The 144,179-nt window shown below is 47.7% G+C and overlaps 1 protein-coding gene across 1 annotated transcript; it reads left to right on the forward strand.

Moving 5' to 3' along the window:
- Positions 1 to 748: 748 nt before the first annotated feature.
- Positions 749 to 117,571, forward strand: SLC9A8 (solute carrier family 9 member A8). The gene is made up of 15 exons (XM_068264346.1): positions 749 to 1,068; positions 1,411 to 1,491; positions 7,672 to 7,730; positions 11,029 to 11,112; positions 27,904 to 28,005; positions 32,350 to 32,384; positions 33,849 to 33,992; positions 42,381 to 42,519; positions 43,468 to 43,573; positions 46,841 to 46,957; positions 69,845 to 69,927; positions 86,227 to 86,338; positions 98,273 to 98,493; positions 103,807 to 103,953; positions 114,034 to 117,571. The coding sequence occupies exons 1-15, from the start codon at positions 786 to 788 to the stop codon at positions 114,139 to 114,141; spliced, it is 1,821 nt and encodes a 606-aa protein (XP_068120447.1). The 5' UTR covers positions 749 to 785; the 3' UTR covers positions 114,142 to 117,571.
- The last annotated feature ends 26,608 nt before the right edge of the window (positions 117,572 to 144,179 follow it).

The following is a 144,179-nucleotide window of genomic DNA, read 5'->3' on the forward strand; positions in this document are numbered from 1 at the left end:
ATGACAGCCATGGAGAGTACAACCTCACAGCTCTCACCTCTTCAGCACTCTCCACTCACTTTGTGCTGTGTTGTCCTTGTTTGTATTGCAGGATGAGGAATGACAGCCATGGAGAGTACAACCTCACAGCTCTCACCTCTTCAGCACTCTCCACTCACTTTGTGCTGTGTTGTCATTGTTTGTATTGCAGGATGAGGAATGACAGCCATGGAGAGTACAACCTCACAGCTCTCACCACTCCGCCACTCTCTACTCACTTTGTGCTGCGTTGTCATTGTTTGTATTGCAGGATGAGGAATGACAGCCATGGAGAGTACAACCTCACAGCTCTCACCACTCCGGCACTCTCCACTCACTTTGTGCTGCATTGTCATTGTTTGTATTGCAGGATGAGGAATGACAGCCATGGAGAGTACAACCTCACAGCTCTCACCACTCTGGCACTCTCCACTCACTTTGTGCTGCATTGTCATTGTTTGTATTGCAGGATGAGGAATGACAGCCATGGAGAGTACAACCTCACAGCTCTCACCACTCCGGCACTCTCCACTCACTTTGTGCTGCATTGTCATTGTTTGTATTGCAGGATGAGGAATGACAGCCATGGAGTGTACAACCTCACAGCTCTCACCACTCTGGCACTCTCCACTCACTTTGTGCTGCATTGTCATTGTTTGTATTGCAGGATGAGGAATGACAGCCATGGAGAGTACAACCTCACAGCTCTCACCACTCCGGCACTCTCCACTAACTTTGTGCTGCATTGTCATTGTTTGTATTGCAGGATGAGGAATGACAGCCATGGAGAGTACAACCTCACAGCTCTCACCACTCCACCACTCTCCACTCACTTTGTGCTGCATTGCCATTATCATTGTTTGTATTGCAGGATGAGGAATGACAGCCATGGAGAGTACAACCTCACAGCTCTCACCACTCCGGCACTCTCCACTCACTTTGTGCTGCAGACCCCGGCCAAGCCCATCATCCCCGTCCAGACCGGAGTCCAGGCCCTGCAGGAAGAGCAGTCCAGCGGCATGTCCATCTTCTTCAGCCTGCTTGTCTTAGGTGAGCAGCTCTCTGATTGGGGTCTCTCTGGGGGTTTCATGGGGGGGGGGGGGGGAGGGGGGGTTGTGTCCCTTTCATTGTAATATTGGTCCACTTTTGATCGTTAGTTCGATGGCCTACAGCGCTGCACCGTTTTTGATTGATTTTCAATAGATTTCATGGTGATCTAAAATCAATCTGTCAGATTGGGTGGCAGTCTGTGCGTGTATGGTCACATTATTTATTGTTTGAATCTTTTATATTATGCAATGAATTGTATCATGCTAAGTGGTGTTAGAATGGAATCTCTCTGCCTTTTGGTGGCACACAGACTCAGTAACGATATCCCTGCTTCTCTTCCAGCAATCTGCATCGTCCTGGTCCACCTGCTCATCAAGTACCGCCTGCATTTCATGCCTGAGAGCGTGGCTGTCGTGTCACTAGGTAACGTGTCACTAGTTCCTGTGTGGCTGTGAGAGCGTGGCTGGTGTGTCACTAGGTAACGTGTCACTAGTTCCTGTGTGGCTGTGAGAGCGTGGCTGGCGTGTCACTAGGTAACGTGTCACTAGTTCCTGTGTGGCTGTGAGAGCGTGGCTGGCGTGTCACTAGGTAACGTGTCACTAGTTCCTGTGTGGCTGTGAGAGCGTGGCTGGCGTGTCACTAGGTAACGTGTCACTAGTTCCTGTGTGGCTGTGAGAGCGTGGCTGGCGTGTCACTAGGTAACGTGTCACTAGTTCCTGTGTGGCTGTGAGAGGGTGGCTGGCGTGTCACTAGGTAACGTGTCACTAGTTCCTGTGTGGCTGTGAGAGCGTGGCTGGTGTGTCACTAGGTAACGTGTCACTAGTTCCTGTGTGGCTGTGGGAGCGTGGCTGGCGTGTCACTAGGTAACGTGTCACTAGTTCCTGTGTGGCTGTGAGAGCGTGGCTGGCGTGTCACTAGGTAACGTGTCACTAGTTCCTGTGTGGCTGTGAGAGCATGGCTGGCGTGTCACTAGGTAACGTGTCACTAGTTCCTGTGTGGCTGTGAGAGCGTGGCTGGTGTGTCACTAGGTAACGTGTCACTAGTTCCTGTGTGGCTGTGAGAGCGTGGCTGGCGTGTCACTAGGTAAGGTGTCACTAGTTCCTGAGTGGCTGTGAGAGCGTGGCTGGCGTGTCACTAGGTAACGTGTCACTAGTTCCTGCTGTGACATCATCAGCGTGTCACTATTTCCTGCATGGCTGTCATCACTAGGTAACGTGTCACTAGTTCCTGCTGTGACATCAGCGTGTCACTGTTTCCTGCATGGCTGGCGTGTCACTAGGTAACGTGTCACTAGTTCCTGTGTGGCTATGAGAGCGTGGCTGGTGTGTCACTAGGTAACGTGTCACTAGTTCCTGTGTGGCTGTGAGAGCGTGGCTGGCGTGTCACTAGGTAACGTGTCACTAGTTCCTGTGTGGCTGTGAGAGCGTGGCTGGCGTGTCACTAGGTAACGTGTCACTAGTTCCTGTGTGGCTATGAGAGCGTGGCTGGTGTGTCACTAGGTAACGTGTCACTAGTTCCTGTGTGGCTGTGAGAGCGTGGCTGGCGTGTCACTAGGTAAGGTGTCACTAGTTCCTGAGTGGCTGTGAGAGCGTGGCTGGCGTGTCACTAGGTAACGTGTCACTAGTTCCTGCTGTGACATCATCAGCGTGTCACTATTTCCTGCATGGCTGTCATCACTAGGTAACGTGTCACTAGTTCCTGTGTGGCTGTGAGGGTGTGGCTGGCGTGTCACTAGGTAAGGTGTCACTAGTTCCTGTGTGGCTGTGGGAGCGTGGCTGGCGTGTCACTAGGTAACGTGTCACTAGTTCCTGTATGGCTGTGAGAGCGTGGCTGTCGTGTCACTAGGTAACGTGTTACTAGTTCCTGCTGTGACATCAGCGTGTCACTGTTTCCTGCATGGCTGTCGTCACTAGGTAACGTGTCACTAGTTCCTGTGTGGCTGTGAGAGTGTGGCTGGCATGTCACTAGGTGAGGTGTCACTAGTTCCTGTGTGGCTGTGAGAGTGTGATTGTCCTGTCACTAGTTCCTGAGTGACTGTGAGAGCATGGCTGTGAGAGCGTGGCTGTCGTGTCACTAGGTAACGTGTCACTAGTTCCTGCGTGGCTGGTGTGTCACTAGGTAACGTGTCACTAGTTCCTGTGTGGCTGTGAGAGTGTGGCTGGCATGTCACTAGGTGAGGTGTCACTAGTTCCTGTGTGGCTGTGAGAGTGTGATTGTCCTGTCACTAGTTCCTGAGTGACTGTGAGAGCATGGCTGTGAGAGCGTGGCTGTCGTGTCACTAGGTAACGTGTCACTAGTTCCTGCGTGGCTGGTGTGTCACTAGGTAACGTGTCACTAGTTCCTGTGTGGCTGTGAGAGTGTGGCTGGCGTGTCACTAGGGTAACGTGTCACTAGTTCTTGCTGTGACATCGTGTCACTATTTCCTGCGTGGCTGTCGTGTCATTAGGCAACGCATCACTACTTCCTACGTGGCTGCGAGAGCGTGGCTGTCGTGTCACTAGGTAACGTTTCACCAGTTCCTGCGTGGCTGCGAGAGCGGGGCTGTCATGTCACTAGGTAATGTGTCACTAGTTCCTTTATATAGCAAACAAATTGGCCATTGACACCAATACATCCTGGTACAAATATTAAATACTTTATTGCACAATTTTCCTCAATAAGCTCCTCAAAGGAACCACTACACAGACAGAATTAAAACCTTTTTCTGCGCAGAAATAAGTGAAAATTTAAAACCTAGGAGCCAACCCGCAAACCCCGTTGTGTCAATTTCCTAGGCTTGTGTGCATGGAGTCCATCAGTCAACTTGATCATATTGCTCCATGCACCCAAGCCCAGTCTGCCTAGCTGTCACACACATACAGCATATACACATGCACACAGCAGCTGCCTCCCCCCCCCCAGCAGGGATGAGTCCTATTATAGAGATACAGCGCTGCAGCAAGTACCGTTGGCCGGCTATGTTGTTCACAGCTGTTTTATATTCTGGTTAGGAGGCAGTACATCGTTAGGCAATTTCCTCCAATCGGCATACAATTTGAAAAACGAGTACACTTGCAGTACTCCGCGTCTCTTGCGCTCCTCACTTCGGTCAGTGTATTTCAGTTAGCCGGGTAATTGTCCAATGGCCACCACTTTGGGCTGTCAGTCTGATAGTCCATACTTGGCTTCAGCGTGCTTTACCGGACGAACTCCCGATCTCCGCTTGCAAAGTGTTAGGGGCCAAGTGCCCTTAGATGTTTGTAGAGCATCCCGGCCGGCAATACTCACGCCTCCTGTTTGTAGTTAGCGGGGACACATGTGAGCGTGCAGTGGCTGGCTCCTCCCACATATGCGTTTCGCGTCACGTGACGCTTCTTCAGGGCGTCACTAGTTCCTGCGTGGCTGTGAGTGTGGGGCTGTCGTGTCACTAGTTCCTGCATGGCTTTCGTGTCACTAGTTCCTGCGTGGCTGTGAGAGCGCAGCTGTCGTGTCACTAGTTCCTGAGTGGCTGTGAGAGTGCAGCTGTCGTGTCACTAGGTAACGTGTCTCTAGTCACGTGACGCTTCTTCAGGGCGTCACTAGTTCCTGCGTGGCTGTGAGTGTGGGGCTGTCGTGTCACTAGTTCCTGCATGGCTTTCGTGTCACTAGTTCCTGCGTGGCTGTGAGAGCGCAGCTGTCGTGTCACTAGTTCCTGAGTGGCTGTGAGAGTGCAGCTGATGTGTCACTAGTTCCTGCGTGGCTGTGAGAGCGCACCTGTCGTGTCACTAGTTCCTGCATGGCTGTGAGAGCGCAGCTGTCGTGTCACTAGTTCCTGCGTGGCTGTGAGAGCGCACCTGTCGTTTCACTAGTTCCTGCATGGCTGTGAGAGCGCACCTGTCGTGTCACTAGTTCCTGCGTGGCTGTGAGAGCGCAGCTGTCGTCACTAGTTCCTGCGTGGCTGTGAGAGCGCACCTGTCGTTTCACTAGTTCCTGCATGGCTGTGAGAGCGCAGCTGTTGTCACTAGTTCCTGCGTGGCTGTGAGTGCAGCTGACGTGTCACTAGTTCCTGCGTGGCTGTGAGAGCGCAGCTGTCGTGTCACTAGTTCCTGAGTGGCTGTGAGAGCGCACCTGTTGTGTCACTAGTTCCTGCATGGCTGTGAGAGCGCAGCTGTCGTGTCACTAGTTCCTGCGTGGCTGTGAGAGCGCAGTTGTCGTTTCACTAGTTCCTGCGTGGCTGTGAGAGTGCAGCTGTCATGACACTAGTTCCTGCGTGGCTATGATAGTGCAGCTGTCGTGTCACTAGGTAACGTGTCTCTAGTTCCTGCGTGCAGTGGCTGGCTCCTCCCACATATACGTTTCGCGTCACGTGACGCTTCTTCATAGCGTCACTAGTTCCTGCGTGGGTGTGAACGTGGGGCTGTTGTGTCACTAGGTGACGTGTCACTAGTTCCTGCATGGCTTTCGTGTCACTAGTTCCTGCACGGCTGTGAGAGCGCAGCTGTTGTGTCACTAGTTCCTGCGTGGCTGTGAGAGCGCAGCTGACGTGTCACTAGTTTCTGCGTGGCTGTGAGAGCGCAGCTGTCGTGTCACTAGTTCCTGCATGGCTGTGAGAGCGCAGCTGTTGTGTCACTAGTTCCTGCGTGGCTGTGAGAGTGCAGCGGATGTGTCACTAGTTCCTGCGTGGCTGTGAGAGCGCAGCTGTCGTGTCACTAGTTCCTGCATGGCTGTGAGAGCGCAGCTGTCGTGTCACTAGTTCCTGCGTGGCTGTGAGAGTGCAGCGGACGTGTCACTAGTTCCTGCGTGGCTGTGAGAGAGCAGCTGTCGTTTCACTAGTTCCTGCATGGTGGTGAGAGCGCAGCTGACGTATCACTAGTTCCTGCGTGGCTGTGAGAGCGCAGCTGTTGTGTCACTAGTTCCTGCGTGGCTGTGAGTGCAGCTGACGTGTCACTAGTTCCTGCGTGGCTGTGAGAGCGCAGCTGTCGTGTCACTAGTTCCTGCGTGGCTGTGATAGTGCAGCTGTCGTGTCACTAGTTCCTGTGTGGCTGTGAGAGTGCAGCTGACGTGTCACTAGTTCCTGCGTGACTGTGAGAGCGCAGCTGTCGTTTCACTAGTTCCTGCATGGCTGTGAGAGCGCAGCTGTTGTCACTAGTTCCTGCGTGGCTGTGAGAGCGCACCTGTCGTGTCACTAGTTCCTGCGTGGCTGTGAGAGCGCACCTGTCGTGTCACTAGTTCCTGCGTGGCTGTGAGAGTGCAGCTGACGTGTCACTAGTTCCTGCGTGGCTGTGAGAGCGCACCTGTCATTTCACTAGTTCCTGCATGGCTGTGAGAGCGCAGCTGTTGTGTCACTAGTTCCTGCGTGGCTGTGAGTGCAGCTGACGTGTCACTAGTTCCTGCGTGGCTGTGAGAGCGCAGCTGTCGTGTCACTAGTTCCTGAGTGGCTGTGAGAGCGCACCTGTCGTGTCACTAGTTCCTGCATGGCTGTGAGAGCGCAGCTGTCGTGTCACTAGTTCCTGCGTGGCTGTGAGAGCGCAGCTGTCGTTTCACTAGTTCCTGCATGGCTGTGAGAGCGCAGCTGTTGTCACTAGTTCCTGCGTGGCTGTGAGAGCGCAGCTGTCGTGTCACTAGTTCCTGCGTGGCTGTGAGAGTGCAGCTGACGTGTCACTGGTTCCTGCCTGGCTGTGAGAGCGCACCTGTCGTGTCACTAGTTCCTGCATGGCTGTGAGAGCGCAGCTGTCGTGACACTAGTTCCTGCGTGGCTATGATAGTGCAGCTGTCGTGTCACTAGGTAACGTGTCTCTAGTTCCTGCGTGCAGTGGCTGGCTCCTCCCACATATGCGTTTCGCGTCACGTGACGCTTCTTCATTGCGTCACTAGTTCCTGCGTGGGTGTGAACGTGGGGCTGTTGTGTCACTAGGTGACGTGTCACTAGTTCCTGCATGGCTTTCGTGTCACTAGTTCCTGCACGGCTGTGAGAGCGCAGCTGTTGTGTCACTAGTTCCTGCGTGGCTGTGAGTGCAGCTGACGTGTCACTAGTTTCTGCGTGGCTGTGAGAGTGCAGCTGTCGTGTCACTAGTTCCTGCGTGGCTGTGAGAGCGCAGCTGTCGTGTCACTAGTTCCTGCATGGCTGTGAGAGCGCAGCTGTCGTGTCACTAGTTCCTGCATGGCTGTGAGAGCGCAGCTGTCGTGTCACTAGTTCCTGCATGGCTGTGAGAGTGCAGCTGTCGTTTCACTAGTTCCTGCATGGCTGTGAGAGCGCAGCTGTTGTCACTAGTTCCTGCGTGGCTGTGAGAGCGCAGCTGTCGTTTCACTAGTTCCTGCGTGGCTGTGAGAGCGCAGCTGTCGTTTCACTAGTTCCTGCATGGCTGTGAGAACGCAGCTGTTGTCACTAGTTCCTGCGTGGCTGTGAGAGCGCACCTGTCGTGTCACTAGTTCCTGCGTGGCTGTGAGAGCGCACCTGTCGTGTCACTAGTTCCTGCGTGGCTGTGAGAGTGCAGCTGTCGTGTCACTAGTTCCTGCGTGGCTGTGAGAGCGCAGCTGTCGTGTCACTAGTTCCTGCATGGCTGTGAGAGTGCAGCTGACGTGCCTCTAGTTCCTGCGTGGCTGTAGTCACGTGGCTGCCCTCAGCACGCTGATCTCTTCTCACAGGTATCCTGATGGGTGCTGTTATCCGGATCATCGAGTCCCAGAAACTGGCCAACTGGAAGGTAAGAGGCTATGAGTCACAGGTGAGGACATATACTGCCACTGTAAGTTACTAACGCCTGCTACTGGTCACAGTGTGTGGTGTGATGAAATGAGAGTCCATACACCACGAGCAGACCAGTAGTTTGAAGATATCTCCTTTATTCCATCTCAAGCAGTAAAAAGAACTCCTCTTACTCAATACTAAAAATCCAAACCTCCATGGACAAAATACACAGCAGACTGTTCAGTCACAACTCCAGCACAATTCTGACTCTAATGCTGGGACACATGGTACGTTTATTCCTGCATAATCGAGCCACTGGCTCGATACCGGCGCATCCCAGCGGGTGCTTCCTTATCTTCCGCTCGTTTCTTCTTTTGTCCTGCCCGCCGTTATCGAGCGCGGAATCAATCCGGCGGGGTATCGGACACGTCGGGAAATTATCAATCGAGCCATCAGCGGCTCGATTATGCGGGAATAAACGTACCGTATAATCCCAGCTCATGTGGCTTTTATAGGCATCACACAGAAGCTTCCAGAGAAGCCCACATCACAATAGGTCTTTTCTAAAGGTAGCCATACATCAGGCGACTTGGTAGCCGATCAATCGACCATTCCTATTCGATGATTATAATCGAATTAGATGGAAATCGGTGCCGCCAAGTGCATGCCCGAGTGAAAATGCAACCAATTTCAGGACGAAAATTGGTCGCATTCTCGATCGCGCATGCTGCAAGATGTAGGGCCGACTTGCATAATCAGGCGTGCGATGGAAATGGTGTGTAATTTTGAACAATCAACGAAACCCCTGGTGCTGTCCCCCCCCCCCCCAATAAAAAATGTCCCCCTGGTTACCATATGTAAAGTATACATTTCCTGTCCGCGGCCTGCGCTTGTCCCTCCGCTGCTCCAGGATGTCGCACACCACTAGGGTGCGCTCTATAGGCAGTAGCAGTGTTAGGGAGTCTTGCCCAAGGTCTCCTTACTGAATAGGAGCTGGCTTACTAAATGGGTAGATACGAGAACCCAGGTCTCCTGTGTCAGTGGCAGGGCCAGAACCCGTACACTATCCAGCCGCTGTTGTCATAAATCAAGCAGCCTGACAACCTAAAAAGAAAACCAGGATATCAGTTATAGTTTATACCCGATTTATATAGTGCCAGCATATTATGCAGTGCTGGACAACAAGGTTACAGACAATGATAGGGGTGACAGACAACATGATACAGGTAATACTCAGTAATCTACACAATGCCGGATCATACACTGGAGTAAATGTCCCAATAATACAAGGTCACAGTATTCTGTGTGCAGGATCAGGTACGATACACAAGGATGCCAAGGGCTTACAATCCAAGGGGGGGGGGAGGGATTACACAATAGGGCGGGGGGGGGGGGGGGGCTGCATCTAGATGTTCTCAGCAGAGAGAGTTAGGGCATCGGCAGGGTGGGGTAAGCCTCCTTGAAGAGTTGACTTTTGAGGGCTTGTTTGAAGGAGGGGGCAAGCCTGATGGGCAGTGGGAGAGAGTTCCACAGGATGGGGGCAGCTCTAGTGCAGTCCTGTAGTTGAGCATGGGAGTGCGAGATGCGTGCAGTGGTTATGAGGAGGTTGTTGGAGGAGCGAAGTGGGCTGCCAGGTGTGTATCTGCTGATCATGTCAGAGATGTAGGTCGGGCAGGACTTGTGTATAGATTTGTAGGCCAAACATAGCATCTTGAAACGGACTTTGAAGCGTATTGGAAGCCAGTGAAGGGATTTGCATAGAGAAGTAGTGGAGACAAATTAGTGGGAGGAGTAGATTAGTCTGTCTGCTGCGTTCATGATGGATTGTGGGGGGGCGATGGGGTTCTGAGGAAGGTTTGACAGGAGGGTGTTGCAGTAGTCCAGGCGGGAGATGATGAGGGCATGGATGGATGAGGAGTTTGGCAGTGTCCAGTATCAGAGGCAGGCCTGACAGGAGGATGTTGCAGTAGTCCAGGTGAGAGATGATGAGGGAGTGGATGAGCAGTTTGGCAGTGTCTGGGGTCAGAGTGAGGCCGCCTGACAGGAGGGTGTTGCAATTGTCCAGGCGGGAGATGATGAGGGCGTGCATGAGGAGTTTGGCAGTGTCTGGGGTCAGAGGGAGGCCTGACAGGATGAGTGTTGCATTAGTCTAGCCGGGAGATGAGGGCATGGATGGACGAGGAGAGAGGCAGACAGGCCTGACAGGAGGGTGTTGCAGTAGTCCTGGTGGGAGGTGAAGGCATGGATGAGGTGTTTGGCAGTGTCCAAGGTCAGAGGGAGGCCTGACAGGAGGGTGTTGCGGTAGTCCTCGTGGGAGATGATGAAGGCATGGATGAGGTGTTTGGCAGTGTCCAGGGTCAGAGGGAGGCCTGACAGGAGGGTGTTGCAGTGGTCTTCTTGGGAGTTGATGAGTGTGTGCATGAGGAGCTTGGCAGTATCCATGGTAAGAGAGAGGCATGACAGGAGGGTGTTGCAGTAGTCCTGGTGAGAGATGAGGGCATGGATTAGGAGTTTGGCAGTGTCTGGGGTCAGAGGCAGGCCTGACAGGAGGGTGTTGCAGTAGTCCAGGTAGATGAGGGCATGGATTAGGAGTTTGGTAGTGTCTGGGTCAGAGGCAGGCGTGACAGGAGGGTATTGCAGTAGTCCAGGTGGGAGATGATGAAAGCACGGATGAGGAGTTTGGCAGTGTCTGGGATCAGAGGGAGGCCTGACAGGAGGGTATTGCAGTAGTCCTGGTGGAAGATGATGAAAGCACGGATGAGGAGTTTGGCAGTGTCTGGGATCAGAGGGAGGCCTGACAGGAGGGTATTGCAGTAGTCCTGGTGGAAGATGATGAAAGCACGGATGAGGAGTTTGGCAGTGTCTGGGATCAGAGGGAGGCCTGACAGGAGGGTATTGCAGTAGTCCTGGTGGAAGATGATGAAAGCACGGATGAGGAGTTTGGCAGTGTCTGGGGTCAGAGGCAGGCCTGACAGGAGGGTGTTGCAGTAGTCCTGGTGGGAGATGATGAGAGCATGGATTAGGAGTTTGGCAGTGTCCGGGATTAGGAAGGGGTGGATCCTGGAGATGTTACGTAGAATGGAAATTGCAGGCCCTAGCAATGGTTTGGATGTGAGGGATGAAGGAGAGGGCCGAGTCCAGGGTGACAGCCAGGCAGCGGAATTGTGCACTTGGGCGTATGATTGCACCGTTGACAATAACATAGATGTCTGGGGGAATGGGGGGGGGGAGGGGGGTTAGTCTGCAGGGGCAAGGAAAGGATGATGGGAATGTAGTCTGACTGATGATACAAATTCCTTATTTTCTCTGAACAGGAGGAGGAGATGTTCCGACCCAACATGTTTTTCCTGCTGCTTCTGCCACCTATCATATTTGAGTCTGGCTACTCCCTACACAAGGTAGGCCTCTGTCCTATTCTCATCATAGCCATGCCATTACTCTCACACATTCATGTCTGAGGCATTTACAGAAATTCATTTGGAATAGGGTTTTTTGTTGTTTTTTTTGGTTTAATCATAGTTATTGAATTATTTCATACAGAACATTTGCATTGAAAGGCGCTGTAAAGACACAGTGAGTCCAAAACTGTGCAGGATAAACAGTCTCAATATAGCCAAATTGTATACAACTTTATAGGTGTTGGCAGAAATATAGTAATCCAAAGAGCGTATGGAAAGTATTGTATGTACTTTAACAGAGGAGTGAACACTGAACAGTAACTAAGAAATAACCCTTGAGGAGGTAGAGGACGTTCCTCATATGTATGAGAGGAGGTAGAAGGAGGGAGGGGGGAGCTGTCCTCCCGAAACTGGCTGGGATTTTCCCTGCAATTTGCAGTTAGGAGGGTTGCATCCCTTTAAATCAGGGGTCCCCAACCACTCTTGCCCCTCTCCCACCCCGCGGCCGCCGCTCCTTTTACCTTATGAGCTGGCGGCCGCTTCCTCTCTTAGATTTCCCCGTAGCTCCTCTCCTCTTTGCAGCATCTTCTATTACAGCAGCACGTCCCACGGCTGCTGTAAGGAGGGAAGGAAGCAGGACAGTGTTTCCCATGGTAACAGCAATGTATATCGCCGCTACAGGAAGCCGGTGTCCCGATTCCTTCCCTCCTTACAGCAGCCGTGGGACGCGCTGCTGTAATAGGAGATGCTGCAAAGAGGAGAGGAGCCACAGGGGGAATCTAAAAGAAGAAGCGGCCGCCAGCTCATAAGGTAACAAGAGCGGCGGGAGGGGGCTATACAGGGGCAACTATACTAGCTATACTGGGGGCAACTATACTAGCTATACTGGGGGCAACTATACTAGCTATACAGGGGCAACTATACTAGCAATACAGGGGCAACTATACTAGCTATACAGGGGCAACTATACTAGCAATACAGGGGCAACTATACTAGCAATACAGGGGCAACTATACTAGCTATACTGGGGGCAACTATACTAGCTATACAGGGGCAACTATACTAGCTATACTGGGGGCAACTATACTAGCAATACAGGGGCAACTATACTAGCAATACAGGGGCAACTATACTAGCAATACAGGGGCAACTATACTAGCTATACAGGGGCAACTATACTAGCTATGCTGGGGCAACTATACTAGCAATACTGGGGGCAACTATACTAGCAATACTGGGGGCAACTATACTAGCTATACTGGGGGCAGCTATACTAGCAATACTGGGGGCAACTATACTAGCTATACAGGGGCAACTATACTAGCTATACAGGGGCAACTATACTAGCTATACTGGGGGCAACTATACTAGCTATACAGGGGCAACTATACTAGCAATACTGGGGGCAACTATACTAGCTATACAGGGGCAACTATACTAGCAATACTGGGGGCAACTATACTAGCTATACTGGGGGCAACTATACTAGCTATACTGGGGGCAACTATACTAGCAATACAGGGGCAACTATACTAGCAATACAGGGGCAACTATACTAGCTTTACAGGGGCAACTATACTAGCTATACTGGGGGCAACTATACTAGCAATACAGGGGCAACTATACTAGCAATACAGGGGCAACTATACTAGCTATACAGGGGCAACTATACTAGCTACACAGGGGGCAACTATACTAGCAATACAGGGGCAACTATACTAGCAATACAGGGGCAACTATACTAGCAATACAGGGGCAACTATACTAGCTATACTGGGGGCAACTATACTAGCAATACAGGGGCAACTATACTAGCAATACAGGGGCAACTATACTAGCTATACAGGGGCAACTATACTAGCTATACTGGGGGCAACTATACTAGCAATACAGGGGCAACTATACTAGCAATACAGGGGCAACTATACTAGCTATACAGGGGCAACTATACTAGCTACACAGGGGGCAACTATACTAGCAATACAGGGGCAACTATACTAGCAATACAGGGGCAACTATACTAGCAATACAGGGGCAACTATACTAGCAATACAGGGGCAACTATACTAGCTATACAGGGGCAACTATACTAGCAATACAGGGGCAACTATACTAGCTATATTGGGGGCAACTATACTAGCTATACAGGGGGCAACTATACTAGCAATACAGGGGCAACTATACTAGCTATACTGGGGACAGCTATACAGGGGCAACTATACTAGCTATACTGGGGGCAACTATACTAGCTATACTGGGGGCAACTATACTAGCTATACTGGGGGCAACTATACTAGCTATACTGGGGGCAACTATACTAGCTATACTGGGGACAACTATACTAGCTATGCTGGGGCAACTATACTAGCAATACTGGGGGCAACTATACTAGCAATACAGGGGCAACTATACTAGCAATACAGGGGCAACTATACTAGCCATACTGGGGGCAACTATACTAGCTATACTGGGGGCAACTATACTAGCAATACAGGGGCAACTATACTAGCAATACAGGGGCAACTATACTAGCAATACAGGGGCAACTATACTAGCAATACAGGGGCAACTATACTAGCTATACTGGGGGCAACTATACTAGCAATACTGGGGCAACTATACTAGCTATACTGGGGGCAACTATACTAGCAATACTGGGGGCAACTATACTAGCTATGCTGGGGCAACTATACTAGCAATACTGGGGGCAACTATACTAGCTATACTGGGGCAACTATACTAGCTATACTGGGGCAACTATACTAGCTATACTGGGGCAACTATACTAGCTATACAGGGGCAACTATACTAGCTATACTGGGGGCAACTATACTAGCAATACTGGGGGCAACTATACTAGCAATACTGGGGGCAACTATACTAGCAATACTGGGGCAACTATACTAGCTATACAGGGGCAACTATACTAGCTATACTGGGGGCAACTATACTAGCAATACTGGGGGCAACTATACTAGCAATACTGGGGGCAACTATACTAGCAATACTGGGGCAACTATACTAGCTATACAGGGGCAACTATACTAGCTATACAGGGGCAACTATACTAGCAATACTAGGGGCAACTATACTAGCTATACTGGGGGCAACTATACTAGCAATACAGGGGCAACTATACTAGCTATACTTGGGGCAACTATACTAGCTATACAGGGGGCAACTATACTAGCTATACTGGGGCAACTATACTAGCTATACTGGGGGCTACTATACTAGCAATACAGGGGCAACTATACTAGCAATACAGGGGCAACTATACTAGCCATACTGGGGGCAACTATACTAGCTATACAGGGGGCAACTATACTAGCTATACAGGGGCAACTATACTAGCAATACAGGGGCAACTATACTAGCTATACTGGGGGCAACTATACTAGCTATACTGGGGGCAACTATACTAGCAATACAGGGGCAACTATACTAGCTATACTGGGGGCAACTATACTAGCAATACAGGGGGCAACTATACTAGCTATGCAGGGGCAATACATACATAGTTACATAGTTATTTTGGTTGAAAAAAGACATACGTCCATCGAGTTCAACCAGTACAAAGTACAACTCCAGCCTGCTCCCTCACATATCCCTGTTGATCCAGAGGAAGGCGAAAAAACCCTTACAAGGCATTGTCCAATTAGCCCCAAAAGGGAAAAATTCCTTCCCGACTCCAGATGGCAATCAGATAAAATCCCTGGATCAACATCATTAGGCATTACCTAGTAATTGTAGCCATGGATGTCTTTCAACGCAAGGAAAGCATCTAAACCCCCTTTAAATCCAAGTATAGAGTTTGCCATAACGACTTCCTGTGGCAATGCATTCCACATCTTAAAGAGAACCCGAGGTGGGTTTGAAGAATATTATCTGCATACAGAGGCTGGATCTGCCTATACAGCCCAGCCTCAATTGCTATCCCAAACCCCCCTAAGGTCCCCCTGCACTCTGCAATCCCTCATAAATCACAGCCACGCTGCTGACAAACAGCTTGTCAGAGCTGGCTGTGTTTATCTCTATAGTGTCAGTCTGCTGCTCTCCCCGCCTCCTGCAGAACTCCAGTCCCCGCCTGCATCCCTTCCCTCCCTGCTGATTGGAGAGAAGGGACGGGGGCAGGGACCGGAGCTATGCAGGAGGCGGGGGAGCAGCTGAGACTGACACTACAGATGTAAACACAGCCTCACAGCATGGCTGTGATTTATGAGCGATTGCAGAGTGCAGGGGGACCTTAGTGGGGTTTGGGATAGCAACAGAGGCTGGGCTGTATAGGCAGATCCAGCCTCTGTATGCAGATAACATTCTTTAAACACACCTCGGGTTCTGTTTAATCACTCTTACTGTAAAGAACCCTTTCCTAAATAAATGGCTAAAACGTTTTTCCTCCATGCGCAGATCATGTCCTCTAGTCCTTTGAGAACGCCTAGGGACAAAAAGCTCATCCGCCAAGCTATTATATTGCCCTCTGATGTATTTATATATGTTAATTAGATCTCCTCTAAGGCGTCTTTTCTCTAGACTAAATAAGCACAGTTTATCTAACCTTTCTTGGTAAGCGAGACCTTCCATCCCACGTATCAATTTTGTAGCTCGTCTCTGCACCTGCTCTAAAACTGCAATATCTTTTTTGTAATGTGGTGCCCAGAACTAAATTCCATATTCCAGATGTGGCCTTACTAGAGAGTTAAACAGGGGCAATATTATACTAGCATCTCGAGTTTTTATTTCCCTTTTAATGCATCCCAAAATTTTGTTCGCTTTAGCTGCAGCGGCTTGGCATTGAGTACGATTATTTAACTTGTTGTCGATGAGTACTCCTAAGTCCTTCTCCAAGTTTGATGTCCCCAACTGTATCCCATTTATTTTGTATGGTGCTAGACCATTGGTACGACCAAAATGCATGACTTTACATTTGTCAACATTGAATTTCATCTGCCATGTATGTGCCCATATAGCCATCCTATCCAGATCCTGTTGCAATATGACACTGTCTTCCTGAGAGTTGATGATTCTGCACAATTTTGTATCATCTGCAAAAATAGCAACATTGCTCACTACTGCATCTACTAGGTCATTAATAAATAAATTGACGAGCACTGGACCCAGTACAGACCCCTGTGGTACCCCACTGCTAACAGTCTCCCATTTTGAGTATGATCCATTGACCACAACTCTTTGTTTTCTGTCCATTAGCCAGTTCCCTATCGATGCACACAAACTCTTCCCCAGTCCTTGCATCCTCAACTTTTGCACCAGACTTCTGTGGGGAACAGTGTCGAAGGCCTTTGCAAAGTCCAAGTATATCACATATACAGCATTCCCAATATCCACATTAGCGTTCACTACCTCATAAAAGCTGAGCATGTTAGTCAAACAGGACCTGTCTTTAGTAAACCCATGTTGATGCTGAGAAATAAGATTATTTTCTACTATGAAGTCATGTATAGTATCTCTTAGTAACCCCTCAAATAGTTTGCATACAACTGATGTTAAGCTTACAGGTCTATAATTTCCTGGATCTGATTTTTTGCCCTTCTTAAATAATGGGAAAACGTGGGCTGTACGCCAATCCACTGGGACTCTGCCAGTTGCAAGAGAGTCACAAAAGATAAGATAAAGGGGTTTAGCTATAACTGAACTTAATTCCCTTAGGACCTGAGGATGCATGCCATCCGGGCCAGGTGCCTTGTCTATTTTTAATTTATTTAGTCTTGCCTTCACTTCTTCCTGCGTTAAGTATTGAATATTACAGTTAGAAGATTGAGACTCTTCTGCCTCTGTAATTTGCAACAGTGCTGTTTCCTTTGTGAAGACAGAAGCAAAGAAAGCATTTAATAACTCTGCCTTACCTTAGTCATCCACCATTGAGTTCCTACCCTCATCCTTTAGGAGTCCTATACAGTCAACCTTTCTTTTTTTAGAGTTGATGTACTTGTAAAACTTTTTTGGGTTAGATTTGATATCCCTAGCGATTTGATTTTCAGCTTCGATCTTTGCCAGCCTAATTTCTTTTTTACAATTTTTATTGCACTCCTTATAATTGCTTAGTGCAGCCTCGGTCCCCTCCTGTTTTAGGACCTTATAGGCATTCCTTTTCCTCTTCATTTTATCCCTAACCTTTCTATTCATCCATAGGTTATTAGGGATTGTAGCTTTAATAAAAAAAATTTGATGTATCGTTTATGCCCTTTAGCTGAGACTGACTCAGGTACAGTATGCCTCTGATTTTAATGTTATTTCATCGAGTGTGGGCCTCAGCATAGATTAATTTTTCCTTAAAAAAGCCCGAGGCGGGCTCAAATGAGTGATTCATTCTCTCTTTTACAGCGTGCAGGGAGGCGGGGGAGCTGCAGGGGGCATGGCCAGGGAGAGAGAGCTGCCCAATGACAGCTCTGGAAAACCTGTAAGCGCTCCCCTGGCGGACGTTTTGTAAAGGGAATCCCTCTCCCTGTGTTAATCTCGGGGGGCTATAGCGCAGCGGTAGGGGGAACAGAGGCATGTCATGAGGCAGAGAACATGCCTCTGTGTCCCATCTGTCCCCCATCTGCCCACTACGGGTTCTCTTTAAAGAGACTCTGTAACTAAATTGTCAGCCTTATTTCTTCTATCCTATAAGTTCCTATACCTGTTCTAATGTGGTCTGTGTTACTGCAGCTTTTTTCTAGTTGCACTGTCTCTAATATATCTAATTTTTTTTTCTTTGTCAAGCTTTGTCGACCCAGAGAGGAATGGGCTGCCTCTGTTGTAATGAATACAAGTTATGCACGTCCCCTGCAGGCTCTGTGTGCTTTGTTTACTTCTCACTCTCTGCTCTCAGTTTCAGCTTGTGCAGGCCGAGGAGGGAGGGAGCTGCCTGTCACATGCTGAGAAACTGTGAGAATCCCAGACTGGAGTGCAGATAATTCACTATGTAAAAAAAAATAGTAGTATACTGTATGTATGTGTGTGTGCATATATATACATATATATAACAACTTGTTGCACACCGTGCAGTATGTTCACGGCCCTGCAAAGTTCACAGGATGCACCAGGGCCGTGCATACAAGTGTGCAGCCGACGCTCGCTCCCGTTCGCAAGCGCACTGCTGTTACCGCCGCTTAGTGGGGAGGTTAATGAATGGGACCGCAGTTCCCATTCATAAGTCTAAGTCCCCGATTCAATGAATACCGGCGTTTACGAGACGCCGGCAGTCATTGTATCTTCCTGTTTTTACACTGGCACGCATTACTTCCAATTCACGTGTTTACGTATGGGAATCGGAAATAATGACTGATAATAGTATATTACACCAAAATTCATTTTTATTTAATAAAAATCCCCACACTGACTTTAATAATTATCTCCCTCCCACACCCTCCCATAGTACCCAAACTTTATTTTGAGGATATAGGGGGGAAAAAATGTACATAAAAAAAATATATATAAGTAGTTACCTTAGCGACTGAACTTTTTTAAAATTTATGTCAAGGCGGTAGATTACTATTAATTTTTAAGAAACATACTTGTGAGATATAATGCGGAAGGAGTATGGCCTGATTGAATACAAACACCTTAGATATCTGTAAAAATACAAAACTTTATTATTCATTTACAAGAAACACTATGCAGAAATAACATAAACCCATGTATGGCAGAAGGGAACCCCCAGCTCCCAAAACACCCACACCCCAAAACCCGCTATACCCAGAGCCCTCTACTCTGATGAAATCCAGCCAGTGGACTTAGTGCACATGTATGATGATTCAAAGCTGCGCAGCTTGATGACAAAAAATCAAAGAATCAAAAAATCTCCAGAGCATAAGCAGAAAACTCGAAAATCAAGAATCAAAAATTAGGATGCAATAAAGGAGTTCAGACTGGTCACCTAATGGATATAAACATTCCGGTGTAGAGAGAGGTCAAAGCAAGGAGCAGGTATCCTCAACTCCCAGCACACCATGCCGACAAGTCAATTCTGACAGCTTGTTAGTTGTTGCACACACACCAAGAGCAAATATATTGCAGCATTTAGTTGAAAGCACAAGTCCATGTAGCAATGGCTCATTAGCAGAAAGCAGATAAATGAAAACAGTGTTATTGCCAGCAGTTCCTTGCAAATCTGCAGAAGCACTAGGGCTAGTATGTAGCAGCATAAATGGAAACAAAAGTCCATGCAGCAGGGGCTTGATGGCCACAAGCAGGTTGACAGATGTAGACAGTATTGATGTTAGCAGATCCTTGCAAGAAAGCACATCATTGCTGAAAGCAGGTCAAACAGCCAGTAGATGAAAAAGCAGCAGTAGCAATAGCCATGAAGCATAATAGCACTGTATGTCAGCCGAGCATATAAATATAAATGGTGTGTGATTGCCCAGTGGGCTCTTACTCATCCGGGCAGGTTTCGGCAACTAGCAGCGGTGTAGGCTGAGAGGAGGTGATGTCCTAGAGGAGCATGGGGACTCAGGTGCCCGGGGGATCCACCGCCATAGAGGACGGCGTCCTCGATCGATTTCGCCGGCTACTACCGGCTTCTTCAGGAGGCGTGTCCGAAAAGCCGTGACACGCTTCCTATGTAGTCGCCGCCGCCCTTTATTTTGAGGATATAGGGGGGAAAAAATGTACATAAAAAAAATATATATAAGTAGTTACCTTAGCGACTGAACTTTTTTAAAATTTATGTCAAGGCGGTAGATTACTATTAATTTTTAATTTATGGGCTTGTAATTCGTGATGGACGCAACACTGAAAAAATGCACCTTTATTTCCAAATAAAATATTGGAGCTATACATTGTACTAGGGACATTTTTTAGACGTTGCAATAACCGGGACAAATGGGCAAATAATATGTGTGGCTTTTATCCACAGTACATTTTATTTTAACACTATAATGGCCAAAAACTGAGAAATAATGCATTTTTCATTTTTTTCTTATTATTCATGTTAAAATGCATTTAGGATAAAATAATTCTTAGCATACTGTACCTCCCAAAGAAAGCCTAATTGGTGGCGAGAAAAACAAGATATAGATCATTACGCTGTGATTAGTAGTAATTAAGTTATTGGCAGAAGAAAGGGAGGAGCGCTGACTGGTCAAAAATTGGTCTGGTCCACAAGGGGAAAAACCCCTCAGTCATCAAGTGGATATATATATACACGCACACACACAAACATCACTTCCTGGATAACGGCCATGTTTTTTGCTTGTAAACCCTGCCTAAAACTGGCGATTAAAAGCCAGGATTGCGGTGGGGAGCGGCATAAACGGCAAAGAGAGATCCAGGAGATCACAGTGACTTGATTGGTATGTTTTTTATTGTACAAATCCGACAGTATAGATTCTCTTTAAGCCACTTAACCTCTTCTGTTAGGTCTTCATGTGCGTCAAGCAGTTCATTGTGTGCAAAGGTAACGTGACATCTTTTGTTCAATATGTGAAACTCTCTCGCTGGACTCTGTATTCAACTGGTAGAGTTTTTCAGAAGGGTTCTACGTAGTTAGAGTTAGATTGTTATTTGGGTTGAAAAAGACATTCGTCCATCATGTTCAAGCAGAAGGGAAAAAAAAACATCCTGAACCTGCACATATCCCAGTTGATCCAGGGGAAGGCGAAGACCCTTAGAAGGCTGGGACAAAAAGGGAAAAATTCCTTCCGGACGACTGTCAGATAAATCCTTGGATCAACTCCATCGGGAATTACCTAGTAATTATAGCCGTGGATGCTCTTCAATGCAAGGAAAGCATCCAAGCCCTCTTTACTTGCAGATATAGAGTTTGCCATAACTACTTCCTGAGGTAAGATGTTCCAGATTCTAACTACTCTCACTGGGAAGGACCCCTTTCTAAATAGATGGCAAAAACCTTTTTTCGTCCATACACAGATCATGTCCTCTTGTCCGTCGTATAACCGTAGGGACAAAAAGCAGGTCAGTGTCCTTTCTATAGTGTGGTGCCCAAAACTGTATTCCATTCTCCAGATGTTGCCTCACAAGTGATTATACAGAAGGAGTAGTATACTAGCATCTCAAGATATTTCCCTTTTTATGCATCCCAGAATTGTATTTACTTTAGCTGCTGTTACTTGGCATTGTATACGATTACCTAACTTGTTATCAACCAGCATTCCTAAGTCCTTCTCCAAGTCTGATGTTCCCAACTGTTTGACATTTATTTTATATGATAATATAAAATATAAAGCTACTCTGAAGGGAGAGCATCAAGTCTTTAAAGAAAACTTGTACTGAAAAAAAAGTTCCCCTGGGCTGTACTCACCTCGGGTGGGGGAAGCCTCTGGACCGTATTGAGGCTTCCCCCGTTGTCCTGTGTCCCACAGCGGTCTTGCTGCAGCCCCCGGAATGCACAGGCGACAAATCAGACAGCCTGTGCAATATTTACCTTTTCGGGCTCCAGCGCGGGCGCTGTTGCTGCTCTTCTGACGGAGATAGGCGAAAATAGCCGATCTCAGTCTACTGTGCAGGTGCAGGAGACTTGCGCCTGCGCAGTAAAGCGGTCGACGGAGATCGGCTATTTTCGCCTATCTCCGTGGGAAGAGCGGATACTGTGCCTGTGCTGGACCCAAAAGGTAAATTTTTACATTGCCACCGCTCTGGGAGGATTTTCTCCGCCGCCGTGGGACCGAGGACGACGGGGGAAGCCTCAATAGGATCCGGAGGCTTCCCCCACCCAAGGTTAGTACCCCCCCCAGGGGAGTTTTTTTCATTACAGATTTTCTTTAAGAAAAGTCAGTGAGAGTGGCAGGTCTGATGCAGGGAGTTATGTGAGAAGATCTGCAGGAGTGGCAGAGGCGGCGTCCTTGTGGTTTGGGTCACCCTGAGCTGCTTGGTTACTGTGTAAGTCAGTGAGGGTGGCAGGTCTGATGCAGGGTGTCAGGAACCGGCCCTGCGGCAAGCCTGCAGATACGGTTCCCGACTGCGGGTTTGACCAGATCGAGAGGGAAGCAGCCTTTGGCAAGCTACAATAAGGCTGTCGCCCCTCAAACACTTCTCACTGCCACCACTAGCTGCCGCTAGACACTTCCACTCTGCTGTCGAGTGATCTGCATGCAATCCGCGTTTTCGTATTCGGGTCAGCTTTGCGCTTTAGGCCAAATACGGGAACGCCACGCACACACACAGTACAATCGTACAGTAGCAAGGCACAATCAGGCACTGAACTTTGTAACGCCAGTTACACTGCAGACTCTTCTAGGCTACGAGCGTTAGCTTAGTACAGCAGAAGTCAAACTTATTAAATAACGATTTAATATTCCAGAAACAGTGGAACAGTGCAGAAAGTAATATATACAAAAGATTTACAAAAACAGAGTAAAAGTTACAAAATAAAAGTTACAGAGATACACACAAGGATATTTGCTTGCCAAAATAAACAGGAATCAAGATAGAAGAACCTTGGACATGGTTTTGTGGACGGACACAGTTCTGGTTGGACCAGGAGTCCACCTAGCTTCAGCTACCGTCAGGAGCGGACTGATTTCAGGTATCTGCCCCTGCCTTTTATGCTGGGAGATTTGCCTTGAGGCGGCAAGCCCGTTTGGAAGGGGGGGAACTAGTTTGAATTAACTTTCCAGACATAATTTAATTCCAAGTTTGTTCTACTTTTGATCTGTCAGAGATTTCCCATCTCCAGGTGACGGGTGACAACTTGCCAGGCTTCCTGGCTTTCCAACTTTCCAGCAGGCTGTCATATGTAAATTCCAGAGTTTCCTGATAGCCTTTGAAGTCCCCAGACTGTGGTAGTCTTGATTTGTATATTGGGACAATGGGCTGTCTACATGTACACAGAGTTCAAAAGCCATGCAGACCAGCCTATTCTTTGTTAAGTGGCTGCTAATTTGCAGTTCCCTGCTACCAGAGTAACTTAATGCAAACGTAGGTTCATTGACATATGGACAATCACCTTAGTAGTTTCCTGGAGCCAGGTGACACCTTCAAAAGCCAGACTGGCTTTTAGCACACATACATATCTGAGGTAGTACGCAGTAGACAGAAAAATGAAAAAATATGTTCCTGTATTAGAGAGCGAGGAGAACGCCAGCGCATACCACTAAGGCAGCATCTGAAATGACCACCAGCTCAGTGTGCAGCACCTATATAGACTCTCTGCACACTACACATTCTATTCAGATGCAAATCATATGCAAATCTGCTACTACTTATAATGCAAACAGGAAACTCAGAAGGAGGGGCTGGGAGCAGCTAACCTGATAGTTATACAGTTACAAAGTTAAGAAAAAGTGGGGGGAAGGCTGCGCATCCCTAGACACATGCTGCAATGGAATGATTGATCGCACAGGCATACACCGCCTCTATTAGACTGAAAAATGCATGCCCTGCATCCAAAACAATGCTAACATTTATTACTCTAGGAGGAACTTTAGCTTCCAGTATGGTTTGCATGCAAAGTATACAGTACTAGACACTTGCGCCACGGTGAGGCAGACCTCCGGGCAAGTGACCTAACCTAAATTTAAAACCTTGGGAGCAGCTAAGCAAAAAAAAAAAGTATAACTTACATTTTGTTGGAGAGCGAGGAGAACGCCAGCGCATACCTCTAAGGCTGCATCTGAAATGACCACCAGCTCAGTGTGCAGCACCTATATAGACTCTCTGCACACTTCGCATTCGATTCAGATGCAAATCATATGCAAATCTGCTACTACTTATAATGCAAACAGGAAACTCAGAAGGAGGGGCTGGGAGCAGCTAACCTGATAACCTGACACTTGCCCGGAGGTCTGCCTCACCGTGGCGCAAGTGTCTAGTACTGTATACTTTGCATGCAAACCACACTGGAAGCTAAAGTTCCTCCTAGTGTAATAAATGTTAGCACTTGTCTTGGATGCAGGGCATGCATTTTTCAGTCTAATAGAGGCGGTGTATGTCTGTGCGATCAACCATTCCATTGCAGCATGTGTCTAGGGATGTGCAGCCTTCCCCCCACTTTTTCTTAACTTTGTAACTGTATAACTATCAGGTTAGCTGCTCCCAGCCCCTCCTTCTGAGTTTCCTGTTTGCATTATAAGTAGTAGCAGATTTGCATATGATTTGCATCTGAATTGAATGCGAAGTGTGCAGAGAGTCTACATAGGTGCTGCACACTGAGCTGGTGGTCATTTCAGATGCAGCCTTAGTGGTATGCGCTGGCGTTCTCCTCGATCTCCAACAAAATGTAAGTTATACTTTTTTTTTGCTTAGCTGCTCCCAAGGTTTTAAATTTAGGTTAGGTCACTTGCCCGGAGGTCTGCCTCACCGTGGCGCAAGTGTCTAGTACTGTATACTTTGCATGCAAACCATACTGGAAGCTAAAGTTCCTCCTAGCGTAATAAATGTTAGCATTGTTTTGGATGCAGGGCATGCATTTTTCAGTCTAATAGAGGCGGTGTATGCCTGTGCGATCAATCATTCCATTGCAGCATGTGTCTAGGGATGCGCAGCGTTCCCCCCCCCACTTTTTCTTAATGTTCCTGTATTATCCTTAGCATCACAACTAGCTGCTATCATGACACAGGGAGTTGTGTGAGAGGATCAGCAGAAGTGGCAAAGGCGTTGTCCTTGTGGTTTGTGTCACCCCGAGCTGCTTGGTTACTGTGTAAGGAAAGTCAGTGAGTGTGGCAGGTCTGATGCAGGGAGATGTGTGAGAGGATCTGCAGGAGTGGCAGAGGCGCTGTCCTTGTGGTGTTTGGTCACCCCGAGCTGCTTGGTTACGGTGTAAGGAAAGTCAGTGAGAGTGGCAGGCCTGATGCAAGGAGTTGTGCGAGAGGATCTGCAGGAGTAGCAGAGGCGTTGTCCTCGTGGTGTTTGGTCACCCTGAGCTGCCTGGTTACTGTGTAAGGAAAATCAGTGAGAGTGGCAAGTCTGATGCAGGGAGTTGTGTGATAGGATCTGCAGGAGTGGCAGAGGCGTTGTCCTTGTGGTTTGGGCCACTCCAAGCTGCCTGGTTACTGTGTAAGGAAAGTCAGTGAGAGTGGCAGGTCTGATGCAAGGAGTTGTGTGAGGGGATCTGCAGGAGTGGCAGAGGTGTCAAAAACCTGAGTGGTTCTTGCCTTTTTCATGATTGCTAACTCAGTAAAGGACCAGCCCTTAAAGCGTTGCTATCGTATAAATCCGGCATAGCGGGGTCTGAACCCTCTATAACAGTAATTATAGATTAACGGTATACCTTGAAATGAATCAGAGCACTCAGTATTTGATTTTATATAAAAAATTGTATTTGCTTATCATACAGCATATATACAAAATATGAACAGTTCCAAGTAGAGTTTCCTTCTAACAGTATTCCATCTCATCAAGGCCTTTATAGCCAATCGATCATCAATCTTCTACGCACATTCAAAAAAGAATATAACAGTTGTGTTATGTAGAGTAAGATAAAAAGTAGTCTCATCTGTTTCAATAGCTCTGTAACTAGTAGCTGTGTACAACTTGTAGTAATCTTCTTAAAGAAATGGCATAAAAAATAACTTCTAAAAAAACTTCACAGACTTAACAGAACTTAATGCTGAAAAATTAATAAAGTAAATCACCAGAATATTAAGCATATTACCCCTTCTCTGTCATCTCTTCAGCATCTAGAACCACGTGTGGGAAGGTAGCTTCTGTCTTGTGTGTCTTCTCATGAGATTGGTAGACTAGTGCAAACTATGAGCTTTCAGCGCCTACTTTTATAGGGATAGGATGCAATATGGCTGCCTAATCTGGAATTTCCCTGAATCCCAGGTTCTGATTGGCTGAAACCTCCGTACGTCAATGCTTTATCATGTTTTAAATATCTAAGTCATAATATTATTGTTTATAAACTCCTTAATTGCCTTATCTTGTGAGAACTAACGTCATTTGGAGTGTTTGACATTTCATTTATAAGGGCGATATTGTAATTAATTGGGTACACACGCAGGTAGACATCTTGACTACATCATGACCTCCCGATAAGAGAAATGTCATGAGACACTGGGTCTCCAGAATTAAAAACATCGCCCATATCTATGTTCCATGCTGTGTTTGCTTGTTATGACATCTGTGTCTTAATTGGCCTGAGGTATGCCCATTTCTTTCTGAAATGCTGTTGGTCATCTTGACCCACCAATATACATAGGCCTGTAACCAACAGTATTCAGACTTACAGTAAATTAATACTTATTTAAACACTATACTATCCTTAAAGAGTAATCAAATATTGTGTATACTGATCAGCTATCTAAATAATTTCATTCTATAATTTTTTTATGAAGAAATCATTAATTTTATAAACTTATAAAAGATTACAAAAAAACGCCAGATGGCAGTGTAATATTATGTATTAAGCTTATGATTAAAAATGCTTTATCTGACATTTTATAAAAGTCACAATGAACTACCATAACATGATGTTTGCTATTGTCACTAATTTCAAAATCAGATATTGTTCCCAAAACAAAGAAAGACATGGCAACCTTGGTCTGTCTGGAACTGTTATCTAAGTCTCCATAAAAGTAAAAACTATTTCCCTTAGCTTAGTTTTAAATATATTCTGAATATTTTGCTATTTGCACTTGTTTAAGGAATAACTCTAGCTAGCATATAACTGACACTAATTATTGAAATGCATACATATCAGGCTTATTTGAATCATCATAGTTAACTAAAAATAATATAGAAGACTGGGTTTCAGTGTGGTTATAACAGAAATCTGACAGAGGTGTTGTCCTTGTGGTGTTTGGTCACACCGAGCTGCCTGTTTACTGTGTAAGGAAAGTCAGTGAGAGTGGCAGGTCTGATGCAGGGAGTTGTGTGAGGGGATCTGCAGGCGTGGCAGAGGCGGTGTCCTTGTGATGTTTGGTCACTCCGAGCTGCCTGTTTACTGTGTAAGGAAAGTCAGTGAGTGTGGCAGGTCTGATGCAGGGAGTTGTGTGAGGGGATCTGCAGGCGTGGCAGAGGTGTTGTCCTTGTGGTTTGGGTCACCCCGAGCTGCCTGGTTACTATGTAAGGAAATTATGTGAGAGTGGCAGGTCTGATGCAGGGAGATGTGTGAGGGGATCTGCAGGCGTGGCAGAGGTGTTGTCCTTGTGGTTTGGGTCACCCCGAGCTGCCTGGTTAATATGTAAGGAAATTATGTGAGAGTGGCAGGTCTGATGCAGGGAGATGTGGGAGAGGATCTGCAGGAGTGGCAGAGGCATTGTGGTTTGGGTCACCCTGAGCTGCCTGGTTACTGTGTAAGGAAAGTCAGTGAGAGTGGCAGGTCTGATGCAGGGAGATGTGTGAGAGGATCTGCAGGAGTGGCAGAGGCATTGTGGTTTGGGTCACCCTGAGCTGCCTGGTTACTGTGTAAGGAAAGTCAGTGAGAGTGGCAGGTCTGATGCAGGGAGTTGTGTGAGGGGATCTGCAGGAGTGGCAGAGGCGCGGTGCTTGTGGTGTTTAATCACCCCGAGCTGCTTGATTAGTGTGTAAGAAATGTCTGTGAGTGTGGCTGGTTTGAATGTGGAGGCGTGACTGAATATGGAGGCGGGAGTGATTTTGGAGGTGGTGGAGCTAAGTGTGGAGGCGGGGCTGAGTTTGAAAGGGGGGAATTACTGAAGTCACACGCTTTATCACTGCGGATACACGGGGCAGTGATATACTATTTTTGTGGACAGGATTAATGTGGAGGTGGGGCTGTAGATGGAGGTGGGGCTGTAGATGGAGGCGGGGCTGAGAGTGGGGGAGGCATTACTGGAGTCACACTCTTTATCACTTCGGATCCACGGGGCAGTGATATACTGTATTTGTGGTCAGGATTAAACACTTTCCACCTCTTGTATTTTTTAGGGGAACTTCTTCCAGAACATTGGCTCCATCACAGTGTTTGCTGTTTTTGGCACAGTCATATCGGCCTTTATTGTAGGGGGCGGAATTTTCTTCCTGGGACAGGTAAGTGTCAGCTCCACACTTCTGTATGTCTCAGAAGCGTTTATAAAATTGGGTCTTACAATATCTAATATAAGTAGGTGAAATTCAGCTGGACTCTTGTAGAGATAACCATGAATCCTGATAGTAAAGCTCCAGGGTCAGATATCCTGCAGGGTCAGAGCTCAGAGCTCATGGCAACTTAGAGGCAGAAGTCAAATGGTTAAAAGAAAAACTGATAGATGCTGAAGATCGCAACCGACGCAATAATGTGAAAATAAGAGGCATATCCGAATCTTGTTTCCACAGACGGTCTGAAAACGTCCGTCCGTAATGTTATCAAAGCTACACTGCCCAATGCTCCTGCACATGCACTAATTATAGACTGTACGCACCGCCCACCCAAACCGAACATCCTCCCAGAACGCATACCCAGAGACGTTATCATTCATCTTCACCTCTACCACATCAGAGAAGCATTCTTATCTACCACTATAACAAGGCAAAAGCCTCCTGCAACCTATGAAGACCTCACGCTATTCACTGATTTATCGCAAACCACCCTGCTGACGAGAGACGCACCTTCATCCCCATTACAGCTGCCTTGAGAGCCAACCAAATTCCGTATGCATGGGGCTTCCTGACCAAATTCCATCAACATGATACCCTTCACTTCCTGAAAACAGCTGCTGAAGGCTTAGACCCTTTAAAGAAATGGACCATCTCTCCTGCCTCCTTAAATGACAGGAAATGCACTGTAATAAAACTGATGCAGCTAAACCCCAAGCATCCCTCTCTTCCAGTCATACTTCATAGCACCTCGTACAAAAAGAGGAAAAGGGGAGTATGAATTGCCTTTAGAGATGCACTGGGGTTTTCAAATGTTGAACACGCTGAACAGTCCTAATGGGCGTTCTTTATTAATCATGGGTAAAGTAGGGACCACTATATTTACACTAACCTCAATGCCCCTAATTCCCACCAGATCTCCTTCCTGAACAAAATAACCCAGGGTCATCTTATCATAGCGGGAGGTCGTAACTGCACTGTCGACCCCCAGACTGACTGCTCTGCAATACGTAAGACCACCCCTGTCTCTACAAACAAAACTTTGCACAAAACTGAACTATATGATGCATGGAGATGCTTGCACTCAGGCGAAAATGATTTTACCTTCTTCTCTGTGCATAAATCGTTTACCAGGATCGACTTTTTACTCACAGACAAACTCTACCTCTCTTAACTGACATACACATTGGAACCAGAATCTGGTCAGATCACTCCCCAGTTTTTGCCTCTGTCTCCACTACCACCCAACCAAAATCCAGGAAACCATGGAGTATAATTAACATCTTAAAATCCCCAAACTTCCTCTGCCAAATCAAACCGCACCTCACAGAATTTTTATCATTAACTTACTCCACTGAAGGGGTGAGCAAAGAGGTCCTATAGAATGCCCAAAAGGCCTATACGAGAGCTCTCCTAGTCAAATAAAGCTCCATATATTAACGCCAATTACCTTACTGGCTCAGATCAAGACCCTAGAACAATCTGTCCATAGAAACCCAGATACTACCCTAATGTTACAACTAGAGTCTCTTACAAATTGTTGAGAAGAGAAGTTGTGATTTTGTCTAATTGTAATTTATTTCTCTACTTTAAAAATTCAATAAAAATGTATTGTTAAAAAGACAAAGAGATTTTGTAATGTAACTTGTATCTGTCAGACTGACCTCTTCTCTCCCTGCACTGCTGGTCACATGACTTCTAAATGCCGGTATCAGTTTGTTCAGCAGCATTAACATGAAGCCCCCCCCATACCAGCAACTCATAGGTGAGGAGTGTGATGCTACTCAGATGACTGCAGAATGCCAGTATCAGTTTATTCAGCAGCATAAACACTACCCCCCCCCCCCCCCCCCGTCCAATACCTCCAACCCTGAGGTGAGGAGTGTGATGCTACTCAGATGTCTGCAGAATGCTGGTATCAGTTTATTCAGCAGCATTAACATGAAGCCATTATTCATTAACATGAAACAATGCATATTTGCATGAGCATTGCCTCATGAATAGCCAATTGAGCCAGATTTGCAGAGCCAGATTTGCTAGGGTTAAAACTTGGTGTTAGAGCACGCATACATTTTCCTCAGGTAAGCATTAACATGAAGCCCCCCCCCCACCTGCAACTTGTAGGTGAGGAGTGAGATGCTACTCAGGGGACTGCAGAATGCCTATAACCGTTTATTCAGCAGAATTAACAACATGAAGCCCCCCAATACCTGCAACTTATAGGTGAGGAGTGTGATGCTACTCAGGTGACTGCAGAATGCCAGTAACCATTTATTCACCAGCATTAACATGAAGCCCCCCCCCCCCCCCCCCCATGCCTGCAACTTACAGGTGAGAAGTGTGAGAGTACTCAGGTGACTGCAGAATGCCAGTAACAGTTTATTCAGCAGCATTAACATGAAGCCCCAGCCCCTTATACCTCCAACCCATAGGTGAGAAGTGTGATGCTACTACAACAAAGGTATTATGTAATTTAACTTGTATCTGCCAAACTGACCTCTCCTTTCCCTGCACCACTTGTCACATGACTGCAGAATGCCAGTAACAGTTTATTTAGCAGCATTAACATGAAGCATCCCCCTCCCATACCTGCAACCCATAGGTGAGGAGTGTGATGCTACTGCAACAAAGGGATTGTGTAATGCTGGGTACACACCATACGTTTTTTCGATCAATAGATGGGTTCGATAGATAATTTACGACATGTCCGATATTCCTTCCGATTGTTTTTTGGGTCGATTTCTCATAGAAGTGAGTGGAAAAAGATAAGAAAAACTAGCGGAAGATAAGAGAATCGAGCTGTAAAAACGATCGGATGGAAAAGTTAGATACTCACCTATGTAGAACGAAGGCAGAATAGAGCCTCCCCAGTTCTCTCTCTATGCCTCCAACACACACCATCTAGTAATCCTCCAGTACCTCATTCTGCAGCCCCCCCCCAGCTACAAAACCAGAGTGTACTGTACCACCTGCCGTGTATACCCCAACACGCCTTCTGTGTGTACCCCAATGTGCCTGCTAAGTGTACCCCAATGTGCCTTCTGTGTACCCCAATGTGCCTTCTGTGTACCCCAATGTGCCTTCTGTGTACCCCAATGTGCCTTCTGTGTACCCCAATGTGCTTTCTGTGTGTACCGCCACGTGCCTTCTGTGTGTACCCCAACACGCCTTCTGTGTACCCCATTGTGCCTTGTGTGTACCCCAACACGCCTTCTGTGTACCCCAATGTGCATCTGTGTGTACCCCTATGTGCCTGCTGTGTGTACCCCAACACACCTTCTGTGTGCACTCCAATGTGCCTTCTGTGTGTACCGCCATGTGCCTTCTGTGTACCCCAACATGCCTTCTGTGTACCCCAATGTGCCTTCTGTGTGTAACCCAATGTGCCTTCTGTGTGTACCCCAACACGCCTATCGTGTGTACCCCAACACGCCTACCGTGTGTACCCCAACGCGCCTTCTGTGTACCCCAACGAGCCTTCTGTGTACCCCAACGAGCCTTCTGTGTACCCCAACGTGCCTTGTGTGTACCCCAACGTGCCTTGTGTGTGTACCCCAACGCGCCTTGTGTGTGTACCCCAACGCGCCTTGTGTGTGTACCCCAACGCGCCTTGTGTGTGTACCCCAACGCGCCTTGTGTGTGTACCCCAACGCGCCTTGTGTGTGTACCCCAACGCGCCTTGTGTGTGTACCCCAACGCGCCTTGTGTGTGTACCCCAACGCGCCTTGTGTGTGTACCCCAACGCGCCTTGTGTGTGTACCCCAACGCGCCTTGTGTGTGTACCCCAACGCGCCTTGTGTGTGTACCCCAACGCGCCTTGTGTGTGTACCCCAACGCGCCTTGTGTGTGTACCCCAACGCGCCTTGTGTGTGTACCCCAACGCGCCTTGTGTGTGTACCCCAACGCGCCTTGTGTGTGTACCCCAACGCGCCTTGTGTGTGTACCCCAACGCGCCTTGTGTGTGTACCCCAACGCGCCTTGTGTGTGTACCCCAACGCGCCTTGTGTGTGTACCCCAACGCGCCTTGTGTGTGTACCCCAACGCGCCTTCTGTGTGTGTACCCCAACGCGCCTTCTGTGTGTGTACCCCAACGCGCCTTGTGTGTGTACCCCAACGCGCCTTGTGTGTGTACCCCAACGCATGATACAGCATTCTGCTGCTATTAAATTATACACACATATCTGAGGAGGGGTCCCGCTACTACACCAGACGTGACACGTAATGTCCCTCTGCTTCTGAAATACCGTAGAGGATACTGATTGATTCCCCCTAGTAACAAAATGTTTTATTTGCTAACAGGCTGATGTCATCTACAAACTAACCATGACTGACAGGTAGGTACCAGCATATGTGTAACGTGTATACTGAGCATCATACCACCTCGTGTGTCCCCTGTGTGTATTGTGGGTACTATGTCACGTGTCACGCTGATTACACTATACACATATACACTGATAATTTTTACACCATAGACCACACCTACCATGTAAGTACCTGTGTACCCTGATTATATGTTTACACTATGTTACCACATGTGTACCCTGATTCTGTGTTTACACTATACCACCACATGTGTATTCTGATTATATGTTTACACTATACCTCCACCTGTGTACCCTGATTATATGTTTACACTATACCATAACATGTGTACCCTGATTATATGTTTACACTATATTTCCACCTGTGTACCCTGATTATATGTTTACACTATACCTCCACCTGTGTACCCTGATTATATGTTTACACTATACCTCCACCTGTGTACCCTGATTATATGTTTACACTATACCTCCACCTGTGTACCCTGATTATATGTTTACACTATACCTCCACCTGTGTACCCTGATTATATGTTTACACTATACAATCACATGTGTACCCTGATTATATGTTTACACTATACCTCCACCTGTGTACCCTGATTATATGTTTACACTATACCTCCACCTGTGTACCCTGATTATATGTTTACACTATACCTCCACCTGTGTACCCTGATTATATGTTTACACTATACAATCACATGTGTACCCTGATTATATGTTTACACTATACCACCACCTGTGTACCCTGATTATATGTTTGCACTATACCTCCACCTGTGTACCCTGATTATATGTTTACACTATACCTCCACCTGTGTACCCTGATTATATGTTTACACAATACCATCACATGTGTACCCTGATTATATGTTTACACTATACCTCCACCTGTGTACCCTGATTATATGTTTACACTATACCTCCACCTGTGTACCCTGATTATATGTTTACACAATACCATCACATGTGTACCCTGATTATATGTTTACACTATACCTCCACCTGTGTACCCTGATTATATGTTTACACTATACAATCACATGTGTACCCTGATTATATGTTTACACTATACCTCCACCTGTGTACCCTGATTATATGTTTACACTATACCTCCACCTGTGTACCCTGATTATATGTTTACACTGTACCACCTCATGTGTACCCTGATTATATGTTTACACTATGCTACCACATGTGTACCCTGATTATGTTTACACTGTACCACCTCATGTGTACCCTGATTATATGTTTACACTTTACCACTGCAAGTGTACTCATTTTATATTGTTGACATCAGGGTTTCTGAATTCTGTGCTTAGGTACCCCTAACAGTGGATGTTTAGTGGAAATTCACCATGCGTACACTGGAAGTACATTCATTCATAGCTTCCTCTCCATACATACCTTCATACATACATACTTGTCTTGTGTCAGTGATGATGTTCATACTTGATATCTTCTATATTTTAGCTTTGCCTTCGGATCATTGATCTCTGCTGTGGATCCAGTTGCCACAATCGCTATTTTTAATGCCTTGAATGTAGATCCAGTGCTGAACATGTTGGTTTTTGGAGAAAGTATTCTGAATGATGCTGTTTCCATCGTCCTGACCAAGTGAGTAATGAGCTGGATAAATGTTGGAGTTGTGGGAAAATGTTGTTTTTCTAATAGCAGGAGTTATAATTATTCAGACAGGTCAACAATAGGACGCTCTCATCACTCACAGTGTGCAATGGCTGAGGTGTGTGGCAGTCACAGTGTGCAATGGCCGAGGTGTGTGACAGTCACAGTGTGCAATGCCCGAGGTGTGTGGCAGTCACAGTGTGCAATGGCCGAGGTGTGTGACAGTCACAGTGTGCAATGCCCGAGGTGTGTGGCAGTCACAGTGTGCAATGGCCGAGGTGTGAGGCAGTCACAGTGTGCAATGGCCGAGGTGTGTGACAGTCACGGTGTGCAATGCCCGAGGTGTGTGGCAGTCACAGTGTGCAATGGCTGAGGTGTGAGGCAGTCACAGTGTGCAATGGCCGAGGTGTGTGACAGTCACAGTGTGCAATGGCTGAGGTGTGTGGCAGTCACAGTGTGCAATGGCTGAGGTGTGAGGCAGTCACAGTGTGCAATGGCCGAGGTGTGTGACAGTCACGGTGTGCAATGCCCGAGGTGTGTGTCAGTCACAGTGTGCAATGGCCGAGGTGTGTGTCAGTCACAGTGTGCAATGGCCGAGGTGTGTGACGGTCACAGTGTGCAATGGCCGAGGTGTGTGGCAGTCACAGTGTGCAATGGCCGAGGTGTGTGACGGTTACAGTGTGCAATGCCCGAGGTGTGTGACGGTCACAGTGTGCAATGGCCGAGGTGTGTAGCAGTCACAGTGTGTAATGGCCGAGATGTGTGACAGTCACAGTGTGCAATGGCTGAGGTGTGTGGCAGTCACAGTGTGCAATGGCCGAGGTGTGTGACGGTTACAGTGTGCAATGCCCGAGGTGTGTGACGGTCACAGTGTGCAATGGCCGAGGTGTGTGGCAGTCACAGTGTGCAATGGCCGAGGTGTGTGGCAGTCACAGTGTGCAATGGCCGAGGTGTGTGGCAGTCACAGTGTGCAATGGCCGAGGTGTGTGACAGTCAGTGTGCAATGGCCGAGGTATGTGGCAGTCACAGTGTGCAATGGCTGAGGTGTGTGGCAGTCACAGTGTGCAATGGCCGAGGTGTGTGACGGTTACAGTGTGCAATGCCCGAGGTGTGTGACGGTCACAGTGTGCAATGGCCGAGGTGTGTGGCAGTCACAGTGTGCAATGGCCGAGGTGTGTGGCAGTCACAGTGTGCAATGGCCGAGGTGTGTGGCAGTCACAGTGTGCAATGCCCGAGGTGTGTGTCAGTCACAGTGTGCAATGGCCGAGGTGTGTGGCAGTCACAGTGTGCAATGCCTGAGGTGTGTGGCAGTCACAGTGTGTAATGCCGAGGTGTGTGTCAGTCAGTGTGCAATGGCCGAGGTGTGTAGCAGTCACAGTGTGCAATGGCCGAGGTGTGTGGCAGTCACAGTGTGCAATGGCCGAGGTGTGTGACAGTCACAGTGTGTAATGGCCGAGGTGTGTGACAGTCACAGTGTGCAATGGCCGAGGTGTGTGGCAGTCACAGTGTGCAATGGCCGAGGTGTGTGACAGTCACAGTGTGCAATGGCCGAGGTGTGTGGCAGTCACAGTGTGCAATGGCAGAGGTGTGTGACAGTCACAGTGTGCAATGGCCGAGGTGTGTGACAGTCACAGTGTGCAATGGCCGAGGTGTGTGGCAGTCACAGTGTGCAATGGCCGAGGTGTGTGACGGTCACAGTGTGCAATGGCCGAGGTGTGTGACAGTCACAGTGTGCAATGGCCGAGGTGTGCGACAGTCACAGTGTTCAATGCCCGAGGTGTGTGACGGTCACAGCGTGCAATGGCCGAGGTGTGTGGCAGTCACAGCGTGCAATGACCGAGGTGTGTGGCAGTCACAGTGTGCAATGGCCGAGGTGTGTGACAGTCAGTGTGCAATGGCCGAGGTGTGTGACGGTCACAGTGTGCAATGGCCGAGGTGTGTGACAGTCACAGTGTGCAATGCCCGAGGTGTGTGACAGTCAGTGTGCAATGCCCGAGGTGTGTGACAGTCACAGTGTGCAATGGCCGAGGTGTGTGGCAGTCACAGTGTGCAATGGCCGAGGTGTGTGGCAGTCACAGTGTGCAATGGCCGAGGTGTGTGGCAGTCACAGTGTGCAATGGCCGAGGTGTGTGGCAGTCACAGTGTGCAATGGCCGAGGTGTGTGGCAGTCACGGTGTGCAATGGCCGAGGTGTGTGACAGTCACAGTGTGCAATGCCCGAGGTGTGTGACGGTCACAGTGTGCAATGGCTGAGGTGTGTGACGGTTACAGTGTGCAATGCCGAGGTGTGAGGCAGTTACCGTGTGCAATGGCCGAGGTGTGTGACAGTCACAGTGTGCAATGGCCGAGGTGTGTGGCAGTCTCAGTGTGCAGTGCCCGAGGTGTGTGACAGTCACAGTGTGCAATGGCCGAGGTGTGTGACAGTCACAGTGTGCAATGCCCGAGGTGTGTGACAGTCACAGTGTGCAATGGCCGAGGTGTGTGACGGTCAGAGTGTGCAATAGCCGAGGTGTGTGACAGTCACAGTGTGCAATGCCTGAGGTGTGTGACAGTCACAGTGTGCATTGGCCAAGGTATGTTACGGTCACAGTGTGCAATGCCCGAGGTGTGTGGCAGTCAGTGTGCAATGCCCGCGGTGTGTGACAGTCACAGTGTGCAATGGCCGAGGTGTGTGACAGTCAGTGTGCAATGGCTGAGGTGTGTGACAGTCAGTGTGCAATGCCCGAGGTGTGTGACAGTCACAGTGTGCAATGGCCAAGGTATGTTACGGTCAGTGTGCAATGCCCGAGGTGTGTGGCAGTCAGTGTGCAATGCCCGAGGTGTGTGACAGTCACAGTGTGCAATGGCCGAGGTGTGTGACCGTCACAGTGTGCAATGGCCGAGGTGTGTGGCGGTCACAGTGTGCAATGGCCGAGGTGTGTGGCGGTCACAGTGTCCAATGGCCGAGGTGTGTGGCGGTCACAGTGTGCAATGGCCGAGGTGTGTGGCGGTCACGGTGTGCAATGGCCGAGGTGTGAGGCGGTCACGGTGTGCAATGGCCGAGGTGTGAGGCGGTCACGGTGTGCAATGGCCGAGGTGTGTGGCAGTCACGGTGTCCAATGGCCGAGGTGTGTGGCAGTCACGGTGTGCAATGGCTGAGGTGTGTGGCAGTCACAGTGTGCAATGCCCGAGGTGTGTGGCAGTCACAGTGTGCAATGGCCGAGGTGTGTGGCAGTCACAGCGTGCAATGACCGAGGTGTGTGACAGTCACAGCGTGCAATGCCCGAGGTGTGTGACAGTCACAGCGTGCAATGGCCGAGGTGTGTGGCAGTCACAGTGTGCAATGGCCGAGGTGTGTGGCAGTCACAGTGTGCAATGGCCGAGGTGTGTGACAGTCACAGTGTGCAATGGCCGAGGTGTGTGACAGTCACAGTGTGCAATGGCCGAGGTGTGTGGCAGTCACAGTGTGCAATGGCCGAGGTGTGTGGCAGTCACAGTGTGCAATGCCCGAGGTGTGTGGCAGTCACAGTGTGCAATGGCCGAGGTGTGTGGCAGTCACAGTGTGCAATGGCCGAGGTGTGTGACAGTCAGTGTGCAATGGCCGAGGTGAGTGGCAGTCACAGTGTGCAATGGCCGAGGTGTGTGACAGTCACAGTGTGCAATGGCCGAGGTGTGTGACAGTCACAGTGTGCAATGGCCGAGGTGTGTGACAGTCACAGTGTGCAATGGCCGAGGTGTGTGACAGTCACAGTGTGCAATGCCCGAGGTGTGTGGCAGTCACAGTGTGCAATGCCCGAGGTGTGTGGCAGTAACAGTGTGCAATGGCCGAGTTGTGTGGCAGTCACAGTGTGCAATGGCCGAGGTGTGTGGCAGTCACAGTGTGCAATGGCCGAGGTGTGTGACAGTCACAGTGTGCAATGCCTGAGGTGTGTGGCAGTCACAGTGTGCAATGGCCGAGGTGTGTGGCAGTCACAGTGTGCAATGGCCGAGGTGTGTGACAGTCACAGTGTGCAATGGCCGAGGTGTGTGGCAGTCACAGTGTGCAATGGCCGAGGTGTGTGGCAGTCACAGTGTGCAATGGCCGAGGTGTGTGGCGGTCACGGTGTGCAATGGCCGAGGTGTGAGGCGGTCACGGTGTGCAATGGCCGAGGTGTGAGGCGGTCACGGTGTGCAATGGCCGAGGTGTGTGGCAGTCACGGTGTCCAATGGCCGAGGTGTGTGGCAGTCACGGTGTGCAATGGCTGAGGTGTGTGGCAGTCACAGTGTGCAATGCCCGAGGTGTGTGGCAGTCACAGTGTGCAATGGCCGAGGTGTGTGGCAGTCACAGCGTGCAATGACCGAGGTGTGTGACAGTCACAGCGTGCAATGCCCGAGGTGTGTGACAGTCACAGCGTGCAATGGCCGAGGTGTGTGGCAGTCACAGTGTGCAATGGCCGAGGTGTGTGGCAGTCACAGTGTGCAATGGCCGAGGTGTGTGACAGTCACAGTGTGCAATGGCCGAGGTGTGTGACAGTCACAGTGTGCAATGCCTGAGGTGTGTGGCAGTCACAGTGTGCAATGGCCGAGGTGTGTGGCAGTCACAGTGTGCAATGGCCGAGGTGTGTGACAGTCACAGTGTGCAATGGCCGAGGTGTGTGGCAGTCACAGTGTGCAATGACCGAGGTGTGTGACAGTCACAGTGTGCAATGGCCGAGGTGTGTGACAGTCACAGTGTGCAATGGCCGAGGTGTGTGGCAGTCACAGTGTGCAATGACCGAGGTGTGTGACAGTCACAGTGTGCAATGGCCGAGTTGTGTGGCAGTCACAGTGTGCAATGGCTGTGGTGTGTGGCAGTCACAGTGTGCAAAGACCGAGGTGTGTGACAGTCACAGTGTGCAATGACCGAGGTGTGTGGCAGCCACAGTGTGCAATGCCCGAGGTGTGTGGCGGTCACAGTGTGCAATGGCCGAGGTGTGTGGCAGTCACAGTGTGCAATGGCCGAGGTGTGTGGCAGTCACAGTGTGCAATGGCCAAGGTGTGAGGCAGTCACAGTGTGCAATGGCCGAGGTGTGTGACAGTCACAGTGTGCAATGACCGAGGTGTGTGATAGTCACAGTGTGCAATGACCGAGGTGTGTGGCAGCCACAGTGTGCAATGGCCGAGGTGTGTGACAGTCACAGTGTGCAATGGCCGAGGTGTGTGGCAGTCACAGTGTGCAATGGCCGAGGTGTGTGGCAGTCACAGTGTGCAATGGCCAAGGTGTGAGGCAGTCACAGTGTGCAATGGCCGAGGTGTGTGGCAGTCACAGTGTGCAATGGCCGAGGTGTGTGGCAGTCACAGTGTGCAATGCCCGAGGTGTGTGGCAGTCACAGTGTGCAATGGCCGAGGTGTGTGACAGTCACAGTGTGCAATGGCCGAGGTGTGTGGCAGTCACAGTGTGCAATGGCCGAGGTGTGTGGCAGTCACAGTGTGCAATGGCCGAGGTGTGTGGCAGTCACAGTGTGCAATGGCCGAGGTGTGTGGCAGTCACAGTGTGCAATGGCCGAGGTGTGTGGCAGTCACAGAGAGCAATGCCCGAGGTGTGTGGCAGTCACAGTGTGCAATGGCCGAGGTGTGTGGCAGTCACAGTGTGTGCAATAACCGAGGTGTGTGACAGTCACAGTGTGCAATGGCCGAGGTGTGTGACAGTCACAGTGTGCAATGGCCGAGGTGTGTGACAGTCACAGTGTGCAATGCCCGAGGTGTGTGACAGTCACAGTGTGCAATGCCCGAGGTGTGTGACAGTCACAGTGTGCAATGGCCGAGTTGTGTGACAGTCAGTGTGCAATGCCCGAGGTGTGTGGCAGTCACAGTGTGTGCAATGGCCGAGGTGTGTGGCAGTCACAGTATGCAATGCCCGAGGTGTGTGGCAGTCACAGTGTGCAATGCCCAAGGTGTGTGGCAGTCACAGTGTGCAATGCCCGAGGTGTGTGGCAGTCACAGTGTGCAATGCCCGAGGTGTGTGGCAGTCACAGTGTGCAATGCCCGAGGTGTGTGGCAGTCACAGTGTGCAATGGCCGAGGTGTGTGACAGTCACAGTGTGCAATGGCCGAGGTGTGTGGCAGTCACAGTGTGCAATGGCCGAGTTGTGTGGCAGTCACAGTGTGCAATGCCCGAGGTGTGTGACAGTCACAGTGTGCAATGCCCGAGGTGTGTGACAGTCACAGTGTGCAATGGCCGAGTTGTGTGACAGTCACAGTGTGCAATGCCCGAGGTGTGTGGCAGTCACAATGTGTGCAATGGCCGAGTTGTGTGGCAGTCACAGTGTGCAATGCCCGAGGTGTGTGGCAGTCACAGTGTGCAATGCCCGAGGTGTGTGGCAGTCACAGTGTGCAATGCCCGAGGTGTGTGGCAGTCACAGTGTGCAATGCCCGAGGTGTGTGGCAGTCACAGTGTGCAATGCCCGAGGTGTGTGGCAGTCACAGTGTGCAATGCCCGAGGTGTGTGGCAGTCACAGTGTGCAATGGCCGAGGTGTGTGGCAGTCACAGTGTGCAATGCCCGAGGTGTGTGGCAGTCACAGTGTGCAATGCCCGAGGTGTGTGGCAGTCACAGTGTGCAATGCCCGAGGTGTGTGGCAGTCACAGTGTGCAATGCCCGAGGTGTGTGGCAGTCACAGTGTGCAATGGCCGAGGTGTGAGGCAGTCACAGTGTGCAATGGCCGAGGTGTGTGGCAGTCACATGGGTGTGTCGCACTCTGGCTTCTTATTTGTTCTCTGGCTTCTTATTTGATCTTCTAAGTTCAGTGCTCTGCAAGCTTTTATAGTGTTCAGTTATCCAAAATCTTTTCTATTACTCCCCCTTGCTGGCTAGAACCACAAGTCTGCTCCAAGCCCTGCACCCCAGGACTACATTCAGAAGCACATTTACCTTCCTGTGTTCCTGGTGCAGATCATGCTCGGCTTACATCCTGCTCTGCAACTGGGTGACTTGTCCGCCGTCTTGTTTTCCTACTTCAGACCATACCCAGCTTCCAACCCATGGTGGCCACCTTGTGTATTTGGGGCAGGTCACGCAGTGGTTAAAGCCCAGGGTGGGTGTTGGGTGAGACGTCTTGGGGCAGAGGTTACACACGGTGGGGGGATTGGGTGATATTGGTGTATTTGGGGCATGTGACACTGTGGTTGGGTGAGCCATCTTGCAGTCTTGGGGCAGAGGTTACACATGGTGGGGGGTTGGGTGATTTTGGTGTATTTGGGGCAGGTTACACAGTGGTTACAGCCCAGGGTGGATGTTGGGTGAGACGTCTTGGAGCAGAGGTTACACACGGTGGGGGGATTGGGTGATATTGGTGTATTTGGGGCATGTGACACTGTGGTTACACTGTGGTTGGGCGAGACGTCTTGCAGTTTTGGGGCAGAGGTTACACACGGTGGGGGGTTGGGTGATTTTGGCGTATTTGGGGCAGGTCACACAGTTACAGCCCAGAGTGGGTGTTGGGTGAGACGTCTTGGAGCAGTGGTTACATACGGTGGGGGGATTGGGTGATATCGGTGTATTTGGGGCAGGTGACACAGTGGTTGCAGCCCAGGGTGGGTGTTGGGTGAGACGTCTTTCTGTCTTGGGGCAGAGGTTACACACGGTGGGGGGTTGGGTGATTTTGGCGTATTTGGGGCAGGTCACACAGTTACAGCCCAGTGGGTGATGGGTGAGACGTCTTGGAGCAGAGGTTACACACGGTGGGGGGATTAGGTTATATCGGTGTATTTGGGGCAGATGACACAGTGGTTGCAGCCCAGGGTGGGTGTTGGGTGAGATGTCTTGCTGTCTTGGGGCAGAGGTTACACACGGTGGAGGGATTGGGTGATATTGGTGTATTTGGGGCAGGTGACACTGTGGTTACACTGTGGTTGGGTGAGACATCTTGCAGTTTTGGGGCAAAGGTTACACACGGTGGAGGGATTGGGTGATTTCTGTGTATTTGGGGCAGGTCACACAGTGGTTACAGACCAGGATGGGTGTTGGGTGAGACGTCTTGCAGTTTTAGGGCAGAGGTTACACACAGTGGAGGGTTGGGTGATTTTGGTGTATTTGGGGCAGGTCACACAGTGGTTAAAACCCAGGGTGGGTGTTGGGTGAGACGTCTTGCAGTCTTGGGCAGAGGTTACACACAGTGGAGGGTTGGGTGATTTTGGTGTATTTGGGGCAGGTCACACAGTGGTTACAGCCCAGGGTGGATGTTGGGTGAGACGTCTTGCAGTCTCGAGGCAGAGGTTACACACAGTGGAGGGATTGAGTGACTTTGGTGTATTTGGGGCAGGTCACACAGGGCTGATGCACAGAGTAGAGTTGGCTTATCTTTGAGTTCTGCATGTACTGAGGAATGAGTGGAGCTTATTTGGTCATGTATGCAGTGCTCACGTGTTTCCTATGTTTCCTCTTCAGCACGGCTGAGGGTCTGACCCGTGGCAACATGTCTGAAGTCAGCGGCTGGCAAACCTTTCTGCAGGCCTTGGCTTATTTCCTGAAGATGTTTTTTGGTTCAGCAGCTCTCGGAACTCTGACTGGTCTCATTTCTGCATTAATATCCTTTCTATGGCTACAACTCTCTGTGCACTCTGTGCGTCCCTCAGGACCATAGGGGGAGGCACAATATGTGTGCTTCAGGACCATAGGAGGAGGCACAATGTGTGTCCCTCAGGACCATAGGAGGAGGCACAATGTGTGAGCTTCAGGGCCATAGGAGGAGGCACAATGTGTGTCCCTCAGGACCATAGGAGGAGGCACAATGTGTGGGCTTCAGGACCATAGGAGGAGGCACAATGTGTGGGCTTCAGGACCATAGGAGGAGGCACAATGTGTGGGCTTCAGGGCCATAGGAGGAGGCACAATGTGTGTGCTTCAGGGCCATAGGAGGAGGCACAATGTGTGGGCTTCAGGACCATAGGAGGAGGCACAATGTGTGGGCTTCAGGACCATAGGAGAGGGCACAATGTGTGGGCTTCAGGACCATAGGAGGAGGCACAATGTGTTAGCTTCAGGACCATAGGAGGAGACACAATGTGTGGGCTTCAGGACCATAGGGGGAGGCACAATGTGTGTGCTTCAGGACCATAGGAGAGGGCACAATGTGTGTGCTTCAGGATCGTAGGAGGAGGCACTTTTTTAAGGTCGTATAATCTCTTAAGATCCGCCCAAGGTTGTATAAACATTCTGAGTAAATAGTCAGTCAGGTAAACTAAACTATAGACAGAGGAAAAAACTTCCTGAATCGGCTGTCTGGTATGCTAGCTAACCTTTTGGACAAAGTAGATCTGAATAGTCGGACTACTCAGCATTACATTTTACAAATGTAAGAACACACTAACATCTATAATAAATCATAGAATCCTAGAGGGTTATATTCTATAAAGAAAATTATGTATGGTTTTAGTAAAACTTTAAATTCTCATAACCAATTGTCCATTATTTGAAAATCTGACAATAGTTCTCACATGCTCAGTGTATGTTCTTTCCTTAGCTGGTTGCTCAGGCATTGAAGCATCTGGACCTGCGTAAAACGCCATCTCTAGAGTTCGGGATGATGATTATTTTTGCGTATCTCCCATATGGTCTGGCAGAAGGTATTTCCCTCTCAGGTGAGTGATGATGACATGGAGAGAGGCCATTGGATTTTCTGTACAAATGTGCTGCCATATCACTATTCCCTAAACTATGGTCACAGCTCAATAAGTAGGCTGGATGCATCTCCTTAAGTGTCACATGGAAAAAACAATGTTTATACTAGAAGAGACGATATTTTGACAATACGTTTCCACCGATCGCTATCAGGAGAGAAGGAAGGCTGAGCGGTCTGGATTGCGTTAAGCGGCAACGCCTGTCTGTGAGTGTGGGCAGCTAAGCAGTACCTGTCGGTTGCCCAGTGCTGACTCGTTTCCTAATAATCTGCCTCTGAGTAGTAAGCTGCCTCATATACAGGACTGTGCAAATGTTTTATGCAGGTGTGAAAAAATGCTGTAGACAATGCTTTCAGAAATATTAATGATTGTTTATTGTTCTCAATTTACAAAATGCAAAATGAGCGAACAAAAGTAACATCTAAATCAAATCAATATTTAGTGTTACTACCTTTTGCCTTCAAACCAGCATCAGCTCTTATACGTAGCTCTTTTGAAGAAGCACAAAAGAAACGGTCAACGTTGAGGATCATAGACACAGCGGTTGGCCAAGGAAACTTAGTGCAGCAGACGAAAGACAAATCAAGCTTATTACCCTTAGAAATTGGAAGATGTTCAGCAGTACCATCAACTCTGAGATGTCAGAAACCAGTGGGACTTAGGTACACCCATCTACTGTCCGGAGAAGTCTGGCCAAAAGGGGTCTTCATGGAAGAATTGCAGCTAAAAAGCCATACCTCCGACATGGAAACAAAGCCAAGCGACTCAAGTATGCGCGCAAACCTAAGAATTGGTGTGCAGAAAAATGGCAGCAGGTGATCTGGACTGATGAGTCAAAATTGTAAAATATTTGGCTGTAGCAAAAGGCAGTTTGTGCATCGAAGGGCTGTAGAGCGGTACAATAATGTGAAGCGTGGTGGAGGTTCCTCGAACGTGTGGGGCTGCATTTCTGCAAATGGAGATGGGGATTTGGTCAGGATAAACGGTGTTTTCAATACTGAGAAATACAGGCAGATATTTATCCATCATGCAGTACAATCAGGGAGGCATATGATTGGCCCCAAATTTATTCTGCAGCAGAACAACCACCCCAAACATACAACCAAATTCATTAAGAACTATCTTCATCTTAACCTCCTTGCCGGTTATCCCGAGCTGAGCTCGGGGTAACCTGCCGCGGAGGATTTCTCAGGCCCTGGTGGGCGAATTTACATAATTTTTTTGTTGTTGCACTGCTAGCTGCATGTATCATGCGATCGCCGCCGCTACCCGCCGTGTTAGAGGTCCCGCTGAGACCCCGTGCGTAGCCTGGCCAATCAGTGCCAGGCAGCGCTGAAGGGTGGATCGGGACTCCCGTTGACGTCACGACGTCGGTGACGCCATGGCGACGGGGGAAGCCCTAAAGGAAATCCCATTCAGAACGGGATTTCCTTATGGGCATATGCGCCGGCGGCGATCGCAGGGGTGGGAGGGATGGCGCAGGGAGCGGGGCATCATGTAGCTAGTGCTAGGCTAGCTACATGATTGAAAAAAAAATTATGCAAAAAAAAAACTTCTGTGGCCGCGGGAATCAGAACGGCAGGGAGGTTAAAGAAGAAGTCCTGGAAGTGATGGTATGGCCCCCACGGAGCCCTGATTTCCACACCATTGAGTGTGTCTGGGATTACATGGAGACAGAAGGATGTGAGGAAGCCTACATCCACAGAAGATCTGTGCTTAATTCTCCAAGATGTTTGGAATAACCTACCAGCCAAGTTCCTTCAAAAACTGTGTGCAAGTGTACCTAGAAGTATTGATGCTGTTATGAAGACAAAGAGTGGTCAAACCAAATATTGATTTGATTTAGATTTCTCTCTTGTTCATTCACTGCATTTTGTTGATTGATGAAAATAAATGATTAACGCTTCCATTTTTGAAAGCATCTTTTACAGCATTTTTTAACACCTGCCTAAAACTTTTGCAAAGTACTAGACACCGGTGGAATGTATATAAAGAAGCAGGTCTGAATTATGATCTTTAGTTTGATCCTGAGGATACCTGGACTCTTGCTGATATATTTGGAGGTTGTCTGAGTTGTGACATGGAGTAGGGGCTCTTGAATGGTTGGGTTGGCGGTTATTTTACCTGGAGGAGACAGACGTGACAGTGAGTAGGGGCTCTTGAATGGTTGGATTGGTGGGAGGAGAGTTGAGATGTGACATGGTGTTGGGGGTTGTTGTTCTTGAATGGTTGGATTGGTGGGTGTTTTACCTGAAGGAGAGTTGAGATGTGACATGGAATAGGGGTTGTAGGTCTTCAATGGGTAGGTTGGTGGGTGTTTTACCTGTAGGTGAGTTAAGACTTGACATCGAGTAGGGACTCTTGCTCTTGAGTGGTTGGATTGGTGGGTATTTCCCTTGGAGGTGAGATGAGATGTGACATGGTGTAGGGGGTTGTTGTTCTTGAATGGTCGGGTTGGTGGGTCTTTTACCTAAAGGAGAGTTGAGATGTGACATGGAATAGGGGTTGTAGGTATTCAATGGGTAGGTTGGTGGGTGTTTTACCTGGAAGAGAGTTAAGACGTGACGTGGAGTAGGGGGTTGTGGGTCTTGAATGGTTGGATTGGTGGGTGTTTTACCTGTAGGACCTTGAGACATGAAATGGAGTAGGGGGTTGTGGATCTTGAATAGTTTGGTTGGTGGGTATTTTCCGTGGAGGAGAGTTGAGATGTGACATGGAGTAGGGGGTTGAGGGTCTTTAATGGTTGGGTTGGTGGGTGTTCTACCTGGAGGAGAGTTGAGATGTGACATGGAATAGGGGGTTGTGGATCTTGAATGGTTGGATTGGTGGGTGTTTTACCTGTAGGACCTTGAGACATGAAATGGAGTAGGGGGTTGTGGATCTTGAATAGTTTGGTTGGTGGGTTTGTACCTGGAGGAGAGTTGAGACATGACATGAAGTAGAGAGTTGTAGGTCTTGAATGGTTGGGTTGGTGGGTCTGTACCTGAAGGAGAGTTGAGACGTGACATGGAGTAGAGAGTTGTAGGTCTTGAATGGTTGGGTTGGTGGGATTGTACCTGGAGGAGAGTTGAGACGTGACATGGTGTAGGGGGTTCTTGCTCTTTGATGGTTGGATTGTTGGGTTCTATATAATTTGCAGGGTTTGAGGATGGCCTGATTGGTCACTGAGTAGTATTGCATATATATGTGACATATCTGGATGTTGATTGGAGTGTTTTGTTCTCCCAGGTATAATGGCAATCCTGTTTGCGGGTATTGTGATGTCTCATTACACCCACCACAACTTGTCTCCGGTTACACAGATCCTCATGCAGCAGACTCTGAGAACAGTGGCTTTCCTCTGCGGTAAGTCTGAGCTGTCTCATTAATTTTTTCTCGGACCTCAGCTCAATGTATTGCCCAGCCTATTAGATGCAGTTCACTGCAATGCTCCTGTGGCTTCGGGCCCAAGTTTGCATCATAGTCCGTATAACTTTAATTAAATCTCATATAAAACCAGACACCCAAAGCCTACTATTCCACACACATGTACACGTGAAGCACGATATACACAAAGGTTCATACATCCAATCATCATTTCTCCCCCCCCCCACCCCCCAGGAGCAGGAACTTAGAAGAAAACAGCCCTATACTATCCATCAATCATTAATTTGGCTGATCCATTTAGAGAAGAAAGATATAGATAACAATCGAAAGATTACAGCTAACCGGGCAGACCAATGTACAGTGATGGGAAAAACTATTTGCCACCTTCCTGATTTCTTATTATTTTGCATGTTTGTCACACTTAAATTTTTCTGCTCATGAAAAACCGTTAACTATTAGTCAAAGATAACATAATTGAACACAAAATGCAGTTTTAAATGATGGTTTTTCTTATTTAGTGAGAAAAAAAACCTCCAAATCTACATGGCCCTGTGTGAAAAAGTGATTGCCCCCCTTGTTAAAAAATAATTTAACTGTGGTTTATCACACCTGAGTTCATTTTCTGTAGTCACCCCCAGGCCTGATTACTGCCACACCTGTTTCAATCAAAAAATCACTTAAATAGGAGCTATCTGACACAGAGAAGTAGACCAAAAGCACCTCAAAAGCTAGACATCATGCCAAGATCCAAAGAAATTCAGGAACAAATGAGAACAAAAGTAATTGAGATCTATCAGTCTGGTAAAGGTTATAAAGCCATTTCTAAAGCTTTGGGACCCGCGAACCACAGTCAGAGCCATTATCCACAAATGGCAAAAACATGGAACAGTGATGAACCCAGGAGTGGCCGGCCGACCAAAATTACCCCAAGAGCGCAGAGAAAACTCATCCAAGAGGCCACAAAAGACCCCAGGACAACATCCAAAGAACTGCAGGCCTCACTTGCCTCAATTAAGGTCAGTGTTCACGACTCCACCATAAGAAAGAAACTGGGCAAGAATGGCCTGCATGGAAGATATCCAAGGCGCAAACCACTTTTAAGCAAAAAGAACATTAAGGCTCGTCTCAATTTTGCTAAAAAACATCTCAATGATTGCCAAGACTTTTGGGAAAATACCTTGTGGACCGACGAGACAAAAGTTGAACTTTTTGGAAGGCGCGTGTCCCGTTACATCTGGTGTAGAAGTAACACAGCATTTCAGCAAAAGAACATCATATCAACAGTAAAATATGGTGGTGGTAGTGTGATGGTCTGGGGTTGTTTTGCTGCTTCAGGACCTGGAAGGCTTGCTGTGATAGATGGAACCAAGAATTCTACTGTCTACCAAAAAATGTTGAAGGAGAAAGTCCGGCCATCTGTTCAACTCAAGCTGAAGTGATCTTGGGTGCTGCAGCAGGACAATGACCCAAAACACACCAGCAAATCCACCTCTGAATGGCTGAAGAAAAACAAAATGAAGACTTTGGAGTGGCCTAGTCAAAGTCCTGACCTGAATCGTATTGAGATGTTGTGGCATGACCTTAAAAAGGTGGTTCATGCTAGACAACCCTCAAATAAAGCTGAATTACAACAATTCTGCAAAGATGAGTGGGCCAAAATTCCTCCAGAGCGCTGTAAAAGACTCGTTACAAGTTATCGCAAACGCTTGATTGCAGTTATTGCTGTTAAGGGTGGTCCAACCAGTTATTAGGTTCAGGGGGCAATTTCTTTTTCACACAGGGCCATGTAGGTTTTGAGGGTTTTTTTTCTCACTAAATAATAATAACCATTATTTAAAACTGCATTTTGTGTTCAATTATGTTATCTTTGACTAATAGTTAACGGTTTTTGATGAGCAGAAACATTTAAGTGTGACAAACATGCAAAAGAATAAGAAATCAGGAAGGGGGCAAATAGTTTTTCACATCACTGTATCTCCAATTTTCCCACCTACTATCTCTCCTGGTTTTCATTTTCTACTACCCGAATTTCCTGGAGTCTATTCACAAGGTATTGGTCTCCCATTCTTATAGCAGTTCCTCCCATATATCTCTATAGTCCTTTACTTTCTCCGATGTTGCTGTCACTTATAGTAGGTAGTAGAAATCTGACAGAAGTTACAGGTTTTGAACTAGTCCATATCTTCACAGGGGATTATCAGCAAGGCTTTTATTCTTTATAAAGATATTCCCTGAAAAGGATTTATACAAAGATGCTGGCCAGCTTCCCTGCTCCCTACACAGTTTTTTTGGCAGTTGGACAGAGCAACTGCCATTCACGAAGTGCTTTTGAAAATAAATATATCCCTGAGAATCCCCTATAGAGAGATGGACTAGTCCAAAACCTGTCACTTCTGTCAGATTTCTACTACCTACTATAAGTGACAACAACATAGGAGAAAAGTAATTTATGGCTCATTTTACTCTGGAAAAAATGTACTTCTTATTTGTGTATGTTTGCACACATTTTAAATTTTACAGTTTTTCGCTGTAGTGCCCCTTTAAATGCCTGATAACTCCTTTAGGTTGCTTATTTTTTCGAAATCCGCACTGTGAATTACTCAATAATTTATTTGAAATTTTCTCCAGTCTGTCTGCTAGAATCATCGCATACATTTTTATGTCTTTATTAATTAATGATATCGGTCAATATTCACCACATCTATTCCCTTCCCCCCCCCCCCATCTTTTGGAAATACAGTTTTAAGCGCATTATTACTTAAGTTAGAGAATGTAAGTTCTCCTTCAGAATTTACCATCCAGCAAAAAAACTTTGATAGTTCAGTTTTAAATGTTTTATAGAATTCTACACAGAAACCGTCAGGGCCTGGGATTTTACCTACTTTGCATTTATGTAGCGCTATTCAGAATTCTTCCTCACTTATCGTTTTTTCAAGTTCTGATTTTTCTTCTGTTGTTAACTTCCCAGTTTTGATATTTTTTATAAATGCTGTAGGTGTCTCTTTAGGTTTCTAAAGATTGTAGAGGTTAGTATAGAATTTGGTAAAAACGCCACCTATTTCCTCACTTGTGCTCCAAACCCTACCTTCCTCATCTAAAATCTTTCCTATAACAATCTTTTTCTTGTTCCCTTTCAGGATATCTGGTAATTTTTTTCCTGCTTTATTTCTTCCTTTTCTGACTTTCTTTTTTGTCTCCATGAATTCTGAACGACACATCATCTAATAATTTATTCAAATCTGCTCTAACACGAGTCAGGTTGGCTAAAGAAAAACTACATAATTTGATTTTGTGCTCTTGTTCTGCAATAGTCAATTCTTTTAACCACTTTGTCCTTTGATACAGTATATCTACGTCAGCTGTGGCTCTCTCCAAGCCACAGCAACGTAGATATACTGACCTGCTTGCAGCCCTGTTGTGCAGGAACAGGTGCGCTTCAGAGCGCACTTCCTGGCACTAACAGCTGCAAGCAGGTCAGTATATCTACGTCGCTGTGGCTTGGAGAGAGCCACAGCTGACGTAGATATACTGTATCAAAGGACAAATTGGTTAAAAGAATTGACTAATTGGTGAAAGGGAAAATGTTCCCTTGTAGCCAATTAGTAACCCCCCCGCGGATGAACGATCACCGCTGTAGCAAACAGCGGTGATCCTTCATCTCTCCCCTCGGTGGCCAGATCTGTAAAAAAAAAAAAAAGGATTAGAAAGCAGCCTGACTCACATTTTCCTGTTCCAGCGATCAGCCTGCAGCCCGAGCCTCCGATCGCCGCTCTGCACGCAGCCCTGTGATGCTGAATAGCCGAGTACCGGCTTGATGACGTCATCAAGCCGGGACCCGGTAACCGGCATCACAGGGCTGCGTGCAGAGCGGCGATCGGAGGCTCGGGCTGCAGGCTGATCGCTGGAACAGGAAAAGGTGAGTCAGGCTGCTTTCTAATCCTTTTTTTACAGATCTGGCCACCGAGGGGGCTGCCTGGGTGGGGGGTGGGACATCTGGCTGGCCCTTATGGGGGTTGTTGAACCCCTGGTGGGGGGTAAAATGTGCAGCTGGGGAGGTGAGGGGGATAAAGTAAGAGGGGATACATTTTAATTTTATGTGTATAATTTTATACTGGGGGCAGATCTGGCTATAATGGTGGGGGGGGGGCCCTAATCCAGGGTGCACCCGCTAATCCTGAGGGCGCATCTGGCTATAATGGGGGACCACTATTCCTGGAGACACATTTAGTTATAATGAGGGGCAGTAATCCTGGGGATACATCTGTCTATCTATACTGGGAGGTGCCAAACAGAGGACACATGGGGGTGACTGATATTGGGGACACATCTGGCTATAGGGGGGAGGTCTGATACTCGGGACACATTTTGCTATCTATACTGGGGGACAGAATACTGGTGACATGTTTTTATCTTCTGTGGCACTTTTTATTTTTAAACTGGAATTGATAAAAACTGAGCAAAAATGCATTTTTTTCATTTTCCCCCTCTTTTTCCCATTAAAATGCATAGAAAACTTTTTTGGTCTAGGGACAAAATACCCGCCAATGAAAGTCTAGTTTGTCCTGAAAAAAACGATACCTAGATCATTTAGGTGTCGTGAGTAGGGATAAAGTTATGGCTGATTAAAAAGGGACATAGCTAAAACGTCAAAATTGCTCTGGTCAATAAGGGGAAAACAAGGTCTGGATGCGAAGTGGTTAACAACTCATTGATTTTTTTTCTTTGATTCTCTTAGTCTTTGCTGCTAATTCTATCAAAGTTCCTCTTATAACGCACTTAAAAGAGTCCCATACCACTTGTGGTTTAATTTCTTCTGTTATATTGAGCTGAATTCCTTTATTCCTTCTGCTTTTTCCTTTTGCACAATTTCCTCCTTTAAGAGGTCAGGCTATAATCTCCATCCTCTTCTATTCATACCCATTATTGATCCGAGGTGAACTTTTACACATTGCATAATTGTGTTCCTTTCCTATTGTTTATAGGGCATTCCTCAAGCCAAATACTTTTTTGTTTTAATACTCTAATTCCCTATAAACTAAAAAAGCCACGCCCACAGGTTTTCAGAGAGCCTTGGCAGTAGCAAGGGCTCATGGGAGCTCAGTCTGGGCAGGAGGAGTGAGAGGTGTTACTAGCCAGAGATTTCAGAGGCAGAGGGGAGGAGGGAGGAGGAGAGGGGATTAGGCTGATGGCTCAGGATGCAGATAAGCCTGCCTCTGTGTAATGTTTACAAACAACATGGCTGCAGTCATTGTATCACAGGAAGAAATAATCATATTCTATTAAAGCTGTGTGCAGCTAGATTTGCTGTGTAAACTATCTAAACTTTAGATAAGATATATAGACAAGTTACTTGTTATAGTTCGTTTTTCATCTCGGATCCACTTTAATGTTATAATAACCGGTGCATGGTCAGAATATGGGAAATGTCCAATTTCCACCTCTTTAACTGCATCTATTTGTTGTTTGGTGATGAATATATAATCAATCCAGGAGTATGATTTATGGACCTTTTGAAAAGTAGGTAAAATCTTTCTCCAGCATGTTTTATTCTCCATATATCTACAAGGGATATGTTGTTCATCAGGGCATTCAGCCGTGCTCCTGACTGCCTTACTCTCTGACTTCGAGAAGAATCCCAAAAGGAATCCATAGTCCAATTAATATCCACTCCAATCACAACCCTTCCCTGAGCCACTTCTGTTACTTGTTCAAGAAATTGTAGAAGATTTCCCAACCACAAAGCAGCCTCTGTCATAGAAGATTTCCCAGCCACAGAGCGTTCTCTGTCATAAGCCCCAGTCATAGTAGTTTTCCCAGCTACAGAGCCTCCTCCGTCACAAGCCCCAGTCATAGAAGATTTCCCAGTCATAGAAGCAGCCTCCGTCACAAGCTCCAGTTATAGAAGATTTCCCAGCCACAAAGCATCCTCCGTCACAAGCTCCAGTTATAGAAGATTTCCCAGCCACAAAGCATCCTCCGTCACAAGCTCCAGTCATAGAAGATTTCCTAGCTACAGAGCGTCCTCCGTCACAAGCCCCAGTCATAGAAGATTTCCCAGCCACAAAGCATCCTCTGTCACAAGCTTCAGTCATAGATTTCCTAGCTACAGAGCCTCCTCCGTCACAAGCCCCAGTCATAGAAGATTTCCCAGCCACAGAGCAGCCTCTGTCACAAGCTCTAGTCATAGAAGATTTCCCAGATACAGAGCATCCTCCGTCACAAGCTCCAGTCATAGAAGATTTCCCAGCCACATAGTGTCCTCCGTCACAAGCTCCAGTCATAGAAGATTTCCCAGCCACATAGTGTCCTCCGTCACAAGCTCCAGTCATAGAAGATTTCCCAGCCACAGAGCAGCCTCTGTCACAAGCTCCAGTCATAGAAGATTTCCCAGCCACAAAGCATCCTCTGTCACAAGCTTCAGTCATAGATTTCCTAGCTACAGAGCATCCTCCGTCACAAGCTACAGTCATAGAAGATTTCCCAGCCACATAGTGTCCTCCGTCACAAGCTCCACTCATAGAAGATTTCCCAGCCACAGAGCAGCCTCTGTCACAAGCTCCAGTCATAGAAGATTTCCCAGCTACAGAGCCTCCTCCGTCACAAGCTCCAGTCATAGAAGATTTCCCAGATACAGAGCGTCCTCTGTCACAAGCTCCAGTCATAGAAGATTTCCCAGCTACAGAGCCTCCTCCGTCACAAGCTCCAGTCATAGAAGATTTCCCAGATACAGAGCCTCCTCCGTCACAAGCTCCAGTCATAGAAGATTTCCCAGCCACAAAGCATCCTCCGTCACAAGCTCCAGTCATAGAAGATTTCCCAGCCACAGAGCAGCCTCTGTCACAAGCTCCAGTCATAGAAGATTTCCCAGATACAGAGCCTCCTCCGTCACAAGCCCCAGTCATAGAAGATTTCCCAGCCACATAGTGTCCTCCGTCACAAGCTCCAGTCATAGAAGATTTCCCAGCCACAGAGCAGCCTCTGTCACAAGCTCCAGTCATAGAAGATTTCTCAGCCACAGAGCAGCCTCTGTCACAAGCTCCAGTCATAGAAGATTTCCCAGATACAGAGCCTCCTCCGTCACAAGCTCCAGTCATAGAAGATTTCCCAGCCACAAAGCATCCTCTGTCACAAGCTTCAGTTATAGATTTCCTAGCTACAGAGCATCCTCCGTCACAAGCTACAGTCATAGAAGATTTCCCAGCCACATAGTGTCCTCCGTCACAAGCTCCAGTCATAGAAGATTTCCCAGCCACAGAGCAGCCTCTGTCACAAGCTCCAGTCATAGAAGATTTCCCAGCCACAGAGCAGCTTCTGTCACAAGCCCCAGTCATAGAAGATTTCCCAGCCACATAGTGTCCTCCGTCACAAGCTCCAGTCATAGAAGATTTCCCAGATACAGAGCATCCTCCGTCACAAGCTCCAGTCATAGAAGATTTCCCAGCCACATAGTGTCCTCCGTCACAAGCTCCAGTCATAGATTTCCCAGCCACAGAGCAGCCTCTGTCACAAGCTCCAGTCATAGAAGATTTCCCAGCCACAGAGCAGCTTCTGTCACAAGCTCCAGTCATAGAAGATTTCCCAGCTACAGAGCCTCCTCCGTCACAAGCTCCAGTCATAGAAGATTTCCCAGCTACAGAGCCTCCTCCGTCACAAGCTCCAGTCATAGAAGATTTCCCAGCTACAGAGCCTCCTCCGTCACAAGCTCCAGTCATAGAAGATATCCCAGCCACAGAGCAGCTTCTGTCACAAGCCCCAGTCATAGAAGATTTCCCAGCCACAGAGCAGCCTCTGTCACAAGCCCCAGTCATAGAAGATTTCCCAGCCACAGAGCAGTCTCTGTCACAAGCCCCAGTCATAAAAGATTTCCCAGCCACAAAGCAGCCTCTGTCATAAGCCCCAGTCATAGATTTCCCAGCTACAGAGCGTCCTCTGTCACAAGCCCCAGTCATAGATGATTTCCCAGCTACAGAGCAGCCTCTGTCACAAGCCCCAGTCATAGAAGATTTCCCAGCCACAGAGCGTCCTCTGTCACAAGCCCCAGTCAAAGATGATTTCCCACAGATCAGCCTCTGTCACAAGCCCCAGTCATAGAAGATTTCCCAGCTACAGATCAGCCTCTGTCACAAGCCCCAGTCATAGACAAACAAATGTCATATGACCAGATGCAATGACCAGCTACAGACCTGTCTCTAACCTTCCCTTTCTGGGGAAGGTAATTGGAAACAGCCGTATACCTTGAGCTAGTAGCCAAAATGTTACAAAACAACATTTATCACCCATTCCAGTCTGGCTTCAGGAAACATCACAGCACTGAAACTGCCCTCATCCAAATATGCAACCACCTGCTCATGGCAAGAGACAGAGGAGAGTGCTCCATCCTCATACTGCTAGACCTTTCTGCAGCCTTTGATACAGTTGACCATGACATCTTGATAAGCAGGCTACAGGACTACTGCGGCATTGATGGCATAGTTCTCCAGTGGTTCCAATCCTACTTGAGTGGCAGAACCTAAAAAGTGTCTGTGAGACCCTTCCTGTCCAGTATGAGGTGCCCCAGGACTCAATACTTTCTCCCCTGCTATTCACAATTTACATGTTACCACTTGGAAAACTATGACGACCAATTATATCTTTCCTTCAAGCATGGTGTAACAGACCCAACTCCAACTATAAACGGGCAGGTGAACCACAGCAATGGATGAGTGACAACCGGGTGAGACTAAATGCAGATAAAAAACTGAAGTCCTTCTGATCGGAGGGCAGCGCATGACAACAAAACAACTTAACTTGCAGTCTTCACCACTGGGAATAGGAGGGAAGGATCTACACAGCTCTGATCATGTGCGTAGCCTGAGAGTTCTAATTGATGGGGATTTGAACTTCAGATCTCACATCTGTGCTGTGGTGAAATCATCCTATTTTTACCTGAAGAACATCGCAAAAATCAAGCACCTCAACCACCCAGAAGATCTGCCAACCTTTGTTCATGCCTTTATTACATCCCGACTGGACTACTGTAATGTTTTTTACACTGGCCTTCCAAAAAAGGACTTGTACCGCCTTCAGGTGATACAGAATACTGCTGCCAGACTGCTAACCAACCAACTCCCTCACTGCCACATAACGCCAGTCCTACACTCCCTTCACTGTCTACCTATAAAATGGAGGGTCCTATTCAAGATCGGCCTACTGACCTTTAAATCACTACATAATCTGGGCCCTAGATACATGAAAGAAATGTTGCAGCTGCATAGCAATCCCTGCAATCTCAGATCCACAGGTTCTAATAATCTAGTCATACCCAGAGTCCACGTGAAAACTTTTGGTCCCAGAGCCTTCTGTCATGCTGCTCCTACGTTATGGAACTCCTTACCACAGCAGATCAGGACAGCTTCATCTCTGGACTTGTTTAAATCCAGACTGAAAACCCACCTGTTCAGTTTGGGATTTGCAGAAATATAACTTTTGTTGTGTGGAGACTTCATCCTACTACCAATTACTGAATCTGAGAGAGTCTAAGCGCTTTGAGTCCTATGGGAGAAAAGCGCTATTGAAATTTTATTGTTATATGACTCTAAAGAAAAAGCAAATAACTTGGAGTACCACAGCCCCCCTTTTATAATTTACATTTAGGCCAAAGGACACCACGGCCGTCACCCTCTAAGATCGGAACATTCCTAAAAAACCTACATCTACCTGAATTATCTGCACAACAAACCTCTACATTCACTTCCCCGATCACCATTGATGAGGTCCTTGTAGTGATCACACACTGTAAAAGCAAAGCCCCGCCTCCTGATGGATTTCACGTTAACACTATAAAGCTTTCCCTAACAAGTCCGCAAAACTAACCCCCTTATATAATCATTTCATGTGTACTGGAAAATGCCAGCAGAATTTACCCCTACCACAATATCACTCATCCCCAAACCCAACAAAGACCCGCAGTGACCCCACCAACTACTGCCCGATCTCATTGTAGAACAACGATACTAAATATCTGCTATGCGTCCGTGGTGATAGTAACGCGGAAGTTCATGCGTTCCTTTGGTGAGATGTAGCTGAAGCGCGGATATTACGTGCACGGACGGGCCGGAAGTTGTAAGGACGGAGCGAACAGGTGTATGGGACATAGGTGAGCTGGACAAAGATACAAGTGAGTGATAGGCCAGTTGCCCTCATGGGGGAGGGGCAGTGCAGTGGAGAGCAGGCCATTTACACTATTAAGCAATATAAAGCATTTACAGTGTTAAGTGGATGGGTGAAACGAAGGGGGAATTTGGATACATTTTTGATCTGGAGTGAGTGTGAAAATGTATCCAAATACCTCCTCCGTTTCACCCATCCACTTAATATTGTAAATGCTTAATATGCAGAACGAAGGGAGGCATTTGTAATGGAAGGAGAGGGTCAAAAAACAGGGAGGGAACCCCTCTGCGGTCACATGCTGGTAATAACCTCCTCCTCCTACCCACAATCCTTAAAGAGGAACTGTCGCGAAAATCTTAAAATTTAAAACACATACAAATAAGAAGTACATTTCTTGCAGAGTAAAATGAGCCATAAAATACTTTTCTCCTATGTTGCTGTCACTTACAGTAGGTAGTAGAAATCTGACATTACCGACAGGTTTTGGGCTAGTCCATCTCTTCATGGGGGATTCCCAGCATGGCCTTTTTTCTTTATAAAGACATTCCCTGAAAAAGATTTATACAAAGATGCTGGCCAGCCTCCCTGCTCACCGTTCTCTTTTTTTGGCAGTTGAACGGAGCAACTGCCTTTCACGAAGTCCTTTTAAAAATAAAGAAAACCCTAAGAACCCCCTATGAGAAGATGGGCTAGTACAAAACCTGTCGGTAATGTCAGATTTCTACTACCTACTGTAAGTGACAGCAACATAGGAGAAAAGTAATTTATGGCTCATTTAACTCCGGAAGAAACATGCTTCTTATTTGTGTATGTTAACACGTATTTTAAATTTTAAGATTTTAGCGACAGAGGTCCTTTAACTTCCAGCATCCAGAGCGGCAAAGTATCGCATGCAAATCATTAACGCTGCATAACTACCGACAGTTTTTCTCTTGGTTTTCGCATCCATATCGCTCCATTATCAACTTTTTCCGAACACTCCTCTAACTATCCTCGCACAGTGGTGAATTGCAAAACAAAAATGTTAAAATACCGAATACCTTTTATCACTTACTAACTCTCCTCTGGTGAATTAAGGCCATTGTTAACCCCCCTGGCGGTATGAAAAATTCCGCCAGGGGGCAGCGCAGCAGTTTTTTTTTTTTTCTTTTTTTAAATCATGTAGCGAGCCCAGGGCTCGCTACATGATAGCCGCTGCTCAGCGGCATCCCCTCAGCCCCGCCGATCGCCTCCGGCGATAGGCGATTTCCTGGAGGGCTTCCCCCGTCGCCATGGCGACGGGGCGGGATGACGTCAGCGACGTCGGGACGTCATTGGGAGTCCCGAACAACTGGGGGGGGGGGGGGGAGGGGGCGCCGCATCACATAGCGGCGATCGGGCGGGGCCGGCGGCGATCAGAGTGCTGGCGCAGCTAGCAAAGTGCTAGCTGCGTCCAGCAAAAAAAAAATTAGGAAAATCGGCCCAGCAGGGCCTGAGCGGCACCCTCCGGCGGCTTACCCCGTGTCCAGCACAGGGTTACCGCTAAGGAGGTTAATATCTTATACTTGCAAATGAGCTTATCCGCTTATCCGTAGCAGTCATGTGACACGGGGGAGAGGTCAAATTACAATCACAATCAACTTGTGATTAGACACAATGAGGGTGAAATAAACAGGCTCAACTCTCAAAATACATATTTAGTGCATTTCTCTCTGTTTTCCTTGTGTCCTGTGCAAGAGTTCAGGTCCACTTTAACTGACATGTCTCTGAAACAGGCCCTAACTAAAGGAAATGACCAGATAGTAGTTCCTGTTCTAATTTGAGCTTAAAGTGTACCTGAGATGAGGGATTAGCAATAAAATATACATACCTGGGGCTTCCTCCATTCTGATCGCTCCCACGGCATTTTCTTCTCACTCTCCGTTCACCAGGGTAAGCCCTCCGCTCCGGGGCCAGCGGCACATGCCCGGCCAAGCGCGCTCCCGTCATGTTCACGCCGCCTGGAGCACTCTGCGCCAGCACAACACTACTGCCCAGATGATGGGAGCGAGACAGGGGAGCATGCCTGGCCGGACTGCGCAGGCGCCGACTGGCCCCGACTGACGGATTTTCCAGGGCCAGTTGTGGGCGAATGGAGAGGGAGAAGAGGATGCTGTGGGAACGATCGGGCTGGAGGAAGCCCCAGGTATGTATATTTTATTGCGGAGGCTCCATTTCAGGTACACTTAAAGGATACCCGAACTGAAATGTGACATAATGAGATAGACATGTGTATGTACAGTGCCTAGCATACAAATAACTATGCTGTGTTCCTTTTTTTCTTTCTCTGCCTGAAAGAGTTAAATATCAGGTATGTAAGTGGCTGACTCAGTCCTGACTCAGACAGGAAGTGACTACAGTGTGACCCTCACTAATGAGAAATTCCCCTTTTTTACCTCTTTCTTGCTCTCGGAAGCCATTTTCTGCCAGGAAAGTGTTTTATAGTTGGAATTTCTTATCAGTGAGGGTCACGCTGTAGTCACTTCCTGTCTGAGTCAGGACTGAGTCAGCCACTTGCATACCTTATATTTAACTCTTTCATGAAGAGAGAGAGAAAAAGGAACACAGCCTAGTTATTTGTGTGCTAGGCACTGTACATACCCATGTCTATCTTATTATGGCAAATTTCAGTTTGGGTATCCTTTAAAGGGTTTTTTTTTTTAATGCCTTTTACGACAGGTTTTTTTTTTTTTAATGCCTTTTACGACCTTATGTTACAAAAGGAATACAGCATATTGATCATTGAAGAAAAGACATTCATATTGGAAAACATTCAAGGAAACTAATGCCAGCAATTTGCAAACATAATATAAACTTTACTAGGACACAGAATATAAAAACACTTAAAACCAAAAGTGGTTGTGGGGTCCAGAGAGCCTATACAGCACATAACAGAACAGCACATGCGGACAACACAACAGGCAACTAGTATCAATGATCCAAAAAGGATCGTGTGCCAACTAAAGCACAAAGCAACTGCACTCTTCAAGCCGCTGACAGACCAATGGAGCAATACAACACCTCCATACAATGAAACGTATATCCTGAACTGGTCAGACAAATCTATATGTAAATCACTTAGGCCTCAATTCATCAAGACTTATCGAATCAATTACCGACAGCTCGGTAAAATACCGAACTCGATAAGTTGATTTCAGGATTCATCATAGTTATCTACTAACAGCTGTTAGCAAACATTCGGTAATTATTCGGTAATCATTCGGTAATGATGCGATAAAATGGAAGAAAGTGCAATTCATGAAAATGATAGTGGGCGTGGTTTAGCGTTACATTTAGGATTAGTTATCTCCTTCACTGCTCTGTCGTTATTCCTGTCAGATCATTGCTGACAGAGAAGATGGAGCCATTTGAAGCGGTTATGTATCAGCTGAGAGTGATTCAAAGGCGCAGAAGGGCAAGAATGTCTAGAACTACACATCAATCTGCAAGAGAATGGATTTATTTGCTATACCAGGACATCGGCATTTCAGAATCAGAATCTTTATTATCGCCAAGCACGACTGGGTCGTGCCTGGAATTGGGCTTGGCACGTACAGGGTACTGATACAGGATATAGATACAGATACCGGACAAGTCAAGCAGTCAGAAAGGAACAGAACATAGTTACAACACAAAAAAAACCACCCAAAAAACACCCCCCCCAAAAATAGTCCGCTTGAGCTAAGGCGCCATCTATCCACGTGCAGAGTGCCTCAGTGCAGACATGGTGTTGTGGTGTGGGGATGGGCAGTTACGTGGAGAGAGTTCAGAAGGTTGACAGCCGAGGGAAAGAAACTGTTTTAATGCCTTGAGGTCTTGGTGAAGATGGCCTGGAACCGGAGCCTCCGGCTCGAGGGGAGCTGACTAAAGAAGCGATGGCCTGGGTGTGAGGGATCTCTTACAAGATTTCTCTTGAATCATCTTGTAAGAGAACACAGGCAGTGCCAGGGTTAACTAAATTGCTAACTCCACTACATTTTTTTCAAAAAAATCAAGCCGCAGCTGGCGAAATTGTGGGATTGTCCCAAACCACTTCCAGAATCCCGGTCCAGGTGTTAAGCCCTATTCAGAATGTTGCTACATGGTGTTCAAAGGACTGCCCTTTTTACCCACAATTCCACAGGAATCTTATGGCCTTGTGTTAAATTACCGCTGTAAAATGGAAATATCGACACGTTACCAAATGGTTACCGCATTGTTATCAATATTTTATCGAAGTCACACCGAATGCGGAAAACCTTGATGAATGCAACTAGAAATCGATAAATTTCGAGTTCGGTAATTTAACGAACTGGAAAAAGTTATCGCAAAGACAATGATGAATCGAGGCCTTATTACCTGAATGTGATTGTTGCTGTAATAAAGCCCCTCACGCACTCAAAGGACTACAGAACCCAAAATCCACCAATACTGAGTGGACAATATATTGTGGTTACTGGGTCATTTGGGTAATGACTATTGTTAACCGTTCTAGTTGTATTGTAAGTCTTTTGTATTTGGGGAAACCCATATGACAACAATGATGTAGTTAGTTTGCACAACAAGGACTCCCGTTAAATGTGAATTAGGCGCTAAGTGAAGATCTCTTGGTATAAAAGCTTAAACGCCAGCTCCTAGACACTCAAGCCTCGTTCACCAAGCTTTTGTTGTTATCCTTAGAGACCACAACTTTGCTTTACACCGGTTTTGGAAACGATTATCTTACTATATGTCCTGTATATTGCAAATCAGAATCAGAATTTATTATCGCCAAGTACAACGGTGAATTGTACCCGGAATTGGTTTTGGCGCATACAGGGTCGTTGGTGAAGAAACAAGAAATAGCATACAGTTAAGCATGGCACATACATAGACATGGGACAAGCATACATAGGACAACATTACAGCTTGTGCGTACAATTAGCAGAGTGCAGCATCGCATACAGTTAAGCATGGCACATACATATAACCAATAAAAGCAAAAATAAAAAACAAACAGAGAGCATTACAGCATACACGTACAGTTAACGTAATACAAGCATAGCAAAGCATACACTAATAGCAGGAACAGAAAAGAGTGGGACTGGAGGAGCAGCCTGAGAGCTGATATGAGCGCTGCCATCTTCGGCACTGGACGCTACACAGCGACACGCTCCCAACAAGACAGGTCCTACCGATTTGTCCACGAAAGTAGAGAGAAAGAAACTGAGAAAGTTGAGAGGCATCATGATCGAGGCGGACAGCAGAGTTCACTCGGACACCAGTTGCCTGAGGAGTAGCGCTCCTGATTACAAGTCCGCATGGCTGGGTAATGAGGGTGCAGACACAGCGGGGGGCCAGGGGGCACCTTTGCAGGACAGCAGTGGTGGATATGGGGCCGGGGGCCAGTGGTGGACAGGCCAGGGCGTTTACCTTTGGTGGTGGCAGGATGGTTGCAGTACACCCATGCCCAGACGCAGCAGCCAGCTCCACTGGGAGGGGGGCAGCATCCTCTCCTCTGTGGCTGAGTGGTAGCCTACCTACAGCAGGTAGAACGGCCATTCTGGGGCAGCGGCAGTGGACAGTCCCTGGCTGAGGCTTTTCTCTGTGCGTCATCTGGGTCTCCATGGCTGAGGCTCCCTGTAGTCTTGGTCGGCTGTGGAGCGGCGTCAGAGGAACAGCTGTGTTTCCTCAATAGGCGTGACCTAGTTCCCTAGCGAGGCCCTGAACAGCCCAGAGCGGCGGCCTGATCAGCTGATCGGCAATACAACAGCGGCGGCCTGGTCCCTGACGGGCAGCCTCCGATCAGCCGAAAGCAGTGTCGGAGGAGCAGCTGACTCTTTCCGCCGTGTGGCCTCCCTGGCAGCAGCCGAGATGAGGTATAGTTGGCGTGGAGGCAGCATGGGCAGCGAGCGATGTCTCGGCTGCACGGCGCCCCCGCCCTCCCCCGGCTGCAGCGATCCATCCCCACCGCGGAGCAGAGCACGTGGGCTGGAAGCGTCCGACCTCCCGATCCGCCAGCCGATGCGCACCCGAGGTCCCCGCATCCTCCCCAGGTGGGTCTAGGAGGGCGGGTGGGCGCAAGGCGAGGGTTTAGGAGAGAAAGGACGAAAAAGGCCGGAGCCCTGTGGCCGAGGTGTCCGAACACGGCGCCATCTTGATGAATCTTGATGCTCAAACATGGCGATGTGTTCAAACCGGTGTTAAATATGTGACAATGCATGCAATGTTTTGTATGCTACTTATCAAGATTTAATAAAAAACATAGATGGAAAAAAATTCAACATGCACTCATAGCAAAAAAAAAAAGATACCGCTTCCCCAGTTACCTAGATCCCTCCATCATTTTATAAATGGATCCTTATAACTAGAAGAAGGAATATCTGTATGGTACAACATCCCACTTTCTAAGCAAACTAACTCCCTGGATAAACATTTAAAAGCCTGGCCAACAGAATTACACTCCCCATTAGCAGAAAGTCAACTCATTTTCGCATCATGTGCACTTCTGCCCCTATCTACAGTGGTTTACAAAATTATTCGTCCCTCTTGAAGTTTTCCACATTTTGTCACATTACTGCCACAAACATGAATCAATTTTATTGGAATTCCACATGAAAGACCAATACAAAGTGGTGTACACGTGAGAAGTGGATCGAAAATCATACACGATTCCAAACATTTAAAAAACACTACAAAGTGGGGTGTGTGTAATTATTCAGCCCCCTGAGTCAATACTTTCTAGAACCACCTTTTGCTGCAATTACGGCTGCCAGTCTTTTAGAGTATGTCTCTATCGGCTTTGCACATCTAGAGACTGAAATCCTTGCCCTTTCTTCTTTGCAAAACAGCTCCAGCTCAGTCAGATTAGATGGACAGCATTTGTGAACAGCAGTTTTCAGATCTTGCCACAGATTCTCGATTGGATTTAGATCTGGACTTTGGGCCATTCTAACACATGAATATGTTTTGTTTTAAACCATTCCATTGTTGCCCTGGCTTTATGTTTAGGGTCGTTGTCCTGCTGGAAGGTGAACCTCCGCCCCAGTCTTAACCTCCTTGGCGGTAATCCCGAGCTGAGCTCGGGGTATGCCGCCGGAGGTGGCCGCTCAGGCCCTGCTGGGCCGATTTCGATTCTGTAAAAAGCAGCACACGCAGCCGGCACTTTGCCAGCCGCGTGTGCTGCCCGATCGCCGCCGCTCCGCGGCGATCCGCCGCGTGCAGCGGCGAAAGAGGGTCCCCCCAGCCGCCCGAGCCCAGCGCAGCCGGAACAAACAGTTCCGGCCGGCGCTAGGGGCTGGATCGGGCGGCTCTGACGTCAGGACGTCGACTGACGTCCATGATGTCACTCCGCTCGTCGCCATGGCGACGAGGAAAGCGAAACAAGATAGGCCGCTCCTTGCGGCCTATCTTGTTACTTTCGATTGCCGGAGGCGATCGAAAGTACGCTTCCAGAGCGCCCTCTAGTGGGCTTTCATGCAGCCAACTTTCAGTTGGCTGCATGAAATACTTTTTTTTTAATTTAAAAAAAACCCTCCCGCAGCCTCCCTGGCGATTTTAATAGAACGCCAGGGAGGTTAAGTCTTTGCAGACTCCAAGAGGTTTTCTTCCAAGATTGCCCTGTGTTTGGCTCCATCCATCTTCCCATCAACTCTGACCAGCTTCTCTGTCCCTGCTGAAGAGAAGCACCCCCTGAGCATGATGCTGCCACCACCATATTTGACAGTGGGGATGATGTGTTCAGAGTGATGTGCAGTGTTAGTTTTCCGCCACACATAGCAATTTGCATTTGGGCCAAAAAGTTCAATTTTGGTCTCATCTGACCAGAGCACCTTCTTCCACATGGTTGCTGTGTCCCCCACATGGCTTGTGGCAAACGGGACTTCTTATGCTTTCTGTTAACAATGCCTTTCTCCTTGCCACTCTTCCATTAAGGCCAACTTTGTACAGTGCATGACTAATAGTTGTCCCATGGACAGAGTCTCCCACCTAAGCTGTAGATCTCTGCAGCTCATCCAGAGTCACCATGGGTCTCTTGACTGCATTTCTGATGAGTGCTCTCCTTGTTCGGCCTGTGAGTTTAGGTGGATGGCCTTGTCTTGGTAGGTTTACAGTTGTGCCATACTCCTTCCATTTCTTAATGATCGCTTGAACAGTGCTCCGTGGGATGTTCAAGGCTTTGGAAATCTTTTTGTAGCCCAAGCCTGCTTGAAATTTCTCAATAACTTGATCCCTGACCTGTCTGGTGTGTTCTTTGGACTTCACGGTGTTGTTGCTCCCAATATTCTCTCAGACAACCTCTGAGGCCCTCACAGAGCAGCTGTATTTGTACTGACATTAGATTACACACAGGTGCACTCTATTTAGTCATTAGCACTCATCAGGCAATGTCTATGGGCAACTGGCTGCACTCAGACCGAAGGGGGCTGAATAATTATGCACACCCCACTTTGCAGTTATTTATTTGTAAAAAAAAAATGTTTGGAATCATGTATGATTTTTGTTCCACTTCTCACATGTACACCACTTTGTATTGGTCTTTTCACAGGGAATTCCAATAAAATGTATTCATGTTTGTGGCAGTAATATGACAAAATGTGGAAAACTTCAAGGGGGCCGAATACTTTTGCAAACCACTGTATATAAACCAGTATTCTGCCCCTAACAAGCTGTATAAACCACTATTCTTCCCCTATTAAGCTATATAAACCACTATCTGTCCCTAACTAGCTGTATAAACCACTATGAGACCATCTCCGAAAATACTACTCCACCGGTGCTGTACCCCTGGAAGACTAGCTTATTCCTCCGGCTCCACCGGTGCTATACCCCTGGAAGACTAGCTCATTTCTCTAGCTCCACAGGTGCTATACCCCTGGAAGACTAGCTCATTCCTCTAGCTCCACCGGTGCTGTACCCCTGGAAGACCAGCTCATTTCTCTAGCTCCACAGGTGCTATACCCCTGGAAGACTAGCTCATTCCTCTAGCTCCACCGGTGCTGTACCCCTGGAAGACTAGCTCATTCCTCTAGCTCCACCGGTGCTGTACCCCTGGAAGACCAGCTCATTTCTCTAGCTCCACAGGTGCTATACCCCTGGAAGACTAGCTTATTCCTCTAGCTCCAACAGTGCTATACCCCTGGAAGACTAGCTCATTCCTCTAGCTCCACCGGTGCTGTACCCCTGGAAGACTAGCTCATTCCTATGGCTCCACCGGTGCTGTACCCCTGGAAGACTAGCTCATTCCTCTAGCTCCACCGGTGCTGTACCCCTGGAAGACTAGCTCATTCCTCTAGCTCCACCGGTGCTGTACCCCTGGAAGATCAGGTCATTCCTCTAGCTCCACAGGTGCTATACCCCTGGAAGACTAGCTCATTTCTCTAGCTCCACAGGTGCTGTACCCCTAGAAGACCAGCTCATTCCTCTAGCTCCACAGGTGCTATACCCCTGGAAGACTAGCTCATTCCTATGGCTCCACCGGTGCTGTACCCCTGGAAGACTAGCTCATTCCTCTAGCTCCACCGGTGCTGTACCCCTGGAAGACTAGCTCATTCCTCTAGCTCCACCGGTGCTGTACCCCTGGAAGATCAGGTCATTCCTCTAGCTCCACAGGTGCTATACCCCTGGAAGACTAGCTCATTTCTCTAGCTCCACCGGTGCTGTACCCCTGGAAGACTAGCTCATTCCTCTAGCTCCACCGGTGCTATACCCCTGGAAGACTAGCTCATTTCTCTAGCTCCACAGGTGCTTTACCCCTAGAAGACCAGCTCATTCCTCTAGCTCCACAGGTGCTATACCCCTGGAAGACTAGCTCATTCCTCTAGCTCCACCGGTGCTGTACCCCTGGAAGACTAGCTCATTCCTCTAGCTCCACCGGTGCTGTACCCCTGGAAGACTAGCTCATTCCTCTAGCTCCACCGGTGCTGTACCCCTGGAAGACTAGCTCATTCCTATGGCTTCACCGGTGCTGTACCCCTGGAAGACTAGCTCATTCCTCCGGCTCCACCGGTGCTGTACCCCTGGAAGACCAGCTCATTCCTCTAGCTCATACCACTAGCTCGACCGGTGCTATACCCCTGGAAGACTAGCTCATTCCTATGGCTCCACCGGTGCTATACCCCTGGAAGACTAGCTCATTCCTCTAGCTCCATCGGTGCTGTACCCCTAGAAGACTCTCATTCCTCTAGCTCCACCGGTGCTATACCCCTGGAAGACAAGCGAATTCCTCCGGCTCCACCGGTGCTATACCCCTTGAAGACTAGCTCATTCCTCTAGCTCCACAGGTGCTGTACCCCTGGAAGACTAGCTCATTCCTATGGCTCCACCGGTGCTGTACCCCTGGAAGACTAGCTCATTCCTCTAGCTCCATCGGTGCTGTACCCCTAGAAGACTAGCTCATTCCTCTAGCTCCACCGGTGCTATACCCCTGGAAGACAAGGTAATTCCTCTAGCTCCACCGGTGCTATATACCCCTTGAAGACTAGCTCATTCCTCTAGCTCCACCGGTGCTGTACCCCTAGAAGACTAGCTCATTCCTCTAGCTCCACCGGTGCTGTACCCCTGGAAGATCAGGTCATTCCTCTAGCTCCACAGGTGCTATACCCCTGGAAGACTAGCTCATTTCTCTAGCTCCACCGGTGCTGTACCCCTGGAAGACTAGCTCATTCCTCTAGCTCCACCGGTGCTATACCCCTGGAAGACTAGCTCATTCCTCTAGCTCCACCGGTGCTGTACCCCTGGAAGACTAGCTCATTCCTATGGCTTCACCGGTGCTGTACCCCTGGAAGACTAGCTCATTCCTCTAGCTCCACCGGTGCTGTACCCCTGGAAGACTAGCTCATTCCTATGGCTTCACCGGTGCTGTACCCCTGGAAGACTAGCTCATTCCTCTGGCTCCACCGGTGCTATACCCCCGGAAGACTAGCTCATTCCTCTAGCTCCACCGGTGCTTTACCCCTGGAAGACCAGCTCATTCCTCCGGCTCATTCCTCTAGCTCCACAGGTGCTATACCTCTGAAAAACTAGCTCATTCTTCTAGCTCCACCAGTGCTATACCCTTGAAAGACTAGCTCATTCCTCTAGCTCCACCAGTGGTATACCCCTAGAAGACTACCTCATTCCTATGGCTTCACCGGTGCTATACCCCTGGAAGACTAGCTCATTCCTCCGGCTCCACCGGTGCTGTACCCCTGGAAGACTAGCTCATTCCTCTATCTCCACCGGTGCTATACCCCTGGAAGACCAGCTCATTCCTCTAGCTCATACCTCTAGCTCCACCGGTGCTGTACCCCTGGAAGACAAGCTAATTCCTCCGGCTCCACTGGTGCTATACCCCTTGAAGACTAGCTCATTCCTCTAGCTCCACAGGTGCTATACCCCTGGAAGACTAGCTCATTCCTTTAGCTCCATCGGTGCTGTACCCCTAGAAGACTAGCTCATTCCTCTAGCTCCACCGGTGCTATACCCCTGGAAGACAAGGTAATTCCTCTAGCTCCACCGGTGCTATACCCCTTGAAGACTAGCTCATTCCTCTAGCTCCACCGGTGCTGTACCCCTAGAAGACTAGCTCATTTCTCTAGCTCCACCGGTGCTATACCCCTGGAAGACCAGCTCATTCCTCTAGCTCATACCTCTAGCTCCACCGCTGCTATACCCCTGGAAGACCAGCTCATTCCTCTAGCTCATACCTCTAGCTCCACAGGTGCTATACCCCTGGAAGATCAGGTCATTCCTCTAGCTCCACAGGTGCTATACCCCTGGAAGACTAGCTCATTTCTCTAGCTCCACCGGTGCTGTACCCCTGGAAGACTATCTCATTCCTCTAGCTCCACCGGTGCTATACTCCTGGAAGACTAGCTCATTCCTCTAGCTCCACCGGTGCTGTACCCCTGGAAGACTAGCTCATTCCTCTAGCTCCACCTGTGCTGTACCCCTGGAAGACTAGCTCATTCCTATGGCTTCACCAGTGCTATACCCCTGGAAGACTAGCTCATTCCTCTAGCTCCACCGGTGCTGTACCCCTGGAAGACTAGCTCATTCCTATGGCTTCATCGGTGCTGTACCCCTGGAAGACTAGCTCATTCCTCTGGCTCCACCGGTGCTGTACCCCTGAAAGACCAGCTCATTCCTCTAGCTCATACCTCTAGCTCCACCGGTGCTATACCCCTGGAAGACTAGCTCATTCCTCTAGCTCCACCGGTGCTTTACCCCTGGAAGACAAGCTCATTCCTCCGGCTCATTCCTCTAGCTCCACCGGTGCTATACCCCTGGAAGACTAGCTCATTCCTCTAGCTCCACCAGTGCTATACCCCTAGAAGACTACCTCATTCCTATGGCTTCACTGGTGCTATACCCCTGGAAGACTAGCTCATTCCTCTAGCTCCACCGGCGCTGTACCCCTGGAATACTAGCTCATTCCTCTAGCTCCACCGGTGCTATACCCCTGGAAGACTAGCTCATTCCTCTAGCTCCACCGGTGCTATACCTCTGAAAAACTAGCTCATTCCTCTAGCTCCATCGGTGCTGTACCCCTAGAAGACTAGCTCTTTCCTCTAGCTCCACCGGTGCTGTACCCCTAGAAGACTACCTCATTCCTATGGCTTCACCGGTGCATTACTGTGTGTTTAGTGCAGTGTTTTGTGTTTACTGGGTTGTGCTTTACTGTGTGTGTAGCGCTGGGTTTTGCGCTTTTGCTTGTTGAGTAGTGTAATAACTGTATAATCCGTTTTTTGTCTCTTGCAGAAACTTGCGTCTTCGCCTTTCTTGGTTTGTCCATCTTCAGCTTCCCACACAAGTTTGAAATCTCATTTGTAATTTGGTGTATTGTGAGTACCTGTCGCATGTTTTTTACTGTGAATACCTGTCATGTGTTCTGTGAGTACCTGTCACGGCGTACGAGAGGAATCGCCACCGGGAGACTTGGGCGCAGGATACAGCTGGTATGGCTTATCCTGCTGCTGCACAAGGTCGACGTGGATAGTGGGGAATGAAATAATTCGGCTTCCAGCAATTGCTTGAGGCCAAATTACAGTGTTTTATAGGTAACTTCAGCTCCGTCTTCTGATGGCGCCGAAGTTACTCCCTGTGCGCTGCTATAGCTGTAATTCCTATTACGGCCCATGGTGGCGCCGGCTGCGCCCAAGTCTCCTGCGCTGGTTTGGAAGTGTTCACTTGTCACGTGTTTTGTACTGTTGAAGTTACGCAGATGTCTGAGAAGCACACTGTATATAGAAAAAAACAGTTCAGATAGCTGCGCTCAGTTCATACATCAATAGGTCCACTTCATCCCGTGTTGTCCCTTTGAGCATAAAAACACCTCGAAAAAGAACATGGGAAATAACAGTGCAGACGGTTTTAAAAAGGACTGTCACCCCGTCAGATCGAACATGTACACAAGCTTACCAATACTGTGATAGGTTAGGGGGGCGGGGACCACCTCCACCAACTATAATCATGCACTATCCTCAAACAAGTAAATGCTCCCTGTCATAAATAAAGCAAGAAGTTTTGAATCACGATGATACTATTTATAAATAAAGGTGAGAGTATGGCTAGTTCCACTTCACTGTAGATATTTATTCCGTAATTGGACAGACTATAATCAGCCTCCAAAACAGGGATAAGTTCATATACAGTATTCCACCTCAAAACAAGCACAATTGCGTCCAACGTGTAAAACCAACATTTAATAAACTCTTATAAAAGTATTGTGCGTACATGTTAAAAAGCCTTGTAAAGCATGTCACAAGTATACTACCGATCCCCCAGTCTAGGGCCACGGCACAGCTTGCTTCTCGTCGTCTCCCGTGTTCAGCGTCCTGCTCGCCGCTCTTAAGCCACGCCCTACTGGTTTCGTCACAGTATGTGACTCAGAAGCTAACTGGGCCAATAAATACCTGATGTCGCTAGTCGGAGGGCGTGCCTACGCGCGTCATGCCACTGCCCGTCCTCCAAGAGGAAATTCCGCCCACACTAACTACCATATTGTCTGTGTTGACGCCGCTCATGTGACCATACAGGTCATTACGTCAACTAAGGCACAAAGCCCAACCCATATGTTAAACACTGCCCTCCCCCCAGCAAACGTCAGATCTCATTTACTCCCCTTGGCAATGTTGTGAATGCTTTCCTCATAGCAACCCGCAATATGACCACTCCAACTACATTTTAACTGTTCTAGCCGCAGCCTATAACTAGACGGGCGATCGGTTTACATCAATCTCACTCCCGGGGGGCATTGCCACTTCAATTACAAACATACTAGCCTGTCACTAACATTTTGTCTACTGCTGCTTGACTCTGCATCTATACATCATCTAGAGCATTTCACATATCGTTTCACTTGAGAATAGGTCTACCAGTTACATTTCTCTCTTATACTATTATATTAGTTTGTCTCTCTACTCTATTAGGAATTATACAGTTCAATGAGTTATGAAGATCAGAGGTGTGGTCCTCATCTACATTCTCGTATTCCCACCACATATTCCAACAGTTCCAACTTCATCTCCTGACAGTCATTAGTTGTACAGAACTCCCATTCTAGTTTATATAACTCATCTGACTTTTCACATAGTTTTATGGTTATCTCCCCCTTCCCATGTATTCCCCTCTTATGATCATATACAGTATTCTGCTTTATTCATAGTATTTTCTTATGGCATCCAGTTCATACATGACCTTAGTCATACATCTATCATTCAGGGCACCATAAATTAAAGGGGTATTCCGCCCTAAGCTTATCATTTGTAAGGAAGCAGTTTATATCCAAATCGATATTTAGCCCATCTGGGTACATGCTTTGAAGTGTGTAGATCCACCTGGTTTCTGCTTGGCATAATTTGCGTAATTTATGACAGCCTCTCCAATTTGGCTGTATTTTTTCAATGACGTTGATCAGGGAGCATTTACTTGTTTGAGGATAGTGTATGATTGTTGTTGGTGGAGGTGGTCCCCACCCCCCTAACCTATCACAGTATTGGTAAGCTTGTGTACGTGTTTGAACTGACGGGGTGACAGCTCTTTTTAAAACAGTCTGCACTATTATTTCCTATGTTATTTTTCGAGGTGTTTTTATGCTCAAAGGGACAACACGGGATGAAGTGGACCTATTGATGTATGAACTGAGCGCAGCTATCTGAACTGTTTTTTACATATCGGGACTGGTAACTATACATAGCGCCTCTGGTAGACTACTGATTTTAGTGCTGCAATACTGTGTGTGCCCGTATATAGAAAAGTAGACACAGAAAGAGAGACTGGCACACACCAATGTCTTTCTTTCTGTCTGTCTCAGAATGATGGCAAAGTTTTAATAGGTGTGCCATGACCCACAAATCCTACAAGTGTACCATATGGGTTACAGTAACCGAAAAGCTATTTTTTGACAGCCCTTCTTTTTTGGGTGAAACCCTGGGAGTTTGAGCTCCCATCTTAAAGCGGAATATAACCCAGAATTTCTTCTTTGCTCTAAAGCCCAATCTACACGATACGATTCTTTGTGCGATTCGATTACAATTCTATTTACGATCTGATTAAATCCGACATGTCCGATTGGGATTCGATTCGATACAATTCGATTTGCCATTGCAAAACAATGGCAAATCGAATGGAATCGAATCCCGATCGGACATGTCGGATTTAATCGGATCGTAAATAGAATCGTAATCGCATCACATAAAGAATTGTATCGTGTGGATGGGGCTTAAAAGATTATTTACAGCATATAATATACTAACACAATGTTTTTTGGGTTTTTTTTTTTAGTAAAACAGCATTCAAAGGGTTACATCACAGGGCTGACTCTTTCTTCTGCAGGGAGAACCTGCATCCAAACTGCTTATCTTATCTTGTGTACACATTCTTTACTTAATACATTTATGTAAACATTCTCTGGCTGTGCAGGACTTCAGCTGATGAGTCCTGAAGTGAAAAACAGATCAGAAATCACTGCTGGCAGCATTTACAACAGAATGACAACATTTATAAATAAAATGCACCAGCAGCTTTCAAAGTAAATTAACTGAACCTTGGGAAGTTATAATATCTAAATGAATTATAATACTTGTGCACAAAAGCAAATATGATAATTGTATGGGTTATAAAAAGTAGGAAAACACATTTTTGTTGAAAATTTTGTCAGAGTTTTAAACCGTTTTAAAGAGAATCTGTATTGTTAAAATCGCACAAAAGTAAACATACCAGTGCGTTAGGGGACATCTCCTATTCCCCTCTGTCACAATTTCGCCGCTCCCCGCTGCATTAAAAGTGGGTAAAAACATTTTTAAAAAGTTTGTTTATAAACAAACAAAATGGCCACCGAAACAGGAAGTAGTTTGATGTACAGTATGTCCACGCATAGAAAATACATCCATACACAATCAGGCTGTATACAGCCTTCCTTTTGAATCTCAAGAGCTCATTTATGTGTTTCTTTCCCCCTGCAGCTCTCATCCACTGAAGTGTCAGGCTGTTTCTTCCTGCAGAGTGCAGACAGATCTGCCCGTATGTAATTCATCAGTATGTGAAAGCCCAGCCAGCTCAGAGGACGATTTATCCAGCTTGTAAAAGATAATAGAGCAGAGAGAAGCTGCACTAATCTAAATAACACACAGGCAGTGTGCAGAGAGGGGCCTGGAGGGGGGAGATGCATCACAGAACCACAACACTGAAGAACTTGGCAGCCTTCCAGACACAGGCTGACAAGTCCGACAGGGGAAAGATAAGCTGATTTATTACAGAGATGGTAATAGAAGAAAGTGCTGCAGTAAACCAGAGCACATTAGAATAGATATAGGAACTTGTAGGATGGTAGAAAATAGGATTACATTTTTGTTACGGAGTCTCTTTAAATAGTCCTAGTGTGGAGGGGGATTTGGCTACCACCAGAGAAGATGAATGCTTGACTTCCCCCTCTGTCTCCAGTAGCGACCCAAAGAACCGTATCCATCCGCTGGGATTGTTTTTTTTTTTAGTTTTCTCTTAGATCATTTTTTCATATTCTATTTAAAAAAAACTTTTCAGCTTTTTGCAGCTAAAAAAGTACCAAAAAGTTGGTGAAAAAGTACTATCAACATTATTTTGAGTATTATCTTGCTAGAATTTTATTGACAATTTTAAAAATATTTAAAAATATCACGTAGGAGAAAACTCAGGAGAAAAAGTAAATTGGCCTATGGGCCCTATTCAATTCATGATTTCTCCTGAGTTTTCTCCTGGGTGATAATTTCACAATAAAATGTCAATAAAAAGCCTTTTAAACCACCAGCAAGAAAGAAAATACTCAAAATAATGTTGGCAGTACATTTTCACCCACTGTTTGGTATTTTTTTGTACATTGCAAAGTGCTTAAAGTGCTTAAAATTTAATTTAAATTTAAGGATATAACTCAGGAGAAAAAGTTAATAGCATATGGGCCTATATCTCCTGAGAAACGTACCAATACATATTCCAATTGACTTATTTGTACAACAGCAAAAAAGTTATATAATGGCCCTCAGATAGGAAATTAGGAGGCCTTGTCCTCCCATGTCTCATCTCCTATAGAAAAGCCACATTATTCAACCAAATCACAGACAAGCAATAGGTACAGATTGCGAGAAAATCTCAGCTTTATTATGGTTTTATGCAATAGCCATTGGGCTTCACCCACCAAAATTACAACTTGATTCACTTCAAACGAGTATCAAGGTTTGGCAAGATCGGTGGCAAAGGATCTCAGAAGTTGGAGGGTTGGACTCTAAAGGCTAGTTCCCTCGGGCGTCTTTGTGGCGTTTAACGTGGCGTTTCAGATGCAGCAGTTTTTGGTATCTACCGCCGTCCCATTCAATTGAATGGGAGCATTTAGGGCTGGCTTTTGTTGGCGGAAGTTAATTGAAAAAGCAAAAATCTTATGCTGGGGATACACGGTACGTTTCTGTACCGTGTATCGACCAGCTGATCCGGCCAGCTGATAATATTCAGCTGGCCCGATCAAGCCGCTCGACCCGCGCCCGCTCGATCCCTGCCGGCGGACAATGGCAGGCAATCGAGCGGCTGATAAGGAAGCGCCGGCGGGGTGAGCAGGAATCGATCCGTGCGGACAAGCGGGGAATTTGCTCATGCAGTGATAGCAACGACAGACGGTTGTTTCGGCCATAGCTGGCCTTTGTCAAGTTCCACAAAATCATTATGATAACAATTTATTAGGTAATTAGGTAATGATTTTGTGCAACTTGACAAAGGCCAGCTATGGCCGAAACAACCGTCTGTCGTTGCTATCACTGCATGATCTTTTAAAGTATTAGAGCTATAATACTTCGCTGTGGTGCCGGTCCTTTGTGGAGATTAGCTTGTACAACAGTGTAAATATTGTATATCTTCTCATGGCACAACACTGAAGATGTGATACTGTGATACAATGTAAAGCAGTTAGTGTACAGCTTGTATAACAGTGTAAATATTGCATAATATCTTCTCATGGGACAGCACTGCAGATGTGACACTGTGATACAATGTAAAGCAGTCAGTGTACAGCTTGTATAACAGTGTAAATATTGCATAATATCTTCTCATTGGACAGCACTGCAGATGTGACACTGTGATACAATGTAAAGCAGTCAGTGTACAGCTTGTATAACAGTGTAAATATTGTATATCTGCTCATGGGACAACACTGCAGATGTGACACAAGGTAAAGCAGTCAGTGTACAGCTTGTAAAACCGTGTAATACAGTGGTTTGCAAAAGTATTCGTGGTGAACACGTGAGAAGTGGAATGAAAATCCTACATGATTCCAAACATTTTTTTTTTTACAAATCAATTACTGCAAAGTGGCGTGTTCGTAATTATTCAGCCCCCTGAGTCAATACTTTGTAGAACTACCTTTTGCTGCAATTACAGCTGCCAGTCTTTTAGGGCCCGTTTCCACTATCGCGAATCCGCATGCGGGCAACGCATGCGGATCCGCACAGTCAGTACAAGTGGATGGGACTGTTTCCACTTGTGCGTTTCCCCGCACGTTTTTCTGTGCAGAAAAAATCCGCAGGGTAGGGGCCTCAGAATTCGCCTGCGTGTGGAATGCAGGCGAATCGCACACAATGTATTTAATAGGGAAATCGCATGCGTTTTCCCCATGCGTTTTTTGCCGCGATTTCGCATGCGATTTCGCATAGGTACCCATGTTAATTCACACAGGCAGTGACATGGTTAAAATCGCATACAGCCTTACCTATGCGAAATCGCATGTGAAATCGCGGCAAAAAACGCATGCGGAATCGCACCCGCATGCGATTTGCCTGCGGTGATTCGCCGGCGATTTCGTAACGCTATAGTGGAAACGGGCCCTTAGGGTATGTCTCTCCCAGCTTTGCACATCTAGAGACTGAAATCTTAGCCCATTCTTCTTTGCAAAACAGCTCCAGCTCAGTCAAATTAGATGGACAAGCGTTTGTGAACAGCAGTTTTCAGATCTTGCCACATATTCTCGATTGGATTTAGATCTGGACTTTGACTGGGCCATTTTAGCACATGGATATGTTTTGTTTTAAAAAATTCCATTGTTACCCTGGCTTTATGTTTAGGGTCGTTGTCCTGCTGGAAGTTGAACCTCCGCCCCAGTCTCAAGTCTTTTGCAGACTCCAAGAGGTTTTCTTCCAAGATTGCACTGTGTTTGGCTCCATCCATCTTCCCATCAACTCTGACCAGCTTCCCTGTCCCTGCTGAAGAGAAGCAACCCCAGAGCATGATGCTGCTGCCACCACCATTTTTGACAGTGGGGATGATGTGTTCAGAGTGATGTGCAGTGTTAGTTTTCCGCCACACATAGCAATTTGCATTTTGGCCAAAAAGTTCCATTTTGGTCTCATCTGACCAGAGCACCTTCTTCCACATGGTTGCTGTGTCTTCCACATGGCTTGCGGCAAACTGCAAACGGGACCTCTTATGCTTTTCTGTTAACAATGGCTTTTTTCTTGACACTCTTCCATAAAAGACAACTTTGTGCAGTGCATGACTAATAGTTGTCCTATGGACAGATTCCCCCACCTGAGCTGTAGATCTCTGCAGCTCGTCCAGAGTCACCATGGGCCTCTTGACTGCATTTCTGATGAGCGCTCTCCTTGTTCGGCCTGTGAGTTTAGGTGGACGGACTTGTCTTGGTAGGTTTACAGTTGTGCCATACTCCTTCCATTTCTTAATGATCGCTTGAACAGTGCTTCGTGGGATGTTCAAGGCTTTGGAAATCTTTTTGTAGCCTAAGCCTGCTTTACATTTCTCAATAACTTTATCCCTGACCTGTCTGGTGTGTTCTTTGGACTTCATGGTGTTGTTGCTCCCAAAATTCTCTTAGACAACCTTTGAGGCCGTCACAGAGCAGCTGGATTTGTACTGACATTAGATTACACACAGGTGCACTCTATTTAGTCATTAGCACTCATCAGACAATGTCTATGGGCAACTAACTGCACTCAGACCAAAGGGAGCTGAATAATTACGCACACCCCACTTTGCAGTTATTTATTTGTCAAAAATGTTTGGAATCATGTATGATTTTCGTTCCACTTCTCACGTGTACACCACTTTGTGTTGGTCTTTCACGTTGGAATTCCAATTAAATTGATTAATGTTTGTGGCAGTAATGTGACAAAATGTGGAAAACCACTGTATGCTGCCCCATCAACTCAACACACAGCCATTAATGTTTAACCCGCTGGCAACAAAAGTGAGTACACCCCTAAGTGAGGAATGACACAATTCTGCCCACAGAGTGAATAGTCTGTGTGCCACCATTATTCTCCAGCACTCAGGCATGGAGGTCACTAGAGCGTCACAGAAGCTACTGGAATCTTCTTCCACTCCTCCATGATGAAGCTGGTAAATGTTAGAGGCCTTGCGCTCTTCCACCTTCCATATGAGGACCCCCCACAGATGGTCAGTAGGGTTTAGTTCTGCAGACATGCTTGGCCAGTCCAGCACCCTTACCCTCAGTTTCTTTAGCAAGGCAGTGGTCATCTTGGAGGCATGTTTGGGGTCATAAACATGTTGGAATACTGCCCTGTGACCCAGTATTTGAAGGGAGGGGATCATACTCTGCTTTAGTATGTCACAGTACATGTCGGCATTCATGGGCCCCAAACCATGACACTCCCACCACTATGCCTGACTGTAAGGTAAACACACTTGTCTCCTCACGTGTATTCCTCACCTGGTTTTTGCCACACATGCGTGACACCATCTGAACCAAATAAGTGGATCTTGGTCTAATCAGATCACAGGGCTTGGTTCCAGTATTCCTTGTCCTGTGTCTGTTTGCCTTTAGCAAACTGCAAGCTTTCTTGTGCATCATCTTTAAGCTGGCCACTAACGGTCCAATTTCTAGCGAAAAATCGTTAGAGCGATCAGAAATTCTCATCGGATTGGTTGTAAATAATCTCCATTGGTGGACACAATCGATTATGAACGAGTGAAAAAAATGTCACCCGAATGAATTTTTGTCGAACGAAAATTTGAATTTTCTTGGTGGTCGTGATAGATAGGAAGCAATGATTGGTTAGTTGATGGTGTAGTGAACGATTTTTCGTCCGATCAGAATTTCTGATCGCTCGAACGATTTTTCGCTAGAAATTGGGCCGTTAGTGGCCAGCTTAAGATGAGGCTTCCTTCTGGGACGACAGCCTTGAAAACCAATTTGATGCAGTGTGCAGCGTACGGTCTGAGCACTGACAGGCTGGCTCTGTACCACCCCCCTTCAACCTCTGCAGCAATACTGCCAGCACTCCTAAGTCTATTCGCAAAAGGCAACCTTTAGATAGGATCCGGAGCACGTACACTCAACGTCTTTGGTCAACCATGGTGAAGCCTGTTCTGAGTGGAGCCTGTCCTGTTACAACACTGTATGGTCTTGGTGGCCTTACTGCAGATCAGTTTCTGAGTGTTGACAGTCTACTCATAACCTAGGCCATCTGTATCAGTGTTCTCCCCAGGCTCTTTTAGCCAGGTTCGCCACCCAACTAATTTTGGCGACCACCCGGCTTTCATCGGCTTGCTTTTTGCTCCTCTTCTTATGCTGTAAGCAGAATTGCACCAACTCTGCATTCCCCTCTCGCACCCCACCTTGTTACTTTTTCATGAAACCCAGATGGGAAAAATTCCTCGGGAGAACACTGTTTGTGTAGAGCAGCAATTCTTTATTAGGATCCTCAGAGAGTTCTCTGCCATGAGGAGCCATGCTGAGCTTCCAGTGACCAGTATGAGGAAGTGTGAGAGCGATAACACCAAAATGTACCACACCTGCTCCCCATTCACACCTGAGACCTTGTAACACTAACCAATCACATGACCCCGGGAAGAGGAAAATGATTGGGCAGAATTCTATAAGCTCCTCAGAGAGTTCAGAGCCACAAGGAGCCATCCTGAGCTTCCAGTGACCAGTATGAGAGAGCGCAAAAGCGATAACACCAAATGTAACACATTCACACCTGAGACCTTGTAACATTAACCAGTCACATGACCCCAGGGAGGGAAAGTGTCTGATTTGGGCAGAATTGTGACATTCTTCACTTAGGGGTGTACTTACTGTTGCCAGCGGATTAGACATTAATGGCTGTCTGTGTGTTGGGTTATTTTGATGGAACAGTAAATTTACACTGTTATACAAGCTGTACACTGACTGCTTTAAATTGTGTCACATCTGCAGTGTTGTCCCATGAGAAGATATCGCACAATATTTACACTGTTATACAAGCCGTACACTGACTGCTTTACATTGTGTCACAAAGTCACATCTGCATTGTTGTCCTATGAGAAGATATACAATATCTACACTGTTATACAAGCGTTACACTGACTGCTTTACATTGTATCACAGTGTCACATCTGCAGTGCGGTTCTATGAGAAGATATCATACAATATGTACACTGTTATACAAGCTGTACACTGACACTTTACATTGCATTACAGTGCCACATCTGCAGTGCTGTCCCATGAGAGGATATCATACAATATTTACACTGTTATACAAGCTGTACACTGACTGCTTTACATTGTATCACAGTGTCACATCTGCAGTGTTGTCCCATGGGAAGATATCATGCAATATTTACACTGTTATACAAGCTGTACACTGACTGCTTTACATTGCGTCACAGTGTCACATCTGCAGTGTTGTCCCATGAGAAGATATCATACAATATTACACTGTTATACAAGCTGTACACTGACTGCTTTACATTGTATCCCAGTGTCACATCTGCAGTGCTGTCCCATGAGAAGATATCATACAATATTACACTGTTATACAAGCTGTACACTGACTGCTTTACATTGTATCACAGTGTCACATCTGCAGTGCTGTCCCATGAGAAGATATCATACAATATTACATTGTTATACAAGCTGTACACTGACTGCTTTACATTGTGTCACAGCGTCACATCTGCAGTTGTCCTTTGAGAAGATATTATACAATAATTACACTGTTATAAAAGATGTACGCTGACTGCTTTACATTGTATCACAGTGTCACATCTGCAGTGCTGTCCCATGAGAAGATATCATACAATATTTACCCTGCTATACAAGCTGTACACTGACTGCTTTACATTGTATCACAGTGTCACATCTGCAGCGCTGTCCCATGAGAAGATATCATACAATATTTACAGTTATACAAGCTGTACACTGACTGCTTTACATTGTATCACAGTGTCACATCTGCGGTGCTGTCCCATTAGAAGGTATACAATATTTACACTGTTATACAAGCCGTACACTGACTGCTTTACATTGTGTCACAAAGTCACATCTGCATTGTTGTCCTATGAGAAGATATACAATATCTACACTGTTATACAAGCGTTACACTGACTGCTTTACATTGTATCACAGTGTCACATCTGCAGTGCGGTTCTATGAGAAGATATCATACAATATGTACACTGTTATACAAGCTGTACACTGACTGCTTTACATTGTATCACAGTGTCACATCTGCAGTGTTGTCCCATGGGAAGATATCATGCAATATTTACACTGTTATACAAGCTGCACACTGACTGCTTTACATTGTATCACAGTGTCACATCTGCAGTGCTGTCCCATGAGAAGATATCATACAATATTACACTGTTATACAAGCTGTACACTGACTGCTTTACATTGTATCCCAGTGTCACATCTGCAGTGCTGTCCCATGAGAAGATATCATACAATATTACACTGTTATACAAGCTGTACACTGACTGCTTTACATTGTATCACAGTGTCACATCTGCAGTGCTGTCCCATGAGAAGATATCATACAATATTACATTGTTATACAAGCTGTACACTGACTGCTTTACATTGTGTCACAGCGTCACATCTGCAGTTGTCCTTTGAGAAGATATACAATAATTACACTGTTATAAAAGATGTACGCTGACTGCTTTACATTGTATCACAGTGTCACATCTGCAGTGCTGTCCCAGGAGAAGATATCATACAATATTTACCCTGCTATACAAGCTGTACACTGACTGCTTTACATTGTATTACAGTGCCACATCTGCAGTGCTGTCCCATGAGAGGATATCATACAATATTTACACTGTTATACAAGCTGTACACTGACTGCTTTACATTGCATCACAGTGTCACATCTGCAGTGTTGTTGTAACGATTGGTGTCAGCAAGAGGCACAAATATCTGATTAAGTGGTGATATACAGAATCACCACTAATGCAGATATGTTAGAGTGAAATAGTCAGTATCTTCCTGATGGTAAATCAGCGGAAGGCTCACTAACACGGTAAGTGCCTGAAATGATCTACTCAGACCAGTGTCACACCCCGAACCTTGATTATTGGGGATCCGCAGTATCGCCAATAATACAAGGATAGACCCGATTATATAGCAATCTGCGGAATTGCTAATAATGCGGGTAGATGTAAAGCAGTGGACACACGATCAACATGGAAATAAACAAAGCAGTAAATATTCACAAAGTTGTGGAAATATCCACCACACGGCAATTCCTCAGAGGTGTGGTTACCTCTGAATGGGAACCCCGTGTGTGAGATCCCCCAAAGTGGCAGTGGAGGAATCTCGGCCTCTGGCAGTAACGGTCTGCTAGGGCCGGCGTCTCAGGGAGGCAAGCCTCAGATAATAACCCAACAGTGGGAGACGTTCCACTGAAGGGAGCAAGGTCAGACAGAAAGAGGTTCGGCAACAGTACAGGCGGCAACAGTACAGAGACGTGAGACGAGAGAATAGTCAGGAACCAAGCCAATAGTCGTTAACGGTACGGGCTGGCAGAGTACAGAATCAGGAAGCAGAAGAGAAGTCAAGACAGGCACAGAATCATACACAGAGAATCAATAACAATAATAATCTCCTAGTCTAGGTGTGAAGTCCTTGGTTTCAACACCTGGGATCTAGTCTAAGGTCTGAGTGCTGACACAGGGTATCGCAAACACAGACGAAGTGTGACTGAAAAGCACTTCCTTATATACTGCCTGGGAGAGAAGTCTCCACCCCAGGTAGCAACCAATCAGAGCAGGCTAAAATGTCAGCTGACCTCCAGGTCAGCTGACACGCTTTCTAAGAGTATAAAGGCGTGTCTGGCGTGCGGCCGCACCCCCTAGAGGCAAGATGGCAGAACCCTGGTGAACAGCATGTTGGTGAGTTTGGAGCAGAGTGCTCGGACGGGTGTGCGCAGTGGATGCGGACGAATTTCCGCATCCCGCGTTGGAAGGTCCGCTTGCCGGACTGGATGCGACCATATTTCCGCAATCCATCCGGCGTTGCAGATTTTTCGTTACAGTTGTCCCATGAGAAGATATCATACAATATTACACTGTTATACAAGCTGTACACTGACTGCTTTACATTGTATCCCAGTGTCACATCTGCAGTGCTGTCCCATGAGAAGATATCATACAATATTACACTGTTATACAAGCTGTACACTGACTGCTTTACATTGTATCACAGTGTCACATCTGCAGTGCTGTCCCATGAGAAGATATCATACAATATTACATTGTTATACAAGCTGTACACTGACTGCTTTACATTGTGTCACAGCGTCACATCTGCAGTTGTCCTTTGAGAAGATATACAATAATTACACTGTTATAAAAGATGTACGCTGACTGCTTTACATTGTATCACAGTGTCACATCTGCAGTGCTGTCCCATGAGAAGATATCATACAATATTTACCCTGCTATACAAGCTGTACACTGACTGCTTTACATTGTATTACAGTGCCACATCTGCAGTGCTGTCCCATGAGAGGATATCATACAATATTTACACTGTTATACAAGCTGTACACTGACTGCTTTACATTGTATCACAGTGTCACATCTGCAGTGCTGTCCTATGAGAAGATATCATACAATAATACACTGTTATACAAGCTGTACACTGACTGCTTTACATTGTATCACAGTGTCACATCTGCAGTGCTGTCCCATGAGAAGATATCCTACAATATTACATTGTTATACAAGCTGTACACTGACTGCTTTACATTGTGTCACAGCGTCACATCTGCAGTTGTACTTTGAGAAGATATACAATAATTACACTGTTATAAAAGATGTACGCTGACTGCTTTACATTGTATCACAGTGTCATATCTGCAGTGCTGTCCCATGAGAAGATATCATACAATATTTACCCTGCTATACAAGCTGTACACTGACTGCTTTACATTGTATCACAGTGTCACATCTGCAGCGCTGTCCCATGAGAAGATATCATACAATATTTACAGTTATACAAGCTGTACACTGACTGCTTTACATTGTATCACAGTGTCACATCTGCGGTCCTGTCCCATTAGAAGGTATACAATATTTACACTGTTATACAAGCTGTACACTGACTGCTTTACATTGTATCACATCTGCAGTGTTGTCCCATGAGAAGATATCATACAATATTTACAGTTATACAAGCTGTACACTGACTGCTTTACATTGTATCACAGTGTCACATCTGCAGCGCTGTCCCATGAGAAGATATCATACAATATTTACAGTTATACAAGCTGTACACTGACTGCTTTACATTGTATCACAGCGTCACATCTGCAGTGCTGTCCCATGAGAAGATATCATACAAGATTTACACTGTAATACAAGCTGTACACTGACGCTTTACATTGTATTACAGTGCCACATCTGCAGTGCTGTCCCATGAGAGGATATCATACAATATTTACACTGTTATACAAGCTGTACACTGACTGCTTTACATTGTATCACAGTGTCACATCTGCAGTGTTGTCCCATGGGAAGATATCATGCAATATTTACACTGTTATACAAGCTGCACACTGACTGCTTTACATTGTATCACAGTGTCACATCTGCAGTGCTGTCCCATGAGAAGATATCATACAATATTTACACTGTTATACAAGCTGTACACTGACTGCTTTACATTGCGTCACAGTGTCACATCTGCAGTGTTGTCCCATGAGAAGATATCATACAATATTACACTGTTATACAAGCTGTACACTGACTGCTTTACATTGTATCACAGTGTCACATCTGCAGTGCTGTCCCATGAGAAGATATCATACAATATTACATTGTTATACAAGCTGTACACTGACTGCTTTACATTGTGTCACAGCGTCACATCTGCAGTTGTCCTTTGAGAAGATATTATACAATAATTACACTGTTATAAAAGATGTACGCTGACTGCTTTACATTGTATCACAGTGTCACATCTGCAGTGCTGTCCCATGAGAAGATATCATACAATATTTACCCTGCTATACAAGCTGTACACTGACTGCTTTACATTGTATCACAGCGTCACATCTGCAGTGCTGTCCTATGAGAAGATATCATACAATATTTACCCTGCTATACAAGCTGTACACTGACTGCTTTACATTGTATCACAGTGTCACATCTGCAGTGCTGTCCCATGAGAAGATATCATACAATATTTACCCTGCTATACAAGCTGTACACTGACTGCTTTACATTGTATCACAGTGTCACATCTGCAGTGCTGTCCCATGAGAAGATATCATACAATATTTACCCTGCTATACAAGCTGTACACTGACTGCTTTACATTGTATCACAGTGTCACATCTGCAGTGCTGTCCCATGAGAAGATATCATACAATATTTACACTGTTATACAAGCTGTACACTGACTGCTTTACATTGTATCACAGTGTCACATCTGCGGTGCTGTCCCATTAGAAGGTATACAATATTTACACTGTTATACAAGCTGTACACTGACTGCTTTACATTGTATCACATCTGCAGTGTTGTCCCATGAGAAGATATCATACAATATTTACAGTTATACAAGCTGTACACTGACTGCTTTACATTGTATCACATCTGCAGTGCTGTCCCATGAGAAGATATCATACAATATTTACACTGTTCTACAAGCTGTACACTGACTGCTTTACATTGTATCACAGTGTCACATCTGCGGTGCTGTCCCATTAGAAGGTATACAATATTTACACTGTTATACAAGCTGTACACTGACTGCTTTACATTGTATCACATCTGCAGTGTTGTCCCATGAGAAGATATCATACAATATTTACAGTTATACAAGCTGTACACTGACTGCTTTACATTGTATCACATCTGCAGTGCTGTCCCATGAGAAGATATCATACAATATTTACACTGTTCTACAAGCTGTACACTGACTGCTTTACATTGTATCACAGTGTCACATCTGCAGCGCTGTCCCATGAGAAGATATCATACAATATTTACAGTTATACAAGCTGTACACTGACTGCTTTACATTGTATCACAGTGTCACATCTGCAGTGCTGTCCCATTAGAAGGTATACAATATTTACACTGTTATACAAGCTGTCTGCTTTACATTGTATCACATCTGCAGTGTTGTCCCATGAGAAGATGATATACAATATTTACAGTTATACAAGCTGTACACTGACTGCTTGACATTGTATCACAGCTTCACATCTTCATTGTTGTCCCATGAAAGAAATAATAAAATATTTACAAAATTGTGAGAAGTGTAATTGCTTTTGTGAGATAATATAAGGCCTTTTTCACGCTGCAAGAGCGTTTTCTAAGTGCCTGTGATATTACAATTCTCCTTTTCACGCATTTTCTTCACCTTGCAGGTTCTGGTCCTGTTGGGTCGAGCAGTCAATATATTTCCACTGACTTATCTGCTTAACTTCTTCCGAGACCACAAGATCACACCAAAGATGATGTTCATCATGTGGTTCAGTGGTAAGTAAAAATTACTGCCCTCCTCCCTTCCTGTCCTTCCCTAACTACACATTTTTATTTCCAAATAATTTATTGAACATTAGCAACTATACATTACAAGCAGTGTTAGGCCCCCAATGCAAAGTAACAACACACAAGTAAATAACTGCAATATAAGGCCTCTTGCACACTGCAAGCGATTCAGATTCCGATTCCGCTTTTTAATCAGTTTTTACATCCGATTCAGATTCAGATTTGCAGTGTGCAGGGAGCAAACTGCAAATCGGAATCGGATGTAAAAACTGATTAAAAAGCGGAATCTGAATCGGATTCACTTGCAGTGTGCAAGAGGCCTTATAGCGTACTATGAAATCATAGACTCAAGGGGGATGTATGTACATCAGTACATTGAAGGAAATACAGTTTGAATAAATATGAGTATATAATCCAATTATCAAATTAGAATGTAACGAAAGCCAAGGGAAGTAGAGCCAGACAGCCAAGGCTGCCAAATTTTAGCAGATATTTCTAGAGTTTCATTAACGACCGCCAGCAGACGCTGAGATATGAGTATACCCATTATGATAAGGTCAGTAAGTTCAGCTAATAGAGTAGGCTGAAGCCATTGGCTAGCAATGTGTAGCCTGGCAGCCTTGGCTATGTGCGGAGACAATCTATGCTGGGGCACTCCATTTTTATCTCCCAATAGGAGCAAGACGGGGTCGGGGCAAGTGTTGTAGAAGTAAGAGACGTGATCTGGGCTCAGAACCTTTTGACCACTGGGCAGAACCACCAAATATGTATGAAAGTGCCAACATGGCCACAGCTCCTGAACCAAAGATTGGACTTAGAGGGAGTGATTGTGGAGCTAACAGGGGTGATATATGTGCGGTGGAAGATGTTGTAGTTTGTTTAAATATTTGAGAAACAGCTACTCCCCTTGGCCAGCGTGAGACATCTAGACCACCATTCAATGGAGAGTGTGAGACCCACATCGGCCTCTAAGGCCATCATGGCTTGTGTTTTCAAAAATTCAGTAGGTTTGGAAATAACTGAGTAAAGATCGGCTATGAGACCACCTTCAAGAGGTCTCAGTTCACACCATGACTCATAGGGAGTTCTTGTGGGGAGATGTAGCAGATTAAGGAGAAGAACTTCAGAAAATAGTAGATCTGGAGGGCCCAGAAAAACTCAGATGAGGGGAAAGTGTGGGACTGAAATTGTTCCTAATTGTGTCATTAACTGTAAAATGGTTAGGTAGGAGATAACCACTGGATTTCCCCCATTTGAAGGAACCTAGCTTTTGACCCGGTGGAGTTGGGGTTGCTGAATATGGGAGATTGCGGTGGTACTATGGTGGTACTACTTCCGTCCCAAAACTTTTGTGGTAGTGTTCTGTGGACTGATGAAACACAATTAGAACTGTTTGAGCCCATGGATCAATGCTATGTTTGGAGGAGGAAGAACAAGGCCTATGAAGAAAAGAACACCTACTGTGAAGCATGGCGGGGGGTCAATCATGCTTTGGGGCTGTTTTGCTTCTGCAGGTACAGGGAAGCTTCAGCATGTGCAAGGTACTATGAATTCTCTTCAGTACCAGGAGATATTGGATGAAAATGTGATGCAGTCCGTCACAAACCTGAGGCTTGGGAGACATTGGACCTTTCAACAAGACAATGATCCCAAGCATACCTCCAAGTCCACTAGAGCAGTGTTTCTCAACATTTTATTGGTATGTACCCCTTTTAAAACCCTTTACTCGCCAAGTACCCCCTGGTATAGTAAACATTGTCACAAGTACCTCTTGACAAATATATACTGTATTTAAATGTGGTGCGTGATAATTAGTTCTAAACAATTTTCAAGCATTTACTAATGCTTTTAATTATCTTAAATACTAATGTGGTGCTGTTTAAGTAAGCTTGATTATTTTCTAAAACTCTAAATTTGTTATTCTTGGTTAAGTACATCAAGCCCGAGTACCCCCTGGAACCATCAGAAGTACCCCCTGGGGTATGCGTACCACATGTTGAGAACCTAGGCACTAGAGCATGGATGCAGATTAAAGGCTGAAACATTTTGGAGTGGCCATCGCAGTCACCAGACTTAAATCTGATTGAGAACCTCTGGTGGGACTTAACCTGCTGAGCGGTCTGGACGAGCTCAGCTTGTCCAGTACCGCCGGAGCCTGCCGCTCAGGCCCTGCTGGGCCGATTTGGCTCAAATAAAAAACCGCACACGCAGCCGGCACTTTGCCAGCCGCGTGTGCTACCTGATCGCCACTGCAGTGCGGCGATCCGCCGCATACAGCGGCGAAAGAGGGTCCCCCCCAGCCGCCTGAGCCCAGCGTAGCCGGAACAAAAAGTTCCGGCCAGCGCTAAGGGCTGGATCGGAGGCGGCTGACGTCAGGACGTCGGCTGACGTCCATGACGTCACTCCGCTCGTCGCCATGGCGACGAGGTAAGCGAAACACGGAAGGCCGCTCATTGCGGCCTTCCGTGTTACTTCTGGCCGCCGGAGGCGATCAGAAGAACGCATCCGGAGCGCCCTCTAGTGGGCTTTCATGCAGCCAACTTTCAGTTGGCTGCATGAAATAGTTTTTTTTTTAATTAAAAAAAAACCCTCCCGCAGCCGCCCTGGCGATCTTAATAGAACGCCAGGGAGGTTAAAGAAAGCAGTTGCAGCGCACAAGCCTAAGAATGTGACTGAACTGGAGGCTTTTGCCCATGAAGAATGGGCTAAGATACCCGTAAATCGCTGCAAGCCCTTGTGTCAAGCTATGCTTCACGTTTAAAAGCTGTTATAACTGGAAAAGGGTGTTGTACTAAGTACTAAGAATGAATGTCACTTGGTTGTTGAATAAAACTGATCATGATGTGAGCACAGAAAAGGCATTTGTGGTTATTTCATTATAAATGTTATGTTATATTTGTCTGACTTAAAAGTGCCTCCTTGATTTAATTGTAAACAAGATGACTGAAATGATCAAAATCAATGTCAAACTGGCCAAAACACTCAATTTCAGTGGGGGTTGAATAATTTTGAACAGAACTGTATATTTATCAGCTGACACAGGCAGTGGATGTTGTAGGAGCGTGAGGACACCTCTGTGGTTTTTAGTGGCAGAGGAGGCATCTCTGTTGGTGCATTACGAACGCATAGATATGCGGCAATGCGTATTTTTGTACGCGTTGCGGCCCGCAATAGTGCTAATTACAGTCAGGAATGCGGAAAAAGCTACGCGTGGCCAGTCCTGACGGGCCTGTCGGCAAAAACGAAACTAGCTGGCAGGGGGGGACCAGAGGATTAGTGAGTGGCTGCGAGGGCACAGGACTGCTGCAGGGGGCTGGTAGAAGCTGAGTAAAACTTTTTTTTTTTTCCTCTGGCTTAAAGAGAAACTCTGACCAAGAATTGAACTTTATCCCAATCAGTAGCTGATACCCACTTTTACATGAGAAATATAATGATTTTCACAAACAGACCATCAGGGGGCGCTGTATGACTGATTTTGTGCTGAAACCCCTCCCACAAGAGGCTCTGGTACTGTACGGTACTCTGGGCAAACTGCCACAATGTAACAATGTTCACAGACAGGAAATGGCTGTTTAGAGCTGTCTGTTAAAGCCAGAACAGCTAGAAACCGCTACATAATCTGCCCACAGTAACAATGTCACCATGTAATACATGTCAGAATGTGAATCTGGGAGAGGAAAGATTTTACAATGAGCAAACACTGACTAAATCATGTATACATAATTATTGTAAAAATGAAGCACTTTTTTTTATTACATTATTTTCACTGGAGTTCCTCTTTAAGGTTCACTTTAAGGGGCCCATACACTTACCGATTTTCCTGCCGATATACAGTCGATTCGATCACTGTGATCGAATGGGCTGTGAAATCGTTGCTCTAACGCTGACCGAACAATCAATTTCCATCCGAAATCGATCGTTCCCGTCGATTCCCGTCGTTCCTGTCCGTACGGAAGATTTCGCTCGATCGCCGGCGGGTCGGGAGTGCGTTGATAGCGGTGTTCGTATGCCCGACGATCGACACTAGCGGCAATACATTACCTGACTCAGCCAGCGCGAGTACTAGCTTTCACCGCTGCTCCGTCTCCGCGCTGGGCTCCGAGTCCGACAGGCAGAGCGCCCTCTACTGTTTAAACACCCCCAAACTTGATGTGAAGCTGGAGGAGCCGAGCACGGAGAAGAAGACAGCGGAGACCGGGGGACTCGTGCCGGCCGGATCAGGTAAAGTATGCAGAGGGGACGGCGGCAGCTTCACAGATGGTGTTCGGTTTCATGCTGAAATCGATTCACAATCTGTTTGCAGTAAAGGCAGCTCATACGATCCCTCTCTGATCAGATTCGATCAGAGAGGGATCTATCTGTTGGTCGATTTGATGGCAAATTGACCAGTGTATGGCCACCTTTAGAGCCTCAGGTAGATGAGGTGTATTGCCAGGAGAGTTCATAGCCCAGCAGTCCAGCTCATCTCACTGGAGGCAGCACTTAGAGCCTCAGGTAGACGAGGTGTATTGCCAGGAGAGTTCATAGCCCAGCAGTCCAGCTTATCTCACTGGAGGCAGCACTTAGAGCCTCAGGTAGATGAGGTGTATTGCCAGGAGAGTTCATAGCCCAGCAGTCCAGCTCATCTCACTGGAGGCAGCACTTAGAGCCTCAGGTAGACGAGGTGTATTGCCAGGAGAGTTCATAGCCCAGCAGTCCAGCTCATCTCAGTGGAGGCAGCACTTAGAGCCTCAGGTAGATGAGGTGTATTGCCAGGAGAGATAATAGTCCAGCAGTCCAGCTCATCTCACTGGAGGCAGCACTTAGAGCCTCAGGTAGATGAGGTGTATTGCCAGGAGAGTTCATAGCCCAGGAGTCTAGCTCATCTCACTGGAGGCAGCACTTAGAGCCTCAGGTAGACGAGGTGTATTGCCAGGAGAGTTCATAGCCCAGCAGTCCAGCTCATCTCAGTGGAGGCAGCACTTAGAGCCTCAGGTAGACGAGGTGTATTGCCAGGAGAGTTCATAGCCCAGCAGTCCAGCTCATCTCACTGGAGGCAGCACTTAGAGCCTCAGGTAGATGAGGTGTATTGCCAGGAGAGATAATAGCCCAGCAGTCCAGCTCATCCCACTGGAGGCAGCACTTAGAGCCTCAGGTAGACGAGGTGTATTGCCAGGAGAGTTCATAGCCCAGCAGTCCAGCTCATCTCACTGGAGGCAGCACTTAGAGCCTCAGGTAGACGAGGTGTATTGCCAGGAGAGTTCATAGCCCAGCAGTCCAGCTCATCTCACTGGAGGCAGCACTTAGAGCCTCAGGTAGACGAGGTTTATTGCCAGGAGAGTTCATAGCCCAGCAGTGCAGCTTATCTCAGTGGAGGCAGCACTTACAGCCTCAGGTAGATGAGGTGTATTGCCAGGAGAGATAATAGCCCAGCATTCCAGCTCATCCCACTGGAGGCAGCACTTAGAGCCTCAGGTAGACGAGGTGTATTGCCAGGAGAGATAATAGCCCAGCAGTCCAGCTCATCTCACTGGAGGCAGCACTTAGAGCCTCAGGTAGACGAGGTGTATTGCCAGGAGAGTTCATAGCCCAGCAGTCCAGCTCATCTCACTGGAGGCAGCACTTAGAGCCTCAGGTAGACGAGGTGTATTGCCAGGAGAGATAATAGCCCAGCATTCCAGCTCATCTCACTGGAGGCAGCACTTAGAGCCTCAGGTAGACGAGGTGTATTGCCAGGAGAGATAATAGCCCAGCAGTCCAGCTCATCTCACTGGAGGCAGCACCTAGAGCCTCAGGTAGACGAGGTGTATTGCCAGGAGAGATAATAGCCCAGCAGTCCAGCTCATCCCACTGGAGGCAGCACTTAGAGCCTCAGGTAGACGAGGTGTATTGCCAGGAGAGATAATAGCCCAGCAGTCCAGCTCATCTCACTGGAGGCAGCACTTAGAGCCTCAGGTAGACGAGGTGTATTGCCAGGAGAGTTCATAGCCCAGCAGTCCAGCTCATCTCACTGGAGGCAGCACCTAGAGCCTCAGGTAGACGAGGTGTATTGCCAGGAGAGTTCATAGCCCAGCATTCCAGCTCATCTCACTGGAGGCAGCACTTAGAGCCTCAGGTAGATGAGGTGTATTGCCAGGAGAGATAATAGCCCAGCAGTCCAGCTCATCTCACTGGAGGCAGCACCTAGAGCCTCAGGTAGACGAGGTGTATTGCCAGGAGAGATAATAGCCCAGCAGTCCAGCTCATCTCAGTAGAGGCAGCACTTAGAGCCTCAGGTAGACGAGGTGTATTGCCAGGAGAGATAATAGCCCAGCATTCCAGCTCATCTCACTGGAGGCAGCACTTAGAGCCTCAGGTAGACGAGGTGTATTGCCAGGAGAGTTCATAGCCCAGCAGTCCAGCTCATCTCACTGGAGGCAGCACTTAGAGCCTCAGGTAGACGAGGTGTATTGCCAGGAGAGATAATAGCCCAGCAGTCCAGCTCATCTCACTGGAGGCAGCACTTAGAGCCTCAGGTAGACGAGGTGTATTGCCAGGAGAGATAATAGCCCAGCAGTCCAGCTCATCCCACTGGAGGCAGCACTTAGAGCCTCAGGTAGACGAGGTGTATTGCCAGGAGAGATCATAGCCCAGCAGTCCAGCTCATCTCACTGGAGGCAGCACTTAGAGCCTCAGGTAGACGAGGTGTATTGCCAGGAGAGTTCATAGCCCAGCAGTCCAGCTCATCTCACTGGAGGCAGCACTTAGAGCCTCAGGTAGACGAGGTGTATTGCCAGGAGAGTTCATAGCCCAGCAGTCCAGCTTATCTCACTGGAGGCAGCACTTAGAGCCTCAGGTAGATGAGGTGTATTGCCAGGAGAGTTCATAGCCCAGCAGTCCAGCTCATCTCACTGGAGGCAGCACTTAGAGCCTCAGGTAGACGAGGTGTATTGCCAGGAGAGTTCATAGCCCAGCAGTCCAGCTCATCTCACTGGAGGCAGCACTTAGAGCCTCAGGTAGATGAGGTGTATTGCCAGGAGAGTTCATAGCCCAGCAGTCCAGCTCATCTCACTGGAGGCAGCACTTAGAGCCTCAGGTAGACGAGGTGTATTGCCAGGAGAGTTCATAGCCCAGCATTCCAGCTCATCTCAGTGGAGGCAGCACTTAGAGCCTCAGGTAGACGAGGTGTATTGCCAGGAGAGATAATAGCCCAGCAGTCCAGCTCATCTCAGTGGAGGCAGCACTTAGAGCCTCAGGTAGACGAGGTGTTTTGCCAGGAGAGATAATAGCCCAGCATTCCAGCTCATCTCACTGGAGGCAGCACTTAGAGCCTCAGGTAGACGAGGTGTATTGCCAGGAGAGATAATAGACCAGCAGTCCAGCTCATCTCACTGGAGGCAGCACTTAGAGCCTCAGGTAGACGAGGTGTATTGCCAGGAGAGTTCATAGCCCAGCAGTCCAGCTTATCTCACTGGAGGCAGCACTTAGAGCCTCAGGTAGACGAGGTGTATTGCCAGGAGAGTTCATAGCCCAGCAGTCCAGCTCATCTCACTGGAGGCAGCACTTAGAGCCTCAGGTAGATGAGGTGTATTGCCAGGAGAGTTCATAGCCCAGCAGTCCAGCTTATCTCAGTGGAGGCAGCACTTAGAGCCTCAGGTAGATGAGGTGTATTGCCAGGAGAGATAATAGCCCAGCAGTCCAGCTCATCTCACTGGAGGCAGCACTTAGAGCCTCAGGTAGATGAGGTGTATTGCCAGGAGAGATCATAGCCCAGCAGTCCAGCTCATCTCACTGGAGGCAGCACTTAGAGCCTCAGGTAGACGAGGTGTATTGCCAGGAGAGTTCATAGCCCAGCAGTCCAGCTCATCTCACTGGAGGCAGCACTTAGAGCCTCAGGTAGACGAGGTGTATTGCCAGGAGAGATAATAGCCCAGCATTCCAGCTCATCTCACTGGAGGCAGCACTTACAGCCTCAGGTAGACGAGGTGTATTGCCAGGAGAGTTCATAGCCCAGCAGTCCAACTCATCTCAGTGGAGGCAGCACTTAGAGCCTCAGGTAGACGAGGTGTATTGCCAGGAGAGTTCATAGCCCAGCAGTCCAGCTCATCTCACTGGAGGCAGCACTTAGAGCCTCAGGTAGACGAGGTGTATTGCCAGGAGAGATAATAGCCCAGCAGTCCAGCTCATCTCAGTGGAGGCAGCACTTAGAGCCTCAGGTAGACGAGGTGTATTGCCAGGAGAGTTCATAGCCCAGCAGTCCAGCTCATCTCACTGGAGGCAGCACTTAGAGCCTCAGGTAGACGAGGTGTATTGCCAGGAGAGATAATAGCCCAGCAGTCCAGCTCATCTCAGTGGAGGCAGCACTTAGAGCCTCAGGTAGACGAGGTGTATTGCCAGGAGAGTTCATAGCCCAGCAGTCCAGCTCATCTCACTGGAGGCAGCACTTAGAGCCTCAGGTAGACGAGGTGTATTGCCAGGAGAGATAATAGCCCAGCAGTCCAGCTCATCTCACTGGAGGCAGCACTTAGAGCCTCAGGTAGATGAGGTGTATTGCCAGGAGAGTTCATAGCCCAGCAGTCCAGCTCATCTCACTGGAGGCAGCACTTAGAGCCTCAGGTAGACGAGGTGTATTGCCAGGAGAGATAATAGCCCAGCAGTCCAGCTCATCTCACTGGAGGCAGCACTTAGAGCCTCAGGTAGATGAGGTGTATTGCCAGGAGAGTTCATAGCCCAGCAGTGCAGCTCATCTCACTGGAGGCAGCACTTAGAGCCTCAGGTAGACGAGGTTTATTGCCAGGAGAGTTCATAGCCCAGCATTCCAGCTCATCTCACTGGAGGCAGCACTTAGAGCCTCAGGTAGATGAGGTGTATTGCCAGGAGAGTTCATAGCCCAGCAGTCCAGCTTATCTCACTGGAGGCAGCACTTAGAGCCTCAGGTAGATGAGGTGTATTGCCAGGAGAGTTCATAGCCCAGCAGTCCAGCTTATCTCACTGGAGGCAGCACTTAGAGCCTCAGGTAGATGAGGTGTATTGCCAGGAGAGATCATAGCCCAGCAGTCCAGCTCATCTCACTGGAGGCAGCACTTAGAGCCTCAGGTAGACGAGGTGTATTGCCAGGAGAGTTCATAGCCCAGCAGTCCAGCTCATCTCACTGGAGGCAGCACTTAGAGCCTCAGGTAGACGAGGTGTATTGCCAGGAGAGTTCATAGCCCAGCAGTCCAGCTCATCTCACTGGAGGCAGCACTTAGAGCCTCAGGTAGACGAGGTGTATTGCCAGGAGAGTTCATAGCCCAGCAGTCCAGCTTATCTCACTGGAGGCAGCACTTAGAGCCTCAGGTAGACGAGGTGTATTGCCAGGAGAGTTCATAGCCCAGCAGTCCAGCTCATCTCACTGGAGGCAGCACCTAGAGCCTCAGGTAGACGAGGTGTATTGCCAGGAGAGTTCATAGCCCAGCAGTCCAGCTCATCTCACTGGAGGCAGCATTTAGAACCTCAGACTGCTCTCTCCAGCATCGGAAACCAAAATTGTGAAAGGTAGAAACAACTTTATAGATAACACAATAGCCCCATCTAGTGGCGAAAGTTATTGCAACAACAGTAACATAATTATGTAGTACAGTAGAAAAAGACATGCTCTGGGGGGGGGGGACACCTGGAGCAGTCCATCATGTAGTAGGCAGTCAGTAAGGGGGGGGGGGGGGTACACATGAAGCAGACCGTAATGTTGTAGGCAGTCAGTAAGGGGGGGGGGGGGGGGGTACACATGAAGCAGACCATAATGTTGTAGGCAGTCAGTAAGGGGAGGGGGGGGTACACATGGAGCAGACCATAATGTTGTAGGCAGTCAGTAAGGGGGGGGGGAGGGTACACATGGAGCAGACCATAATGTAATAGGCAGTCAAGGGGGGGTACACATGGAGCAGACCATAATGTTGTAGGCAGTCAGTAAGGGGGGGGGGGGTCTGTACAGCTGGAGCAGACCATCATGTAGTAGGCGGTCAGTAAGGGGGGGGGTACACCTGGAGCAGACCATAATGTAATACGCAGTCAAGGGGGGGGGGGGGTACACATGGAGCAGACCATAATGTTGTAGGCAGTCAGTAAGGGGGGGTACACATGGAGCAGACCATAATGTTGTAGGCAGTCAGTAAGGGGGGGTACACATGGAGCAGACCATAATGTTGTAGGCAGTCAGTAAGGGGGGGGGGGGTACACATGGAGCAGACCATAATGTAATAGGCAGTCAAGGGAGGGTACAGCTGGAGCAGACCATCATGTAGTAGGCAGTCAGTGTTGGGGGGGGGTACAGCTGGAGCAGACCATCATGTAGTAGGCAGGCAGTGTGGGGGGGGGTACAGCTGGAGCAGACCATCATGTAGTAGGCAGTCAGTGTGGGGGGGGGGGGTACACCTGGAGCAGACCATCATGTAGTAGGCAGTCAGTAAGGGGAGGGAGGTACACCTGGAGCAGAACATAATGTAGTAGGCAGTCAGTGGTTGGGATAGTATTCCTGGAGCAGACTATCATGTAGTAGGCAGTCAGTAAGGGGGGGTACACCTTAAGACCATAATGTATTAGGCCGTCAGTAAGGTAAAGGCAGTGTGAGACTTATGCCCGTAGGGCTCTAATGTCCAAGGACTGAGTGGAGGTTCCTGATTGATACCAGCAGAGCTGAGCTGTGATGTGCAGTTACTGCGTGACATATGCCACTTTCTGAAGTAGGAACTGTAGGGTGGAATTTGGGAAGCCTCAGATGGGGCTAGTTAGCGCGACAACACAGTACACTATATGACCGTGTGCAATCTTTGGGTGATATTGTATGGGGGGTACAGTCTTCAAGCGATATTGTATGGGGGGTACAGTCTTTGGGTGATATTGTATTGGGTTGTACAGTGTTCGGGTGACATTGTATGGGGGTGTACAGTCTTCGGCTCATATTGTATTGTGGGGGTACAGTCTTCGGGTGATATTGTACGGGGTGTACAGTCTTTGGGTGGTATTGTATGGAGTGTACAGTCTTCAGGTGATATTGTATTGAAGGGTGCAGTCTTCGGGTGATATTGTATGGGGGGGTGGGGGGTACTGTCTTCGGGTGATATTGTATTGGGGGGTACAGTCTTCAGGTGATATTGTACAGGGATAGTCTTCGGGTGATATTGTATGGGGGGGTACAGTCTTCCGGTGATATTGTAGGGGGGGTACAGTCTTCCGGTGATATTGTAGGGGGGGGGGGGGTACAGTCTTCGGATGGTATTGTATGGGATGAACAGTCTTCGGGTGATCTTGTATTCGGGGGGTGCAGTCTTCGGGTGCTATTGTATTGGGGTATACAGTCTTCGGTTTTATTGTTGTGTTGATGTACAGTCTTTGGGTGATACTGTATTGGGGCTTTAAAGTCTTCGGGTGAAATTGTATGGGGGGCTCTATAATCTTTGGTTGATATTGTATTTGGGGGAGGGGAATACAGTCTTTGGTGGATATTGAATTGGGGGCATACAGACTTTTGGTGATATTGTATCGGTGGGTGGGTATACTGTCTTCAGGTGATTTTGTATGTACAGTTACAGCGTAACATATGCCACTTTCTGAGGTATAATAACAGTATGCAATATGACAGTGTGCAATCTTTGGGTGATATTGTATTGGGGGGGGTTACAGTCTCTGGGTAATATTGTATTGTAGTGTTCAGTCTTTGGGTAATATTGTATTGTGTGTTTAGTCTTCGGGTGATGTTGTATTGGGCAGTCTTCGCATGATATTGTATTTAGGGGGTTAAGTTCCCGGCCCCAGGGGTGTACAGGCGTTCTTCCATTTGTAGGTGTCATCCACAACCTTTCCTGAGCTTATAAGGGCTGATGGCCCCGGAGTCCAGAAGAAGATTGCCCGTCACCTCAGCACAGCAGTCCTCTCTTGGGGCTGTCTATAGTGATATGACTGATGTATATGGTGTTCTCTATTCCTCAGGCCTGCGAGGTGCCATCCCCTACGCCTTGAGTCTCCACTTGGAGTTGGAACCAATGGAGAAGCGACAGCTGATTGGTACTACTACCATCATCATTGTGCTCTTCACCATCCTTCTTCTGGGAGGCGGCACAATGCCCCTCATCCGACTCATCGACATTGAAGATTCCAAGGCCCGAAGGAAGTCCAAAAAAGACATCAACCTCAGTAAAACTGAGAAGATGGTGGGTGGCCAACAGAGTCGCTGTCGATCTTTCCTAATGTCTTTTCAATGCTGCATCCTTCCCTGCTCCCAATCTGTTACATGGACATATCACCTTATACATCACTCCATCAGGCCCAATATCTTGTACTGCAAAACACATAATGGTGTCGCCTTCGCACTGAGCACAGCTGTGCACACACCTATACACAGCTGTACATCGATATACACAGCTACACACACTTACACCTATTCACAGCTATACTTAGATATACACAGCTACACATACTTACACACACTTATACACAGCCCTTTATATCGCAGCTATGTGCAAATAGATCAAAGAAAGAAGATGAGAGATGGATGAGATGGGCAGCAGAGGTCAGTAGGGATTGGCAGAGAGGGGCTGCGTCAGAGGAGCAGGAGGAGAAGTGGATGAGGCAGGCAGCAGAGGTCAGTAGTGATTGGCAGAGAGGAGCAGCATCAGAGGAGCAGGAGGAGAGATGGATGAGGCAGGCAGCAGAGGTCAGTAGGGATTGGCAGAGAGGAGCAGCATCAGAGGAGCGGGAGGAGAGGTGGGTGAGGCAGGCAGCAGAGGTCAGTAGGGATTGGCAGGGAGGGGCAGACTCCATGGAGAGGTGGATGAGGCGGGCAGCAGAGGACAGTAGGGATTGGCAGAGAGGGGCAGCATCAGAGGAGTGGGAGGAGAGGTGGATGAGAAGAGCAGCAGAGGTCAGTAGCGACTAGCAGAGAGCAGCATCAGAGGAGCGGGAAAAGAGTTGGATGAGATGAGCAGCTGAGCTTAGTGGGGATTGGCAGAGAGGGGCAGCATCAGAGGAGCGGGAGGAGAGGTGGATGAGATGGGCAGCAGAAGTCAGTAGGGATTAGCAGAGAGGGGCAGCATCAGAGGAGGGGAAGAAGAGGTGGATGAGGCGGGCAGCAGAGGTCAGTAGGTAGTTGCAGAGAGGGGCAGCATCAGAGGAGCGGGAGGAGAGGTGGATGAGGCGGGTAGCAGAGGTCCGTAGAGAGTGGCAGCATGAGAGGAGCGGGAGGAGAGGTGGATGAGGTGGGCAGCAGAGGTCAGTAGGGATTGGCAGAGAGTGGCAGCATCAGAGGAGCAGGAGGAGAGGTGGATGAGATGGGCAGCAGAGGTCAGTAGGGATTGGCAGAAAGGGGCAGCATCAGAGGAGGGGAAGAATAGGTGGATGAGGCAGGCAGCAGAGGTCAGTAGGTAGTTGCAGAGAGTGGCAGCATCAGAGGAGCAGGAAGAGAGGTGGATGAGATGGGCAACAGAAGTCAGTAGGGATTGGCAGAAAGGGGCAGCATTAAAGGAGTGGGAGGAGAGGTACAGTGGGATGCGAAAGTTTGGGCAACCTTGTTAATCGTCATTCGTCATGATTTTCCTGTATAAATTGGTTGTAACAATAAAAAATGTCAGTGAAATTATATAATATAGGACACACACACAGTGACATTTGAGAAGTGAAATGAAGTTTATTTTATTTACAGAAAGTGTGCAATAATAGTTTAAACAAAATTAGGCAGGTGCATACATTTGGACACTGTTGTCATTTTACTGATTCCGAAACCTTTAGAACTAATTAATTATTGGAACTCAAATTGGCTTGGTAAGCTCAGTGACCCCTGACCTACATACATCGGTGAATCCAATTATGAGAAAGAGTATTTAAGGGGGTCAATTGTAATTTTCCCTCCTCTTTTAATGTTCTCTGAAGAGTAGCAACATAGGGGTCTCAAAACAACTCACAAATGACCTGAAGAGAAAGATTGTTCACCATCATTGTTTAGGGGAAGGATACAGAAAGCTGTCTCAGAGATGTCATCTGTCTGTTTCCACAGTTAGGAACATATTGAGGAAATGGAAGACCACAGGCTCAGTTCAAGTTAAGGCTTAAAGTGGCAGACCAAGAAAAATCTCAGATAGACAGAAGCGACAAATGGTTAGAACAGTCAGTCAACCCACAGACCAACTCCAAAGACCTACAACATCATCTTGCTGCAGATGGAGCCACTGTGCATCCTTCAACCATTTGGCCCACTTTACACAAGGAGATGCTGTATGCAAGAGTGATGCAAAGGAAGCCATTTCTCTGCCCACAGCACAAACCAAGCCGCTTGAGGTATGCTAAAGCACATTTGGACAAGCCAGCTTCGTTTTGGAATAAGGTGATGTGGACTGATGAAGCTAAAATTGAGTTATTTGGGCAGAACAAGGGGCGTTATGCATGGAGGAAAAAGAACACAGCATTCCAAGAAAAACACCTGCCTACAATAAAATATGGTGGTGGTTCCATGTGGGGCTGTGTGGCCAGTGCAAGGACTGTGAATCTTGTTAAAGTTGAGGGACGCATGGATTGCACACAGTATCAGCAGATTCTGGAGACCAATGTCCAGGAATCAGTGACAAAGCTGAAGCTGCGCCAGGGCTGGATCTTTCAACAAGACAACAACCCTAAACACTGCTCAAAATCCACTAAGGCATTCATGCAGAGGAACAAGTACAATGTTCTGGAATGGCCATCTCATTCTACAGACATGCATATAATTGAAAATCTGTGGTGTGAGTTAGAGAGATGTCCATGCTCGGAAGCCATCAAACCTGAATGAACTAGAGATGTTTTGTAAAGAGGAATGGTCCAAAATACCTTTAACTAGAATCCAGATTGGAAGCTACAGGAAGGCTGAAATTTCTGCAAATGGAGGATCTACTAAATATTGATTTCATTTCTTTTTTGTGGTGCCCAAAGTTATGCACCTGCCTAATTTTGTTTAAACGATTATTGCACACTTTCTGTAAATCCAATAAACTTCATTTCACTTCTCAAATATCACTGTGTGTGTCTCCTATAAGATATATTTAACTGACAGTTTATATCCTAACAACCAACGATTTATTCAGGAAAATCATGAAGATTAACAAGGTTGCCCAAACTTTCGCATCCCACAGTAGATGAGATGGGCAGCAGGGAGGAAAGGTGGATGAGATTGGCAGCAGAGGTCAGTAGGGATTGGCAGAGAGGGGCTGCATCAGAGGAGCGGGAGGAGAGGTGGATGAGGCGGGCAGCAAAAGTCAGTAGGGATTAGCAGAGAGGAGCAGCATCAGAGGAGCGGGAGGAGAGGTGGATGAGACAGGCAGCAGAGGTCAATAGGGATTGCCAGAGAGGGGTAGCATCAGAGGAGCAGGAGGAGAGGTGAATGAGGCAGGCAGCAGAGGTCAGTAGGGATAGGCAGAGAGGGGCAGCATCAGAGGAGCAGGAGGAGAGGTGAATGAGGCGGGCAGAAGAGGTCAGTAGGGATTGGCAGAGAGGAGCAGCATCAGAGGAGAGGTGGATGAGGCGGGCAGCAGAGGTCAGTAGGGATTGGCAGAGAGGAGCAGCATCAGAGGAGCAGGAGGAGCGGTGGATGAGGCAGGCAGCAGAGGTCAGTAGGGATTGGCAGATAGGAGCAGCATCAGAGGTGCAGGAGGAGAGGTGGATTAGACAGGAAGCAGCTCCATTATTCTGAATCCTTCCCTATAAACCAATGCTGAGCTGCTGTGTCGTGCAGGTGCCACACGTGGATCACACAGCTGCTCCATAGCTCTGAATCCTTCCCTATAAACCAATGCTGAGCTGCTGTGTCGTGCAGGTGCCACACGTGGATCACACAGCTGCTCCATAGCTCTGAATCCTTCCCTATCAACCAATGCTGAGCTGCTGTGTCGTGCAGGTGCCACACGTGGATCACACAGCAGCTCCATAGCTGAATCCTTCCCTATAAACCAATGCTGAGCTGCTGTGTCGTGCAGGTGCCACACGTGGATGACACAGCAGCTCCATAGCTCTGAATCCTTCTCTATAAACCAATGCTGAGCTGCTGTGTCGTGCAGGTGCCACACGTGGATGACACAGCAGCTCCATAGCTCTGAATCCTTCCCTATAAACCAATGCTGAGCTGCTGTGTCGTGCCGGTGCCACAGGTGGATCACACAGAAGTTCCATAGCTCTGAATCGTTCCCTATAAACCAATGCTGAGCTGCTGTGTCGTGCAGGTGCCACACGTGGATCACACAGCAGCTCCATAGCTCTGAATCCTTCCCTATAAACCAATGCTGAGCTACTGTGTCGTGCAGGTGCCACACGTGGACCACACAGCAGCTCCATAGCTCTGAATCCTTCCCTATAAACCAATGCTGAGCTACTGTGTCGTGCAGGTGCCACACGTGGACCACACAGCAGCTCCATAGCTCTGACTCCTTCCCTATAAACCAATGCTGAGCTGCTGTGTCGTGCAGGTGCCACACGTGGATCACACAGCAGCTCCATAGCTAAATCCATACCTATAAACCAATGCTGAGCTGCTGTGTCGTGCAGGTGCCACACGTGGATCACACAGCAGCTCCATAGCTCTGAATCCTTCCCTATCAACTAATGCTGTGCTGCTGTGTCGTGCAGGTGCCACACGTGGATCACACAGCAGCTCCATAGCTAAATCCATACCTATAAACCAATGCTGAGCTGCTGTGTCGTGCAGGTGCCACACGTGGATCACACAGCAGCTCCATAGCTCTGAATCCTTCCCTATAAACCAATGCTGAGCTGCTGTGTCGTGCAGGTGCCACACGTGGACCACAGCCGCTCCATAGCTCTGGATCCTTCCCTATAAACCAATGCTGAGCTGCTGTGTCGTGCAGGTGCCACACGTGGATCACACAGCAGCTCCATAGCTCTGAATCCATCCCTATAAACCAATGCTGAGCTGCTGTGTCGTGCAGGTGCCACACGTGGATCACACAGCAGCTCCATAGCTGAATCCTTCCCTATAAACCAATGCTGAGCTGCTGTGTCGTGCAGGTGCCACACGTGGATCACACAGCAGCTCCATAGCTCTGACTCCTTCCCTATAAACCCATGCTGAGCTGCTGTGTCGTGCAGGTGCCACAGGTGGATCACACAGCAGCTCCATAGCTCTGAATCCTTCCCTATAAACCAATGCTGAGCTGCTGTGTCGTGCAGGTGCCACACGTGGATCACACAGCAGCTCCATAGCTCTGAATCCTTCCCTATAAACCAATGCTGAGCTGCTGTGTCGTGCAGGTGCCACACGTGGACCACAGCCGCTCCATAGCTCTGGATCCTTCCCTATAAACCAATGCTGAGCTGCTGTGTCGTGCAGGTGCCACACGTGGATCACACAGCAGCTCCATAGCTCTGAATCCTTCCCTATAAACCAATGCTGAGCTGCTGTGTCGTGCAGGTGCCACACGTGGATCACACAGCAGCTCCATAGCTCTGAATCCTTCCCTGGAATAGTATTCTCTTCTCTCTTCTTTCAGGGCAATACGGTGGAGTCTGAGCACCTGTCAGAGCTCACGGAGGAGGAGTATGAGGCTCATTACATCAAGCCACACAACCTGAAGGGCTTCATGTGGCTGGACGCCAAATACCTCAACCCTTTCTTCACACGGAGGCTGACACAAGAGGTGACACAGCTGTTCTATGTTCCATTATTATTACCACAACCATGGGGTGGTCTTTCCCTCCGCTAGAATGATGGTTCCCTCCACAGTCAGTAGTGCTTGAAAGGTTGGGAACCTTTTAAAATTCCTCCCTCTTTTTATTTGAATGTGACCTAAAAACGTCCTGAAAGCAGATATGGAAAACTTAAAAAAATTCAACAAAAATCATATTAGGTCATGTATCGAAAAAGAAAAGATCCAATAACCTATCTTCATGTGACCAAAGTAAAGCCCGGTACACACGCCGAAACGTGTCGCCTGGTGGGGTTCAGGACCTGATACCTCGGGTGATATTGTAGAGCTTATACCTCTGGTGACAATTCAGGACCTGTTACCTGGGGTGACAATGCAGGACCTGTTACCTGGGGTAACAATGCAGGACCTGTTACCTCTGGTAACAATGCAGGACCTGTTACCTCTGGTAAGAATGCAGAACCTGTTACCTCTGGTGACAATGCAGGACCTGTTACCTCTGGTGACAATGCAGGACCTGTTACCTCTGGTGACAATGCAGGACCTGTTACCTCTGGTGACAATGCAGGACCTGTTACCTCTGGTGACAATGCAGAACCTGTTACCTCTGGTGACAATGCCTGACCTGTTACCTCTGGTAACAATGCAGGACCTGTTACCTCTGGTGACAATGCAGGACCTGTTACCTCTGGTGACAATGCAGGACCTGTTACCTCTGGTGACAATGCAGGACCTGTTACCTCTGGTGACAATGCAGGACCTGTTACCTCTGGTGACAATGCAGGACCTGTTACCTGGGGTGACAATGCAGGACCTGTTACCTGGGGTGACAATGCAGGACCTGTTACCTGGGGTGACAATGCAGGACCTGTTACCTGGGGTGACAATGCAGGACCTGTTACCTGGGGTGACAATGCAGGACCTGTTACCTCTGGTGACAATGCAGGACCTGATACCTCGGGTGATATTGCAGAGCTTACACCTCTGGTGACAATGCAGTACCTGTTACCTCTGGTGACAATGCAGGACCTGTTACCTGGGGTGACAATGCAGGACCTGTTACCTGGGGTGACAATGCAGGACCTGTTACCTGGGGTGACAATGCAGGACCTGTTACCTGGGGTGACAATGCAGGACCTGTTACCTGGGGTGACAATGCAGGACCTGTTACCTGCGGTGACAATGCAGGACCTGTTACCTGGGGTGACAATGCAGGACCTGTTACCTGGGGTGACAATGCAGGACCTGTTACCTCGGGTGACAATGCAGGACCTTTTACCTTGGGTGACAATGCAGGACCTGTTACCTCGGGTGACAATGCAGGACCTGTTACCTCGGGTGACAATGCAGGACCTGTTACCTCAGGTGACATTACAGACCCCTGCAGGCAAGCCATTTGTGCTGTTCTGTGTGGCAGCGGAGGGCCAGCAGAGTGGCGCAGTAGTGATATCATGTGATGGGCGCGGTGAGTGGGGAGAACAATTCTTCCGGATGAAGCATTCCGCCGGGCTGATTTCTGGTCGAGGAGGCTGCTTGCACACACTAGATTTTTTGCGGAGGTGGTTGTTATTGGCCAGGTTTTCGGGAATTCGTGATTGGTGCTCTCAGTGTTTAGTGTGTTTGTCTCTCTCATCTATACATGTAGCACCAAGCCTATATGACACCTTGTAGACCACACATAGGGCAGCCTCCTTACCTTGCTGCAAGTAAGGCTTCCGCTCCCTCTCTGGTACACTTGGTTTGGGGGGCCCAGATGCTTCCACAAGAACTTCCTCAACCCTCTCTTCAGTAACTTTACTAAGAAGAACAGGGGGGTAATGATTGCACTTCATGCTCGATTACCCTCAGAGACTGTATAGACCTCATTGTCCTGGATCCCCAAGGACGTTTTCTAATTTTATTCTGCACGATAAGGAGCACACAGTTTACGTTGGTATGTAATTAAGCCCCTAACACAGCACAGATCGCCTTTCTCAAAAAAAGCCCTAAAGAAAATCCAGGAGGTCCAAAAAGGTCATCTGATCATAGGAGGAAACCTAAATGCATCAATAACCTCACTCTTAGATTCCACTTATAGAAGATCACACATAATCATGTCTCTCCAGTCCTTGACCCATACGGAAAGTTTATACGATCCGTGGTGGGCAATTCACAGCAACGAACAAGACTTTACTTTGCTCTTCCAAGTCCATAAATCCCACAGTAGCATTGACTTCTTTCTAGTCACCAGCCACACTTTTCAATATGTCTCCAAAGCCATAATTAGACCCAGGTACTGGTCAGACCACTCTCCCATAATTATGGCCAACCCCTCCACACCAATGACGTCCAAATCTTGCAAGCTTAACAACCACATTCTATCACCGGTCCGGAGTCAAACCTTCTCCACCTTAGACAAGACCTCTGTTCTGTATTACTTCATAGGTATGACTGGATGGTATAACAATCCAAAGCTTACTTTTTTCCCCATAACAAAGCAGCTAAACTTTATGCACAAAAAAAAAACAAAAAACAAGAGATCAAAAACAATAATCCAAAAAGTTATCCACCCACTTCTCAAAAACACACTACAAACCCCAAAGATATAGTAGGCGCCTTTAGCGACTGCTATTAGTCTCTATAAAATCTATCTAAAGACCCAAATACATACCAACCCTCTACGCAAACTATAGAGAGCTTTGTAGCGCCCCTATCCCTCTTAAGTATATCAGGAACTCACCTGACCCAACTTAAAGGGACTCCGAGCACTTCTCATGGGTATGCCTTTAAGGCTCTGACCAGTACTGCAAAGTACTTAAAGTGAACCTTAAGTCACCTGAAATGAAATGAGTTTTACTCACCTAGGGCTTCCCTCAGCCCCCTGCAGCCAATTGGTGCCCTCGCCGTGTCTCGGAGATCCTCCCGTCCTCGCCGGCGACCATTTTCGTCACCGGCCGGCAGGCATGGGAACGCGAGTGATTCTTCTCGTTCCCAGCCAAAATATCGCCCCCTATGCTGCTATTGCGGCCAGGAGGTGAGGGCACCGATCGGCTGCAGGGGGCTGAGGGAAGCCCCAGTTGAGTAAAACTCATTTTTTTTCAGGTGACTTAAGTGCCTCTTTAAAGATGCATACCTTTCTGTAGCCTGTGCTCTCCTCTTTCATTTGATGCCTGAATCGCCGTTCTACACCAAATAGTTTTCTTTCGATTTCAGTTTAAAAATCGCAGCTGCCATCTTGGTTATTTTATAACTTCTGTTAGAGAAGTGCATCACTGAATGAAGCAGGAAGAGGAAGTGACACGCATGGCCATTGCAAGAGGCCCCCTCCAGAGGGGTAATAGCACGACTTTGTTGGAAGTCATCTGTCTTAAAGGCATACTCGGAGTCCCTTTAAAGAGTAGCTGTTAGCCATACTGTCTCAGAAAAAAAGCATATATATAAGTTGATAAATACTTGCTCTACTTACATAGCGTGTATTGTACTGTCCACGTTTTGATTTTAGTGATTTTTCTAATCCTTCTTAGAATTCTCCATTTTAACTATCTATCTTGAAGCCAATCTTGATGTAATTTCCTCCTTTATTCTCCTCTGCCTGATTGTGTATGCATTGCCCGCCCTCCTCCCAGTCTTTAGGCACTCCCACCAAGCTCAGCAATAGAAAGTGCATTATCTCAGCATGAGAAATATTGGCCAATTAGAGAGGAACAGAGGTGTGGGAGGGGGAAAAACAGGGGGGAAAGAGTCTTTAGCCAATCGGGCTGCATTAGTTAGGTCTGAGGGGAAAGTAAAAACGCAAAAAAGACAACCCGCATGCTCTGCAGCTTCCTTTGTGCGGCAATGTACCAAATAAGAGTCAGGTAAACTGGGGAATAATCATTTATCAACAAGAAAAGTAAGTTATGTTTAACTTTTGGATCGTCTGGTTAACATCCTTATTACTTGTTTACCAGATTAAAATAAGGAATTGATTTTTGATTTTATGGTCGACAGTTACACTTTAACTCTCTTATCACAACTGAAGAGATATTAACAGTACTTAAGCATCTCAAAAACAACAAGGCTCTCCAGGACCTGATGGTTACGAGTTTTATAAAACCTTCAGCACACTACTGGCTCCAAGGCTGACGACATTGTGCAATGATATTATGTTAACTGGTAAGACCCCAGAAAGTTTTTTTTAGCTGCTAATATATCAGTGATCCACAAGGTGTGTAAGAGTCCTTCCTGTACGTCTAATTATAGACCTACCGTATATCCCTCCTTAATGGAGATACGAAAATTTACGCCAAAATTCTTGCAAATAGGCTAATCAATATATATTACCAGGTATCATTGAGCTGGACCAGGTGGTGTTCTCTAAAGGCTGTGAGGCCACAGATATACAAGACTTTTAATCTTATGTCTTACGCTGAGATCACAAAGATGCCTTCTCTGTATCTAACCTTAGGTGCAGAGAAGGCGTTTGACAGAGTACACAGGGGGGGTTGAAACAAGTGGTAACCTAGTTTGGCATCACAAGTCCGTACTCGCAAACCATAATGGCACTTTATAGCACGCCATACGCAGCTGTCTCCCACGCTGGCATCACATCCAAACTGTTCCAAATATCTAACGGTACCCACCAGGCTTGCCCACTCTTTCCATTTTTTTTTTTAAAAAAATTTGTACTTATCATGGAAACCCTGGCAGAGACCATTCGATCCAACCCTAACATCTTAGGACTTCAAATTGGTAACCATCACCACAAAGTAGATTTATTTGCGGACAATGTAATTTTGACACTCACTGATCCTCTACAATCCCTAAAGCATGCACAATATTCCCTCACCAATTTCTCCAAAGCCTCCTTCTACAGAGTCAATGGGAGTAAATCTCTAATGATGAGCAAACACTTAGAGCAAACAATTATTCAAGAAATATCCCAACTCTTCCCATTTCCCCAGACTAAAACCTCCCTTACCTATCTTGATATACAATTACCCAAAATCATGGTTTATCTCTATAATACTAACTACATGCCCCTTCTAAAACTAGTAGCTTCCGATGCAGCCAATATTCAGAAGGTTGAGCTCTCTACCACAGGCAGAGCTGCAGCTTTTAAAATCCTGATGCTACCTAAAGTATATGTGTTCCGAACAATATAAACCCCGGTTCCTAAGAAAGGTTTCTTAGATCTCTACAAAATCTAAATGTTTCTGGAAAGGAAAAACCCACAGTCTCTTGTCAAACAAGAACAATACTTAAAGAGACACTGAAGCGAAAAAAAAAATTATGATATTATGATTTGTATGTGTAGTACAGCTAAGAAAAAAAACATTAAGATCAGATACATCAGTCTAATTGTTTCCAGTGCAGGAAGAGTTGAGAAACTCCAGTTGTTATCTCTATGCAAAAAAGCTATTAAGCTCTCCGACCAACTTGGTCATGGAGAGGGCTGTTATCTGACTTTTATTATCTCAACTGTAATTGAACTGTTTACTTTTCCTCTAGCAGAGGAGAGTTTATTACTTCACAGACTGCTCTGAAAGACTCATTTTGAATGCTGAGTGTTGTGTAATCTGGACATATTATAGAGTGATGCAATGTTAGAAAAAACACTATATACCTGAAAATAAAAATATGAGAATATTTTCTTTGCTGCTAATCTTCTAGTAATTATTCATAGTACACAACCAATTCATTATATCATATATTTTTTTTCGCTTCAGTGTCTCTTTAAGGCTAGAGGTGGCTTCAGCTTCCCATGGTTACATACCTACTATCATGCATGCATCTTTACACATTGCTCAACAATGGTGGACACCACCAGAGCAGAAATTATGAGCGGATGTTGAAAGAGACATACGGTAATGGGAACCGACCTCAAGCTCTTACTCTCGTCCTACCTCATAAATAAATCAGCCCCAATGCCACAGTTGCCCTTCCCTACGAGCCACCCTAAATTCCTGGAAATATGCACTCTATCGATCTTTCTCACTCATAAGGTAAAGGCGTTAAAATCCGCATCCTCACCCTTCGAGGTCCATCTCCCAACCTATCTCTGAACTCCTGGATCAAGAAAGGAATCCTTTATATCACTTGTTTACAACAACTCCATAAAGTCTTTCCCAAGTTTAGCGCTTCAATTTTAGCTTTCCCCTTCTGACATCTATATATACATGAGACTTTCCCAAAATCATTAAAAGCACCAAATTCAAAATCTTATACCTTCTAAGCTCCCTCTATGCTCACTTAACCACTACAATTGCCTTGAAAAAGAAACAATATCACTGTGGTATGAATATGTAGCTACTTCTAAAACTCTTAATCTTAATACTTACCTGAACAAATGACCCAGAGACCTACAAATAACTATCACCCACTACGACCCACAAAGGCTTCACAGCTAATCACTAAACACTCTTCATGCTTGGCTAATTGGGAAACCTAACAAAAATGATTTCTGCTTTGGTACTTCACTCCATATAGACTCTCCCTCTTCTTCACAACTAGTAACCCAAACTGTTGGAGGTGCCACAGATCACCTGATGACCTAAAACATATTTTCTGGGACTGCTTGGAAATCCTTAAACTCTGGTCATCCCTTGGAGAACTGATTGTAAAAATCACAAATACTTCTGAGCACCTCACTCCTGAACTTGCTCTTATTCATATTGGGGTTGAAAAATTGCCTTACCAACATCCAAAAATTATCTCACACCTATTCTGCTTGTTAAGACAATCTATAGTGCAGAATCGGGTGACAGCTGTCAGCACCCCCATTCCATAGAATTGGGGAGCACCCCCTGTCACAGACTGCAAGGCCGGTCTGCGGACGGGGTCAATCGATCAGAGTCAGGAATCCTCTCACTGTCATTTTGCTCATCATGAAGTGTAACCTGACTTATGCAATTAGATGAACTGACTAGCGGATGGGCGTTGAGACGCCAAAGGATTCACCACACACATACAGTTCAAAGATCTGCCACCAAGCGGGTTACACAGCCAGCTACTGTAATTATGCTAATACTTCGAGAACGCTCTGTTAACCCTTTGCAGTATGCAGGAATCTGGGTCAGATCTAAATATCTGAGCCGGATCCACGCATACGGGTTATAAATGTACATTTCTATTAAACACAGGGTAGCGGTTTCAGGAGAATAGGTACGATTGTAGATGTTCAGCAACAGGTCATAACCGCTAAATGATTTTTTTTTAAACGTTTAATAACAAAAATGCATTACATACATTTATATACACTAATTAACATATACACACAAAGCTTAAAAATAAAAGGGATAAAATCAGAAAGTTCTTACTTTAGTTACGGCTGAGCAGTCCATTTGGAGAATGAAGAAAAAGAGTCCAGTTTAAATGAGCCTTAAGAGTCATTGGAAAAATGCATGCGTTCGGTCCTTCTGTGGAACGCATGCTCGAAGCTCTTCTTTAGCAGATGAAATGATGGACAAGGCAGGCCATTTGGGCCCCGGATTTATACAATCTTAGAATTGGGGCTGGATTACCTCCAAACTAGGTGGAGGGAAGGCGGGGTTATCTCCTGGCAGCAAGGTTGCCGCCCCCAGAACTCAGAGTAAAAGATGTAACATTAATCATCTGTGTGACTCCGCCCCAGATTGGTGCATCGCAAATCCGAGACTATATTCATAAGCGGCCTGCGACCCTGTATCAATTGAGGCTACACATGCCTATTCTATCGTGTTCGGTCTGCACAGGCTGAATAAAGCAGTTTCCCGACTGACCCCTGACAGTTGGAGAACTGTAATTCGAGTGAATGATAGAACTGATTTAGGGGGTATCAGAAAATGTATTTTTTTGTCTTTCTGTGACAAGCCTATTTTGAATTACAAATACATTAAAGTTCTCTTTGTTTGATTGTACGATTTTGGAGGGGATCTCTTATCTCTGCCAGTTTGATCTGGCTTTTGGGAGAGGGGCTGTGGCAGCAAATTGTTCTCCGCAGGAGGTCGAGCCACGTGTGAAATTCCTCTCCGTACTATCAGGACACTGGGGGAAGTGGGTGAGGGGTTTTTGCTTTCATTGGGAAGAGAGCAAAAGGAAAGACATTTGTTTTAATCTACACAGGACTGACAGTAATGGGGCTGGACCATTACGCAAGTCGTTGGCGATTATGCACGACTTTCTGTAATGTTCATCACACCCCCATTCCATATCTCACACCTATTCTGCTTGTTAACCACCCTGGCGTTCTATTAAGATCGCCAGGGCAGCTGCATGAGGGTTTTTTTTAAATAAAAAAAAAAATATTTCATGCAGCCAACTGAAAGTTGGCTGCATGAAAGCCCACTAGATGGCGCTCCGGAGGCGTTCTTCTGATCGTCTCCGGCGCCCGGAATAAACAAGGAAGGCCGCAATGAGCGGCCTTCCTTGTTTTGCTTAGATCGTCGCCATAGCGACGAGCGGAGTGACGTCATGGACGTCAGCCGACGTCCTGACGTCTGCCGCCTCCGATCCAGCCCTTAGCGCTGGCCGGAACTATTTGTTCCGGCTGCGCAGGGCTCAGGCGGCTGGGGGGACCCTCTTTCGCCGCTGCTCGCGGCGGATCGCCGCAGAGCGGCGGCGATCGGGCAGCACACGCGGCTGGCAAAGTGCCGGCTGCGTGTGCTGCTCTTTATTTCATGTAAATCGGCCCAGCAGGGCCTGAGCGGCACCCTCTGGCGGTAATGGACGAGCTGAGCTCGTCCATACCGCTAAGGTGGTTAAGACAGTCTATAGTGTAGAATTGGGGAGTACCCCATTCCATAGTATAATGACCATTACCTTTAGTAATTTAAAACTTGAAAGGCGATTCTGAAAATCGACCCACCTCTCTTCCTTGCTACTCCACTTACCTACACTAGCTCCAGACCCATATGGGATTACTCTAACACCATAAATGACTGAACTTCATCTATACTTGTATTCTATATGTGGACCGTTTGGAGAACAAATGCTATGATCTCAGTTGGTATGCCTGAATGTCTTATTACTTTATCTGTTCACTTTTTGTTTGTTACACTGTTCACCCTATTTTGTCAAATTGTTGGGGTCCTTCATTTCAACAGTGTCCACGTGTTGTTTCAGTTCTTGTGCATAAACTGTTTAACTTTCTATACGGAGGCAAGAAGAACTTTATTTAAGATCCTAAACCACCTACTACCACCAAGTCTTGTGGGCCTTTTAATCAATGCTTTGATAGCTAAATTCTCACAGTGACCACCCAGGACCCCATTATCCCTCTAACAGGTGCCTGCCTTGGGTAGTCTGCTTTGCCCCCACATCAGATACAGTCGTTCGAAGTGACACAATTTGGTTCCTGGACAGGTTCATAATCTGCCTTCCCATCATACTAGCCACAGTGGGAGCGCATTACGTTCAAGCAGCTCCTCATCTCAGTTTTTAAGAATATGCTGATAGGAAGTAATACTCTCTTATTATAAGAAGTCACTGTCCCTAACCTTTCCCCGTTGCCAGATCTCAACTGAGTTTACTTCTTCCTCCTCATTAAAGCAACTGATTGATTATTCCGTTATATCCTACTGCTAATGTTCATTATTATGTTTTATGCAACTTCATTTTTCAATAAAAACAAATTACAATAAAAAATAAAATAAAAATGAAGGTATGTGTTGGCCTACCTTCATGGAGACCGCTCAAGTATTAACTCAAAAAGGATGTTATTCTCATTTTTTGTTTTTCTTAACATCTTAGTAAGGGGGCTTTTAGGACCATTGTAGTCCCTTACACACTCCAATGAGTTCTGGGTCACCATGAGCTTGCTGGTTAGTCTGTACCTCTCAGCACAGAGGACAATGCGTTTCATGGATAGGAGCTTCACTACTCTATCCGGCACTTTACTGACCTCATGAAACCCTCTGAGCCTCGAAACGCGTATTTGTCTGCAATTCAGCATTGCACTGTTACTGTTGGTAGAGAATAAGGATTCCACTGTGTCCCAAATATCTCCCAGTCATTTCTGTTGGACCATAAGCAGCCAGGAGAGGTTGGGCAGCCATGGGTGTTGCTGTACCACTACAACTCTTTGTCCAAGTGTGCAAGCTGTGTTTAATTCACCATTATTTGTCTTTTGTTTAGGATCTTCATCATGGCCGCATCCAGATGAAAACTCTGACCAACAAATGGTATGAGGAGGTTCGCCAGGGCCCCTCTGGCTCAGAAGATGATGAGCAGGAACTGTTATAGCCAGTCACAATTCCTGCTCTGTGCTCCACAAGCGCACATATACAGTGCAGAGCTGTGCCAACGGAGAAGTGCCCATTGTGAAAAGGTTCCCCCAAAGATGGCTCCTCCTGCTTAAGGGTCACTCTGCAGATGCTGTCTTCACTTAGCAAGATCCTTTTCAGAACATCCCTTTTGTGAATGTTTTCCCTGCAGGAAGTTCAGTGATTGGCTCTCCTGTGGAGTTGTACCTCCTAGATTGTGCTTCCAGAGGTGGATTTGAGTGTCACTCTGGAGGTGAATTCCCTTGGTGATAGCACATACCTCCGGTGATGTCCCCTTACCCTTCTCATTCTATCACTGGTTTCTCCTGTGGAACTTCTCCCTTTATTTGTATGTACCACCAGGGCCGGATTTGTGGGCAGGCATTAGAGGCCCAGGACTAGGGCGGAGCCAAGGTAGGGGCGGGTTAAGAAACTGGCTGCAGTGTCCCAATGGCCGCCCAGTCACTTTGCAGCCGCCTGCTCCTTTCCTCTGCACACAAAAGCATCTCTGTGTGTGCAGGCTGCAGCTGCGGCGGACTGGGGGGCAGTCCCCTCTGCTCACCTCCTGAGCCCAGATGCATTCCGTCCGCGGCCGCCCGCCCTGCATTAAATTTGCAGATAGGCATTGTATGGCTAGCAGGCAGCGGGCGGCAGGCTGGAAGGGCAAGGGTCGCGCTCGCGCACAGATAGATGATGGGTGATCAGCTGCTCCTCGCCCACCTCTGCGCTGTAAACATGAGAGCTCGCAAGGATGGATTGTGTACATCAAAGTCAGCAGCCTATCTCGCAGCTCGGGGGGGGAGTGGCCACGCCCCCAAGCCACGCGATTGGCTGCTGACCGTGCTGTGCACAATCCAGCCTTGCCACCTCATTGGCTGCTGTTCGGCATGTGACACGTGGCGGCAGTGGGGGACAAATTTAACATCTCTCCCGGTGGCTGGGGAGTCGGGACTTATGGGCGGACAACAAGGCAGCGAAGATGGTAGGGGAGGCAGCCAGCATTGAGAAGCAGACACAGCCAGGCAGGAAACTGGCATCATGTTGCCTGGCTGCAGTTTCCCCTAACAGTTCCCGGGGGCTATATATCGCTGCTTATGCTGTGCAGATGAGCCACCAACCAGGCAGTGCCAGTGGTAAAAGAACAAAAGCTCCACACAGGTATTAACATATAAAAGTCCTTTCACCCTGACCTGTAACACAGTCAAGTTCGATAGCTTCAATATACTGGACCTAAGATAAGATGATTTGCTGTTTTTTGCTGTTGAATGTTTCTCATCTTACACTACCTGATTTATTGCCCATTCTTAGTCATTCCACTTGTGTAATGGCTCCTTCCCTCTTCCACATATTTCGCTTTTCTTCCCGTCACATTCTCCCTCCCTTGTTCTCTATTTCTGTTCTTTTTAGCTGCCCTCTTCCCCATCTTGTTCCCTTTCTCTTTTAATCTCCCATCCTGTGCTCTCCCCCTCTTTTTCTTCCTTCCCCTCTTGTCCCTTTCCTCTTTCTCTTTTATGCACTTTAACTGTCCTCACAAGAGCTCACAATCTAATCCCTATCGTAGTCTGTTACTATATTATTTTTAAACATTTATTCGGTGCTGATACCTGCAGCACTTTACAGAGTACATAGTCATGTCACTGACTGCCCTCAGTGGAGCTCGCAAATGGTGATGGAATATTGTGGGTGGTGAGGGGCGGTTTCTTGACTGCTGGCCTAGGGCGGTAAAAAGTACAAATCCGGCCCTGTGTACCACCTTCCCTTATTATCTCCCCACCCCTGTGACTGCTTTCCCATGAGGACTGTTCTGCTATACAGAGAAGATCCTTCTGCAGAGTTCTCCCATTGTGGATTATTTTTGGATCTTATGGCATAGCATTGTGATGTGACCAATATTGGACGTGCATCTCGCCCCATGCTGGACGTGCACCTCGCCCCATGCTGGACGTGCATCTCGCCCCATACTGAACGTGCGTCTCGCCCAATATTAATTGGAAGGATGTTATATTATGTTGGTAGTGAGGTACTCTCTCTCCTGTACTGGTCATCTCCCATGCTTAGCTACACATTGCTGATGAAGAGACCTAGGAGGACAGGTGGTAATACTGGTAGTGGAAGGATTTGGTGGTTTGTCTATCGGGATTATAAATGGCCACATACCTGTCATGTACAGCTCTGGTAAAAATTAAACTGCTGCTAAAAGAAGATGATTTTCTCAGGTTTTATAGGTGTGAGAATTGAACTGAACAGACTTTCCTGGCGTTTTCAAGCTTTTAAGAATGGTCAATGTTTCTCCTAATTTAATCTTGTTCTTTATAGCATCATTTTAAAGGAATTGAGAATACGTGAAAATAAGAGCAATGATACAGTGTTTGCAGAAGTAGTTAATCCGATAGAACAAGTACTCTGGTTACCCTCACACAAAATGGCAATAATGTTTTAGCAACGTTCAGAAATTGACCTGGATTTGCAGTCACAGATTTTGTGTGTCTGCCTGCTCTGCCCCGCCGGTTTCTCCCATTGCTGTCGGGTAACTTCCCATCACTCACCTTTGCTTGGTGATTTGTAATCATCTTTTTCTTCATGTCATTCCAGAGGTTTTCTATGGGGTTCAGATCTGGAGATTGTATACAGAAATAATCGGTACCAACATTACACTCCATTTAAAAAGGAGAAATTAATTGTCAATTTTTCAGGAAGCAGCTAAAAAAAGACAAATTCCAGATGTCCAATAAAATATATATTACAAGTTTCAGCGCTGGCCTCCCACAAACAGCCCAATTATAATGTACTGCTTGCAGATAAGATAAATATATACCTCAAAATAAAAGGCTCACCAGCTCACAACAACCCACATTATAAGGATGGTGTGTAGAGATCACCCCGATCTCCTAGCAACCGATTTGTCTCTACCACAGTCCTCCTTGTTGTCAAACTCGTGGTGGGTTTACTGGATTCGTTCCCCAACTGTAACACATATGTACATGGTTCCTCGCACGAGTGGTTCCTCTCATGAATGGTTTCTCGCACGAGTGGTTTCTCACACAAATGGTTCCTCGCATGAATGAATGAAAATTGTAGGGTAGAAGGATCTACATGGAACACAACTGAGTTTATAAAACACATATTATTATATAAAAGCTAAACGAGTAAATTAAGACTCAGTCAGGGACACGCATCACAGGGTGCCCCAAACTCTGTTTATATAATCCTGGGTAGGTAATCGAGGTATGTCCTCAGGGCTCATCCACTGCAGTAGCCTTGTGCCAGTAAAGCCAACGGGGGGGGGGGGGGAATCGAGGTACAGCCTCAGGGATTATCCCCTACTGTAGCCTTGTGCCAGTAAAGCCATCGGGGAGGGAATCGAGGTACAGCCTCAGGGCTCATCCACTGCAGTAGCCTTGTGCTAGTAAAGCCACCGGGGGGGGGGGGGGGGGGGATCGAGGTACAGCCTCAGGGATTATCCCCTACTGTAGCCTTGTGCCGGTAAAGCCACCGCGGAGGGAATCGAGGTACGGCCTCAGGAGTCACCCTTGTGCCAGTAAAGCCAGGATTGGACAGCTCTTTTCCTCAGAACCTTCCTGTTTGCCTGTTTTGGCACAGTCAGTGGATATTTTTACATTCTCAGCTTAGATGTGTGTTTTTTGCCATCTAACTGGTCACATTACAAGAGGAGAGTGTTGATTACAGCAGTTTTTTTTTTTGTTTTTTTTTTTTATTATTATTTCACTCATTAGGTAACATTAAAGAGGCTCTAATATATACTGTAGGGTTAGAATATATATATATATATATATATATATATATATATATATATATATATAATATATACATACATACACAGTGGGATGCGAAATTGTAGCCAAAGTTTGTTAATCGTCATGATTTTCTTGTATAAATCGTTGGTTGTTACGACAAAAAATGTCAGTTAAATATATCATATAGGGGACACACAGTGATATTTGAGAAGTGAAAGGAAGTTCATTGGATTTACAGAAAGTGTGCAATAATTGTTTAAGCAAAATTAGGCAGGTGCATACATTTGGGCACCACAAAAAAGAAATGAAATCAATATTTAGTAGATCCTCCTTTTGAAGAAATTACAGCCTCTAAACGCTTCCTGTAGGTTCCAATGAGAGTCTGGATTCCTGTTGAAGGTATTTTGGACCATTCCTCTTTACAAAACATCTCTAGTTCATTCAGGTTTGATGGCTTCCGAGCATGGACAGCTCTCTTTAACTCACACCACAAATTTTCAATTATATTCAGGTCTGGGGACTGAGATGGCCATTCCAGAACACTGTACTTGTTTCTCTGCATGAATGCCTTAGAGGATTTTGAGCAGTGTTTAGGGTCTTTGTCTTGTTGAAAGATCGAGCCCTGGCACAGCTTCAGCTTTGTCACCGATTCCTCTTGAAGCTCATCAAGAGAATGCCAAGAGTGTGCAAAGCAGTAATCAAAGCAAAAGGTGGCTACTTTGAAGAACCTAGAATATGATATATTCAGTTGTTTCACACTTGTTGGTTATGTACTATACTTCCACATGTGTTAATTCATAGTTTGGATGCCTTCAGTGTGAATCTACAATGTTCATAGTCATGAAAATAAAGAAAACTCTTTGAATGAGGTGTGTCCAAACTTTTGGTCTGTACTGTATATATCAGCACAGAATGGTTGCCATACTCCTAGAGAAGCTGATAATAGCTTGCAGCGCCCTCCTTTGCCCAGAGCTGTACATTACAGGGCTGCCATACACTGGATTGTCATGTTTACACATTATTCTGCTTATTTATGTGAAGATTACATTCTGATTGGCAATATGTATTTATTGGGGTTCTGGGAATTCATGATCAATGTTATTTAATGTTAAGAATGCCTCTAAACTGTAAATAATTTCAGATTTTTCTAAATTAAAATATTTTGCTGCTAAATACTGTCTGTCTGATCATTTTACAGTTGTTGCTAGACTACTGCCCACGGATATTGTACTGGCAGTTGTCCCCCACGCCCAAATGACCGCGCCGCCTTGTTTACATGTACACATGGAAAAGAGTATAGAAAAGAAGGGTTTAACCTCCTCAGCGGTATGGATGAATATATCCGTCCATCACCGCCGGAGGTCGCCGCTCAGGCCCTGCTGTGCCGATTTTTACAAAATAAAAAGCAGCACACGCAGCCGGCACTTTGCCAGCCGCGTGTGCTGCCTGATCGCCGCGAGCAGCGGCGAAAGAGGGTCCCCCCAGCCGCCCGAGCCCTGCGCAGCCGGAACAAAAGTTCCGGCCAGCGCTAAGGGCTGGATCGGAGGCGGCTGACGTCAGGCGTCGGCTGACGTCCATGACGTCACTCCGCTCGTCGCTCATTGCAGCCTTCCTTGTTTATTCTGGGCGCCGGAGGCGATCGGAAGAACGCCTCCGGAGCGCCCTCTAGTGGGCTTTCATGCAGCCAACTTTCAGTTGGCTGCATGAAACAGTTTTTTTTTTATTTAAAAAAAACCCTCCCGCAGCCTCCCTGGCGATCTTAATAGAACGCCAGGGAGGTTAAAGGCTGGAAACTGATAGTTGTTTCTGGATGGTGCAGGTAAATGGTACAGGGTATATAATATGTATGAATGATGAAGGTAAATACAATCTATTGTGTGTCCACGAAAGCGAGGCTTTTACTCTATATTTCCAGATGATCAAAATATAACCTCTACCCTGAAAATAAGCCCTACCCCAAAAATAAGCGCTACCCTGAAAATAAGCCCCTTATCCTGAAAGAAGCCCGACCTGAAAATAACGCCCCTGATGAGTCACGCGGAGTGACGAAACGTGTCAGGTGGAGCCTATCGGAGTGTCAGGAAGTGCTGGAACCGAGGGGAAACTAGCGGCGGTGGCGTGGTCCTTTCAACGAGCCTGACCGGGAGGCACGGGGGAGAGCCCTTTCACAAACTCTAAGCGCTGTTTACCCCAACTCAGCTGTGAGTGCATTTTATAATAAAAGGTTACTTTTTATATATGGAGCTGTACTATGCGAGTTTTATCATTTCATGAGATACATTGAATACTGTGAGCCAACGAGAGCCCGACCAGAAGGAAGCAAGCAAGCAGCAGGAGCACAGGCGGTGGAGGATATATCGCACAAGCGACATATGACCAGTCTAGCAGTGGTCAACTGGACGGGGTGAGTGTGATACCATCTGAGATGTATTGTTGATGTACTCTGAATAGAGTGTGACCCTGTGATGTGGAGCGCTGCCCATTATACTCTGACTGTGATCTAGGTGAAGCTGACACCTTTATTGGAGCGCATACACCTTTTTGAGAGACTGTCCACACAACAGCAACTGCGTGATTGTACCCGCAGATTGCACAGGGATTTTTAAAACAAATAATATAAGTTTATATTTACTATTGTTGTAGTGATCATCCAACTGTAGCGCTTATCCCTAGAATTTATACTACCTGAAAATAAGCACTACCCTACAATAAGCTCTACCCTGAAAATAAACCCTATCTTGAAAATAAGCCCTACCCCGAAAATGAGTCCTGTGCCAAAATTAAGCCCTACCCTAAAAATTAGCCCTACGGGGGGCGTAGCCAGCCATGGAGGTGTGAAGACATACCGATCTCCAGCTCTCCCTTACGATTAATCTGCCAGAATCCTGCTGTCCAAACTAGCTAAACAGCCCTCAGTTTGGTCTCCGGCTGAGGAGACCATCGGGGAGCGAGGGAATGGCTGCAAGGAGCAACCAGAAAGCGGCCGGGCCGGTTGAAAAACTTGTGCGGTTTGCCCGCACTACAGGCCAAGATGGCGCTGGTGCCTCTGCAGCCGCGCATGTCGGAGTGGCGCAGAGGGAGGAATCCTCTCCGGGGACAAGCTCCTCTCCACCGTCATCAGGGGCAACGGGGAGCCCCTCCGGTAAGGCTCTGATTGCCTCTACCCCCCTGCCTAAAAGAGATAAGCCCAAAGGGAAGAAAGCGCAGCAGGAGGGGGGAGAGAGGGAAGAAGGAGGCTATAGAGTTGTGTCACAGGCCGCAGTGGGATCTCCCAGCACTGGCTTTAGCATGCCACATGTTGCTTATAACAGCTATCCATGCTCTCAGATGGACCCCCAATCCCCAAAGTCACCTTCCACTAATATAGGGAAACACAGAGGGAACTCGGTAGCTTCTGAGAGCAAAGTTTTAACTGACACTGCAATGGAGGAAGGAATGATAGCTGTAGATGAGCCCTCCAGAGCTGAAATTATGGAGGCCATAAAGTCTTTGCATACTTCTTTGACCACAAAGCTGGACTCAATACAGGCTGATATCTCCTTTAAGCATGATTTATCAAAGGTTAAAGATCGCACTAAGAAGGTGGAATGCAGAATCAGTGATTTGGAAGACTGTCGCTCCCATGCAACAAAAACTTCAGAGTGTGACTAGCTCTTCCTCTGCCCATTCTGTCAAACTTAATGATCTAGAGAATAGGGCCCGCAGATGTAACCTTATGCTTGTAAATGTCCCTGAAAAAGCAGAAGCCTCTCAACCTGAAATTTTTTTTGAAAACTGGTTTAAAAAGGCTCTTTCTGATTTAACTGTTTCTCATGCTTATGCTATAGAAAGGGCGCATAGAGTACCCGGAGGCCCTCCAAAACCCGGGGCCACTCTTCGCCCCATCGTGATGAAGTTTCTCAACTACAGAGACAAAGTCCCCATCTTGCGGGAAGCTAGGAATCACCATGATCTTTCAATCGATGGGGTAAAAATGTCAATCTATCAGGACTTCTCGCTAGAGATCCAGAAGAAAAGGGCCACCTTATATCATGTCAAAAAACGTCTACGTGATAACCAACTTCAATATAGCATGTTGTTTCCTGTAGAACTAAAAGTCATGAAGGAAAATAAGGCCCACTTCTTTTTTACAGCAGAAGTATCTCAGTGGTTGGATGAGCAGGGCTTACCCGGTTGAGGTGTACGGATATATTTTTGCTTGTTTTGTTACACCACCTACAGTCAGGCGCGGAGCTAGGGGGGGTCGGGGTAGGACAAGTGCCCCGGGGCGCCTGGTCCCCAAGGGCGCCCAGCTGAGCTTCGGGGTTTTTTTTTTTTTTGCGGGGGGTGAGGGGAGCAGCGCAGAGAAGAGGGAGAGCTGTGCGGACGGTGGGGAAGGGGGGCCATCTCCCCCCTCCTTCCCTCACCTTAGGTGCTCTCCCTTCCTCGCTGTCCCCTCCAATGTCCGGGTGGCTGGCAGCGGCGGGCGGAACTCACCTCCATCTCGCTCCAGCGCCGGCCGGAAGCTCGGGTGTGCAGCCGCTGCTCTGGTCTGGACCAGAACAGAGTAGTGGCAGATCCAACCGGTGCTGCGACGAGACGGAGGTAAGTTCCGCCCACCGCTGCCAGCCACCCGGACATTGGAGGGGAGAGCGAGGGAGGGAGAGCAGCTCTTCCTCTTCTCTGCGCTGCTCCCCTCCTGCTGGGGAGGGGGACACCTGGCTACCTACTCTGGGCACATATACCCCTAACTACATATACTGGGCATATACCCCTGGCTACCTACTCTGGGCACATATACCCCTGCCTACATATATTGGGCACATATACCCCTGGCTACCTACTCTGGGCACATATACCCCTGGCTACCTACTCTGGGCACATATACCCTTGGCTACCTACTCTGGGCACATATACCCCTGGCTACCTACTCTGGGCACATATACCCTTGGCTACCTACTCTGGGCACATATACCCCTGGCTACCTACTCTGGGCACATATACCCCTGGCTACCTACTCTGGGCACATATACCCCTGGCTACCTACTCTGGGCACATATACCCCTGGCTACCTACTCTGGGCACATATACCCCTAACTACATATACTGGACATATACCCCTGGCTACCTACTCTGGGCACATATACTCCTAACTACATATACTGGGCATATACCCCAGGCTACCTACTCTGGGCACATATACCCCTAACTACATATACTGGGCATATACTTCTGGCTACCTACTCTGGGCACATATACCCCTGGCTACCTACTCTGGGCACATATACCCCTGGCTACCTACTCTGGGCACATATACCCCTGGCTACCTACTCTGGGCACATATACTCCGAACTACATATACTGGGCATATACCCCTGGCTACCTACTCTGGGCACATGTACCCCTAACTACATATACTGGGCATAGACCCCTGGCTACCTACTCTGGGCACATATACCCCTGGCTACCTACTCTGGGCACATATACCCCTGGCTACCTACTCTGGGCACATATACCCCTGGCTACCTACTCTGGGCACATATACCCCTGCCTACATATACTGGGCACATATACCCCTAACTACATATACTGGGTACATATACCCCTGGCTACATATACTGGGCATATATACCCCTGGCTACATATACTGGGCACATATACCCCTGGCTACCTACTCTGGGCACATATACCCCTGGCTACCTACTCTGGGCACATATACCCCTGGCTACCTACTCTTGGCACATATACCCCTGCCTACATATACTGGGCACATATACTCCTAACTACATATACTGAGCATATACCCCTGGCTACCTACTCTGGGCACATATACCCCTGGCTACCTACTCTGGGCACATATACCCCTGCCTACATATACTGGGCACATATACCCCTAACTACATATACTGGGTACATATACCCCTGGCTACATATACTGGGCATATATACCCCTGCCTACATATACTGGGCACATATACCCCTGGCTACCTGTTCTGTGGACATCTCTACCCCTGGCTACCTGTTCTGGGGACATCTATACTGCTGGCCACCTATTCTGGGGACACCTATAGACCTGGGGCTACCTATTTTTGGGGAAGCACTGCTGTCAGATTGAGTGTATTTTGGGGAACTGCTGCCAGGTGAGAGGTGTCTATCATATTAAGGGGGCATTCTGCCTATTTATGTGAAATGCTGTCTATTTATGTGCCTCATGACTGCTGAATTTGTCTTGTTGGGGGCTTCATGGTTACTGAATTTGTCTTGTTGGGGGCCTCATGATTTGTTGGGGGCCTCAAGATCGCTAAATTTGTCTTGTTAGGGGCCTCATGATTGCTGAATTTGTCTTGTTAGGGGCCTGATGATTGCTGAATTTTTGTCTTGTTGGGGGCCTCAGGATTGCTAAGTTGATCATGTTGGGGGCCTCATGTTTGCTCATGATTGCAGAATTTGTCTTGATTGGGGGGGGGGGGGGCTCATGATTGCTGAATTTGTCTTGGAACATGCTGGAAGGTACATACTGAGGGAGGGTGGGTGAGCGTGAGCCTGCTAACCTCCATGTACATTTGAAGGGGCGTGACCAAATGTGGAGCACCCATAACCACGCCCACATTTGGTCACGACCCTTTACCTTAGGGGGCGCATTAATAGTCTTTGTCCCCGGGCGCTGAAAACCCTAGCTACGCCTCTGCCTACAGTTATGGTTTTATACGCTTGCCATTAACTATTTCAACCTACTGGGAATGGTTTCTATCGTTCTTGTTTTTCAGTGCCTTGGGTCTCTTATTACCTGTTAAATTCTGTTGTAAATATGTTTCAGTCAATATTAATACACTTTGGTGTCTACATGCTAAGCGCTTATACTTAATTTTCCAAGACACTATGTGATATCATGTGGTGCACATTTTTATATGCTTATATGTACAAGATTCTTATGCAGTTGCTATCTATGCCTGCTGATTACTATCTATAAGGTATAATGCTTTATCATATACTGTTTGCTCAGTTGCATGGTATAAGTGGCCCGGGCCACTTCGGTTGTACCTTTTCTAAATCTCTATCGCTCTCTCTGATTATTGTAAACTCATTTTAAGGCTGGTTAATGTTTATCCTACTTAATGCGGGTGGGGAGGGCTGGCCACCTTAGTTACCCAAGTTAATTACGTTCGGGGAATGAAGCATCGGGGAAATCAGGCTATTGGAGAATGGGCCCTTGGTGGCTAGAGGACCAAACAATTCTAAATCCATGTAAGGAATCAATGGAACGCTTCTGGGTTGATAACTTGGGGTCCGCTGATTTTAATACCTGTTGGGATGCTGGCAAGGCGGTCTTGAGAGGGACATTCAGAGCTTCTATGTCAATAATTGGGCAAAATGATCAAGCTCTGCAAGACTTCCATGAACGTAAAGTCAATGAAGCTAAAAGGCAGTTGATTCTTGCTCCAGGCCATGACACTTATGAGTAGTGGGCTGTGGCAAGGAGATCATATGAGCTGGATGTGATGAGGCGGGCTAAATGCAGGGATGTAATATTCCTACTATTCAAGTGGAAATCTTCTAACGCCCCCTCTCTGACTTTAAGGACTTCGTCAATAAGAACTTGCCATTGTATTGCCTTACTTATCAGACACGAGGACATCCTTCTAAATTTGATAAGGTATGGGGTCAATGGGCTGACAAATCCAGCTTTGTGAAAATAAGCCTTACCCAAAAATAAGCCCTACCTGAAAATAAGCCCTACCCGAAAATAAGCCCTACCCTGAAAATAAGCCCTACCTGACAATAAGCCTTACTCTGAAAATAAGCCCTAATCTGAAAGAAGCTCTACCTAAAAATACAGTGGTTTTCAAAAGTATTCGGCCCCCTTGAAGTTTTCCACATTTTGTCATATTACTGCCACAAGCATGAATCAATTGTATTGGAATTCCACGTTAAAGACCAATACCAAGTGGTGTACACGTGAGTAGTGGAACGAAAATCATACATGATTCCAAACATTTTTTTACCTGACAATAAGCCTTACTCTGAAAATAAGCCCTAATCTGAAAGAAGCTCTACCTAAAAATACAGTGGTTTGCAAAAGTATTCGGCCCCCTTGAAGTTTTCCACATTTTGTCATATTACTGCCACAAGCATGAATCAATTGTATTGGAATTCCACGTTAAAGACCAATACCAAGTGGTGTACACGTGGGAAGTGGAACGAAAATCATACGTAATTCCCAACATTTTTTACAAATCAATAACTGCAAAGTGGGGTGTGCGTAATTATTCAGCCCCCTTTGGTCTGAGTGCAGTCAGTTTCCCATAGACATTGCCTTATGAGTGCTATTGACTAAATAGAGTGCACCTGTGTGTAATCTAATGTCAGTACAAATACAGCTGTTCTGTGACGGCCTCAGAGGTTGTCTAAGAGAATATTGGGAGCAACAACACCATGAAGTCCAAAGAACACACCAGACAGGTCAGGGATAAAGTTATTGAGAAATTTAAAGCAGGCTTAAGCTACAAAAAGATTTCCAAAGCCTTGAACATTCCACGGAGCACTGTTCAAGTGATCATTCAGAAATGGAAGGAGTATGGCACTGTAAAGTGTAAACCTACCAAGACAAGGCCATCCACCTAAACTCACAGGTCGAACAAGGAGAGCGTTGATCAGAAATGCAGTCAAGAGGCCCATGGTGACTCTGGACGTGCTGCAGAGATCTACAGATCAGGTGGGGGAATCTGTCCATAGGACAACTATTAGTCGTGCACTGCACAAAGTTGGCCTTTATGGAAGAGTGGCTAGAAGAAAGCCATTGTTAACAGAAAAGCATAAGAAGTCCCTTGGAGTCTGCAAAAGTCTTGAGACTGGTGCGGAGGTTCACCTTCCAGCAGGACAACGACCCTAAACATAAAGCCAGGGCAACAATGGAATGGTTTAAAACAAAACCTATCCATGTGTTAGAATGGCCCAGTCAAAGTCCAGATCTAAATCCAATCAAGAATCTGTGGCAAGATCTGAAAAGTGCTGTTCACAAACGCTGTCCATCTAACCTGACTGAGCTGGAGCTGTTTTGCAAAAAAGAATGGGCAAGGATTTCAGTCTCTAGATGTGCAAAGCTGGTACAGACATACCCTAAATGACTGGCAGCTGTAAGGTGGTTCTACCTAGTATTGAATAATTACGCACATCCCATTTTGCAGTTATTGATTTGTAAAAAATGTTTGCAATGATGTATGATTTTCGATCCACTTCTCACATGTACAGCACTTTGTATTGGTCTTTCAAGTGGAATTCCAATAAAATTGATTCATGTTTGTGGCAGTAATGTGACAAAATGTGGAAAACTTCAAGGGGGCCGAATACTTTTGCAAACCACTGTAAGCCCTACCATGAAAATAAGCCCTACACTGAAAGAAGCCCTATCCCAACAATAAGCCCTACCCTGAAAATAAGCCCTACCCAAAAATAAGCCCTACCCAAAAATAAGCCCTACCCGAAAATAAGCCCTAAACTGAAAATAAGCCCTATCCTGAAAGAAGCCCTAGCCTGAAAATAAGCCCTACCCAACAATAAGCCCTACCCTGAAAATAAGCCCTACGCGGAAAGAATCCCTACCTGAAAATAAGCCCTATCCTGAAAATAAACCTTACCAGAAATTAAGCCCTATCCCAACAATAAACCCTACCTGAAAATAAGCCCTACACTGAAAATAAACCCTACCCGAAAATAAGCCCTACACTGAAAGAAGCCCTATCCCAACAATAAGCCCTACCCTGAAAATAAGCCCTACCCGAAAATAAGCCCTACCCTGAAAATAAGCCCTACCCGAAAATAAGCCCTACCCTGAAAATAAGCCCCAAACCGAAAATAAGCCCTACCCTGAAAGAATCCCTACCTGAAAATATGCCCTACCCTAAAAATAAACCTTACCATAAATTAAGCCCTATCCCAACAATAAGCCCTACACTGAAAATAAGCCCTACACTGAAAGAAGCCCTATCCCAACAATAAGCCCTACCCTGAAAATAAGCCCTACCTGAAAATAATCCCTACCCTGAAAATAAGCCCTAAACCGAAAATAAGCCCTACTCTGAAAGAAGCCCTATCCCAACAATAAGCCCTACACTGAAAATAAACCCTACCCGAAAATGAGCCCTACCCTAAAAGAATCCAATCCAATGATAGGTGATTGAACTGGACTCTGGAAGCTCAATCCACTGCGGGAGAGCCAGTGCCGGTGCAACTCCTCCAAGCAGGCACACCACCCCTGCTCCACACAGTGATACAGAGTATAGTATAGTAGAAGGAGGCACTCCACAGGCAAGAACTTGCGTTCAGTTTTATTGCATGTCGATACACACTACATGTTTTGGGCTCGCCCTTCATCACCTGATGAAGGGCGGAGCCCGAAACGTAGTGTGTATCGACATGCAATAAAACTGAACGCAAGTTCTTGCCTGTGGAGTGCCTCCTTCTACTACCCTAAAAGAAGCCTTAACCTGAAAATAAGCCCTACTCTGAAAGAAGCCCTACCTGAAAATAATCCCTACCCAAAAATAAGCAATTCCCTGAAAATAAGCAACACCCTGAAAGAAGTCCTACCCTGAAAATAAGCCCTACACTGAAAGAAGCCCTACCTGAAAATAAGCCCTACCTCAACAATAAGCCCTACGCAAAAATAAGCAATACCCTGAAAATAAGCCCTACCCTGAAAATACAATACAATAATATTTCTATAGCACTTTTCTCCCATGGGACTCAAAGCGCTTAGGCTCTCTCAGATCTAGGAGTTTGTAGTAGGATGAAGTATTCACACAACAAAAGTTATATTTCTGCGCATGTCAGACTGAACAGGTGGGTTTTCAGTCTGGATTTAAACACGTCTAGGGATGGAGCTGTCCTGATCTGCTGAGGTAAGGAGTTTCAAAACGTAGGAGCAGCATGACAAAAGGCTCTAGGTCCTAAATTTTCCTAGTGGACTCTGGGTATGGCTAGATTATTAGAATCTGTAAATCTGAGATTGCGGGGATTGCTACGCAGCTGTAACATTTCTTTCATGTATCCAGGGCCCAGATTATTTCGTGATTTAAATGTCAGTAGGTTGATCTTGAATAGGACCCTCCATTTTATAGGTAGCCAGTTAAGGAAGTGCAGGACTGGTGTTATGTGGCAGTGATGGGGTTGGTTGGTTAACAGTCTGGCAGCAGTATTCTGTATCAGCTCTAGGCGGTACAAGTCCTTTTTTAGAAGGCCCGTGTAGAGAGTATTGCAGTATCGTAGTCCAGTGTGGATGTAATGAAGGCATGAACTAAGGTTAGTAGATCTTCTGGGGGGATGAGGTGCTTGATTTTTGCAATGTTCTTCAGGTGAAAATAGGATGATTTCACCACAGCAGAGATGTGAGTTCTGAAGTTTAAATCCCCATCAATTATAACTCCCATGCTACGCACATGATCGGAGCTGTGTAGATCTGTACATCCTATTCCCAGTGGTGAAGACTGTAGGTGAAGTTGTTTTGTTGTCATGCACTGCCCCTCTGATCAGAAGGACTTCAGTTTTGTCTGCATTTAGTTTCAGCCAGTTGTCACTCATCCATTGCTGTAGTTCGCCTAAGCAGGCGTTTATAGTTCACACCAGGCTTGAAGGAAAGATATAGTTGGGTGTCATCACACCCAAAAATAAGCCCTACCCTGAAAGTAAGCCCTACCTGAAAGTAAGCCCTACCCTGAAAGAAGCCCTACCTGAAAATAAGCCCTACCTTGAAAATAAGCCCGACCCAAAATTAATCCCTATCCCAACAATAAACCCTACCCAAAAAATAAGCCCTACCCTAAAAATAAGCCCTACCCCGAAAATTAGCCCTACCCTGAAAATAAGCCCTACTGTGAGAGAACGTGGAAAAGCCGCCGCGTGTACTGACAGCAAGGCGGCTGATTCCGCGTCCAACGCGGCGGTCTGCACGCTGAAGCGTGCATCTAGTGACATGGCAGAACGCGGAAAAGCCGCCGCATGTACTGACAGCAAGGCAGCTGGTTCCGTGTCCAGCGCGGCGGTTTTCACGCAGCAGCGTGCAGCTGGTGTGGCTGAGCCTGTTAGTTCACACAGGTTTAGGAATACGCGCGCACGCTGAAAGGCAGAACTTTTATGATGGTCAAGGGGAGATCAGCTGACCAGGCCGGTCAGCTGACCTCAGAGCTGGTAACCATTGGTTGATCACTTTAGGGTGGCGCAAGAGAGCATTGCTCTATATATGGTTACTGCTGGCCACTCTCAAATTGTCTGCCGTTGCGATCACTACGTGGAAGCACTCAGACCTTAGTCAGATCCAACAGTGTGTTTGAACCAGGAGGACCTGGGAATTCACACTGAGCCAGATTACTTGTGTTATTATTCTGTTATACTACAGACTAGTTCCAGGGTGTAGAGACCACGGACCTCACACCCAAGACTAGGCATTGTTTGATATTTGTTATGACCTGCTGCTTTCCTGACTATCCCTCGGCTTTCTGATTCGGTACCACGCATATCTGATATTCCGTTGCCAAACCCTGCCTGCCCTGGATACCGAATCAGTCTTCTGTCTTTGTACTTTGTCTGTCTGTGTGTTGCCGACCTGGCTTGCCCGACCTCGAGAGCTATCTCTCTCCACTAAAGAGATAGTCTCCAGATCAGTCAGTGACATCCACCTTCAGGTGTCACTCACTCTCTGGTCCTTCCTACCTTCAGCCTGACTCCACCCCTTGGAGAGTCTCAGGTTGCTGGAAGGTTTCTGTACTCTCCTTAGCAGTGTCTTCTGTACTGCTTAGGGTCACCTGTTCATCAGGTGGGTTGCTCAAAGTCATACTGTTACACCAAACACTCACCATATATATCTAGAGGTGTCCAGAGGTTAGCACTACTGTATATCTGTATTATTGGTGATTCTGTAGATCATCCATAATCAGGTATAGATCTGTATTCTTGGTGATACTGCAATCACCACTAATCAGATTCTCTCTGCGTGCTGACACCGATCATTACACCTACCCTGAAAATAAGCCCTACCTGACGATAAGCCTTACTCTGAAAATAAGACCTACCCTGAAAATAAGCCCTAATCTGAGAGAAGCTCTACCTAAAAATACAGTGGTTTGCAAAAGTATTCGGCCCCCTTGAAGTTTTCCACATTTTGTCACATTACTGCCACAACCATGAATCAGTTTTATTGGAATATATATTCAAGATGGGTGGTGAGCATGGCGGCCATTTTGAAGTCGGCCATTTTGAATTCAACTTTTGTTTTTCCAATAGCCAGAATTAGACTGCGCTCCACAGATTATAGTACCAAAATATAGGGGATCACAACTGAACGAGAGTACCTCACTTCCAAACAATTCAAATCCAAAGACCAGTTGCGCATCAAATCTTGCTTAACCTTTTCGGGACCGGCCGCCTACCCCCCCCTTAAGGACCAAGGCATTTTGCGCGGGAGGGGGTGCGCGCGTTTGGGGGGGTCAGGCGGCCGGATCCCGTCTGTGGCTGGCTATATTTGTGTCCCCCCATGGTGGCCTGGCCCCCCCCCCTTCTGCCAGCAGCCTTCACTTACCTTCCAGGCTCCAGCGATGAGCCGCACGGGACCCTCTTCTCTGGCCGGCATCTCCGTTCTGTCTGACGATCAGTTCCGGGTCGCGGCTTGATGACGTCATCAAGCCGGGACCCGGCGCTGACGTCAGATGGAGCGGAGATGGCGGCCAGAGCGGAGGGCGGTGCCGATCGTCGCAGGAACGGCAGGGAGGTAAGTGGATCCTCTTCTTTTTCCCCCTGCCGCCGCAGCTGTCAAACTGATCACTACGATCCGACGGCGATCGTAGTGATCACGTGATCAGCAGCCATACGCGATGGCTGCTGATCACTCGGGGGAGATGTCGGCTGTCATATGACAGCTTAATCTCCCCCTCCGGGTGCGCACGATCGCGTCGGGAGCGGAAACGGCGGGCCGGCGTAGATTCTACGCCGCATCAGGCTAGAACAGCCACAAGTGCGGCGTAGAATCTAATGCACGCGGTCCCGAAAAGGTTAATGCATGCAGCATGAAGATCTCCCTAAAAAGAGAACAAAGATGCGCACATAGTGCCCAGTACTGCTATTTTAACAGATTCTGACACCTCGTGCTGCACTCCTGGGGGACGTGCCACCACCTGGGGAATACAATGGGTCGGCCCCCCTCGTGAATTCACTCACCAACTCACAACTTGCACCTTGCATATAATGTGACTCTGCTGTCCAGGCGGTATATCCAAGTAAAAATCCAGGCTTTATTAAAAAGAATAAAAGGCAGTGGGTGACAGACCTCTCCTCTTACTGGCCGCTGTGTACCACGGCCAGGGAAAGGCGGCACATGCCCCAGGAGTGCAGCACGAGGTGTCAGAATCTGTTAAAATAGCAGTACTGGGCACTATGTGCGCATCTTTGTTTTTTTAATAGGAAGAGGGTCATGTGACACACCAAAGTTATTGGAAATTTCACAAGAAAAACAATGGTGTGCTTGGTTTTAACGTAACTTTATTCTTCCATGCGTTATTTACAAGTTCCTCTTTGTTTACAGCCATTGACATGCGAGATTAACACGTGAGGAGCGGATAGAAATTGTGTTGATGTCTGGTGAACGCAGTAACCGGGTCATTGCAGCAGATTTCAATGCAAGACACCCTACGAGACCACCCATCTCCCATGCTACAGTTAGCAAGCTAGCTGCTAACTTTCGTGAAACTGGTTCAGTGTTGGATTTGCCAAAATGTGGACGCATGAAATCTGTCACTAATGAAAACATCAGTGGCTGTCCTAGCTTCATTCAACAAGAGCCCACAGCATAGCACTCGCTGCATGTCACTGGAGGGTGGCATTAGTCGAACATCCCTTCGGCGGATATTAGCTACTCACAAATGGCACCCTTACAAACTCCAGCTACTGCAGCATCTCAACGAGGATGACTCAGATCGGCGCATTGAATTTGCAGAATGGGGGGAAAAAATGGAACAGGACCCTCAGAAGGACGCAGAAGATTTTGTTCAGTGATGAGGCACTGTGAATATGTGAATGGTGAAGTTAACAAACAAAACCACTGCTATTGGTCTGACACTAACCCACATTGGATAGATTTCTCCAAGACTGTTGGAATAAAAAATTGATGGTATGGTGTGGTATATGGGGTACAAGGATAGTGGGGCCATTCTTCATCAATGGAAACCTCAAGGCCACTGGATATGTGAAATTGCTACATGATGATGTGTTTCCCTCTTTATGCACTGAAGCCGGAACGTTCCCTGAGTTTTTCCAGCAAGATGGTGCACCACCACATTATGGGTGTCAGGTCCGAGCATTCCTAGATGTACAGTTTCCTGGAAAGTGGATTGTTCGTCGTGGGCCAGTTGAATGGCCCCCAAGGTCTCCCGATCTGACCCCCTTAGACTTTTATCTAGGCAATTGTCTATGCTGTGACGATACGAGATGTGCAGCACCTGAAACTACGGATACTGGAAACCTGTGCTAGCATTTTTCCTGCGGTGTTGCTATCAGTGTGTGCAGAGTGGGAGGAGAGGATACGGATACTGGAAGCCTGTGCTATCATCTCTCCTGCGGTGTTGCTATCAGTGTGTGAAGAGTGGGAGAAGAGGGTACGGATACTGGAAGCCTGTGCTAGCATTTCTCCTGCGGTGTTGCTATCAGTGTGTGAAGAGTGGGAGAAGAGGGTACAGATACTGGAAGCCTGTGCTGGCATTTCTCCTGCGGTGTTGCTATCAGTGTGTGAAGAGTGGGAGAAGAGGGTTGTATTGACAATCCAACACAATGGGCAGCACATTGAACACATTTTATAAGTGGTCAGAAACTTGTAAATAACTCATGGAAGAATAAAGTTACGTTAAAACCAAGCATACCATTGTTTTTCTTGTGAAATTCCCAAGAAGTTTGATGTATCAGATGACCCTCTTCCTATTGAAAAAAAAAAAGTTGGATTCAAAATGGCCAACTTCAAAAGGACCGCCATGGTCACCACCCATCTTGAAAAGTTTTCCCACTCACATATACTAATGTGCCACAAACCGGAAGTTTATATCACCAACCATTCCCATTTTATTAAGATTTACCCATATAAATGGCCCATCCTGTACTATATATTAGAGTGTTGCTGTTTCTGACCACTAGGGGGAGCCAATGGAATGCAGAAGAAAACAGCTAGTCGGTGACTGTGACAAGACTGTGCCTTCATAGCACAATATATTAGAGATAGTAGAAGACATAATCCTCGTCACAGGGAATGTGGTAAAGAGGCCCTGTAGTGACATATAGCAGAATGCAGTAAAGAGGCCCTGTAGTGACATATAGTAGAATGCAGTAAAGAGGCCCTGTAGTGACATATAGTAGAATGCAGTAAAGAGGCCCTGTAGTGACATATAGTAGAATGCAGTAAAGAGGCCCTGTAGTGACATATAGTAGAATGCAGTAAAGAGGCCCTGTACTAGTGACGTATAGCAGAATACAGTAAAGAGGCCCTGTAGTGACATATAGTAGAATGCAGTAAAGAGGCCCTGTACTAGTGGCGTATAGCCGAATACAGTAAAGAGGCCCTGTAGTGTCATATAGCAGAATGCAGTAAAGAGGCCCTGTAGTGACATATAACAGAATGCAGTAAAGAGGATCTGTAGTGAAATATAGTAGAATGCAGTAAAAAAGGCCCTGTAGTGACATATAGCAGAATACAGTAAAGAGGTCCTGTAGTGACATACAGCAGAATGCATTAAAGAGGCCCTGTAGTTACATATAGCAGAATGCAGTAAAGAGGCCCTGTAGTGACATATGGCAGGATGCAGTAAAGAGGCCCTGTAGTAACATATAGCAGAATGCAGTAAAAAGGCCCTGTAGTGACATATAGCGGAATGCAGTAAAGAAGCCCTGTAGTGACATATAGCAGGAATGCAGTAAAGAGGCCCTGTAGTGACATATAGCGGAATGCAGTAAAGAGGCCCTGGAGTGACATATAGCAGAATGCAGTAAAGAGGCCCTGTAGTGACATATAGCAGAATGTAGTAAAGAGGCCCCATAGTGACCTATAGCAGAATGCAGTAAAGAGGCCCTGTAGTGACATAGAGTAGAATACAGTAAATATTTCTGGATACCCACCTAGTAATTTTACTGGTTTCAGCATCAGAAACACTACCTATATCTACATATTGCAGTATATTGGTATGTAGCCTTGCCTTCCCAGTGATATTTATCCTAGGTTGTTTAGATATGGGATATTCTCCTTCTCCCTCCCACTTCTTCCCCAGAGCATTCTGGGAGACCAGGTATATTTTGTACTGGAGCTTTCAGTAAACAATTTCTGCAGAGATTACTTGACAGCACTAAAGACATTCTGTGGATGTTTTCTGCCCAGGTTTGTTCATTTATCAATAAAGATACTGATTTTAGTACGCACATGAGCCTGCAGATCACCGTTCTCCCCACAACACTAAAAACAACTATGACTAAGAGCGGACTGTGAGCCCGATACGCATCAGTTGTTCTGTGGATGTTTTATGCTTGAATTTGTCTATTTATCAATAAAGATACTGGTTTTAGTACATATACGAGCCCTCCAAATCATCCTTCTCCCCACAGCAATAAGGATGTCACCAATTGTAAATTTCAGAATGTAAAAACAAACATGACTAAATACAGTAATTTATACAGGATTATTGTAAAAATAAGTTATTACCGGTATATTCACTGCAGTTTCCCTTTGCTATGAATCAGCGCTGCGTAATATGTTGGCGCTTTATAAATACAATAAATAATACATAAATAATTGTAGAGAAGTCTTATTTTGGTATATTGAAATATTGTTAATGAAAATCTTATTTGTGCCGGAATAATTGTGAAGATGAGAGGTCCTGTGACTGTTGGACCTGGTTGATGGTAGTAAAAGCTGGAATTGATTGGAGTGTTTTTAGTAAAAGGAGAAGATTGTTAGGTTGTACAAGGTGACGACTGAAAGGAAGATTGCTACAAATTGTTTTGGTGATCAGAAGACTTTTTAGATTTCTTCTGTCATTTTGCATTCGTTTATGAATTTTGTAGATCGAACTAAAGTTGAATTTGCACTTTTTTTTTTTGCAAACCTGGAATTTGTTTTTTTATTTTTGTGGAATATGGACTGTTCAGAAGTCCCCATATTTCTATATGAGTAATAATCTGAGTAAGAACCCTTGCTGCTCTTTGTCCACACCTAGACTAATCCAGCAATTGGCAGCACGCTTGAAAATTCCCATGTTGCATCTGTGTTGAGAACCCTGAGGAATAACTGTTTTACAAGTATGTGAGCTAGAAATAAGGGCCTATTTCCACTAGTCCTGCATCAGTTCTATGTAAGTTATTTTGCATCCAGATTTCTGGATGTAGCTATTTCCACTGGCGTCTGGGATGTGATCGCTACGTTGCATACCGCCGCGGGTACTTCCTGTTGGTATCTGAACAACCAGGTGTGACGTCATGTGGTTTCCTGTTAGCGGCAATAAGGACTCAGATGTGTGCTGTGCGAAATCTGCAGCATGCTATTAATCATTTCCCCCGCTTCGCATCGCTCCACTCCGCGTTGGGAAATTCGCATCAATGGAAACTGTTCCATTGACTAACGAGAGCTGCAGTTTAAATACGGTGCGGGGATCGCAGTGGACTGCGTGTAGTAGAAACAGGCACTCAGGCTTTCTATTGATCTATGCTGCAATTTATAGAGCTGAGGCGGTTACTGTTACGTTTTTCTCTGCAATAGTGGAGTTTTGTTCAATGACAAATGATTCAGCCAGAATTTGGGGGTAGCTATGGGGACACCGGTAACCCCGACATTTCCAACCTTTATCTTTGAGGGTGGTGAAGTGAAATGATCCTGGATCATTCTAACACCTTCTTTCCTCTGCTAGGGAGTTGTCACTGGTATGTGGATGAAGTCCTCCTAACCTGGAACAGTACAGGTGCTGAATTTGCCCGCTATCTGGAGTATTTAAATGTAAACAGATTTAACATGCAATGTACAGGTGTTCTTGGGAGACATCGTCTAAAATTCCTGGACCTCAAAATCTTTATTGAGCAAGGCCCGTTGGGGACAAGAGGTCACAGGAAAGATACAGCCACCAATTAGATGTTGTTGAGTAGCAGCTACCTCCCTAGACACACCATCAGGGCTATCCCTTATGGCCAATATGTAAGACTGAAAAGGAATAACTCCTAGAGAGCATTTTTAAAAACCGTCGTGAACTCACTGCAAGATTGGCCAATAGGGGGTACGACCTTGTGAGTCAGAATAGGGCTTTCAGGAGGGCTGATTCTCTGGATCGATCTAGTTTACTCCAGGGTCAAAAGACCAAAAAAATGAGAGCTACCCCACAAAAACCTGGCTTTGCATTTATGTTTGATTATTCCTGAATCGCTAAACAAAATAGGTCTATTATTTACAAACCCTGGCATACAATGCGGGGTGAATCTTCCCTGGCAGGCGTGGTGAGTGAGAAACCACTTACTTCCTTTAGGTGGGCTCGTACTTTTAGCGCACAACATTATTGCCAGTGAATTTAGGATGAATTCACTCCATACTGCACACACATGAGCGAGGTCTCCCGCACACTCATGCCTGACGGGCCCCTCCATACTGCACACACATGAGCGAGGTCTCCCGCACACTCATACCTGACGGGCCCCTCCATACTGCGCACACATGACTGAGGTCTCCCGCGCACTCATACCTGATGGGCCCCTCCATACTGCGCACACATGAGCGAAGTCTCCCGCGCACTCATGCATGACAGGCCCCTCCATAGTGCGCACACATGAGCGAAGTTTCCCGCGCACTCATGCCTGGCGGGCCCCTCCATACTGCGCACAGATGAGCGAGGTCTCCCGCACACTCATGCCTGACGGGCCCCTCCATACTGCGCACACATGAGCGAAGTTTCCCGCGCACTCATGCCTGGCGGGCCCCTCCATACTGCGCACAGATGAGCATGGTCTCCCGCACACTCATACCTGACGGGCCCCTCCATACTGCGCACACATGAGCGAGGTCTCCTGCGCACTCATGCCTAACGGGCCCCTCCATACTGCACACACATGAGCATGGTCTCCTGCACACTCATACCTGACAGGCCCCTCCATACTGCACACACATGAGCGAGGTCTCCCGCACACTCATACCTGACAGGCCCCTCCATACTGCACACACATGAGCGAGGTCTCCCGCACACTCATACCTGACAGGCCCCTCCATACTGCGCACACATGAGCGAGGTCTCCCGCACACTCATACCTGACAGGCCCCTCCATACTGCGCACACATGAGCGAGGTCTCCTGCGCACTCATGCCTGACGGGCCCCTCCACACTGCGCACACATGAGCGAGGTCTCCTGCGCACTCATACCTGACGGGCCCCTCCATACTGCGCACACATGAGCGAGGTCTCCCGCACACTCATGCCTGACAGGCCCCTCCATACTGCGCACACATGAGCGAGGTCTCCTGCGCACTCATGCCTGGCGGGCCCCTCCATACTGCACACAGATGAGCGAGGTCTCCCGCACACTCATGCCTGACGGGCCCCTCCATACTGCGCACACATGAGCAAGGTCTCCTGCACAGTCATACCTGACGGGCCCCTCCATACTGCACACACATGAGCGAGGTCTCCCGCACACTCATACCTGACGGGCCCCTCCATACTGCGCACAGATGAGCGAGGTCTCCTGCGCACTCATGCCTGACGGGCCCCTCCATACTGCACACAGATGAGCGAGGTCTCCTGCACACTCATGCCTGACGGGCCCCTCCATACTGCGCACACATGAGCGAGGTCTCCTGCACAGTCATGCCTGACGGGCCCCTCCATACTGCGCACACATGAGCGAGGTCTCCTGCGCACTCATGCCTGACGGGCCCCTCCATACTGCGCACACATGAGCAAGGTCTCCTGCACAGTCATGCCTGACGGGCCCCTCCATACTGCGCACACATGAGCGAGGTCTCCTGCGCACTCATGCCTGACGGGCCCCTCCATACTGCGCACACATGAGCATAGTCTCCTGCACAGTCATGCCTGACGGGCCCCTCCATACTGCGCACACATGAGCGAAGTCTCCTGCGCACTCATGCCTGACAGGCCCTTTCATACTGCGCACACATGAGCGAAGTTTCCCGCGCACTCATGCCTGGCGGGCCCCTCCATACTGCGCACAGATGAGCGAGGTCTCCCGCACACTCATGCCTGACGGGCCCCTCCATACTGCGCACACATGAGCGAGGTCTCCTGCACACTCATACCTGGCGGGCCCCTCCATACTGCACACACATGAGCGAGGTCTCCTGCGCACTCATGCCTGACGGGCCCCTCCACACTGCGCACACATGAGTGAGGTCTCCCGCGCACTCATGCCTGACGGGCCCCTCCATACTGCGCACACATGAGCGAGGTCTCCTGCACACTCATGCCTGACGGGCCCCTCCATACTGCGCACACATGAGCGAGGTCTCCAGCGCACTCATGCCTGACGGGCCCCTCCATACTGCGCACACATGAGCGAGGTCTCGTGCGCACTCATGCCTGACGGGCCCCTCCATACTGCGCACACATGAGCGAGGTCTCGTGCGCACTCATGCCTGACGGGCCCCTCCATACTGCACACACATGAGCGAGGTCTCCCGCACACTCATGCCTGACGGGCCCCTCCATACTGCGCACACATGAGCGAGGTCTCCCGCACACTCATGCCTGACGGGCCCCTCCATACTGCGCACACATGAGCGAGGTCTCCTGCACACTCATACCTGACGGGCCCCTCCATACTGCGCACACATGAGCGAGGTCTCCTGCGCACTCATGCCTAACGGGCCCCTCCATACTGCACACACATGAGCGAGGTCTCCCGCACACTCATGCCTGACGGGCCCCTCCATACTGCGCACACATGAGCGAGGTCTCCTGCGCACTCATGCCTGACGGGCCCCTCCATACTGCACACATGAGCGAGGTCTCCCGCACACTCATGCCTGACGGGCCCCTCCATACTGCACACACATGAGCGAGGTCTCCCGCGCACTCGTGCCTGACAGGCCCCTCCATACTGCGCACACATGAGCGAGGTCTCCCGCGCACTCATGCCTGACGGGCCCCTCCATACTGCGCACACATGAGCGAGGTCTCCTGCGCACTCGTGCCTGACGGGCCCCTCCATACTGCGCACACATGAGCGAGGTCTCCCGTGCACTCATGCCTGACGGGCCCCTCCATACTGCACACACATGAGCATGGTCTCCCGCGCACTCATGCCTGACGGGCCCCTCCATACTGCGCACACATGAGCGAGGTCTCCCGCGCAATCATGCCTGACGGGCCCCTCCATACTGCGCACACATGAGCAAGGTCTCCCACACACTCATGCCTGTCAGGCCCCTCCATACTGCGCACATCAGCGAGGTCTCCCGCACACTCATACCTGACGGGCCCCTCCATACTGCACACAGATGAGCAAGGTCTCCCGCACACTCATGCCTGACGGGCCCCTCCATAGTGCGCACACATGAGCGAGGTCTCCTGCGCACTCATGCCTGACGGGCCCCTCCATACTGCGCACACATGAGCGAGGTCTCCTGCACACTCATACCTGGCGGGCCCCTCCATACTGCGCACAGATGAGCGAGGTCTCCCGCACACTCATGCCTGACGGGCCCCTCCATACTGCACACACATGAGCGAGGTCTCCTGCACACTCATACCTGGCGGGCCCCTCCATACTGCGCACAGATGAGCGAGGTCTCCTGCACACTCATGCCTGACGGGCCCCTCCATACTGCGCACACATGAGCGAGGTCTCCCGCACACTCATACCTGACGGGCCCCTCCATACTGCGCACACATGAGCGAGGTCTCCCGCACACTCATACCTGACGGGCCCCTCCATAGTGCGCACAGATGAGCGAGGTCTCCTGCACACTCATACCTGACAGGCCCCTCCATACTGCGCACACATGAGCGAGGTCTCCTGCGCACTCATGCCTGACGGGCCCCTCCATACTGCGCACACATGAGCGAGGTCTCCTGCGCACTCATGCCTGACGGGCCCCTCCATACTGCGCACACATGAGCATGGTCTCCCGCACACTCATGCCTGACGGGCCCCTCCATACTGCGCACACATGAGCGAGGTCTCCCGCGCACTCATGCCTGACGGGCCCCTCCATACTGCGCACACATGAGCGATGTCTCCCGCGCACTCATGCCTGACGGGCCCCTCCATACAGCACACACATGAGCGAGGTCTCCTGCGCACTCGTGCCTGACGGGCCCCTCTATACTGCGGACGCATGAGCAAGGTCTCCCGCGCACTCATGCCTGACGGGCCCCTCCATACTGCGCACACATGAGCGAGGTCTCCCGCGCACTCATGCCTGACGGGCCCCTCCATACTGCACACACATAAGCATGGTCTCCCGCGCACTCATGCCTGACGGGCCCCTCCATACTGCGCACACATGAGCGAGGTCTCCTGCACACTCATGCCTGACGGGACCCTCCATACTGCGCACACATGAGCGAGGTCTCCCGCGCACTCATGCCTGACGGGCCCCTCCATACTGCACACACATAAGCATGGTCTCCCGCGCACTCATGCCTGACGGGCCCCTCCATACTGCGCACACATGAGCGAGGTCTCCTGCACACTCATGCCTGACGGGACCCTCCATACTGCGCACACATGAGCGAGGTCTCCCGCACACTCGTGCCTGACAGGCCCCTCCATACTGCGCACATCAGCGAGGTCTCCCGCACACTCATACCTGACGGGCCCCTCCATACTGCGCACACATGAGCGAGGTCTCCCGCACACTCATGCCTGACGGGCCCCTCCATACTGCGCACACATGAGCGAGGTCTCCCGCGCACTCATGCCTGACGGGCCCCTCCATACTGCGCACACATGAGCGAGGTCTCCTGCGCACTCATGCCTGACGGGCCCCTCCATACTGCACACACATGAGCGAGGTCTCCTGCGCACTCATGCCTGACGGGCCCCTCCATACTGCACACATGAGCGAGGTCTCCTGCACACTCATGCCTGACGGGCCCCTCCATACTGCACACACATGAACGAGGTCTCCTGCACACTCATACCTGACGGGCCCCTCCACACTGCGCACACATGAGCGAGGTCTCCCGCGCACTCGCGCCTGACGGGCCCCTCCATACTGCGCACACATGAGCGAGGTTTCCTGCGCACTCGTGCCTGACGGGCCCCTCCAAACTGCGCACACATGAGAGAGGTCTCCCGCACACTCATGCCTGACGGGCCCCTCCATAGTGCGCACACATGAGCGAGGTCTCCTGCGCACTCATGCCTGATGGGCCCCTCCATACTGCGCACACATGAGCGAGGTCTCCCGCACACTCATGCCTGACGGGCCCCTCCATACTGCGCACACATGAACGAGGTCTCCCGCACACTCATGCCTGACGGGCCCCTCCATACTGCGCACACATGAGCGAGGTCTCCCGCACACTCATGCCTGACGGGCCCCTCCATACTGCGCACACATGAGCATGGTCTCCCGCACACTCATGCCTGACGGGCCCCTCCATACTGCACACACATGAGCGAGGTCTCCTGCGCACTCATGCCTGACGGGCCCCTCCATACTGCGCACACATGAGCATGGTCTCCCGCACACTCATGCCTGACGGGCCCCTCCATACTGCACACACATGAGCGAGGTCTCCCGCACACTCATGCCTGACGGGCCCCTCCATACTGTGCACACATGAGCGAAGTCTCCTGCGCACTCGTGCCTGACGGGCCCCTCCACACTGCGCACACATGAGCGAGGTCTCCCGCACACTCATGCCTGACGGGCCCCTCCATACTGCGCACACATGAGCGAGGTCTCCTGCGCACTCGTGCCTGACGGGCCCCTCCACACTGCACACACATGAGCGAGGTCTCCCGCACACTCATACCTGACGGGCCCCTCCATAGTGCGCACACATGAGCGAGGTCTCCCGCACACTCATACCTGACGGGCCCCTCCATACTGCACACACATGAGCGAGGTCTCCTGCGCACTCATGCCTGACGGGACCCTCCATACTGCGCACACATGAGCGAGGTCTCCCGCGCACTGATGCCTGACGGGCCCCTCCATACTGCACACACATGAGCGAGGTCTCCTGCGCACTCATGCCTGACGGGCCCCTCCATACTGCGCACACATGAGCGAGGTCTCCAGCGCACTCATGCCTGACGGGCCCCTCCACACTGCGCACACATGAGCGAGGTCTCCCGCACACTCATGCCTGACGGGCCCCTCCATACTGCGCACACATGAGCGAAGTCTCCCGCGCACTCATGCCTGACGGGCCCCTCCATACTGCGCACACATGAGCGAGGTCTCCCGCACACTCATGCCTGACGGGCCCCTCCATACTGCGCACACATGAGCATGGTCTCCCGCACACTCATGCCTGACGGGCCCCTCCATACTGCGCACACATGAGCGAAGTCTCCCGCGCACTCATGCCTGACGGGCCCCTCCATACTGCACACATGAGCGAGGTCTCCTGCGCACTCGTGCCTGACAGGCCCCTCCATACTGCGCACACATGAGCGAGGTCTCCTGCACACTCATACCTGACGGGCCCCTCCATACTGCGCACACATGAGCGAGGTCTCCCGCGCACTGATGCCTGACGGGCCCCTCCATACTGCGCACTCATGAGCGAGGTCTCCCGCACACTCATGCCTGACGGGCCCCTCCATACTGCGCACACATGAGCGAGGTCTCCTGCGCACTCGTGCCTGACGGGCCCCTCCACACTGCGCACACATGAGCGAGGTCTCCTGCGCACTCATACCTGACGGGCCCCTCCATACTGCGCACACATGAGCGAGGTCTCCTGCGCACTCATACCTGACGGGCCCCTCCATACTGCGCACACATGAGCGAGGTCTCCTGCACACTCATACCTGACGGGCCCCTCCATACTGCGCACACATGAGCGAGGTCTCCCGCACACTCATGCCTGACGGGCCCCTCCATACTGCACACACATGAGCGAGGTCTCCCACACACTCATGCCTGACGGGCCCCTCCATACTGCGCACACATGAGCGAGGTCTCCTGCGCACTCATGCCTGACGGGCCCCTCCATACTGCACACATGAGCGAGGTCTCCTGCACACTCATGCCTGACGGGCCCCTCCATACTGCGCACACATGAGCGAGGTCTCCTGCGCACTCATGCCTGAC

The sequence above is a fragment of the Hyperolius riggenbachi genome, chromosome 12 (genome assembly GCF_040937935.1).
Source record: "Hyperolius riggenbachi isolate aHypRig1 chromosome 12, aHypRig1.pri, whole genome shotgun sequence".
Classification (NCBI taxonomy): domain Eukaryota; kingdom Metazoa; phylum Chordata; class Amphibia; order Anura; family Hyperoliidae; genus Hyperolius; species Hyperolius riggenbachi.

Excerpts from the sequence above, each read along its gene's own strand:
- SLC9A8 (XM_068264346.1), top strand. The coding sequence starts at position 786 with ATGAGGAATGACAGCCATGGAGAGTACAACCTCACAGCTCTCACCACT. Across the intron at positions 69,928-86,226 it reads CATTTGTAATTTGGTGTATT|GTTCTGGTCCTGTTGGGTCG; the intron begins GTGAGTACCTGT and ends TTCACCTTGCAG. Across the intron at positions 98,494-103,806 it reads TCAGTAAAACTGAGAAGATG|GGCAATACGGTGGAGTCTGA; the intron begins GTGGGTGGCCAA and ends CTCTTCTTTCAG.